Source organism: Salvia miltiorrhiza, chromosome 1 (assembly GCF_028751815.1).
Source record: "Salvia miltiorrhiza cultivar Shanhuang (shh) chromosome 1, IMPLAD_Smil_shh, whole genome shotgun sequence".
NCBI lineage: Eukaryota > Viridiplantae > Streptophyta > Magnoliopsida > Lamiales > Lamiaceae > Salvia > Salvia miltiorrhiza.
In genome coordinates, this window is record NC_080387.1 from 50,849,609 (window position 1) to 50,993,787 (window position 144,179).

General features: G+C 35.4%; 14 protein-coding genes and 2 long non-coding RNA genes across 31 annotated transcripts; 7 read left to right on the plus strand and 9 right to left on the minus strand.

Annotated features, from left to right (window-relative positions):
* Positions 1–7,224: 7,224 nt before the first annotated feature.
* LOC130990867 (threonine synthase, chloroplastic-like) lies at positions 7,225–9,218 on the plus strand. The gene has a single exon (XM_057915097.1). The coding sequence runs from the start codon at positions 7,268–7,270 to the stop codon at positions 8,924–8,926; it is 1,659 nt and encodes a 552-aa protein (XP_057771080.1). The 5' UTR covers positions 7,225–7,267; the 3' UTR covers positions 8,927–9,218.
* Positions 9,219–12,754: 3,536 nt separating this feature from the next.
* LOC130990872 (putative lipid-transfer protein DIR1) lies at positions 12,755–13,248 on the plus strand. The gene has a single exon (XM_057915100.1). The coding sequence runs from the start codon at positions 12,793–12,795 to the stop codon at positions 13,093–13,095; it is 303 nt and encodes a 100-aa protein (XP_057771083.1). The 5' UTR covers positions 12,755–12,792; the 3' UTR covers positions 13,096–13,248.
* Positions 13,249–15,345: 2,097 nt separating this feature from the next.
* On the plus strand, positions 15,346–17,065 carry LOC130990878 (uncharacterized). 10 transcript variants are annotated; one of them, XR_009090977.1, is made up of 4 exons: positions 15,346–15,912; positions 16,028–16,163; positions 16,295–16,385; positions 16,787–17,065. XR_009090977.1 is itself a non-coding variant. In XM_057915106.1 (3 exons), the coding sequence occupies exons 1-3, from the start codon at positions 15,768–15,770 to the stop codon at positions 16,933–16,935; spliced, it is 396 nt and encodes a 131-aa protein (XP_057771089.1). In that variant the 5' UTR covers positions 15,349–15,767; the 3' UTR covers positions 16,936–17,065. The 10 variants fall into 10 exon arrangements, 1 of the variants encoding a protein (XP_057771089.1); XR_009090978.1 differs by having other exon boundaries at positions 15,374–15,912; positions 16,062–16,163; XR_009090975.1 differs by having other exon boundaries at positions 15,410–15,912; positions 16,013–16,163.
* Positions 17,066–21,722: 4,657 nt separating this feature from the next.
* On the minus strand, positions 21,723–24,715 carry LOC130990902 (protein C2-DOMAIN ABA-RELATED 4-like). Its single transcript, XM_057915131.1, has 3 exons — positions 24,304–24,715; positions 23,477–23,572; positions 21,723–22,206 (listed from the first exon to the last, which is right to left on the minus strand). The coding sequence occupies exons 1-3, from the start codon at positions 24,412–24,414 to the stop codon at positions 21,907–21,909; spliced, it is 507 nt and encodes a 168-aa protein (XP_057771114.1). The 5' UTR covers positions 24,415–24,715; the 3' UTR covers positions 21,723–21,906.
* Positions 24,716–33,181: 8,466 nt separating this feature from the next.
* On the minus strand, positions 33,182–35,714 carry LOC130990906 (non-functional NADPH-dependent codeinone reductase 2-like). The gene is made up of 4 exons (XM_057915135.1): positions 35,539–35,714; positions 34,933–35,108; positions 34,574–34,817; positions 33,182–33,800 (listed from the first exon to the last, which is right to left on the minus strand). The coding sequence occupies exons 1-4, from the start codon at positions 35,656–35,658 to the stop codon at positions 33,390–33,392; spliced, it is 951 nt and encodes a 316-aa protein (XP_057771118.1). The 5' UTR covers positions 35,659–35,714; the 3' UTR covers positions 33,182–33,389.
* A 9,142-nt stretch (positions 35,715–44,856) lies between these two features.
* On the minus strand, positions 44,857–51,634 carry LOC130990911 (non-functional NADPH-dependent codeinone reductase 2-like). Its single transcript, XM_057915142.1, has 4 exons — positions 51,484–51,634; positions 46,780–46,955; positions 46,220–46,463; positions 44,857–45,412 (listed from the first exon to the last, which is right to left on the minus strand). The coding sequence occupies exons 1-4, from the start codon at positions 51,601–51,603 to the stop codon at positions 45,002–45,004; spliced, it is 951 nt and encodes a 316-aa protein (XP_057771125.1). The 5' UTR covers positions 51,604–51,634; the 3' UTR covers positions 44,857–45,001.
* A 2,253-nt stretch (positions 51,635–53,887) lies between these two features.
* LOC130990919 (putative late blight resistance protein homolog R1B-17) lies at positions 53,888–61,290 on the minus strand. 4 transcript variants are annotated; one of them, XR_009090979.1, is made up of 3 exons: positions 54,927–58,607; positions 54,778–54,838; positions 53,888–54,059 (listed from the first exon to the last, which is right to left on the minus strand). XR_009090979.1 is itself a non-coding variant. In XM_057915153.1 (3 exons), the coding sequence occupies exon 3, from the start codon at positions 57,460–57,462 to the stop codon at positions 54,907–54,909; it is 2,556 nt and encodes an 851-aa protein (XP_057771136.1). In that variant the 5' UTR covers positions 57,463–57,476; positions 58,762–58,815; positions 59,169–59,229; the 3' UTR covers positions 54,892–54,906. The 4 variants fall into 4 exon arrangements, 3 of the variants coding, with proteins under 3 accessions (XP_057771133.1, XP_057771136.1, XP_057771141.1); XM_057915153.1 differs by lacking the exons at positions 53,888–54,059; positions 54,778–54,838 and adding exons at positions 58,762–58,815; positions 59,169–59,229 and having other exon boundaries at positions 54,892–57,476; XM_057915158.1 differs by lacking the exons at positions 53,888–54,059; positions 54,778–54,838 and adding exons at positions 58,762–58,815; positions 59,169–61,290 and having other exon boundaries at positions 58,058–58,653.
* A 15,339-nt stretch (positions 61,291–76,629) lies between these two features.
* Positions 76,630–88,212, minus strand: LOC130990941 (protein NRT1/ PTR FAMILY 5.5-like). Its single transcript, XM_057915165.1, has 4 exons — positions 87,832–88,212; positions 87,516–87,736; positions 78,722–79,176; positions 76,630–77,530 (listed from the first exon to the last, which is right to left on the minus strand). Exons 1-4 carry the CDS (start codon positions 87,914–87,916, stop codon positions 76,771–76,773), a joined length of 1,521 nt encoding a protein of 506 aa, XP_057771148.1. The 5' UTR covers positions 87,917–88,212; the 3' UTR covers positions 76,630–76,770.
* Positions 80,949–83,096, plus strand: LOC130990950 (uncharacterized). Its single transcript, XR_009090991.1, has 6 exons — positions 80,949–81,246; positions 81,596–81,634; positions 81,806–81,975; positions 82,062–82,443; positions 82,513–82,657; positions 82,733–83,096. It is a non-coding gene; the product is annotated as an uncharacterized LOC130990950 (long non-coding RNA).
* Positions 88,213–93,383: 5,171 nt separating the features above from the next.
* Positions 93,384–96,996, minus strand: LOC130990956 (uncharacterized). Of its 4 annotated transcripts, XM_057915183.1 has the most exons (4): positions 95,913–96,026; positions 94,905–95,686; positions 94,112–94,749; positions 93,384–94,030 (listed from the first exon to the last, which is right to left on the minus strand). In XM_057915183.1, the coding sequence occupies exons 2-4, from the start codon at positions 95,669–95,671 to the stop codon at positions 93,507–93,509; spliced, it is 1,929 nt and encodes a 642-aa protein (XP_057771166.1). In that variant the 5' UTR covers positions 95,672–95,686; positions 95,913–96,026; the 3' UTR covers positions 93,384–93,506. The 4 variants fall into 4 exon arrangements, with proteins under 4 accessions (XP_057771166.1, XP_057771158.1, XP_057771162.1 ...); XM_057915175.1 differs by lacking the exon at positions 95,913–96,026 and adding an exon at positions 96,830–96,996 and having other exon boundaries at positions 93,384–94,749; XM_057915179.1 differs by having other exon boundaries at positions 93,384–94,749; positions 94,911–95,686; positions 95,913–96,055.
* A 1,758-nt stretch (positions 96,997–98,754) lies between these two features.
* LOC130990981 (uncharacterized) lies at positions 98,755–101,181 on the minus strand. The gene is made up of 2 exons (XM_057915191.1): positions 100,166–101,181; positions 98,755–99,984 (listed from the first exon to the last, which is right to left on the minus strand). The coding sequence occupies exons 1-2, from the start codon at positions 100,927–100,929 to the stop codon at positions 98,790–98,792; spliced, it is 1,959 nt and encodes a 652-aa protein (XP_057771174.1). The 5' UTR covers positions 100,930–101,181; the 3' UTR covers positions 98,755–98,789.
* Positions 101,182–105,199: 4,018 nt separating this feature from the next.
* Positions 105,200–107,782, plus strand: LOC130990987 (uncharacterized). Its single transcript, XR_009091004.1, has 5 exons — positions 105,200–105,724; positions 105,870–105,954; positions 106,223–106,321; positions 106,542–106,586; positions 107,590–107,782. It is a non-coding gene; the product is annotated as an uncharacterized LOC130990987 (long non-coding RNA).
* Positions 107,783–116,456: 8,674 nt separating this feature from the next.
* Positions 116,457–121,289, plus strand: LOC131009566 (protein NRT1/ PTR FAMILY 5.1-like). Its single transcript, XM_057936981.1, has 3 exons — positions 116,457–116,640; positions 120,404–120,624; positions 120,966–121,289. The coding sequence occupies exons 1-3, from the start codon at positions 116,556–116,558 to the stop codon at positions 121,287–121,289; spliced, it is 630 nt and encodes a 209-aa protein (XP_057792964.1). The 5' UTR covers positions 116,457–116,555.
* Positions 121,290–121,856: 567 nt separating this feature from the next.
* LOC131009573 (protein NRT1/ PTR FAMILY 7.2-like) lies at positions 121,857–122,822 on the plus strand. The gene has a single exon (XM_057936990.1). The coding sequence runs from the start codon at positions 121,857–121,859 to the stop codon at positions 122,820–122,822; it is 966 nt and encodes a 321-aa protein (XP_057792973.1).
* A 3,669-nt stretch (positions 122,823–126,491) lies between these two features.
* LOC130991000 (protein NRT1/ PTR FAMILY 5.8-like) lies at positions 126,492–127,454 on the minus strand. Its single transcript, XM_057915206.1, has one exon. The coding sequence runs from the start codon at positions 127,372–127,374 to the stop codon at positions 126,580–126,582; it is 795 nt and encodes a 264-aa protein (XP_057771189.1). The 5' UTR covers positions 127,375–127,454; the 3' UTR covers positions 126,492–126,579.
* Positions 127,455–132,167: 4,713 nt separating this feature from the next.
* LOC130990993 (protein NRT1/ PTR FAMILY 5.11-like) lies at positions 132,168–142,719 on the minus strand. The gene is made up of 4 exons (XM_057915202.1): positions 142,361–142,719; positions 142,044–142,270; positions 134,363–134,817; positions 132,168–133,382 (listed from the first exon to the last, which is right to left on the minus strand). Exons 1-4 carry the CDS (start codon positions 142,443–142,445, stop codon positions 132,266–132,268), a joined length of 1,884 nt encoding a protein of 627 aa, XP_057771185.1. The 5' UTR covers positions 142,446–142,719; the 3' UTR covers positions 132,168–132,265.
* Positions 142,720–144,179: the final 1,460 nt, after the last annotated feature.

The following is a 144,179-nucleotide window of genomic DNA, read 5'->3' on the forward strand; positions in this document are numbered from 1 at the left end:
ATTGCAAATTGAAACTTAAGTTGGCGTCAAAATTTCATTGGTTGTATAATGAAAAAATTCAAGCTAATTATGGGCCAAAATTTCAGAGGCAGCATAATGAAAAAATTCAAGCTAATTAAGGAGCACATATTTTAAAAATACGACAGACTTAAATTTGAAGTAAAAAAAATTGGATTGATTCAAATTTCCCACTGAAAATGGGGAACACTTGTCTATAAATACAGCCATAATTCCCATCAAAATTCACACACTTCTTTACAAAAGAGAAACACAATGATTAAAATAACAGACCTCACAACATATGAAAGACATTCTATAGTTCTATTTCTACTTCAAAACAGCAGCAATGGCAAACTAGCTCAAGGCACTCAAAAGGCAGTCATGGCAAAGTTCGGTTGTTGTAGGAGCTCTATTGCTCGTTTGTGGGTGTCTGCAAAAAAAAGCAAGAAACAAGTTAGTGCATCAACGTGGAGAGCAAAAAAATTCAAAGACCACGAAGAGAGAGAGTTCAAATCGATGTAGAGTTGATATCAAGTTTGGAATTGCGCAAAAAATGAACAATTAGAAGACTAGAAACAAGTATAGGCTGCAGCAAGAGCATAGTGGGTAGATAGATCACTCAAGGCCTGATCAACGCTCATACAATTGCTTGATCTCAAAATATGGGGGGGAATAGATCATACAATTGCTATTAAACCCGATTTAACCATCCCAAACAAGTTGTTAATGCTACGATTCTCACTTGAGGAAATCGAGTTTGACAGAATTTGCATGACATTAAAGTTCAAGAGTATGCACAACACGGTGCATATAGATAAAAAATGGTTTTACATTACAAAGACTAACCACAGACTCTATTTGACTCCACAAGAAGCAGAGCCACATAGGACGTGCAAGAGTAAGAAGTTCACAACTAAAGTTATGTTTATATGTGTAGTGTGTAGGTCTTTCTTTTTCACATATGAGAGTGTGTTTTTTGATGGAAAATAGGGATATTCCATTTCACTGAAATTGTATCAGCCAAGAGGTCTATGTATGCATTGTAAAGATTGTGTCATCACCAAAGTTATGTATGGACAATGAGTTATGTATGCATTGTAAAGCTAAGATGTTGGGATTTCATATGTTGAATGTTGTTGAAGACTTTTAGACATTCTAAATAATGTTTTTGTAATTTGCGCTTGTGTGGTTTCAATTTGTGTCATATCAATGCATATTAATTAAGGCTAGATGACCTCCTTTTGCAAGTAAAACTATATTGATTCAACAAGATAATGTCAAGCCTCATGTAAAGGACAATAACCTAGACTATAGGGCTGCAACAACAACACATGGGTTTGACATAAAGCTTGTGCATCAACCACCAAACAACCCAGACACCAACATCAATGATTTAAGTTGGTTTAAGGATTTTCAAAGCTTACAAGCACAATCAGTTTGTACAGATGTGAATAATCTAGTTCATGCAATTGAGAATTCATTTACTGGACTCTCTCCTAGTACTCTAAACAATGTATTCGTAAGTTTGCATTAATGCATAATGGATGAAAGTGTGAGGCCATAACTATTACATGCTCCCTCACATGAGGAAAGGAACTCATATAAAGTAGGAAATATTTTCAATCAGCTTGGAAGTGCCCAATAAATTAGTTGAAGAATGCAATTTGTATCTCATTGAAAAATGGATAGTGGATAACATTGAAGGCCTCAAGCAACAATTAGGTCTTCAAATACCAATATTGGAAGACATGTAGGCTATATTCAATCAACTTATGTTGATTGAAGATGCATCCACAACCTAGTAATAAGATTTACAAATTTTTTGTATATATTTTGTAATAGGAGATCAAAGTGTAAACATTTTGTAATTTTGTGGGTATAAAATCTGAGATACAACCCTTATAAACAAGTAGGGACAACCCTTATAAACAAGTAGGGACACAACCCAAAATTGATTCAATTGCAAGAAGTATGATCTCAACAAAGTATGCACAAATAGGGATACAACCTTTACAAACAAGTAGGGGCACAACCCAAAACAGTAACAATTGCAGCAAGTATGCATCCACAAATAGGGACACAACCCCAAACACAATCAACCACCAAACTTAAGCTCGAACCAATCGCACATCAAATACGAAAAATAATATGAGCATAATCTTACCATTTCAGAAGCCAAAACTCATCTACCAACTAATACTATCGCATAATCTTATCACTTCAAAAGCCAAAGCTCATCTACCACATAGATCTTTCAAGCAAAAATAGATCAAGAAGCAAATCTAACCCAAAATAGTGGAAGAAGCAAGATCTTGAGCATCTTGCGCAAACCATCTGACCTCTCCCATCATGCGTCGCCTCTGACCACATCCATTTCACTCAGGAATAACTCGTCCCACTTTTCATTGTATAGGAGGAGGAATTCATCAATACATAGTTCACGGCGACACAGGGGCGGCGAAAAATCGACGGATAGACCTGAGAGGGGACGAATTCCAGGCTCACGTCTCATGCCATGACTTCTATCTCCGACACACCGATGAAGCCCTCATCGATGTCCTCTGTCTCTCCTTCAGTTATCACGAATGAAAAATAGGGCACCCATACCAATGAATTGAAGGGTTCAAAGTCCTCCGAGTCGGGTGCAAATTTGTCACTTAAATAGGCGATCCAATCTAATTCATCACTCATCACGACAACACAATGGATAGGCGAGGAAAGGGAGCGTCAGATTTAGAAAAGATGGCAGAAGATTAGTGTTTGAGTGAGACGGTAGAGGATTAGGGTTCACAGAGGAGGGTGACACATGAGGAGAAAGTTGGTAGATGAAAAGAAAGTAAGGAATGAGAGTGAAATATTTTAGGATTTTCATATTTATGTGGTAATTAATTAGTTGATTAATTAAGTTTTAATTAACATTTAATTTTAGAGTGGATTTTTAAAATGGCCACTTTCATATTGTAAAGATAAAAAATGTCCACTAAAATAAAAAACTTAAAAAATGTCCACTGTTACCAAAATACCCTTCACATTAAAAATTAAAAAAATGTCCACTTTACATCACCCCTTTAAAAAATCCCGCAATTCACAACCAGTGTGAATTCACAACCAAAATTTTTTGGTTGTGAATTCATACTGGTTGTGAATTGAGAATTCACAACCAGTCGAATTCACAACCAGAATTTTTTGTTTGTGAATTCACAACTAATCGAATTCACAGCCAAAATTTAATTCACAACCAGTCGAATTCACAACCAAAATTTAATTCACAACTAGAATTTTTTGGTTGTGAATTCACAACAAATGAATTCACAACCAAAATTTAATTAACAACCAGATTTATGTTGGTTGTGAATTCACAATCAGTCGAATTCACAACCTGAATTTAATTCACAACTATAATTTATTTTGGTTGTGAATTCAAATAGTTGTGAATTTGAGTTTTTAAAGTTTGGATTCACAACTAAAACTAGAATTTATTTTGATTGTGAATTCATAGATCTCGTTGTGAATTCAAGAATATTAAATTGTGAATTAAAGAACATTAAGTTGTGAATTCATCGAGCTGATTGTGAATTCATAGATCTAGTTCTGAATTTAAAAACATAAAATTGTGAATTCATAAATCTAGCTGTGAAATTTAGAAAATTAAACCTACTAACCTAAAATCTACCACAAATGAATTCTTGATTAAGTGAAACATTAATTAATCTGTAGGCTTTTGCATACTACCCAAAAACATCAAACCAACAAAATCTCCAGGCATCAAACCAAGAATATTAATCTGACTAATCTCCCTCCTCACACCAAATCTTCTACAAACAGCCAACAAAATTCACAAACAAAAGTTCAAGAAGATTTGCAATATTCACAAATAAAATTACAGATATGCTTTTACAAGGAGAGAGAGAGAGAGCGAGATAAGGAAAGAGATTATAGATCTACAACACAGTACACAGACAACCAGCGAGCTAAGGATTAAGCTGCACGCTTTTAGCATCAGAATCGTCTTCAATCAGATCGCCATTGGCATCAAGTTCCTCCTCCGCAGCTTGATTGGCTTCAGAGAGAGACTCGTGTTCAGAAGCACAGACAACACATGCTTCAATGGCTGCCGACCTGCAGTTATCCGCCATAACCACCAAAATCACCAATTCGCCCAAATCTTAGCAGATCAACTTCTATTTCACCCAAATTGGAGGTTTAGAACTCCGACGGTCGCTCTTAGTCGTCGAATTTCCGCAACAAGAGAGAAAGCCGACGGCAGCAGCAACGAGGGGATCGACGACACGACGTTGGAGGCGGCACGACGGCGAACGATTTAGAGAGAGAGAGAGAGACCTGGAACCCCGGCGGTGCCACGACCACAAGCCACCACCGTCGGGATTAGATGCGCCACCAGAATTTGGATGGGCGGCGTCGTTTTCGGCGCTGCTATGGGCGGAGACGACGAGGCCAGGGCAGAGACGACGAGGCCAGGGGCGGCGGCGCTTCGCGGCGGGGGGGGTGAACCAGGACATGGCGGAGGCGACGAGGCCAAGGCGGCGGCGCTTCGCCGACGATCTGAGCTCGAAGGGAGGGAGGGAGGGAGAGAGAGAGAAGGAGGAAGACCGTGAGGGAGAAGAGAGAGAAAGAGAGTGGAGAGAGAGAGTACATATATTTAAAGGAGGGTATTTTTGTCTTTTCAATAAAAAAGTGGACAGTTTTTATTATTTTTATCTTAGTGGACAATTTTTATCTTTACAATATGAAAGTGGATAGTTTTATATATTAACTCTTAATTTTAACTAAAAATGGAAATATGTCTTATTACGTGGGACAACGAAAAAGTAAAATATCTTTTCAATAATGGGACAAGGGGGGTAAATACTTATTTTTCTATGCTAAATATTTTTTTGTCATGTCAAATTTAAGCATGCCGGATAGATTTTCAGATGCCTACATTTTAAACACAAAATATAATTATAATGTCATAATCTTGAATTAATATGTAATGCACAAAAGAAAAATAAATTATAATTTAATATTTAAATTATTGATTTGTCATAATTACATCACAATTTTGAACTCCTATAAAGAAATTAAAAATGAATTTAAGAAAATAAAATATTTTGGGGTTGATGTGGAAATCAAATTCATGGGCGTAACTGTTAAGACTTTGATAGTTCAACTATTCAATTGTTAACTTATTTTCTTTAATTTGAAATGTAATTGTGGAAAGTTCAATAATTTAGGTACTAAAATGTAAAATTTTCTTTATTCCTCTCTCCCTCTCTCTCTCTCAATTAAGAGTTGTTTATCAAATTAAACTCCTAAAAAGCTTATAAATTATAAAAATAAATTTTAACAACTTATAAGCTCCCCAAAAAATAAATTTCATCTATCCAATTTATTTTCTCATAACCTTATAAGCAACTCTCATTTTACAAATATATTAACTCTAATTTTTTATTTTCATCATATATCATTATAATTTTATTTTCTTTGATTTTATCTCGCTAACAAAAAATTTCTCTCACTAACAAAATTTTTTCTCTTTAACTTATAAACTCAATTACCCAAATATTTTGATAAGTACGGTTAATTTCTCTGTTTTATGCACATTAATTAATATTTTTAATGTTATTAGACCATACTAATTTATACTCCCTCCGTCCCACTCCAATAGACTCACTTCTTTTGGGCACGGAGATTAGAAAACTTACATTTTAGTAGAAAAGTGATAGTAAAATGGTGTGATCCACATTAATTAAATACAATTTTTTTACCCAAAAAGGAAAATGAGTCTATTGGAGTGGGACGGAGGGAGTATAAAACTGTTATATTTCGTCCTATCCATATATATTTTTTAAATAGAAGTAAATGAATAAGATTATTTTAATTAAAAAATAATTTAAATTAAAAAAGAACTAATATAAACATTTAAAAATAAAATAAAGGGTTAAGTATCAATTTGGCCCCTAACGTAGAGGCCCCTGTAGCTATTAACACCCTATGGGCAGGGGTGTGTCAACTAAGCCCCTGAAGTACCTAATTTCCGCCAATTAACCCCTCCGACTTAACGGACGGTTAACACCGTTAACTATTTTAATTTTTTATTTTTTTTATTTTATTGATGGTGGGACCCACACCATCTTCTTCACCAAGCTCGCCGGAAACACGCTGGAAACCTAATCCACCCCTTCCCTGAAACTCCGGCGTCACAGCGGCGACAAGCCATGGAGAGGCCATTGTGGAGTCGGATCTCGGCGGCTTCAGCGGCGGCTACGGATGCGAGATTGGCGTGGGTTGTGAGCAGCAGATTGCGATGATCAGGAAGCCCGTGTCGCCGCCGTTGATTCTCGCCATGGCCGGAGCCTTGCCGGAGAAAATGGCGCCCTTCATTCTCTCCGACTTGCCCCCACCATTGCAGAAACACCACGACTTCCCCAAAACCCTCATATCTTCCCCTTCCCCCACCTGTAGACGTCGCGTCGTCGAGGCTTTCGCCGCCCCACCTCTGCCTTTCACCTCCTTGACAGCCCGCAGCTCCTCCCCCTTTCGGCCCGGTCTTCCTCCAGATCCAGTCGGCCGGTCTTCCAGATCCAGTCGGTCTTTCTCGCCGCTTCTGGTCGGAGTTTGAAGCGAAGTCAGGCTGGTGGCGGTGAGGGACGCAGGGTCCGGCGGCAGCGCACGGCACGACGGAGGGCATGGGGTCTATCGCCGCTTTGTGCTGGTTTGACCGGAGGCGGCGGCCATCCCTCATAATATTTTTTTTCAGAAAATCTTGATTTGGAATGGTGTCAACCACTTTGGTGAGATAGGCGGCCGCGGCTTGTCGCCGCTGCGACGCCAGAGTTTCGGAGAAGGGGTGGATTAGGTTTCCGGCGTGTTTCCGGCGAGCTTGGTGAAGAAGATGGTGTGGGTCCCACCACCAATAAAATAAAATAAAATTAAAAAATTAAAATAGTTAACGGTGTTAATCGTCCGTTAAGTCAACGGAGTTAATTGGCGAAAATTAGGTATTTCAGGAGCTTAGTTGACACACCCCTGCCCATAAAGTGTTAATAGCTAGGGGCCTCTACGTTAAGGGCCAAATTGATACTTAACCCTAAAATAAACACTAATTTTGTGGACGTGACCGACTGAGTGACGTTAATGAATTACTCCTACTAATTATTATCGAGAAAGGCGGCCAAGGTTGAGATAAAATCTAATACTTGCTCTAAAAATGTTTCACTTAACAAATGAAGACCTAAAACCCTTTGAATAAAAAATTAGAAACTTGATGCTTACAAATTACAATCCCATCCCAAATCACTTCACCTCAATTCGACTCTCCGACTCTCACTGCTCTCTCTCTCTCTCTCTCTCTACAATGGCGGCTCCTCCCATCTCTAGATCCTCCTTCCTCTCCTCCCAGCCCCTCTCCCCGACCGCCTCCTCCACCCTCCGCCCCACCCCCTACGGCCCCATCTCCATCCGCGCCACCGCCACCTCCCCCGACCCCGCCGCCGCCGCCGCCCCCATCAAGACCCGCCGCCCCGCCGACGAGAACATCCGCGACGAGGCTCGCCGCCACACCTCGTCCCACAACTTCTCCGCCAAGTACGTCCCCTTCAACGCCGAACCCTCCTCCACCGAGTGCTACTCCCTCGATGAGATCGTCTACCGCAGCCGCTCCGGCGGCCTGCTCGACGTCCAGCACGACATGGACGCGCTGAAGAAGTTCGACGGCGAGTACTGGCGCCACCTCTTCGACTCCCGCGTCGGGAAGACCACGTGGCCCTACGGCTCTGGCGTCTGGTCGAAGAAGGAGTGGGTTTTGCCGGAGATAGACGGTGACGACATCGTCAGCGCGTTTGAAGGGAACTCGAACCTATTCTGGGCTGAGCGTTTCGGCAAACAGTTTCTAGGCATGAAGGATTTGTGGGTGAAGCACTGCGGGATTAGCCACACGGGCAGTTTCAAGGATTTGGGGATGACCGTTTTGGTCAGTCAGGTCAATCGCCTCCGGAAAATGAACCGCCCGCTCGTTGGAGTCGGCTGCGCCTCGACGGGGGATACCTCCGCCGCCCTCTCCGCCTACTGCGCCTCGGCCGGAATTCCATCAATTGTGTTTTTACCTGCAAATCGCATATCTCTGGCTCAATTAGTCCAGCCAATCGCGAATGGGGCTTTTGTATTGAGCATTGACACCGATTTCGATGGTTGTATGCAGCTAATTCGTGAGGTCACAGCGGAGCTGCCTATATACCTAGCTAATTCCCTCAACAGCTTGAGATTAGAAGGGCAGAAAACCGCAGCAATTGAGATATTACAGCAATTCGATTGGCAGGTTCCTGATTGGGTGATTGTTCCCGGTGGAAATCTCGGAAACATTTATGCATTTTACAAGGGTTTCCACATGTGCAAGGAATTAGGGCTTGTTGATAAAATCCCTAGGCTTGTTTGTGCTCAGGCTGCAAATGCTAATCCCCTTTACCTGCATTACAAATCGGGGTGGAAGGATTTCAAGCCGGTGAAAGCGGGGACGACCTTCGCGTCCGCAATTCAGATTGGGGATCCTGTTTCAATCGATAGGGCGGTGTATGCATTGAAGAACTCCAACGGCATTGTGGAGGAGGCGACAGAGGAGGAGTTGATGGATGCGATGGCGCAGGCGGATTCGACTGGGATGTTTATCTGCCCTCACACCGGAGTGGCATTGACTGCGCTGTTCAAGCTGAGGAACAGTGGGATCATTGGGCCGAACGACAGGACTGTGGTGGTGAGCACTGCTCATGGCTTGAAGTTCACGCAGTCGAAGGTGGATTATCACTCCAAGGAGATCAAGGATATGGCTTGCCGCTTTGCTAATCCGCCTACGCAGGTTAAGGCGGATTTTGGCTCGGTAATGGATGTTTTGAAGAAGTATTTGCTGAGCAAGGATTCAAAGCTGCATTGAGAGGTAGTGATTGAGTTTTTGCTCTAAGCAGGTTAGCTGTAGGAGTTGCTGCTATTTACTCTTTCTTGTTATCGTTCTGTTTTCGACAGTTCTTGATTATGTATGATTAGCATGTTATGCTGAGTTTTGCTGGATTTTGAAAAGGTTAACTGTGTCCAGAGATGGATTTTTGTTTACCATCGCATGATATTCGATGAAATTTGTATGTGTATCTCAATAAACTACATTTTGGAATCCATCAGTTGGTTTAAGGTATGGCAGAAGGAAATGCTGGCATATTTGGTTCAAGAAATGCTTTGATTTTGTATGGTTTATTTCTTCATTGTTCATTTATTGAAGGTTTCCTTATTACCTGTTTGGCAAAAAGTTGTGTACATCCGGATGTATGGTGCATCCACCGTTATTAGGGTTCACTAATCCCGAATTAGAGTTTATCAAATGCCTTAGTTAGGAAATGCTCGCATATTTGGTCCAGAAAATGCTTTGATTTTGTTTGGTTTATTTCTTCACTGTTCATTTCTTGAATATTTCCTTATTACCTGTTTGTTTTAGGCAAAAACTTGTGTACATCTGGATGTGCGTTGCGTCCACCTCAATTAGGGCTCAGCAATCCCCAATTAGGGTTTACTGAACACAATTGGGATTTTAATTAGGGCAGATGCACGGTTCTTACATTTTCCTTGTCTGTTTTTTTGGGTAGCTGAATCTTTTGCATATTTCTCTACAACTTAACTTGATAATCATGTTTCTCTAGCTAACACGAGAAAAGTCTAGTTTGAGTTTGTGATTCAGAAAAAAGTTCGATTTTGATTATTGTTAGAAAGGAATCCATAGCACTGAAAGATGATGATATACCGTACTAAAGATGCAATAAGGGTGACTTCCGTTTGTTTCTACGATGTTGTGATTCTAAAATCGAATGCGAAGGGGAAGGGGCCTTGCAGGAACTTGTATGGCTTCTGTGCTATACATATGTTGTTGTTTCTGTATCATAAGCAGTCCATGAAACTGTGACATTTTCGAGCATATAATCTGTTTCAGGAGAGTTGTTCTGCTTTTCTCCTTACTTAATCAGTGGTTTTGGGTCGTCGCAAATCCTCGTGATTGTGTTAAATTGCTGCTGATATTATAGTGAAAGGATATGTGTCTGCTGGTGATAGTCTATTTGTTGTTCTTTTCCATTATTAGTTGTTTGTTGGATTAATCTTTAACAAGTATAGTTCTTATCAGATTTCGTAGATTTAATTAAATTACAGGTATGGAGTTAAATTCTTGTATCATCGCATGATATTGAGTCTCAGTTTGAGCGTGTTTGGCTAAGCTTATATATTTTAAAGAGCTTATAAGATGTAGTTTCTTAAGAGCTTTATAAGTTGTTAAAGTATTTGGGAGAAAATCTTTGTTAGAGAGAAAAGCTCGAAGAGAGATGAAGTTGAGAGGATATATGATGAAAATAATAAATTATAGTTCAGTAATGTTTATAAAATAATTGTTACATATAAAATTATGAAAAAGTAAGTTGAGATAGAGGATTTCATTTCTTGAATAACTTATAAGCTGTTTAGGAGCTTATTTTGAAGAAATTTATAAGTTCCTAAACAACTTATAGGTAATTTTAAAAAAGCTTATAACCTCAGTCGAACACCCTCTTGGTGGTGTGAAACTTTAGAACTCATGCATCAATTTTCTGATTACTCCAAATGTGCATTTTCTTGAGACTACTGTCCCCTGATGTTTGGATACATGGTTGGAATTTCCATAAACAAAAATATGTGATTAGTAATTTACATTTCTTCTACTGGGAGTAACACGAAATCCTTTGTGTTCATCTACACACTCATTGGGATTGATATCAGCCATGAATATGCTTTTAGCATTTTATTATTATTTTTATAACGGTCAATTATGGTTTGTAAGCTCAATTCTAAGTGAATTTCAGTTTATAGCTCAAACTTTGATTTATTTTTTGTATAGCCTGAAGTTTGAGAAACTGTTTAATAATAGTTCAATCACATCAAAATTATAATAGTAGTTGTTCTTTATGGAAATTATAATTACAATGATGACAATGGTTTGTTTGAGGTGTAATTTCATGATGCCATAAGTTTGGTTCGGTTGCCAAGAAACTGCTCTGTTTTTCTCCTGCCTTTGGTGTCATGCGAAGAGATACAGAATCTAATTTTGTGATGAAAAAACTTGGGTTAATTATTGGAAACAACACGACCCTGACCTTGAATTTTGTGATGAAAAAACTTGGGTTAATCCTTTCTCTTTCGTTGATCAGTAATTAGCACAAAAGATAGACGAGTGGATTGGCTTGAATTAGGTGTTGAGAAGTAGAATTATTTTTTTGGAGGAAGATAGCGAGAATTCAACTTCAGATTTTTCTCTTTACACTGAGGTAGGAAGTCTTATCGTTTGAATATCCTCAAAGGGACATATCTGAAAATCATCAAAATTAAGTAGTTTTGGTAGTATATGAGGAGAGGTTGTACATGAAAGAAAATATGGCATCCGCCTAGTTACATAAAGTTGAGAAGGTTGGCTAAAATAAATTGATGTCCAATACGCATCTTTCATATCATACTCATACATGAGGTAATTGATTTTTTCAGTTTTTATTTTCCCAAAATGTTACGAAATCTTTGTATTAAGAAGCACGCACAATATTTCTAAAATGAGCAAAAATAATAGTGATCGGTTCATCCGGTTTGATACGATTCTTCTCTCATTTCTGGAAAATATTAACTCATCGAGTATATACGTACACCTCAAACTCAACTAACGTTTTATGCTTGTCTCCTTTTAAAACAGGAATCAAGAATTGATTAACACAATTTTCAACTTACACAAACATCCAACTTTTCTTAATTTCGACTCGTGAACCAATCTCAATCATAAAAAACGATTTCACTATCTAAAACACACAGTAGATGTGAGCATTCCGACAATCCGAATTCAGATTGAACCAAACTCAAATTCATGTTTGAAATCTTAATTGAACCGAACCGTTTTGCTCCATCACTCAACAAAATCAATTCGAATCAAACCGTTTTATTTTTAAAATATATATAGATATAGACATATTATATATATATATATACACTTATATATCATCATAAAATATTACACAATCACACTAATATAAAGTTTAATCACTATATTTAAAGTTCCAAATAAGCAAATCCACAAAAAAAACATTTGATCATTAATAATTTCAAATATATAAAGTTGGAATCCAATCAAAATAAATATCTTTCGTGAAAAATGAGAATGAGGAATAAATCATAAAAGTCATGAATAAATCAAATAACACATGAATAGTTGTACTCGTGGATTTTTACCACATTGATCCATTAGAGCAGCACATAAATGAATACGATTATTCATGTTACATTGATTTATTCATGGATTTATTGATTTATTTCTTATTTTCATTTTTAAAGAAAGATAACAATTCATTTCTTTCTTTTATATGTATGTAATATTTATAAGTGTATACGTATTTGAGTTGGGTTCGGGTTCAAATAAAAAATATTGGATTGAAAAACGAACCCAAATCAAAAAAGATATCTTTAAATATTAACTGTAAATCAAACCGAACCGAATCATTTTGTCCAAAACACTGAAACAAACCGTCGATTTCGATTTGGTTCGATTTTTTCAGTTGGAATTTGCTGACCCCTAAAACACACAGTCCTAAAACTCACAAGTCCACAATCCGTGACACCACAGTTCTCACATGCATCCATGCTCACGGACCCCCCCCCCCCCCCCCCCCGCCCACCCCACCCCCAGATTGTATCTATATAAATACGTATCCACACAATGCATTAATCCAACACAAGGAGCAATATATATTAAATATGGAGTCATCATACAAAAAGGTAGCAATAGTGAGTGTGGTGATGCTGGTGATTCTTGGGGTGGCCGAGGCCCAGACGGTATGCAACATGACGGTGGCGGGGCTGATGGCGTGCAAGCCGTCGGCCACGGCGCCGCATCCACCGCCGCCGTCAGCAGCGTGCTGCTCTGCGCTGTCGGGTGCCGACATGAAGTGCCTATGCTCCTACAAGAACTCCAAGGTGCTGCCCTCCCTCGGCATCGACCCCGGCCTCGCCATGCAGCTCCCTCAAAAATGCCAAATCCCTCATCCACCAAAATGCTAGAACTTAAAAAAAAAACAGAGAGAGAGAGAGAGACAAAAAAATTTATTATGTGTGTTTTTTTGAATTATGAATGTAGACCATGTGTGTGTTTGATGTAACGTGAATTTGATTATCAGTTGGTAACTTGGTAATGGTATGAATAATTTGTTGTGAGATTTTGTGTTATGTTGTTTGGCCCATGTTCGTTTGGATTTGAAGGAGATGAGGATGGATCTCTAATGCCAATCATTTTGTTTAATTTGAGGATATACAATATATATTTATATGAGTAAAATTTTGAAGTAGCCCAAATGGAACATAAAACTCAATTTCTGGTCGAATTTTGAAAAAATTTAAATTTTGGCCATATTTTATGATTTCGGATGAAATTACCCTTAATGAGGCGGACCGGGTAGGATCAGGCACGCGGGTCGCGTGCCGGGTCGGGTTAGGCACTTATGACACTATTAGTGCCATAAGTGCCAAGATTTTACTTTGTTTTATTTTGAATTTTCGTTGGCACTTTTGGCACTATTAGTGCCAAATAAGTGCCAACGAAAATCCAAAATAAAACTAAGTAAAATGGTCTTGTTGGCACTTATGGAACTATTAGTGACATAAGTGCCAAGGGAAATAAAAAAAATTAACCAAGTAAATGGTCCTTCTGGCACTTATGGCACTAATAGTGCCATAAGTGCTCATACGAGCAATACAAATACAAAAACAACAACATCATCTAAAGGCTAAATGGATAATCTAAACCCTAAATAAAACATCTAAACCCTAAATGGATAATCTAAACCCTAAATGGAATATCTAAATCCTAGGGGGAAGTGTTTAAAATGGTCCTTTTGGCACTTATGGCACTAATAGTGCCATAAGTGCCATACGTGCAGCACATACAGAAACAACAACAACAGCAACAACAATAATAATCACTGACACACCAAAAATTAGAAAAAACCAGAAACTCGAAATTCCCCCGATCGAATCGATGTCGTCGAACAACAACAGCCCGTCGTCGCCCACGGCGGCAGCCGCCATCGACACTATGGCTTTGCTTGGCGACCAGAGCCCCAGCAATCGCTCCCACTTCCTCGACCTCTGCGCCGCCGCTCTCTTTCTTCGCCGCGCCAGCAGCCGCGGGCCCGCGGCCGCTCGATGCGAGAGCCCTCCGTCCGCGTCCGCGATGCTACGGCAGAGCAAATCGAGGAGTGCCAGAGCGATTGCTTGGGCGAGCGGCCGTCGATGCCGCTGCGATTGGGTCCGGGTCCGATGGGTAAAAAGAAAGCTAGGCTGGATCGGTGGGTTAAAAGGGTAGATTAGGTATAGTGCATAAAAGATGGCTAAATATTGTAGTTTTTCATGTTGTGGACAAAATTTGAGTTTGTATCTCCAATAGGGCCATTGTTTCTATTTATATTGGGTATTCACACAAAAAAAATACTAACTTTAAGGGTTATTATCGTGTAAATACACAAACTTTCAACATTTTCTAATTTTTCCCACGAATTAACTTTATTTTTTGAAAAAATACACGAATTTAGTGTTTTCTGATTTTTTCCATGACGAACAATCCGGTCAAATTAAAACTGATTTGGCGTCTATGTGGACTATTTATTATTTAAGTGTCATATACATGTCAATATTTTAATTTCTATAATTTTTTTTGACAAAAGATGAAATAAAACTATAACAAGTACGCCACCCACTGCGTAAAACAACAAAACCCTTTAAAAAGAATAAAGCCATAGAATTCATCCCATTCTTTGCATAAACAACACAAATTCTTAAAAAAAAGAAAGAAGGTAAACTCATTATTATTCTATCAATTTTCGTTGACATTATCTGCTAATCTCTGTCAATTCTCTCCACTCTCTAATTTATTTCTCTAATTGGGGGCGGGGGGAGGGGGGGTGGGTGGGTAGAATTAGTCTTCAATAAACTCAGCCCGGCAATGTTGTTCGTGGTCGAGGGCGTCAAAGTCGGTTGCAGTAATGGCGAACAGGTAGGTCCTTAATCACCACTTATAACTATGACGGTCATTCCACGTCAGCAGCTCGGGCGACCATGTTAGCATCAATTTGGGGGAAAATAAAAATCATGGGAAAAATCAGAAAAACACCAGGTTCGTGTATTTAGATTCAAAAAATAAAGTTCGTGGGAAAAACTAGAAAATGTTGAAAGTTCGTGTATTTACACGTAAATAACCCTAATTTTAATCCCATTGTAAATTTTTTAGCGTGAATTCACCATTATCTATCTATTATATAATGGAATACATTTTTTAGAGCTCACAGCCACTCTCTCTCCTACGTGGCGCTCTCAAAAACCTCTATTTCTTCCTCTTTGAATTCTTCTAAGCCAAAGGCGTTTCATAAATAGGCGTTTCTCAATTTCTCTATTTCTTCCCCCCTCTCCCTAATCATAAAAAAAAGGCGTTTCATTTATTTATGTAAGGCAATCACCACATCACAAGGGGATCATTAATCTCCTAATCTCTTTAATCATTAATTAAGAGATTTCAAAGAGCCCATCGTCTTCTCCAAAATATTTCTCCCAAATTTGCTACTATTTGAATTCACTCAGCGTTACTCACTCAAAATTATACTCCATCTTCTCAAAAAATCTTCTCCACAATTCATCCAATCAGCAGAAAGGGCAGATAACTTTTCAAAGCAGGTGCTTCATCCATGGCTGCAAACGCATTTTGCCCACAAATTGGAAGGTGCTTCTGTCTATCTCTCTCTCTATTTCATTCGATAGCCCAAATTTGGGAGGTGCTTCATCCATGGCTGCAATCGTCTTTTCCCCACAACTACAGATCCATGAATCAAGGTAAGTAATTGGGAGTGATAGATTTGGAAAGGCTAATCTGGCGATTTCATCCTTCCTATATAATAGTATGTTAATTTCTGTAATTTTTTCGATGACGAAGATAAAGTTGTAACAGTTGACGCCATTGTAAACCCTATCGATCTCATCAGTTTCAGTGATTGATCCGTCGTTAGAGCTCCTATCCTGCTGCTTCATCTATGGTTGTATCGTTCATCAACATCTCTTACAGATTCATGAATCAATGCTTGGGGGTAAGTAATTTTGGGAGTCAATAGATTCGGAAAGCTGCAAATCTGTCTTCCGTAATTTCATCTTTCCCATATTTTTTATATAAATTTTCAACTTTGCAAAATATTCATCTACACCATCTACTTCATATCAGTCACAGACTCCCCTAAGCTACTCGAGCTATAGACGCCGACGAGAGAAAAATAATTGTTCATCAATGCCTACGCAAACAATTCCAGTTTTCTGTTAGTTTTTATTTACTAATATCTATAGATATTGTGGTTCAAGTGTGATCTTTTAAATTGTGATGTGGTTGTCAGTCAATGAAATAACTAGAAACTAGCAAATAGTTTCTGCAGTTTGATTAAGTATTCTATTTCTTCGTATCCAAAGAGGATATCGTTTCTGAAAAAGAAAGAGCACACCCAGAGGAATTTTGTATCCACCTTTGTACAGAAAGCATTGTGTTTGGTCTCATTATGCATTGTAGTCTGGGTGAATTTTAACAAGGAAAGGCTAAAATTCCTCATATCACCATGTTCTTCTATTTTTGTTGAAATCTTAGGAATATTTATTTATGTTAAAAGGCACATGAATGTGCTTTCTGATTGTGCTATGCTTCATTGAGTTTTTCCTGGCAATACAGGGAAAGTTTCCACTGCAGCCACTTTATCAACTGCAACTGGTGTTCTCGTGATACCCTTATATTGTGCTCTTACACAATGGTTGACTAATGCTCTCACTGCAGACTCACTCCAGTCATTTTGTACAAATCAAGTGTATGTTGTCCATTAATTAGAAGTACTTCTCAATCTTGTTTATCTGTATTATTTAACATTGATCATATATAGTAGAGATTGATATATGTTTGTAATCTATCTCTTCTTTGCTTAATACCAACAAGCCAGTGGCTGCTGTTCTGGAAGATGCTTTTGAAATCAATTACAATAGTATATTGACATGTAGTTTAATCTCTAATTATTTGTGTAGTCAAGGATTTATAACAATATAATATCTGATGCTATTGCTTTCCACCAAAAGAGCTTTACAGATGAACTTCCCCTACCTTACCCTTTGAGCTCTGACTGCCCTTAATCCTGGGAAATACTTAACTATGTCAAGTTACACAAAATCTTGAATACATTTGGGTGTACCGTACAACCAGGTTGACTCATACACAGGATAACATTATTAATATGGGTTCAAATCAGGGTGCGAGTCAAAGTTTATGTGAAGATGTAACCCGATTGTACGGTACACGCGTGTATACCCAAGACCACCTCGTCAAGTAACTCAAATAGTAGAAGTATTTTTTATAGTTTTGACAGTACCTATGTATGTGTACTAGGTATCCAAAGATTTTCAGCCATTTTAATTATGTAACTTATTATTATATCCTTTTTACACAGATTTAGATAGCTTATTTTATTTGTATAAACAATGAAATCCTGCATAGCGAATAACATTATAATGTAAATTCTCAACATATTATCCTTAATATATCAATTTATTTACCTATTCTATCATATAGTGGCTTCTTTCTTCACTCACAATTCAATTTTGTTTTTTTATCATCATTAATATTACCTTTTAGGTGAGACTATTTCTCCACTCATAATACACTCAACCATTTTATTAAAATAATAAGCCATCTATGTATCTTATATATAATAGGAAAATGACTTATTCTACATGGCATTCTCAAATTTCATCATTTCAAAATATCTCAAATCTCATTCATTTGCAATGATTTACCATATATATTCTCCATTATTTATAAATTAATTAACTATTGCATTCCATATAAAGATTCATTAATCTTATATATAAGATTAATAGTATATATATATATATATGTAATATTAATTTTACACATAATCTAAATTAATAAATTTGTATTATTTATTTTATCTCGATAAAAATTAGATTTATATGTATGATAAAAAAAAATGGGCTCAAGGCGAAACGATAAAAATGGGCCCCTATCCACCATCATAAAAACAGAAGATAACATTTTTTTAAGTCACATTATAACATATCGGTAGAAAAAAAAGTATTAGTAATTATAAATAATGACTAATTGTCGCCTTTTTAAAGATTTCGATAAAATCATAGCCGCATGTGCATTGCTATACAAAGAAGGTGTGAAATCATGTCAAGAAATAGCAATAGACCATTACTAATTTCACTAATATAAAACATATATAAGAGGAAGCTCTTATGTACGGTTTTTTTCAAAATATAATTAGAATTCAACATTGATTTTTTTTACATGAAAGTTGACCAATTGAAATACTAAATAAATTAATATAATTTGAATCTCAAATCATTTTTCTCAAGTTTCACACGAGATGATACTCAAAAATTATTTATGGCCTTTCAAACTTCAATTAAGATGATGTTCATAAGTTAATTTTATTCTTTCAAACTCTATTGGGATTATGCTCGGAACCCAGTTATGATATTTCAAGATCCAAATGAAATAATGCACAAAAGTCTGTCATGATTTTTCAAGCTTCATACAAGATGATGTTTAAAAGTTAGTTATGATCTTACAAGTTACAGATGATATAATCTCACAAGTCAACTTTGATCTTTCAAGCTCCAAATGAAGCGATATTCAAAAGTCAATTATGAACTTATGATTCTTTAAAGCTTCGGGTAGTGATGTTCATAAAATTAACACATAAAAGTTAGATATAGTATTTTAAGGTCTAAACAAGATGATGTTCAAAAGTCGAATGTCGTCTTTCGAGCTTTAGATGACGATTCTTACAGGGTTTATATGAGATAATGCCCATTTGATAGATGAAGTCTTAACTTAATTCTTATTCGTCAATGTAAGCAATTTGTACAAAATTAATAAAAATAATGTCTATATACAATTGACACAAATGTGAGACATTCCATTAAATTTACATATTTTTTTTCTTTTAATTTTTCTAAAATTTGCATTGTCACATCGACCTTTTAAAAAAATTGAACGAAAATTTATATAAAGGTATTTCTATTACTTTAGCGACAAGTGAACATTTAATTGAGGAATGCGGTTGAAAGTAATACTAATTTTAACTCTATTACCTCAAATTAAACAAATTCAAAATTAATTTATATATAAATAATTATATTATAAAATAATATTAATATAGTTTAAATTACAATTGAAAATAATTCATCCGTCGAATTTCGAGATTATTAACCAATTATTGTTTGATATTTTATTTGTTTATATACATGTTTTATAATTTTAAACAAATTCGAGAAATTAGTTGGTATTATTATATGGGCTCAGGGCAAGAATAAGTATTTAAATCATCACATATCTAATAGGAAAATGAAATACTCCTATGTGGCATCACCATATTTGTGCATTTTTATTTATCTTAATTCTTTAAATAATTTTATATTTATTCATTCTTATTTATCTAAATCTTCTCATCCCACATTGTTTCTTTTTTATCAGATTTCACCAAAATAAAATCTATATAAAAAGATGCTCTTACTCTCCAAACCAAAAACCCACATTTAATTGGTGGAGTGATTCAGATTAAAACATTTGAATTGATTTGTTAATAAAACTTGATCAAATTTAGTTAGTTAAATAAAAAAATCATTTAATTTTATTTTTAAAAACAAATACTTGTGATTAAATAAATTATTTCTTCATTTTAATTTGGTCATAAAATAAGATATTTTATATAATCTTTTTTTGAATTACACATTGATTTTTTATGAAAATTTACCAATTGAAATACTAAATAAATTAATATGATATAATTTGAATATCACATCAATTTTCTCAAGCCTTAGACGAGATGATTTTCACAACTTAGTTATGGTCTTTCAAACATTAAACAAAATGATGTTCACGAGCCAGTTTTATTATTTCAAATTTTTAAACGAAATGATGCTTTAAACTCAGTTATGGTATTTTAAGCTCTAAATAAGATGATGCACAAAAGTCTGTTATGATTTTTCAAGCTCTATACAAGATGATTGTTAGAAGTTAGTTATGATCTCACAAGCTTCAGATAGCATAATCTCACAAGTCAGCCCTGGTGTTTCTAACTCCTAATGAAAATGATGTTTAGAAGTGAGTTATGATATTTAAAGCATCAGGTAGTGATGTTGAAACGATTGACGCATTAAGTCACATATAATATTTTTGGCGTTCAAAAGTCAGATATCGTCTTCGAGTTCTTGATGATCATCTGGTCTTATAGACTTCAGATGAGATGATATTTAGATGACAAATAAGATCTTAAATTAATTCTTATCCGTCAATATAGAAAAATTGTACAAAATTTATATAAAAGGGTATTTTTATTATTCTAGCGAAAAGTTAATATTCAATATATTGACGACTATAGTTGAAATTAGCACTACCTCCGTCCACCAAAAGTATGACACCTTTGGTGGGCATACGTTTTAAAAAAATTGGTGGTGATTTTTCAAAAGCAGAGACTGAAGAACCGCCAGGTGGACAAATGGTCCCACCAAAATTGAAATGAGTGGTTGAGATTGAATCAAGGGTGATTTTTTTTATAAATAAAGGGTGTTTGTAAGGATAAAAAATAAGAAAAAGTAATAGGGTCATGCCTTAAAATGGAAAGTGCCATAATTTTTATGGACACGCAAAATAGCAAAAGTATAATACTTTTTGTGGACGAAGAGAATATAATGTAAACTTTATTACATCGAATCAAATCAATTAAAAGATAATTATATTATATAAAAATAATATAAATAATTTAAATTATAATTTAAGATCCCGTCGAAAATTCGACGATCCCGTCGAAAATTCGACGATCCCGTCGAAAATTCGACGGGTTATACACTAGTTATAAATATAGCTAGTACTTATCTTTATTGTTTAATTTATAGTTTAGAGTTAAAATTTCTGGCCAAATAACGGATCAACAGTACAAATGTACATATCTGAATTCAATTGAATGATCAAAACTTACGGCCAATTGTCAACATTCCCATTAGTTATAAAAAAATAAAAAAAATAAAATGATGTTCAACGTTAGACATAAATGAGAGAGACCAAAAATTAACTTTGACACCTTTTTTTAAACGAATTTTGACACTTTAAATGAGCCTAACTTATTCGTTTCAAATTTATTTGTGATTGTTATAAAAAGTGTTACATACCCATTAGTTAGCTAGATTTTTTTGGATATTATAACAAAAAATGTTATATTCGCTGTAATTTATATTATTTCAAAAATTAAATATTTATTTTTTATGCTTTATGAATGGACACCAATATTGTAATTAATATTTAGTTATATTCATTTATTTGAAGCATTGAGTGTGTATTTATTATTGTGTATTTTAAATTTTGTATTTCGATTGTTGCAAAATAAAAATTCTTTTTTTGAAAGGGACAATTTTTTTTCTTAGTTTGTCATTTTTTGAGTTTCTACAATTTTTTTATTATTTAATTTATTTAACACAATTAAAATCATTAAATAAAAATAATAATAAAATTATTTTGTATAGGGTTTTTATATAACACCATTAAATAATTTAATAAATTGCACAAGATATCACTGTATTATTTGTAAGTAAAAGAATGAGCACACAAGCAGCATACATTACTCACCATTTAGAGATCCAAGAATTCCAATACATTAAAGATCATAGGCTTTTAGGGTACAAACTTTGCAGCAATGCTAAATATCATATGCCTCTCAATAATTTCCCCACTGAATAGAATATACAAACCTCACAAACTTAGCAATGTTTTGCACAGAATGTTCAATAAGCCATCAAACCTCTGGAGCCAGGGACATTGATCCACTGCAGCTCAATCTCCACCTCGCCGCACTCGACGTTTCTCAGCCGGAGGCACAGATCCTGCACCACCTTCCCGTCTTTCCACACCACGCAGCTCTCCTCCGACAGGCAGTTTGTCCTCGAGGCAGGCACCTTCGTGATTATGGTGCCATCTGGGAGGCCCTCGAGCTTCATCTTCACGGCTTCTATGAACGGTCTGATGTCAAACTCCGCGTCCCCCATCTTGTCGTCCAGGCTGAACGTGTCGTGGTCGTACACAGTCTGGAGAAAATAGCGAATAGAAATTGATTAGGTCGTTGTTGATGCAAGGTGCTCATCAATAAACATGAAAGGATTTCACTTTGCTACGAAAAGAAAGATTAAGAACTAATTTTAAACTAATTTTGATGACAAGAAAAGAATGGGGAAGAAACCATCTTGTTGTGTGATACTAGTGATTCTCAACTCGTTTCTTTTCTTCTGCTTGCTAAGCTACGTCTCGTACCTAGTTTAAACTGCAGAGTTTGGAGGCAAAATAGTGATTTCAATGCTCACATAATCAGCTCGTCTACCACAAGGACAAAAATGGACACTACCGTGACAAGTGGGGAGTGCTCAACATGGAACTCTAGTTTGAAAGAACATGGTGATGCAGGGAATGGACAGAAAAAGACCTTTTATTAAAGTCGAGGCTAAGCTGACGAGGTACTAAAGTGGAGAAGCTCGACAGGAAAAATTTGTTCTGAGGTGACAATAGAATGATCAAACTACAGTTACCATCAATTGAGCAGTGAATATAGAAATGAGGCGCATCAGTTTGAAAATTTGACATAGCATGACAATTCAATCATTTTTGTGGAATTGAGATTACTTCCTTCAGCTGAGGCATGTTATTAATATTAAGAACCAAAGGATAATTCCGAGGATATAAAAAGACGTGAAGTGATTAAGCCGAGTTTGACAAGGAAAGAGAGATAATCTGTAACCTCGTCCATCAACTCTTGACAGGGGAAGAAATCCCATCTCCAAGGTGAGAAGAATACGAGTATGGAAACTACACATATGCTAGTTTGAAAAGAACTCGCACCAAAACAAGTTCTCTCTCTCTCGTGGTAAACAAATAATGATTTCAAGAAACCACCCTAGAATCAAAATAATAGAGAAACAATATACCAACCCTACAAAGTAGGGCAAACACGCCTCATGTAAAATAAAATTGTTTTATGTAAAACATATACAGATTTCTTTTGAGGGCTTAAGAGGCTAAGACCATAGGCATTATTATCCTTTGGCATATGTAACATCATAGGTTCAAGCCTGTTCACTGCAATTGAAAGGTAAGTTCAATACACTGCAGTTTGCAGAGATTTAGATCTTCCGCATATTTCACCAAAAATCAGAAAAATGTAGTTCAACTTCCATCCACCAACTTCCGAAAAAGGGCAATATACAACTGCTAGTCCTATTTGCTATCTATCAAGTATCAAACAATCAAGGCAACCGCGTTCATAGATAAAATAGAAAATGATCAAGGCAATCAAAGTGAGCTCACCAAATGAATTGGAAGATTAGGATCCGAAATGGAAAGTGTCAGCTCCTCATTCCATTCAGGGTTGACATCCTTCTTCACGACACGAGTCTTCAACTTCTGCAGCAAAACATCTATTAGAACAAGATTCGACACAACAACCAAAGCTGAAAGCAACAACATCTATATACGTAAAACTTCAATCAAAATTAGTATTTTAAAATATCCCTATTGCTATAAACGAAGATGGTACGAGATTTTAGTTCCATCTAAGTGTTACATCTCGTGTTCCACTATCACCAATGCATATAGTGAGGTGGAACACGAGATGCATGCAAACTAACTTAGGAAATTCCGAAAATGGCAATCTCTGCAAACCTCTAGCCTTCAAAGAGTAATTGGTAACTGATCACATAAGCGTTTCAAGATATTCTTCGGAACAATATCCAACGCTTTCAACCAGATGGAATCAACAATCTAAACATCAAATCTAGGCATCTCAATCTTCAATTTACACACAAACCAATATGATAATAACTATTAGGATGAACATCTAATTAATCTATTGTCAATTTCGAAAAGAAAAAAAAAAATGATTCAACAGAAGGAAATGCTGAAAACAAAAAAAGAAATTATAAAAGCAGCTAAGAACTGAGATGGAAAAGGAATCTCCGGCAACAAGAAAAGTCAACCCACCCATAAACCCTTGAAGAACACCCAAAAGGGCAAAAGCCCTTCTTAATTAGGAACAAAAAAACTGAAAAAGGAGAAATTTTGCGGCGAGCCCATGATCAGAAACGCAACGAATTTCATTAAAACAGAGAGATATTTTAGTTTTTTCAGCAAAGAACCTGCTTGGCCATCTTGACAACAACGTAGGGATCACTGCTGCTGACATCACGAACAGCAAGATTTATGCCTCTCTTCACTTTAATCCTCAGCAACCCCAAAAGATTATCCATTTAATTCTCGGACAAAGAAGCAGGAGTGATTCGTTATGACTTCAGACTCCAGACAACCCAGTAATGGCGTCTGACGTTAGGTAACTGTTTTAGGATTTTATAGTGACAATAGACGACTTTGTAAAACCCCAAATTGCCATAGTCGTTGTCAAAATTCAATTCACCATCCTTTTCTTTTCTTTTCTTTTTTGTATTTTTCCAATTGAATTATCAATCACCTACCTAATTTATTGGGATTCCTCTTTTTTTTTTTCGGATTTCTAGATAAAGATTCATTTTTTGATCAATTATAACAAGGTTTTGAATATAAAATATTTATGTTTTTGTTCTTATATTTCACGAGGTTCGAATAAAAAAAACCACTATTTGATCAACTTGTGTAAATTTATTAGATAATTATGTATATCTTGTCAGCATATTTATATTAATCTAGTTGGCACATGCTGACTGCAGCAATTGGCAATTATTTTTTGATAAATAGTTTATTAAAGCAATATTTAAATATATTGATTATAACTAAAAACATTTAATTATGACGAACATATGGTAATTTAAAGTCTCAAGACCCATAAGAACATTCACGGTGAAAGGCGCTAAGGAGAGACGCTAATTGGTGATCCACATCTTAACGTCTTCCCTCCACAATACATTGACTCTATAAGTGTCCGGTAACAGGCCAAAACCCGAGCACACACCTGTGCAGTGCGGCATCCGTCGACTCAGTCCAATCCTTATATTTGAGCTATGCGGATGCCCTAAGAATGTAGTTTCTCTATAAATTGATAAATTAATTAATTTTAGATAATAGAAACATGTACTGTAATCTATATAATACTTCATATAAAAGAGGAGTTTCTTTCCACCATTTTTCCTATCTTTTACTCTCTCTTCTCCAACCAATTTTTTTATTATTATTTTTTTATTTTAATTATTTTAATTATTTTCTAAGCATCGTCAAATTTGATTCATGAAAAAAATAGTCATTATGCATCTTAAATTTAATATAGTATAAAAATCATAAAAAATGAATAAGTTATGAAAATTTTAAACTTTTTATTTATGTTTGTGTACTATGGAAATATTTATTTATTTATTTATTATGATGTGCAATACTATATAATAATATACATAATGCTAATTTTCAATATTAAATAATTTTAAATTGATTTAATAACTATTTATCATTACACGTTTTACAAATTTGAAAAATTATATTTTAAACTTAAAAATTTTATTGAGTAATTGATGTAGATTATTATATATATATTTTTAAATATATTTTGATATAATTTAATATTAATTTTTTTTTTGAATATATCGTTTAATTTTAATGCATGTCGTGTATTGCACGAATGAGCGTACTAGTATTAGATTATATATAAATTTCTATATACGGGGAAACACTCGCATAATTTAATAGCACATTTATAAATTTCAAACTATAGAAATTATAAGACTAATTTGCAAAAGGAGTATATAATATAAACGTTAAAAACATTCAATAACTAGAAGAATCTAGAATGAAAGTAAAATAGAAAACAAGTATTGCCGAAAAAGTAAAATAGAAATGAGAAATGCTGGAAAAAGGTAAAAGAGATAGAGAAAATGAATATTCTTTAGGTGGTTACTTTTACATAAGGCAAGCATAAACGACCACAAATTCTTAGAAATAGAAGACAATTTGTCTGCTAAAATCCATAGAAAAAGAAGACAAATTGTTTGTTATGTGGGGTATAGACTATAGCTAAAATACTATTACACGTTCGATGTTTATTCAATATTATTCTCAAATAGCAAACTATATTATAGACGAACGAGGTTTACTCAAATGCTATTTGCTACTCCCTCCGTCTCACAAAAATATAAACATTTTATTATTTTTTATTGTTCCACAAAAATATGAATATTTTTATTTTTGTACACTATTCTACCGCAATTCCTTTATTTATTAAAATCTGTGTCACTTCCAAATGTTCATATTTTTGTTAAACAAATTCTCTCCATCTATTGAAACTCTTCCTCAAGTAAATACATACGTATTTTTTAGAAACGTTAGTTTTATATTTGGTAGATAAAAGGGTTAATTACGCCAAAACTCACGAACTACACCCCAATTTCAAACTTTCCATTAACTTTTTTTTTATTTATCAAAAATTCCCTGAATTTAAGGGGTTGAACAATTTTTCCATACTTTCTAAAAATCCCCAAATTTATAGCTGACATGGCATTTTAAAGTGATCTAAAATATGACATGGCATCGCCGGACGGAAATCAAAACGACGTCGTTTTGAGCCCAAACCTCTCTCTCTCTCAAAGAGGGGGTGGTGGAATTCGCCGAAAATCGAGCAGCAGCAGTCAAGCCCAAACCCCACTGCTGCATCTAGGAGGCGGCGGATCTGCAAAGATGGTTGGTGGCGGCGGATCTGGTTTTGCGAAGATGGGAGAAGACGGTGGGTGGTGGAGAGAGAAGGGGTGGTGGAGTCCGCCGAAAATCGAGCAGTAGCAGTCGATGGTGGTTCGCACAGATGGTTGGTGGCGGCAGATTTGGTTTTGCGAGGGTAGGGGAAGGCGGTGCGTGGTGGAGAGAGAAGGGGCAGTGGAGTCCGCCGGAAATCAAGTAAAAGTAGTCGATGGTGGTTCGCAGAGGTGGTTGGTGGCGCCAGATCTGGTTTTGCGAGGGTTGGAAAGGCAGTGCGCGGTGGAGAGAGAGAGAGAGAGAGAGCGATAGAGTCCGCAAGAAATCGAGCAACAACAGTTGATGGTGGTTCGCAGATGTGGTTGATGGCGGCAGATCTGGTTTTGCGAGGGTGGGGGAAAGCGGTGGGTGGTGGAGAGAGAGGGGGCAGTGGAGTTCGCCAGATCTGCGGGGGTGGTGGGGGAAGGCGGTGGGCGGTGGAGAGAGAGGGGGCAATGGATTTGGTGATGGTGGTGGGGGAAGGCAGTGGGCGTGCGGTGGAGAGAGGGGGGGCGGCAGTGGAGTTCACCGGACATGGAGGAGGGGAAAAAGAAACAGAATATATATATTTTTTTCCAAGTGTCAATTTCTCAGTCCAAATAGGCGTCATATCAGCTCAGTATTACCATGTAGGCGACAAGTCAGCCCGGAGCTTCATCGGAGAAAAAATTATGGAAAAATTGTTCAACCCCTTAAATTCAGGGAATTCCTGATAAAAAAAAAGTTAATGGAAAGTTTGGAAATTGGGGTATAGTTCGTGGCTTTTAACGTAATTAACCCTAGATAAAATAAGAATAGGTCCTATAAATTTGAAAAAGTGGCTATAGTTAGTGAGTTTATAGGAATCAATTAGTGATAATATGTGAAATTTTAAGAGTGATAGTTAGTGAGATTACTTTCAAAAGATGATTATGAAGAGGTTTTATAAACTGATGAAAAAAACTAAAAAGATTTTTTTTATAAAATTAAAATGTTTTTTTGTGGACGAAGGGAATAATGGTCAATAATGGTGATTGAGTGAATATGTAGTTGAATATTATGAAGTTGAATGACTAACTTTTCATTGGTTGAGTCATATTTGAAGCTTATTGCAAATTAATCTTTTTGTTGAAAAGGTGGAATCCTTGTCGTTCGGTTTGAAGGATTAGATAGGACTAGATTAGATTAATCTAATCATATCTTATTCGGTTGGATGGATATGGCCCGTGATTCAATCTTGGGAGAGTGCCACATAAGATTAATCTTGGTGTATGAGTCTTGACTTACCCCCTATGATAAAATTAGTCTTGGGTCAATTTAATCTTAAGTAATATCGGGCTAATTTAATTTCGGCAACCGAATGCCCCTTAGGATTCTTTATGTACAAAAACCTCATGATATTATTGAAAACAATTGAGCAATAATTGAATAAGAACTAAAAGTGTATAACATTATTGAAAAAAAACAAATCTAAATATCATGACACTTTCTGTTATTTTTTCCATGACAAATGTTTCTTTTATGGGATAAGGAATGTGGATACGCGATTATTTGAAAGCACACATGAAATTCAAATTATAATAGTGTAAGTAGAATATTTTGGGCCCCACCAGGATTCATCTGTATCAAATATTCAATGAATGTTTACCTAATAATCTAACCATGTTTGAACATTTCAATCGATTACAGTTGTTATTCATATGAATAAATAGTCAAACACATGAATGAATGGTCGAGCATAGGAATATAATTAATGCGATCATAAAAGAATAAAGTCCTCTATTCAAATTATATTAGTATCGATTAATATTATGTTATCCAATATACATATCCTTCATACAAACTTCATACTTATATAGTTAAGTTAAATATTTATCTTCCTTTTTTTATATATATCTTGGAATTTTGGCAAATAAAATCACGAACTAGTTTGAGATTGTAATTTTAACGTGACTTTTAAATTGTGGCGAATTAAATCTCCCACCTTTTCAATTTTTGTAATTATGTCCCTTAATTTTTCTCGGTCTCCGAAATGCTGAATTTGAGCTTACGTGAATTAGTAAATATGACATCGGTTTTGTAAGGCCTAAATGACAATGTTTCATACAATTTCAATTAATTCTTTTTTTTTTTTTCAAATTATAAAAGGGAGTATATCTTGTATTCACACCTTAATTTTTAATATTAAGCTATTTTATTGCAACTAACGCTGTAATATGAATAGTATGTTGTGAACAAATCCACGTAAACTCCAACTCAATCATTCGGCGACCGAAAAAAATTGGGGGGACGAATTACAAAAATTGAAAAGGTGGTGATTTAATTCGTCACACTTCAAAAGTCATGTTAAAATTACAATCTCGAACTAATTCTTGATTTTATTTGCCAAAATCCCTTATATCTTCGTTAAAATTATATAACAACAGATGTAACACAGTTTGGTAACATAAAATTATTGGATGTGAATTTTTATACAGAAACTCCTATTATCATCAAATCAAATATAAAAATAATTATCTCCTAATCTCGAATTTGAAATTTTAAAAATAATCCCTATTAAAATCTTTTTCTGCCATCACACATACATATTCCAATCAAAATCTATTGAGGTCCATAGAACTATAGAAGTGCCTGATATATATTTGCGGTCACAATTTTTTTTTTCTCTAGCTTATTAATTGACAAATTGGCGTAAATAACAATATGTAAAATAGTAATGAAATAGTTACATGAATACGTGCATGCATGAACGTGCTTAATCATTACATTTATCAAGCATATGGGAATTATGCTCGGTTGGAGAAAAGACGTTCCAACCTGTAAAAGCTATATATCCAAATTTCTTTGGAAATATAAATAATGGTATAATTTATTGTCTTTATCGTTATAATTGTGTTTTATCATATTTAGATGCGATTCTTAATTAATTGATCGAGACACTTGTCAATTAATGTTTACGCCGTTCTGTTAACTAGTTAAATCAATGAACTTGCATAAAGAAAATTAGTTAAATTAATAAATTGATTACTAATGACCTTTTCAAAAAAGTAAGTGTGGAGTCTGTGGAGTTTAACATTAGGATGATATATTTAATATAATTCCCGACTGATTTAATATATTTTGTCAAAATATTGTTCAAAATAGCCTCCTCAACCATACAAATAAACGATTCTATTAATATACATAATTTTTTCGATTAATCACACTCATAAAGTTTACCACAATTTACATTTATATGTAATATTTTGAATTTATTGAACACTAAAATATAAAACAATCAAACACACAATTTAGTGCTTGAATCTTGTTTGATTGATAAGCAGAACTACAATAGAACTACATTTATAAAATCCACCTATCTCTACATTTGGATTTAGGCCCTTTGAAGGGAGATGGTCGAAGAGCCTCTTAGCTTCATCAAGTCTTCGACCGTTGATCAGAACATCGTACGTGTTACTATATTAGGATTCGTGCCTTTCGCTTCCATCACCCTCCAAAACACCAACGCCTCGATAAACCATCAATCACAGCGTTGTAAGCTCGAACATTAGCCTTGTAGCCAGCTCAATCATGTGCAGTAACGAAAGAGCTTCATCGACCTCCCCGCTCCTAAACAACCCATCCAATAACATATTATAAATATGCAAGTTGGGATGTACTTGTTGAGCTTCCATATCCTCGAAAAGCTTTCAGCACTCAACAAATCTATCTTTGCTGAATAATTCATGTAGCATGATATTATACTATGTCATCCTGCTCCAAACCTTTACCGGGAATTTCAAAAAAAAGGAGCTAAGCTTCATCGATGTTCCTTTTCTTGCAATATCCATTGATTAAGCTACTATAGCTAACAATATCATGCTTCAGCCCCTCTCCACCATGGAATCAAGTAACTGTTTTGCTATCCTAATTTCACCCTTCAAACAAATCCCATCAATAAGTGACAACATCAGGACAAATATTTTGTTGCTTCATAGTTTCCAACACATCCTCAACCTCCTTCATCTTTCCTTCTTTACAATATGCATCAATCAATATATTGAAAGTAGCACATTCAAAGATATATTGGAATTAGCCATTTCATTAAGCAACTATTCAACATCCTTAAGTATACCATCGTGCCGATCATCTTGGACAGAACCTTGATCATAACACCATCCGGCTCGCAAAGATTTAAATCCAGAACCTTTTTCGAACAATTTCACAGCTTCAGCCTCCTTATAATCTAAAAACGGCCCTTTAATAAGAGTGCTGAATATCACAGCCCATTATAGCAAAACCAGAGTATATATCTTTCAAGAAACAACAACAGTTATCATCTACATTCAATTGTGTAATTATTCACCGGCACACCCATCCCAAGCATTTCATCGAACACATAGAGGTAAAGCAATACTGCTCAATCTTTACAGTAAAACTCAGAAAACTGTTGTAGACACGAACAAAAGGCTCGTCTAATTCTTTAACAGCACTGAAATCGAGTCTGGACTGCTTAGGTTGAAAAGCCTTGGAAGAGAAGAGAGAATACCCGATTTATCCGACCATCAATTGAGAAATTCTCTTCCATGAATCAGATCAATTGCAGAAACAGCTGCCTTGCTCATCATCCTTAATCGGTGAGAATGGATTTTTTTTTTTCTTTTTCTTTTTAGGTTTGGATCTGAAGAAAGGGATAAAATGCAATGAATGGGAGTTCGCGATTTTGCTGCAAACTTTATGCTGAATTGCGATTTTACTCAGAAATTTGGGCTTTAATAATAATGTTTGGGCTCAAAATATTTGGGCTAAGAGACAAAAGTGAACAGTTGGGAAAGAAAGGTTTTAGTAATTATGATAGTATTTTGAAAGTTTAGAATATACAAAAGATAAATAAAAGGAAAATAATTATTAATTGTAAAGTCCGAGGACATGTCACACGTGCTTAAACCTTAAATTTTCATTGTAGAAAGCACAACAGAAAAAGGAAAATAATTTTAAATTCGATATCCATTCATTTAGATTGTATTCACCTATTTTTATACCCCAAGCATTATAGCTAAAACAACCTCATACAATATAGATTGCCCAGTTACTTTGCACACAATTCAAGATACACTTTTGAAGCATACAAAAACTTTATAGTAGTTTATAATTAATATGTGTTTTAAATCCACAAATCATTCGATTGAAGGGAATTGAGACATATTGTGGGGTATTCATGATGATTGTAAGAAATGCTTAACGATCAAATTGAGGGGCAAGTTTGAAAAATATCGTCGAGCTCGTCGGGAAACGATTCATATTGCAATGATATACTTTGGTAGAGATTGCGTTTTCTAAGACCTTCATTGACCTTTTAAATTTGAAACTCATGTTTAGATATAAACGATGATGTTTTGGTGTGTTCTAATATTGTGTCATTTTTTCTCAACACCGATTTGGTCACATTGTAATTTAGGGGAAATTTAAAACTGTGTGCAAAGTCTGAAAAATTAAAAGATCATATACTTCTGATAATTTAAAAAAAAAATTATATGCAATTTCAAAAAAATTCTAAACTTTATGTATTTAAAGGCTAATATCCTTTATTATACCTTGAGAAACAGTCGAGGTTCAAAAGTCTCGTGGAGAATCAAATTAGTTGAACTATCAAATTAATCGGAATGACAACATCAATGAGTATTCCAAATTTCATTATGTATTCAGAGTCAAGAAAATCAGTTGTACGCTTCATCCTCCAACAAATTAAAAAAAGATTTTTTAAATAACAAAACTTCACGCTTCATCCTCCAACAAATTAAAAAAAGATTTTTTTTTCTAATTATATAAAAAAAGTTCCCCTGTTCCAACCTCTAAAATATATCTCAAATATATATCCGAATATAATATTTTTCATATGGGTGCATGATTCTATTGATAACCTCCATTTTATTCTTTATAGGTTCCAAATTGACCAGAGCAAACCGGCTCGACTTGAGCCCACGGACCTACGAAAGAAAAGGTCCGATCCAACCGAAAATCAGGTTATTCTGTTGGATCAATTGGGCTAGCCATATTATTATCTATGAAATCTCTATTGTATAATCAATTAGTTAACGTGACACAAAGTGAGGCATTGAAGTATAAGGAGGGGATACGTTATATTTACCACCTTATACCTCATTTGCTTTGATGTATGAAAAAATTTGGGCAGGTTGTATAATTTTTCGAACAGCTCCTTATCATATCCCTTGAGATATGGATAATTTTATACTTAAGAGAGAGTGATATAATTTTATACCACCTTATAAAGAGTGGATAAATATATTATCATTCAAACCAAATAAAATATAAAAAATATAGTCCCTACTTTAAGTGATAAATTTATACTTCTTTATATTATTCCTCCATTTAGAGGGTTAAAAAGTAAACATGCCCAACTAAGAATATATTATCAACACGCATTTGCTTTTTATACATGTCTTGATAGTAGGAAATGTACTAGTTTTCCTCCATAAAGTACAACAAACAAAAGGCACTACACATACATTTGCAAATTTAGAAAGATGCACACAAACAACAATCAAATCTCATCATCCCACAATTCTTGAATGGTTTTGTAAGGGCTCGACACTTGATTCACATATACTTCTCCTCTCATAATCTTCATTTCCTTCAATTTTGAATCGATTTCGAGTATTTCATTATATTCCAGCTTGAGATCAAGAGCCCCCTTGTTCTCCTTCAATCTCTCTTGATTAAAACTCTTCACGATCACGCTCGCCCCCTTCGATAAACCCCAACTCAGAGCGATCTGAGCTGGCGTTGCTCCGTGTTTGAGAGCCATTGATTTTATCAATGGGCTTTCAATCACAGCCGTTGATCCCCAGAAATTTCCTGGGCCCCCAAGTGGAGAATACGCACTCACGTGGATGTTGTGATCGCTGCATAAATCTCTAAGCTTCTTTTGCCTCCACATAGGGTGCATTTCCACCTGTATATATGTTTGAATTTAATAATTAAACGAGTTTGAGCTGGAAAATATTACGCAAATCTAGATTTGGCTACTTAATTATTCTTCTACTTGACAATCATGATATATATATATATATATATATATGTGCAGAATATAATTTGTGTTTTTGATTAATTGCATGCTGTACTGTTTCGTACATACATCAAGTAATTATATATAGTATCTTTTAGGATAAGAAGAAGTGTTTAATTTATTTTATTGGGATTGATTTAGCTAATACTGATTCACCGATACGAGTAGATTGGAGAGAGAAAGATTACGATTCTCGTTCAATATGGTGTCGGAATTGGACCAAGTGAAAGTAGGGGTGTGTATTCGATTTTTTAAAATCAAATTTCTATTCAATTTAAGAAAAGAAAAAAAAAACAATCCAAACCAAATAATCTGAATAAACCAAACTGAACTAATCAAAATTATAATCGAACCTAATCGGAAAATCAAAATAACCTAACAAAACTCAAAATATATATACATATACACATTTTGGTCATTATCCATCTTTCATCTCAATAACATACAACATTTATATAACAACCTAACAATCACGGTTAAGTTCGATTTTAAAAAAATCAAACTGTTGAAAAATCAATTTTTTTGAAAAATAAAATCGAAACAAATCAAAAAATTTAAAAAGCCAAATGTATTTTAGTTTGGAAAAATTCAATTATTCGATTTGAGATGTTTTGCTCACTTCTAAATAAAAAAGATGGTGTGTAGAAACCCACACGTACCTGATTGATAGCGGGAGGTACACATGCGAAATCCAACAGATTTTGGAGCTTTTTGGAAGAGAAATTGCTAACGCCAATACCCTTACACAAGCCCATTTCCAAGCATTTCTCCATGCCAGCCCATGTCACATCCAGACACAATTGTTCGAATTCGTCGTCGTTAGGGATAGGGTCAGAGACCCACGGCTTCAATCGCACGGGCCAGTGTACTAGATACATGTCTATGTATTTCATTCCCATGACCCTAAAATGTATGTTACTCCATAAATTTAGAAATAGTTTCAAAATGTACTTATAAGTAACAGCTACGAATTATACAAATATATATATTTATATAAAAAAAAATGAGAAATTCTTACGAGAGGGTTTTTTGGAGTGCTGAAACGGGGTCGTGGTGATGACTTCCCCACAGTTTGGATGTAATAAAAAGATCTTCTCTTTGAACAGCGCCGTTTGAGATGGCATCGTTCAACGCATTACCTAAGGCTGCCTCCGAGCCGTACACGTGTGCAGTGTCGAAGTGTCTATATCCCATCTACATCATATATATACATGATCAGGAATGCAATGGAGCTACATGATCATGAAAAATCGGAATAAAAATACAAAATACAACCTAAATATATATAAGTAATTTAAAAGAAAATTGATTGGACGATAACCGAGTCGAGCCCGGCGTCTGGCTCTGTATATCGTGTCATTTTAGATACATCTATATATAGGGGGTGACAAAACTAGGATTTTAGAAAGAAAAAAAAGCGAACGAAATTATATTTTTGTATTTAGAAACAAGTTTAGGCTGACGAAATTATTATATAAAAAAAAAATACAACATACAACTTAAATATAACAATTAAGAAAATTAAAAATTGTCTGACCCCGGGCCTTGGCTCCGTCTCAGCTGCATGAATATATATATATATATATATATATATATAGAGAGAGAGAGAGAGAGAGAAGGGTACCTTAAGGGCCATCTCGACAGCATGCGCAGTGATTTTCCTATCATTTTCAAAGGAGTAGGTTCCCATACCAAGTAATGGTATGGTGGTGCCATTGTTCAATCTTACTTGATCGTTTCTCATTCTCTCTCTCTCTCTCTCTCTATAGATATATCTCTCTCTCTAGAATGGTGAGGTTTGATGTTTGTGAGGTGGTGTATATATATATATATAGGTTGGAAGGGGAAGAAGCATACGCGAAAGTCAACCTTAAAAACCACCTGTTATTTTTCAACACATAAATATAAATTGAAGCAATAAACGCCGGCCCATATGATTAACTAGATTGTGATCTTCCCAAAAGTCAGCGTTCAAGATATGAAGTGTGATGTCAATATGATCATGTCTTAGTTCATCCTAATTATTGATATTGCCGTCTCAATTCCTTATAAGGTTAACGATATAAATTATTGAGTATTCAGTACATTTGTGTTAACATTATTCAATTAGTTTTTTTTTTCTCATTTCGCATGTATATTTGCCCATTTTTCGGCCAAACTTTGTGCCTGAAACGATGTCGGTTCTATTTTGCCAAACGGTAATATTTATACCATGTCACTATGCCGAAAAATGAGCTATTATTTAAAATGAGAAAAAAAATAATTGAGTAATTTTAATACATATTTTAAAGTTGGTGTGGAAAATGTTGAAAATTCAGCAATTTATATACAATTATCAATCTTAAAATAATAATAAATTAATTGTACATGGAAATAAAATTGATATACGAATTTCATGTTAGAGCCTATCCAGTGTTTCACTTTTTGGTGTATCATTTTTTTTTTCAATTTCAGTTTCTTATATTTTTGTTTAATTTTTACTAATTAACTAGGGTTCATATACTTACTTTTAGCATATGATTTCAGTATTATTACTTAATGATTGATTGTTTGGGTTGATAAATTCAAAAATAGGATATATAATATTTCTATAATTTCAATTTATGATTATAAATTTTAATAATGATCTATTAAATTATAATACGTTTTATTTTTAAAATAAGTATTATTTAAATAAAGAATTTGAGAGAGACATGAGTGGAACATGTATAGAAAAGATTGGAACACCGAATCTGAAAATATTACTCGTCAAAATGAAAATTTATGTATTAATTAATTTCAAGGAACATTAAGCTATTGTACTAACGAAAAAGTTTCATACACAAAATAAGGAACTCCTTTTGTTAATATTTGAGACTAAACAAAATATTTTTCCACCATTGTGTGGTGTAGAGGTCCCGCCTGCATTCATGCTACTTATTTAATTATATTTAAATATATATATTTCTTATAATTCTGATTCAAAATAAAGAAATAAAAAAATTTGGGATAAGCATAATAAGACCTTAATTAATATTTGGTATCATTAAATACTAACTATTAATTGGAGCCCTATGTTGACTCGACGTGAGAGTTTCAGAGTGGCATCAATGTGTCTAAGATTTTTAGTTTATAGTTTTGACTTAGATATTAAAGAAATAAAATCGTGTTCAATTCTTTGTGTCTTTTATTTCAAACAGCAGAAAAGTATATTTTGGTAAAGTCAAAACAGTTGAGAAAGAAAAAATAAATGATTTTGACATTTACAATAAAATAGTATTTGAATTTATTCTTGCTTCATTAATTATTTTGTTATGAGATGGTGTAAGAAAGATTTGTCGTCTCCCACGTGGCGTCATCTCATAACTTTCAACTTAATTAACAAAATTGTGATTGGATGAGACAACGTGATTATATATAGAGATGTACTAATTTTCTTGAAAAACAAAGGAGAGAATATCATTTACAAAGTTCTTCACTTAAAAAAAAAGAATATCATTCACAAAGTCAAATGTACTTAGCTAAATGTCTTCCCTAAGGAAAAAAAAGAAGAAGAAGAAGCTAAATGTCAAAACATTTACTCTCTCTCTCTCTCTCCGTCTTAATGAGTTGGGATCTTCTTAGGAAGTTGAAATTATCCTTTGTTGAGGAAGTTATATGTTTTACTATATTTTTTAATATATAAATATACTCGTGTATAGTTTACTCACCACGAGTACATTGATGTATACATCATATTACATTAATTTATACCATTTATATTTACTTCTTTTCCACAATTATTTTTCTATTTATTATTAACTGTACAAGCGTTAGCCTATATAACACTGTTATAATTTATCTAATTAAAAATAAAATAAAATTATGATACGCATATGTGCATATCAATAATATTATTCTAGGTCCCTAAAAAAAATTTAGGGCTTATGGCTAAAAAATACATGAACTTATGAAAAAAATGTAATTTTCACTTGAACATTTAATTAAACAAACAAAAAATACATGAATTTTATATTTTTGTTGCAATTCTCACATGAGTTTGACTTTCGACGAAATTAGAGCTTAATTGACAATTAAAATTAAGCTAAATATATTATTTTTTTTATTCTTAGATCTCTGAACTTCTAAATATTCATCATCATCATCATCAAAAGTTAGATCAACATCAGATGAACTTTCGACTGCCAACTAAACTCTAATTTCTTCGAAAGTCAAACCAGGTGAAAATTGCAACGAAAATATAAATTCATGTATTTTTAGCTTAATTAAAAGTTCAGGTGAAATTATAATTTTTTCCAAAATTTATGTATTTTTTTGGTTATAACCCCATTATTTTATTGTCTAAGAAGATAATGTTTTATTTCAAGATGAAATCCTAAACAATACTCTATTAAATGAGTGTCACCCACACCCTGCAGGCGATAAATAATGTTTTATCTCGACATATATATATATATATATATATATATATATATATATATATATATATATGTCGAGATAAAACATTTATATATATACATTGCAATACTCATAATTTGTATAAAATAAATTAAGGGTTTTGACAAATAAAATTAAGAATTATTTTAAAATTATTATTTTAATATAATTTTTAAAGTGTGACGAATTAAATCATTAATTTTTTAAATTTTTACAATTTCGTCTTGTCATTGAAGTGCAGAATTGGAGCTTACGTATATTAATAAAATAAAGTCGACATCGTTTTTATGAGGCCTAAACGACTCAGTTTCAACAATTTTGATTAATTTTTCCCCAAATTATAAAGGTACTGGATTATATATATGCACCCTAAGTTTCAATATTCAACCATTTTATTGCAAACGACGTCGTAACATGAATATTACGTGGTGAACTAATTCGCGTAAACTCCAACTCAATAATTCGACGATCGGAAAAAATTGAGGGGACGAAATTGCAAAAACTTCAAAAAGTAATGATTTAATCACCACATTTAAAAAAATCACATTAAAATTACTATTTCAAAATAATTTTTAATTTTATTTACCAAAACTCGAAATTTTTTAATAATAATATATAGTATATTATAATTAGTGTGCATTGAATAGTTTGAAATAGAAAACAATTATTTATTTAACCACGTATGAGTCAGCTTGCGTCGAGAGCCAATCTGACTAAATTGAAAATAAAATTTGGGTCAACGAAAAAAAAATATAGTGATTTTGTTTTGTACACGACATGGTTAGCATGTAATCATCTATCTCTAAGCATCATTAACCTTTGGCTTCATAGAGGGCTAATTAGGAAGGCCAATTATTAGATGTTAAAAAATGTGATCATATATATAAGATTTAGGGTAAATACCATATTACACCCCAAACTATATTGAATTTATAAAAAATGTCTTAAACTATAAGAAATATTTTTAAAACCCCCAAATTAATTATTAGGTTTGTATAAAAAATGTCCCACAATCATTTTTCGGTCATTGGAATCACGATGTGGCTCGCCGGACATCACCATGTAATTTATATTTTATTTTTGTAGATGACATGGCACAAAACCACATCGTTTTATGCTATATCATTTTAAAAAAATTAAGTCGACATTGGATAAACTAACCTTCAACGCTATTTGAATCAACTGACCTGACACAAAACGACATCGATTTTTTAAATGATATAACACAAAACGACATTGTTTTGTACCATGTTATTTAAGAGCATCCGCATTGGGCTACTCGATGGCCCTTACTCGAGTAGCCAAATGCAAAGCATGCCTACTCGAGGGCTACTCATTCGTTCGAGTATACCCGCGCCCTTATAAAAAAAAATTAATTCAAATTTTGAAAACGACAACTTTTTGGCAGATTCCAATTTTTTTTTTCCAGTCCATTTGACCGTTTGTGAATTTTACTTTTTTTTTTCTCTCTTCTTTAAATAATCCTTCTCCCAACCTCTCCACCATCTTCAATCTTTTTCCTCTATCTATCAACCTCCATGGATCCACACAACCCAAACATATATGATCCAAATTGGTATGTTGTTGGATTTTAAATTAATGCAATTTAAATTTGAATTAAATTGTGTTATTTAAATTTAAGCAATTAAATTTAAATGAAAACCATAAAAATCAAAATTTAAAAAAATCAAATAGGCTATCAAGTAACATCATTGTGGTCTCATCTACTCAATGTGGTCCCCTACTATCAAGTAAGCTATCAAGTAAGCCCACTGTGAATGCTCTAAAATATAAATTGCATGATGGCATCCAGCAAGTCACGTCATGATTTTGAAGATCGAAATAAAATATAAATTGCATGATGACATTTTTTAATACAAACTAATAGTTTGAGATTAAAAAAAATTCTTAAAATTCAGGATATCTTTAATAAAATGGACATAATTTGTGGTTTAATATAATAATTACATGAGATTTAAGTCAACACATAATATTACTAAATTATTCATGATACTGAAACTACTCATACCTAATTCTCGGGAGATAGAAATGTGATTAATCCTATATAATGAGTTAGTCGTGTGACTAGCTGGTGCAAGTAATAAAGAAATGTTATATTTGAAGTTCGGTGTTGACTTGTAAGTCCTTCTATTATAATATCTTTATGATCAATTAATTAAAAGCCAGATCTGTTTTAAATGTGTAGTTAGTAAAATAGTTAAAATTAATCTAAATAAATTAAAGAGTTAGTTACTAAAAAGTTCAAAAACCTTTATCAGGCTTTAATTTTTGACAAATTTTATAAGTCATTTCAACAAAATTCAATTTTTTGATTTATAGATAAACAGACATGTCATCAATAGCTGATCTAATATGAGGCAAAGGGGTTACAATTGTACAAAAAATTCAAAAATTACTTCTATATTATTTATCACAAATTCTCCTGTGCACTCGGGTGCAGCGTGTATTCGGGTGTACAATGTCATTTCGATAACATGGTAATGCTATTTAATATTAGTGTCATTTCAATATAGTGTTAGTATAATTTCGCGACGACATTGTTATTTATATAACATGATAGTGTCATTTGTAAAACAAAATAGTGTTAATGTCATTTCAAGATAGTGTTAGTGTTAGTGTCATTTAGTGTAAGTGTTAATGTCATTTTGCACCCGGGTGCACAGACCACCTCATTATTTAGAGGTGGTCTTGGGTTGCACCCGGTTGCAGGTGCAACTCTCACTTAAATCATGATACGTACCTTAACTTGAATCCATATCATGATCCTAATCGTATAAATAACACTATTTTAGATGTGGGTCAACCCGATTGTACGATGCAACTAATTGCACCCAAATTTTGGTGTATTATTTATTTGTACCCCCTTCACTTTGATCAGTATTAAACAGAGGAGATAGAACAAAGCCTTCAGTAATCTTTATTTATTATTATCGTTAAATCCTGACTCCATGCAAAATTTTCCGGCAATAAGAAAAATCTTAGTATTTATTTGGCAAAGTTGAGGTAATATATTTACACTTCACATCAATTCATGAAATCGCAAAAAATCTCAACCATTTATTTCACAATCAGAATCTAATATCTTAGAAATTCTAAAAACAACTTGTAATCTTTTAAGTAAGTTCACATACCCTAAAAAATATGTTAATTAAAGTAGTATACATAATAAGAAGAAGAGGGGCAAAATCCAATCACGTGAGCTCAAGATATTACCCCATGTTCGCTCAACCACAACATATACTATTCAATATTCATCGCCTCTCACACAAATACATGCACAAAATTTTGGAACCAGATCGTATTAAAATCTAAAACGAATACGAAATACACAAAAAAAGAAAAATCTTGATACTGAATAAAATTTGATTTTTGATAATAAATAAACACTACAAGATCTTGATATTAAATCCTTTCAGAATCTTTTCGTACAGATATTTTAAATTCTTGAATGAATTAATATACACAAAATCTCCTGTACATCCGGGTGCACGGTACACCTGGGTCGTACCGGGGTGGTGGAAGAAGGTGTTGAGTTTGAGTTGGGTTGAATCCGGCAAGTGGCTGAGAGATAACATGGTTGCTAAGGTCGGGGAGGGCGATCTTTTTTCCTTTTGGCACCATTGTTGGAGTGGGGATAAGAGTTTGGAGGAACGCTTTCCTAGGCTCTTCCGTCTTAATAACAATAAGGAAGGGTCAATTTCGAGCATGGGTGAATGGGTTGAGGGAACATGGAAATGGAAACTTGATTGGGTTAGGGAGTTGAGGGGGAGAGAAACTGACTCTTTCCAGGATCTCTTGTCTCTCCTCAACAATGTTGTTCTTATTGCAGGAAAGCGGGATGGATGGAGCTGGATTGCAGACAGGACCGGAGCTCACTCAGTCAGGTCGGCGTACAAAATGTTAAGTGCAGCAGTTATTTCGCCCCGCTCCCAAGAGGTTGGTATTGAGCTCCCACTGATTTGGAAAGCCCGAGCGCCATTCAAAGCTAAAACTTTCTCGTGGAGACTTCTGAAAAGAAGGCTCCCAACCTGTGACAACCTCCTTCGCAGACAGGTATATCTTTCGGCATCGGAGGTTCTTTGCACGTCATGCAAAGAGGAAAATGAATCGGCTGAGCACTACTTCTTCGAGTGTAAAAGATCTTGTAATCTGTGGAATGCCATTCTCCTTTGGATTGGTAAATTTTCTGCTCTTCATCATAAGGCCAGGGATCATTTTGTGGCTTTTTGCAATATTGGAGATAAAAAGGACATCCCCTTATTAACTGGGATCTGGATTTGCACCACTTGGTCCCTTTGGAAAGGTAGGAACGACTGTAGATTCAATCAAGGCACTTGGAATTTTGAAAAAATGTTGGCGGAGATTAAGTCCAGGGTGTGGGGCTGGAATGAAGTTTATGGTCTGTTGCCGCGTTCGGTGGAGTTTAGAGATTGGTTCTCTTGCACGAACCTCCTTGACTAGCTGCTGTTTCATTTTTTGTCTTTGGGTTTTGCGGTTTCGTTGCTCCTTCTTTTCTTTTTGCTCTCTTCTCTGGAGATTTTGGCCCCTGTTTTTGGGTGCCTTTTTCTCTTCTCTTTGTACTTTGCTGGTACTACTGGTACCACTGCTTCTTGGTTAATGAATTCTCCTTTTTTCTGATAAAAAAAAAAACACCTGGGTCGTACCCGACCCGAACCTTGATCCGAATTTGACCCAACTGGACTATCCCACCCGAATGTGATCAAGTATTAGTGTCATTTCGATATAGTGTTAGTGTTATTTTCGAAATAATGTCATTTGTAAAACAAAATAGTGTTAGTATCGTTCCAAGATCGTGTTAGTGTTAGTGATCATTTCGTGTTAGTGTTAGTGTTATTTAAAAAAAAATGGGTCAGGATTCGGATCGGATATAACTTGGATGTACAGTACACCCGGGTGTACAGGAGACCACCTCATTAATATAAAATACTATAAAATTACAATATATAGCTAGGGACCTATCTATTAAATTAATAATTATATTTACGAATTTAGAAACATAAATAACATATATAGTCTTCATTTTAAGATTTGTACTATTTTAAAAAAAAGTTTTTCAAATTTTTTTGTTATTGACATCGACATGTGGAGTTCATCCAATGGTGGATATAGAAGGAACATCATCTTGAAACAGAGAATATGATCCACAAAACTTTATTTATGTTAGAAATTGATATTGAGCTCATTCCTTCCTTAAAAGGCCTTATAAGGGAGAGGGTTGTCTCACCATATAAAGTGGCTCATGCCACTATCTCCAATCCGATGTGGGATACTTCAATAATTTAAGTTGAAATTAGATTAATTTTGTGTTTCATCCTTCATTGGTAATTATATCGAATAATACTCTCTCTCTCCGAAAATTTACCACATCATGAACTGTACGGATTTTAATAAAATCTTTATAGAGTTGTCTGTGGAATAAGGGTCTCATTTTAAATGTGAAGAGAGTTATTAATCATACTATTATAAATAAAAGTGACAAATTTTTTATAGGTGGATCAAAAAATAAATTATGATAATTTTTTCGTGGACGAAATATTACTTTGCATGTGTGTGCAAGGCTGATCCGAAAATTCGATAATAGAGCGAGCTGAAAAATAAACACTTTGATGGAGGATGAAACGAGTGCCACAATGAGGATCAAAGGAGCGGGATTGGGAAGATGGAGGCGATGAAGTATTCAATCAGATTTTTTTGCCTGCTTCGCACACTATACAATACAAACACAATAAAAATTTTAAAATTTTGTGGACCAGACTAATTTGAGTTAATCTTAATATAACACATAAGTATAAAAAAAATTTAGAGCTTACACCAGACTGAGTCCGATGAATATAACAGTGTGTGTGTGAGAGAGAAGGAGAAATGGATGCTAGTGGAGAATCAAAGTAGTTGAACCATCAAAATTATTTGAAGTTACGACAGAAATGATTACTTTAATTTCTAGTATTACTTACACGGTCTCATTTAGATAGTTTATTTCTAACTTTTACATATATTATTAAGAAAATATATTTAATATTTTTTGAAAATTATAATTATATGTAATTGTTCTATTTTGCTCTTATTTATTGCTTTACATATTATCTTCACAAATATTAAATAAAATTATTTTAGTAAAAAAGAAAAAAACTCAATTAAGAAAGTCGACATCTCAAACAGAAATAGATGACTAATTTTGTGCGGTAGGGAGTCAATAGATTCAAACTCCAAATTCTTAGCACATAATATGTTCAATACAAACGAATAAATAAATAAAATATTATTAAGCCCCTGTTTTTCTTATTTCTTATTTCTTTTAGAATCAATTAATCCCCTGTTTTTTTTTTGTTCTTCTAATTCAAGTAATCCCCTGTTTTAACCTCTAAAATTGCTCCCCAAACAGATTATTTCTCAGAGTGATGGTCACTCTCTTTGAATAGGCCATTCGATTCTAGAAACGTTTCTAGAAATTTAAGGTATTTTTATATCAAAAAAGATTCAACGCAGAAAAATAATAGTATGAGAGAGATAAAATAAAAAATATTGAATAAAATATTAGTACATATAAGGTGAAATGCATTGATCGGGGGTGCTGAAGCCCCCCACTACATATGCATTGCAGATTTAGCAAAATGCATACAAGCAAAAAATCAAATCTCATAATCCCACAATTCTTGAATGGTTTTGTAAGGGCTCGTTGCTTGATTCACAAATACTTCCCCTCTCATGATCTTCATCTCTTTCATTTTCGAGTCGATTTCGAGTATTTCATCGTATTCTAGCTTGAGATCAAGAGCTCCCTTGTTCTCCTTCAACCTCTCTTGATTAAAGCTCTTCACGATCACGCTCGCTCCCTTCAACAAACCCCAGCTCAGAGCGATCTGAGCTGGCGTTGCCCTGTGTTTGAGAGCCATTGATTTTATTAATGGGCTTTCAATCACGGCCGTTGATCCCCAGAGATTCCCTGGCCCTCCAAGAGGAGAATATGCGCTGACGTGGATGTTGTGGTCGCTGCAGAAATCTCTCAGCTTATTCTGCCTCCACATAGGGTGCATTTCCACCTGTATATATATATGTTCCAATAGTTTTTTAATTTAATAGTAAAAAACATTATATCTAGATTTGGCTACAAATTAAATTATTCTGCCACTTGATAATCATGAATATATGTATCATGCGATTGACGTACTATTAATAGTGTCTTTCTTTCTGGGTGACATTTTCTGTCACACAATTTTTTTATGTCATTATTAATTTTATTATTTTATCAATAGTTATTATAGAAATAAAAAGTAATACTATATAATGAAATCGAATTAATATTTATGACTAAAACTGAAATTATAAAAAAATTACACACCCTTCTTTAGATTAATTATTCATAATAGTATTAATTTAAAATTAACTTAAGTATAAAAAATAATCTTAGTCGGATTAGTGAACTTTAACTAATTATTTAAATTATATAAAAACATAGTAAATTAAAATTGCAAAAAGAAATAATTAAAAATTACAATAAAATGAAAGAGGGTGGCCGACACCAAAAATAAGACCACAAAAACTCCTGTGAAACTGGTTATACAGTGGTTCCACTATGAAGCCGATTTTACAGAAGACCGCCTGAAATAAGACAGAGGATCCCGCATAATTTCCAACACAATAACGACTAATAACTAACTAGTTGTGTTTAATTTATTAGTACTTAATTGGGATTTGCTTAGTAAGTGATCACGACACTAGTAGATTAAAGAGAGAAAAATGATCGATTATATGTATATATTGTCGTATATGTTTTCAATTAAATATTGAAACAATTTTTTTCGGTCTCATATGGTATCAGAGTAGGACCAAATGAGACGTATATGCACCTGATTGACCGCAGGAGGCACGGATGCAAAATCCAAAAGATTTTGTAGTTTTTTGGAAGAGAAATTGCTGACGCCGATGCCCCTACACAAGCCCATGTCCAAGCATTTCTCCATGCCCGCCCACGTCACATCCAGACATAATTGTTCGAATTCGTCTTCCTTGGGTATAGGGTCACACACCCACGACTTCAATCGCACGGGCCAGTGTACTAGATACATGTCGATGTATTCCATTCCCATGATCCTGAATCATCACTTAAAGAATATTAATTGAGTATTTTCAAAATGTACACAAGTAGCACTTACGAACAAAAAAATATTAGCTAGTACAATCCTTTTTTAAAAATAGGGGGAGCTTCAGCACCCCCAACCATTCTTCTGAAATTTCTCATGATCCTGTATCGTTAATTGATAAATCTACCATTTTTCTAAAATGTACTCACAAGTAGCATATACGAATAGGAAAAAAAATAAAAAAAATTAGAGATAACGGATTTAGGGGGAGCTTCAGCACCCCCAACCATTTCCCCCACCCAATTTTCTAACATTAGATAACTTACGTGAGAGTTTTTTGAAGTGCTGAAACTGGATCGTGGTGGTGGCTTCCCCACAGTTTAGATGTAACGAACACATCTTCTCTCTGAACGACGCCGGTTGAGATTGCGTCGCTCAACGCGTTGCCTAAGGCTGCCTCCGAGCCGTATATGCGTGCAGTGTCGAAGTGCCTGTATCCCGTCTGCATCATATATTTATGGAAAGGTTAGGCTATAAACTCTAAACTCCTTTAATTAAAATACAAGTTGCGAATCCATAAATTCTGCGTGGAATATGTATGAATTTTAAAATTTCAATTTTACCTCCTTATGAGATTCGAATTCAAGCTTGATCTACTGTAAATCTTTATGATCTATGTCGGATGAAATAGTTCATAGTTTATATTTTAAAATGAATTTTTATTGTGTTAATATATATGAGTAGCCTAAAATATAAAAATACATTTCAAAAAAGCCACAAGTATAAAAACATATCAAAACTAGCCATTTTGCAATGAAAATACTATTTTGCCCATTGATAGTGACATAAAGTAATGTGTTATTAAAAAAAATAAAAAAACAATGACTACAACTCTTAAAGACATGTCCACCTACTTGAATTTTGGCTGACATGCATGCATTTAATTATTATTTTTTTTTGTAAATTTTATAAGTTTATTCTATTTTATTAATTTTTTTTCGTTAATCATTTATAGCAATAAATTATTTATTCCTTAAAATGTACTGCTAAATTAACTATAATAATTTATCATAAGCCATTAGTAAGTACAAACTTACTAACTATAATCAAAAGCCATACATCCTCATTAGTAATTTGAAAATTCAAAAAATTATATTTTAGAGAGAGAAATTTTGAAATAATATATGGAGAGCTAGAGTGTGAATATATAATTGATTCTGGAAGATTCAACTTCATTTCATTTCAGTTAAGGTACCTAAACAAAATTGAAAAAAAAAGGCATGTTCTTGAGTACACGGAATGATACACGAATATGTACACGAATGCACGTTTATGCCTCAAACGTAGTTTTCTAGTTGTTTATTTATTAATATATTGCATGCTTTAATATTTGGAGGTGGATGATGTATGGATCATAGTTTTTGAGTACACAAAGTAATACACGAAATCGTACACGATATTATTTTAATACGATAAACATAGTTTTTTGATTGATTTATTGTTACTATAGTGTATATTTTAACATTTTCAGTTGGAACTACATTTAGATTGTAGTTACAGTAGGACAAGAAATTCTTAGGTCGAATGTTCTCGAGTACACGAAGGTAGGGGTATGCATTCGATTATTTGGTTTTCGATTTTTGCCAAAACCAAATTTATATTCAGTTTTGAAAAAAAATCGAACCAAACCGAATTAACCGAATAAATCGAACTGAATTAACCAAATTTTTAAAATTAAAACGAACCGAACCAAAAAATCGAATTAATCCGGAAAAAAAATGAAAAAAATCGAAAAATTGAATTCTTTTTATAAAATTAAAAAAAAAATGCTCAAAATTGTATTATATTTTTTTTCATTATCCATCATTTATTTCAGAAACATATATTTAAAATATTATGATTAGGGTTAGACAATAAGTTATATATTAGAAAATTATAATTAAAACATAAATATAATTCGATTTTCGGTTTTGTTCGGTCTTAAAAAATTCAAACCGAACCGAAAAATAGAACCATATTTTAAACTTTGGTTTAGATCAGTTCGGTTATTCGGTTTTGGATTTTTTGCTCACCCTTACATGAAGATATACACGAAACACTGCACAAAAGCGTTTTTATGCCACAAACCTAAATTTTTTGTTAATTTGTTGTTACTATAATGCATATTTTAATATTTCAAGCTACATATTATGTGCACGAGTCTTTACACAACTAGGATTTTTCAGTGTACGAGTCTGTACACGAAACTACACACGATATGTACACAATTTTGATTTTCGGTATATTTAAAAGTCGTGTAATTTCTTTTAACAGATGCCGTATCAACCTATCATTATGCATCATAGCGGCCATAAACCGCGGGCGCAGGTCCTACTTTGATCTTCCGTGCACGAATCGGTGTACGAAAGCGTACACGATATTGTGCACGAAATCGGTTATACACGAGATTAGGGTACACGAATCATTCGTGTAGTGCAGTGGTTCGTGCAGTGTATCGTGTACCCTAAGGATTCGTGTACCCTAATTTCGTGCACCGTATAGGATGATTGATTTTAGATCGATTATTGATTTAATCAATCATTATAAGTTGATGAAATGAACCAATTTATAGTAGTGTTTATAATCTCTAAGGATAATGACTTTAAAACAACAATAAGACTTATTATTCGTATCAAACTTAAGTTACTTCATTAATATTTATGTACATTGTCTAACAACATTGTAAGTCTTTGATGGATCACTAATTTAATAGAAGTCAATAAAATCGTGTTAAGTATGTTTATTTTGAAATTTGAATCATAATTCTCAAGGAAAATGTAAATGTTAACATCCATATATCGATGCCGAATCATTTAAAAGTATGTTATTTGATTTTGTGTCTAGTACCGTGTACAAAAGATCATAGTCGTGTACAATATCGTGCACACTTGAACATGTTCTTCAATACACGATACAGTACACGAAACATGTAAATGAGAACACGAAGTAGTACACAAAACATGTTATTATCCATTGTTATATATAAGTGCACGAAGTTGTACACAAAACCTGATTTTTCAGTACACGTATAGTACACGAAACCTGTAAATGAGAACACGAAGTAGTACACAAAACCTGTTATTATCCATTGTTATTAAGTGCACGAAGTTGTACACAAAACCTGATTCTTCAGTACACGAATAGTACATGATTACATAATTTATTCACAATTTCATCCCACACCCAACAAAAGCTCCAACAATTTATCCACAATTATAGTAATTTATTTATTTTTCTAATTTAATAAATAGCCAAAACATGTAGCCAATATATGATATTAGTCATTTGTTTATATTTATATATAGTTTTTATTTCAACTTTAATGTCTTCTAATACTTGTTATTTTATGTTATAAGAGTAATTGTGTTCAAATTATATTACAAATGCTACTATTGGACAAAGTGGTGAATGATTAGAGCGAAATTTAAGATGTCGCATGTTCGATCCCTCTAATTTATTTTAATCCTTAATTAGTCCTTCTATTTTCTTTGTCTTTTGATGTTATGCTTTTTCTTTGTCTTTTTTGTTATGTTTTTTATTTTATTTTATGATTTTCTATTTTTATTTTCACTAACTATAATATTGTTGATTTCTTTGTCTTGCAATATTCCTGATCAATAATCGATCGATGTGCATATGAGAGTTGCTTTTACAATTATAGTCATTTTTTTTTTTCAATTTCGAGTCACTAATTTATTATTATATACTAGCATTTCTACTCCGTGTAATGCATGGAAAAATAATTAGTGGAAACAAATCAAGAATTATTTTTAGGAGAATTAAAATCTCTAAATTAGTGGAAACAAATCTAGGATTATTTTAGGAGAATCTCTAAATTAGTGGAGACAAATCTAGGATTATTTTAAGAGAATCTCTAAATTAGTGGAAACAACATAATTTTCGAACAAAAAATAAAAAAAATTATTCGAAAAAAAAACATAATTTTCAAATATAAATAAACAAAATTTCAGAAAAAAAATATTATTTCGGAAACAATAAAAAAATAATATCTTGAAGCAAAGCTATGATTATTTTTAGAAGAATCCCTAAATATGTGGAAACAAATAAATAAAACATAAATTTTGAAAAAAAAAAATACACAATTTAATCTTCAAAAAAAATATTAATTTCTAAAAAAATAATAGCAGGAAATAAATCTAGAATTATTTTAACAAGAAACACAAAATTATTGGTAACAAATCAATAATAATATTTTGAAACAAATAAATAAAAAAATCAGGAATAAAAAATCATACAGACTTCGAAATATATGATTTATATAATTATAGGAAATAAAAAACCGAAAAATAAGGCAACAAAAAAACGATAAATAAGGAAACAGATAAAACTTAAATATTAAAACATAATTTTTCGAAAAAAAAAATAATCTTTAAAAAAAATATTAATTTCGAAAAAACAATTTAATTCCAAAAAATAAATGATAATATTTTGAAACAAATAAATAAAAAAATCAGCAATATAAAATTCGAATTATTATAAGATTTATAAGTATAATTTTCGAAAACAAAAAATAGAAAACTAAAGCAACCGGCTCCCCCTAAAATTATAAGCCTAATCTAATTGATTAATTAATGGAGGATAATTATGTAAAACACTATATTCATAAAAAACCGGCTCCCCCTAAAATTAAGTGAAAGGCCAAAAATCACTACTCTTCCAAAAAAATTCGAGAGAGAGAGTGATTTTTGCTGAATTTAGAGATACTAAAAAATCGAGAGAGACAGGAGAGAGAGAGATTTTTGTTGATTTTTTTAATATATTATAGTTATATTATTTGTGGTCCCCATTGAGGATATGCTTGTCTTTTTACTACAAAATGGCTACTTTTACTATAGTTTTATACTTGTGGCTCTATTGAATATATTATTTATTTTATAGGCTAAATATAAATTTCCCCCATTTTTATTTTACTAGTCCATATATATATATATATATATAGTGGTGGCATTTCATGAGAGAGAGAGAGGTACCTTAAGGGCGAGTTGGACGGCATGCTCAGTAGATTTGCTATGATTTTCGAAAGAGTAAGTTCCCATACCAAGTAATGGTATAGTGATGCCATTGTTCAATCTTACTTGATCGCTTCTCATTCTCTCTCTATATCTCTCTACTTTCAATTTGTGTGTGGTGCATGCAGTATGACTATATATGTACAGTTGGATTGCGCAAAAGTCAACCTTAAAAACCACCTGTTATTTTTCAAGGCATGAATGAATATATAATTTTAAATTATTAGCACCGGCCCATATGATTAGCCAACGCATTCAGGATTTTTTGCCCACGATTTGCTTAACAACTAATCATCATCAGATAACCTTTGGCTTTCATAGAGGGCTAATTAGCCCATTTAGATCTTAAGATATGTGATTATACAAGATTTATGTCTATATAGTAGTAATATTTATTCTTAAGCTTCCGATTCATAATTCATGTGTGAGAGTATTTTTTTGAGTTGAGAGAGAGAGAGAGTATTGTTTAATAACACAGTAAGTAGTCGCGTGACTAGCTGGAGATTAATGTTGATGTAAGTTGGTTTTGACTTTTGTTATCAAGCTCAAATTATGTATTCTCTCCAATTTTTTTTATTAAGGTTCCAACCCTCAAATTACACGTACCAAAAAAAAAAAAAATTATATTTTTGTAACATTATTAATTAAATGGGAAGAATGTCATAGTTATGGCCGGTCTCAAAAGCTAGAAGATCTAAATTATTTAATTATTGTTATTTAGTTTATTGTACTTAATAATAAAGTTATTTAGTCACACAATCATGCGAGACAATCACATGCTATCTCTATTGATGACAAAAATCTCAAATTTTAGCGTGCATGTGTTGGCCAAGCGGTAAAAGGGTTAATGCCTAAGGCCAAAGGCCTTTAATTAAATCTTTGTTTATAAAATAAGAAAAAAATAACATATAAAAAAATCTCAAATTTTCATTTTTATAAGGGCCCCTTTTTTCGTTTTCGCCTAGGGCCCCCGGAATGTCAGGGCCGGCCCTGATCTTTGGGCAGAAAAATCTTGAGTTAATTCATTCGAAATTGCTTTCACTTTCATGGGTGTCTTTTAAAAGTTTTACACAATTTCTCCAGCTATTCTTTGCAGTTTCCTATTTTTAGAAGGCCATAATGTATGGTAAATGCAAAATTAAACACGTAAATGTGACATGCATGTCAGAGCATCCACAACAAGGTTCGTGGAGCGGGCACTTGCACAAGCCTTGCACCGATGCTGGGGCACTCACATATAACTTTCACAATCCAATCATCATTATTTTTTAGTTTCACTCCTTGCAATATAAATGGACAACCAATTTTTTTAGTACCAATCCCAGTACGGGCATTGAGTCAATCTTAGGAAACTTAATTATATATCCCACTATGCTCACAACCAATTCTTAATTTAGCTTTTCTTCCACCATTTTGAGATTGAGAAGATAAGATTATGACAATGTATCTTAATCTCTTTTCAATTTCTCTTGTCAACTAACTCTTCTTTACTGTTAATATAAAAATTATTTATTTGTTATGCATGTAGTGGTAGGTCAAATATATTTATCTTCTAACTAAATTTTATACTAAATTCATCGGGAATGAAAAATTTATACATTCATAACTCATTTAGATTTTGCATCTTAGAAAGCAAAATATCTTCAAACCACAGGATAAGCGAATCGAAGAAGACGTTGAACTTTGTTCTTCTTTAATTATGTTGATGTTCTTCTTCGTAAGACTTCTACAAAATCACGTTCTTAAAATTTTGTTGGAGGCTATACTGATGAAGTTATTAGGGCTATTTGTTAATATTTTAAACATTTGATCAGGATGGGAGTTATATGATTTATTTATGAATTTAGGTGCTTAAAATTTTGTTGGGAGTGGAAATCAGCATCCGTAACTATAGAGGAGGCTTTATTTCTGCAAAACCATTAATGAGGTTCCATGGACCGCTAAGGGCGACAGAAGGTGAGACGACTCTGGGAATTAAGGAAGCTCTCTCATGGATTAAAGAGTTAGGCCTTGGCAATGGATTGTTGGATACATATTGCAAGTTGGCATGCGATGCGGTTTGCTCACGGGAAGAAGATATGTCCGAGCTCGGAGTTCTTGCTTCTGGCTGCCACATGAAACTAAGATTGATGCGGGATTTGAAGATTATAAAGCATGTTAGATTCGAATCAAAATGTTATAGCTCATTAATTGTTTAGCTAGAGCTACGAGAGATGTGGATTAACTGCATGTTTGAAATGAACCCCACAATTTGTGGAGGGTTATCTCCATATTCCATGCATGTTTCTTGTCCTTAATAAAATTTCATCAGTTTTTCGTCAAAAAAACTAATCCAATAACAAAAGAAAATACAAGAACAAGAGCCTAATTTAAAATGAAGTCTCTAAATAAAATTCATAAACCTATAAAATTACTTGTTCGACAACAATACCATTATACCAATAGAAATATGAACAAACAAGAAGCCAAATGTAAATAAAATAGATCATCACTAAATCAAGCTCTGGTTTACTGTGCTCCCCGGTAAAATTCTGCACCTGCATCAATCAACCAAATAATATAAATAAATAAAACCAAAAATAAAAACAATTTCTGCTTCTACCTTATTTTCCAGCTTGTCACAATGTAACACAATGTATGAGATGGTTATTAAAGACGTCTATTTTCTTTTTTCTTGTTATCATTTATATTACAAAATGCATATATGAGGTACTATATACAAACTCATTTGGACTCATTTTCATTTAATTATTCACAGCCTAAAACATGCAACTAAACTATCACATCGTCATTTCAAATGTAATACAATGGTCTAATATCCCAAATATCTGCAACATTAATTAATACCCATCCAATTACGAAACATAACATACCAGCTATAAAAAGGACAATGTGTTGAAGGAAATATATAAAATTTGATTTATAAAGCTAAAAGAGAAGATTTTATTGTATAAAAAATAACTAAATAGCAAACAAAATATCTAGAATACAAAGAAATGACTAGAAGAATGGTTCAAGAAGAAGTTAGAAATGTGCAAGTGTAGAGAAATCTAGAGTAGCATTCCTTCGCACAAAATGGTTGATTAAATGGAGGTGTGAATAAAAACAAATCAGTCGTGCAGACGTCCACAATCACATATCAAATAAATAAAAATAGTATGTCCATCAAATATTTACTTTATATTCCAACAAAAAAAGTGTAAATATTAATAAATTTGAAAGGAATTGAAAATGAGAAAAGAGAAGACACATTACCGACATCATTTGTTCCAATATACTCTATCGTGGCGTGCCTCCTCCATGCTCTACCTACGCCCTTCATAGATTAGCCAAGAATTAATTTTATGAAAAAAAAGCTTGATAGATTAGCCAAGAATATTAATATCAAAATTGGACGTGTGTACCGTATTCCAATCGAATGTAGGGACTTTTTCTACACTCCAGTTCGGCATCGGTTTCAAAGGCGTAACCTTTAAGTCTGAGTAGGACTTGAAGGTCTACTTTCCCATATAATTCATCTTGTAATTCTACTATCCTTTTGAGAGAATAGAGAGCATGAGTGTGGCCAAATACAAAGTAAATCAATCCAAGTGTGGGTATTTCTGCAATATCTAAAGGGATCTCGTACAAATTCTGTAATCTTCTAAGAACAAGCTGCTCAAGGCGTGGAAAGTGGGAGCTTTCCATGGTCCATTCTACAAGATTAGAGCGGGAAATTTCCAAGAATTTTAGACTGCGGAACTGCCCTTCAACTGTTTCCCACTTACGTCCTTCAAATCTGCCTGAATCCAGCTTCAGTTTCTCAAGATGGGGCAAACTACCTATCTTTTCCAAGATGTCTTGCCAAAACGGGGAGTACCACAATCGTAGTTTCAACTTCTTGAGCGAATGAGGGAAGTTGATGCTCTCCAGAGAATCACGCTTCAAGGTAGGAAATCTGCACTTCAAGGACTCGAGTTTCTCCAAACAAACTAGATTGTCGGTATGCAACCTCTCATCGACTTCAGTATAATTTATTCCCAGTTTCTTGATATTGGGAATTCTCTTAACCACATCATCGCTGCACCTGAAATTCGTTATATTCTTTAAGCTGAGCAAGTTTCGTAAGATGATATCAGCATCATCAACACGGCTAGTATCAGGATCCAGGAGATGGACATTTTTGAAGTGGATATGTCTAATTTGAGGCATGCACCAAACCTCAGCTGGCAAAGCATACTTTGAGCCGTCTCCTTCAATGATCAGAGTTTCTAGATTCCAAAATCGATGGATTGAAGAAACTAAGCTCTCCTCTCTGATAGAGATGCCAGCAACACGCCGCAAATTAACCAACTGAAGCATAGTTTCTTGATAAGGGCAAGAGTTGGTAGATTCAAAAATCCTTAGCAATCTCAAACTCAGCGAAGGTGGTTTTTCTTTGAGACCCCATATCAGAGAACGAGCTTGTGGCATTGAATGCAGGGCATGTGAGGCTTCCTCCATTGATGTGCTGGGAATAACAATGCTGCGTCGGGTGTTTGGAATAGGTGATCTTCCGACCACAGTGTAAAACCTTTCTTTCTGAGCTTCTCTCAAGCAGAAGTCTCTCAACAAGTCATGCATTTTGCATTTTTTAATGCTTCCAATACTCCCTATCTCATGAACTAATATGAGATTTCTTTGCACAAGGTCTTTTAAATACCCTTTTCCTATCTCTTCCGAGCTTTTCCCACTTACTGGTTTTAAAAATCCTTCATCGACCCATAACCTAACCACCCTTGCAGCAGCAATCACCACATCTTCGGGAAAGATTCCCATATAAAGAAAACATGGCTTCAAATAAACGGGCAATTGCTTATAGCTTAAGTGTAAGATTTTCAAGCAACGCTCGTTATCCTCTAAATTCACAATTGCATTTAAGTTTTCCTCTATATATTCCCAAAATTCCCTCGTATGTTCGGACTTGGCCAAAAGTCCTCCAACTACAGTGATTGATAGTGGAAGTCCTTTGCAACTTTTCCCAATCTTTTTCCCGATTTCCTCCAATTCAAGAGGACAACCTTCTTCCCCAAACACAGTTTTGGAGAGAAGGTCCCAACTATTAGCCTCACTCAAAAGTCCCATCTCAAGGTTATCGGAGCCGGGTAAATTATAAGCCAAATTTGATAGCCTAGTTGTTACGACTATTCTACTACCATTTTTGATATCCGGGAAATGATTCCTCACTCTATCCCATGCATCAATGCTCCACATATCATCCATTACAATAAGATATCTTCTACCATACAAATGTTTATGCAATTTTTCTCCTAATTCAAGCTCACTCAAATTGTGATCAACGCCAAGAACTTCTGCATAAATTTCTCGAACGCTATATTCTTGAGAGATTGTAGCCCAAGCACAAATATCAAAATGCTCGGTAGTAAGACGCTCTTGATAAATATTTCTAGCAAGAGTAGTCTTACCTGTCCCGCCCATTCCTACAATGGGGATGATTAGGAGATCCTGACTATTGGAAGTGAGCATATCCATCATTTGAAGCTTGACATCCTCGACTCCCACCATGCTGCTGTTCAGCGCATTGGAAGAAGATCTCTGGGAATCGGAAGGCGTTGAGTTTCTGTGCAGCTGATGTTCAACTCCCATGGCCTCTTTTTCGATCAAAGCCATGTCTTGTATCACCTTCTCTAGAGCTTCATACAAGCCATCGGAGCTTATCTTCTCCGCACCATTTGTGATCTGATCCACAATATGAGATTCAATGACGTCTTCGGCTGCATAAGCTGCATCTGCAATGCGACTCTCCAAAGAGTCCGCTTCTGTGCTGTAGCCAAGATGAGGGTTGTAGCCTTCGAGAAATTCTTGAAGGAAAGTAACCTTTTGAGTGAGAGACTCAACTTGTTTAGTGTGGAGAGAAATAGGAGGGCGAGGATGAAGTTGAAGGTTATCTATGATATGCATAACAGAAACCAGAGCTGCATAAGCCGCCATGGTTGTATTAATTCTTTGGAGTTGCAGAGAGAAGAGCAAAATATGAGAGCAGTATTAATGAAGAAGATGAGACCGTGGTTCTGAATTCTCAACTTTTAGCCATATATTGATGATTGTAGAAAGGGACATTGTAGAATTAATTATTTTCCCTTTTCCACAAACTTCTGGAGTAGACGATGTGGGGTTCATCATTTAGTGATATATTCCTAATAATCCAACTCAATTATTGGAAACCTTTTTTGGTACAGAACTCAATTATTGGAAACTTTATCGTTCCTTTTTACAGCTAGCATACATTACTTTAAAGAAAAGCCTGAACATGTGTCGGTCTAAGAAAGAGAAAGGGATAGGAGAATATTATCCATTCATATATTATCATCTTCAAATAATTTCGTTATCCCCCAAAAAATAATTGATGCCCAGAAAATGTTTAATGAAATGCTTGAGAAAGGTGATTGTGAGTGATTTAACAGAAACTATCAAAAATACAAAAGAAAATAACAAAATCTACATGGAAATTAACATAAAATCTATGTGGAATCCACATCATAATTCCAGTCACTGTAAAAATTCAACGTCATTCCAATTGCAAAAAATCAATAGATTGTGTATATGTTTTACTACTACACTTTGTAACTGATGTCGTAATTTCACTTAACATTCGCTTGAGTGAAGCCCTTTTAGGGTTTTCAAACTCTTGTTTTAAGCTCTTAAAAACACCTCAATCCGGAGTACTTGTAGTCCTCCGGACCAAGAACTCAATCTTGATTTGGCACTCGTGACAACGAGGGCTTCCCTCGCTCCAATTCTCCTCCTGGGTAGCTTGACTAGTTAAGCAAAGCAACTAGTCAAGGTACTTCCCAGTATGGAGCCATCAAGGTCTAATTTTAAGAATTTGCAGAGTCAATATTTTCTTAGCCTCGCCCTCATAGTTTTCACAGCTTGATTTTTCTGTTGTACATCAAGAAATTATTTCAAACTAGATTAAGAGCTTGCACGAACACGAGAGCAGTGTTAAAGAGATCCTGTTGAACAAGTCTGAAAGCATTGATGGGGTCCTGAAGAATGAAGAAGAAAGAATCCTCTCACACTTGAATTTAGGCCCGGAAAGTGTTGGATGAAATGATTGAACTGATTAAGGTTTTTGCTCTCTCTTTTGAACTGATAAAAACAAATCAAGTTTATCAAACCTTTTTCATTATGACAATAAATGGTACTTATTAATTAAATTGAAAGGAAATGAAAATTGAGAAGAAAGAAACAAATTACCAATGAATCAACCCCATTTACTATACTCTGTGCGCTGCTGCATCCATACTCTGCCTGCGCGTTTCATATATTAGCCAAAGATGCACACATATGTTTAATTTAGATGATTGATATATCACTGTCCATATCCCCATTTTTTAAATATTTATTTTTTGAATTCTAATTCCTTAGAAATTGTTGTCGACATCGATAACTTTACTAAATTACTTGAAAAATCAAAATAAAAGTATGATTTATTCTTATATTTATCTCATTCAAGCATTACTATCTCTCTGTTAATGTGATGATCCTAGTAATTAGGAGTTTGATATGAGTGATAAGACATAATTAATGAAGCGTTTAGTTTGCATGATTAGATTGTAATTGATATACTATCATGAAAGTAGAATATGTGAAATCGATTTTACCTTGCTGCGTATCGATGTGGGGGCTCGACCAACGCTCCCGATGAGCACCCACGCGTCCTCGTTTAACATTAGCTACCATTTTAACGCCTACTTCCCCAAATAACTCCTCTTGCTCATCCACAATCTTTTTAAGACAAACTAGGGCAGCAGCCTCGTAACACTCCAAGAAAATCAATCGAAGCGTCGAAATTTCCGCAACCTCTAAAGGAATGTCGTATAAACGTTTTAATTTTCTAAGAATGAGGTGCTCAAGGCATGGAAAGTGGGAGCTCTCGATCCTCATTACTTCTAGATCAGAGCCCACAATTTCCAGGAATTTTAGGCTGCGGAATTGGCCTTCCACTGTGTCCCACTCGCCATCTTCGAAGCTCCCATTATAAAGTTTGAGCTTCTCAAGAAGCGGCAGAGTACCTATCTTTTCCATTATTTCTTGCCAACTTGAAACGGAGCTCAATTCTATCCACAGATTCTTGATCGAATGAGGGAAGCTGAGGCTCTGCAGCGATTGCGGCCTGTCAAAATCAAACTCGCAGTGCAAGGTCTGGAGTTTCTGCAGTGAGGCTAAGTTGTCGAGCCGCGACCTCTCGTCGAGTTTGGAACAAAATATTACCAGTTTCTTGATGTTGGGAATTCTCTTAACCACCTCTTCGCTGCACCTGAAATCTCGTATCTCTAGCGTGTGTAGGTCTCCCAACACAACCTCGTCCACATCATCGACAATAGGAGGATCTGAGAGACGGAGGCCTCGGCACCGGACATGCCTAATCTGAGGCATGAACCATATTTCAATCGGCACAACGCCACCTCCGGCGATGCTCAGCGTTTGCAGGTTCCAAAACCGATAGATCGGGGACTCGAGCTCGTGGTTCGCGAGGGAGATCGGGCCGACCAGGCGCAGGTTGACGAACTCGAGGCTGTTTTCTAGGGAAGGGGAGGAGTTGGTGTCTCGATACACCCTTAGCAATCTTGAAGTGTGTGGTGGTGGCGGCGCTCCGGTGAAGCCCCGTATCGCGGAACGAGCTCGCGACACCGGCTGCGCAGCTTCCTCCTTTGTTGCGGGAATGGCGAAGAAGCGCGGAGGAGTGTAGAATCTTTCCTTCTGAGCTTCCCTCAAGCACAGATCTCTCAACAAGTCATGAATTTTGCAGTGTTTAATGTTTCCCATTATCCCTATTTTATGAATCAAAACGAGATTTCTATCACAAAGGTCTTTGAAATACTCTTGTGCTACCTCTTCCAAGCTTTTCCCCGTTACCGGTTTTAGAAATCCTTCGGCAACCCATAGCTTCATGAGCCATGCCGTGCTAATTGAGGCATCTTCGGGAAAAGTTCCCATATAGAGAAAACATGGCTTTAGATAAATCGGCAGCTGCTTATAGCTCAAGTGTAGTAATTTCAAGCAACGTTCATCATCCTCTAAATTCACTATTGAATTTAGGTTTTCCTCTATGTATTCCCAATATTCTGTAGTGTGTTCAGACTTGGCCAAGAGCCCTCCGACCACAACAATTGACAATGGAAGTCCTCTGCAACTTTTTCCTATTTTCTTCCCAACTTGCTCCAATTCAAGTGGGCATTTTTTTTCGCCAAACACGGTTTTGGAGAGGAGCTCCCAACTATTAGCCTCGTCCAAAAGTTCGGTCCGAATGCTATCAGAGTTGGGTAACGTAGAAGCTAGATTTGATAGCCTAGTTGTTACGACTATTCTGCTACCATTGTTGTTATTTGGAAAATAATTCCTAACTCTATCCCATGCCTCGATGCTCCACATATCATCCATTATAATTAGGTATCTTCTACCATATAAATGTTTATACAACCTTCCTCCTAATTCATGCTCATTTAAATCCTGATTAACTTTTTCAGCAATTAATTGAGCAAGAACTTCTGCCAAAAGATCTCTAATGTTATATTCTTGAGAGATTGTAGTCCAAGCACAAATGTCGAAATGCTCCATAATAAGACGTTCTTGATAAATGTTTCTAGCAAGAGTGGTCTTACCCGTGCCACCCATTCCTACAATAGGAATGATTTGGAGATCAAGGCAATTGTTGGTGAGCTTATCCATCATTTGAAGCTTGACATCATCAACTCCCACCATCTGCGCCATGGGAGAAGATGATGATCTGTGAGGTTGGCCCATTTTCTCATTCCCTTCTCCCTTTCTTTTTCTTTTTGGGTCTGGGCCAACTTCAGGGCCCAGAACCGAGCCCAATCTCCCATCCCAGCCCATCCCCTTAACCCTAGCCCACTCACACCCCGGATATATTACTCCCGCTTCTCTCTCTCTCTCACTTTCACTCAGCGCCGCTCTCTCTCCCAAACCCTAATCCCTCTCTCCCCCTGACTCTCCATCTTCTCCGCCGCTCCACCGCCCATCCCCTCGGTTCCTCCATCTCCATTACTGCTGTCCAGCTCCTCCCTCTTCCCTTTAAATCTCTGATGCTTTCTCATGCCGGGAATACGGATTATCAAGGACTGAAAGGCTCTGCTATTCCTTTGTGGTTAAACTCCTTGATAATACGGGATTCCCAGACGTGGGTGGAGGTATCACCGGGTTTTTCCTGACCATCGGAGCCCTGTTTGGTGATTACCTGAGAAGATCTGAGCTGCCGGAGTTCTGACCTTGGCTCCTGTTGTTGGTTGCTCTGTTGAGATCTGTAAAGCTGCTCCATTGTCCTTACCTCGCCGTTGATCATTCAGCTGCCGGAAGGGTTGCTGAGTTTAAGGGGGAAAATCTGAGCCCCCTGTGTCCCGAGGACACCTTTTCCCCTTCTCTGAACTTTTACTTCTTTATTTCTTTTCTTTACTTTCTTGTATCTTGTTACTCCTTGCTTGCCCTTTTTTGTGCAGATCTGACAGAGGGAAGGAGGAACTGAGAAGAGAAGAACAGGAGGAGAAGAAGAAGTGCTTGAGCACGAAGTGAGACGGACCGGAGGTTCGGGAAACAAGAGGAGTAATCCCGGCAAGGCGAAGATACCCAACAGTGGTATCAGAGCCACGGGGACCTTGCCGGGGCTCCCCCCGAACACATCTCTCTCACCCCGCCGCCCTTTGGCTGCGCCGATTCGCTCCCGACGAGCAAGGTTTTGGTAAGACCGACTCTTCCCCTACCTGGGAAGTCGGCTCTGGTAAATCGGCTGCAACCCTAGCTCCTAGTTTTAGGCTTGGTCAAGGTGCTGCTTTTATTTTCTTATTTTTTGGTATCTTGCGATCCTGCTCTCTTGTTTGCTTCCGCTTGCTGTTCTTCTCTGTCTGTGTTCTTGTGTTATCTCCTGTAACCTCAAGAGCATTCAAAAGCTCACCGTTGGTCTAAGCTTACGGTCCAGTCCGTCTGAATTCACTTTAAAGTGTCTTCTCGTGCGTGGTAGCCTGGATAGCTTGACTGATACGAGGCTTACAGTAGTACACCTGTAACCTTTGTTGTGTTTTGTGCTCTGTGTTTTTGTTTTGTTCTCTGAAAGGTTGAATACCTTGAAAACTCCCTCAGATTGAGAGTTTCTGGACTCTGCTAAGTCCTGTTGGAACTTTTGGAGGGACCAGTGTGTATCCTTGCTCCACAGATAAATCTGTGCTGAGATCTGGGCTATTCCCTGCTCCTGAACTCCATTTGTTTCCTCTTTAAGGTCCTGGTGACCTTTGCTGTGGTGTCTCTTGCTCTGTGCTTGTGTGATCTCCTTTACTTTCATCTGCATCAACATGAACAACATGCATGTAGTGCCATTTAATGGCAGGGACGATTTTCAGGATTGGAAAATTAAAATTGAGTGCATTTTGGTTAAAGAAAAGGTAAAGAAGGCAATAACCACAAAAATTGATGAGGCTGTTACTGATGTTAAATTACAAGAAATGAATGATAGTGCTAGGGCCACTATTTTGTTAAACTTGTGCAGTTCTGTGGTCAGAAAAGTGGCTCATCATGCTTGTGCAAAAGACCTGTGGGATGATTTAAATGCTTTATATGCTGCTCCCTCTGAAGTGTCAACATGGTCTTTGCAAAACCAATTCATGTCTTTTCAAATGGATCCTTCTAAGGATGTAGACACTAACATGGAAAATTTCAATAAACTCCTGCATGATTTAAAGCTTGCTGGAGATGATTCTATTGAGAAGTATGCCCCCCAAATTCTTTTAAACTCTATACCTGAGCCTTTTGCTGAGGTAAAATCTGCATTGAAGTATGGAGGGTCAAAAGTTACTTGTGAAATGATCACTAATGGTCTTAAGTCTAAAGAAAGTGAACTAAATCTGGTTAAGTCAAAACCTATGCATGGTGAAATCCTTTATGTGAATAAAAACCAACCCCAGAACTTCAATAGAGGTCAGAACCAGGATAGGCCTAAGGATATGAGACCTTATAATCAGAATTCTGAGTATAGAGGTCAAAACCAGAACCAAAACTCTGATCAAAAGCCTAGGAAGGTCTGCTGGAACTGTGGAAAACCAGGTCATTTCATAAACAGATGTAAACTTCCTAAGCAGAAAAAGCAACCCACCCCTGAAGAGCCTAGTCAGAATGCCAATAATGTGTTTGAGGATGATTGTGTTTACATGATGCATGACCTTGATTTTCAGTTTATCAGTTACTCAAATGCTATTTCAAAAACTATGAGTTCCAGTGAATGGCTCATTGATTCTGGCTGTACTTTTCATGTTACTCCTCATGAGCACATGTTTCTTAACCTACAACCTGTCAAGTCTGGTCATGTAGCTCTAGCTGATGGTCAAAATTGTGAAATTATTGGAAAGGGTGATGTTTGTTTAAGATTTGAAAATGGAAAATATCTCACTTTGACTGATGTCAGATATGTTCCCAACTTGAAGTTCAGTTTGTTATCTGTGTCTCAAATTGCTGATAATAGGGTAACTGGATCTGTTGATCATCTGAGTTTTCAATTCAAGCAAGATTCTGAGCATGTCTTTTCTGCACTTAGGAAGGGAAATTTGTATGCTGTGCATGCTGAATCTGTGCCTTTACAAGTTGCTAATGTGGTTCATGATGATAAGTCTGCACTTTGGCATGCTAGACTAGGTCATATTAGCAATAAGGGCATGAATATCCTGAAAAAGACTGGAGTTTTTGGAAATGACAAGATTTCAGACATCCCATTTTGTGAACCCTGCATTCTAGGAAAACACCACAAGTCTGCATTTCCCACATCTGTTCCCTATCCAAGAAAGCATGTTAGCACTGAAATCCTTGAATATTTGCATGCTGATGTCTGGGGCCCTGCAAAGGTGCCCACTCATGGTGGCAATGTGTATTTCTTGTCTGTGATAGATGACTTTTCTAGGAAAACTTGGGTGTTTCTCATGAAGCATAAATCTGAGGTGTTTGATAAGCTGTCTAAATGGGCTGTGCAGATTCAAAACCAAACTAGGAAGAAGATTAAATGCATAAGAACTGACAATGGTCTTGAGTTTTGTAATCATTCCATGGATAGATGGTGTTCTGAGTTAGGCATCATTAGGCACAAGTCAGTCCCTTATACTCCACAGCAAAATGGAGTTGTTGAGAGAATGAATAGAACTCTTCTTGAGAGAGTTAGGAGTCTCCTTGTTGCTTCTGGTCTTTCAAAACATTTCTGGGGTGAAGCCCTTATGACTGCAGTCTATCTGATAAATAGATCTCCTTCTGTGCCTTTGCTTGGTAAGCTTCCAGAGTCTGTGTTTTGGGATAAACCTGTATGCATGAATAACTTGAGAGTCTTTGGTTGTGCTGCTTATATGCATCAAAGTGTTGATAAACTGGAACCTAGGGCAAAGAAGTGTATCTTCTTAGGTTATCCTGAAGGTGTTAAGGGGTACAGGTTGTGGGATAGGTCTGTACCAGGTTTCAAAACTTGTATTAGCAGAGATGTCTCCTTTAATGAGCTGAGTTTTCCTTGTTTATTGAATTCCTCACAATCTGCTGCTCCAAGTGAGGTGGAGAACATAAATGCTTATGATGCTGCTAGGTATGAGTTCATGTTTACTCCTGTAATTCCTTTTGAGGTGGAACCTGAGCCCAATCCTGAACCTACTCCTCCCCTTGACCCAGTAATTCCTGAAACTATTGTGAATAACCATGATGTGCAAGAGCCTGCTCTAAATGATGTGTCAGTGAATGATAACTTGAATGATTATCAACTTACTAGAGATAGAGAGAGAAGGCATGTTAGACAGCCTGCTAGGTATGATGAATACAATATGTCCATGTATGCTTTCAATGTGTTTAACAATGTGGATCAAGCTGAACCTTGTTCTTATTCTGAGGCTGTTAACTCTGATGAATCTGCTAAGTGGATTACTGCTATGGAATCTGAAATAAACTCTCTGCATAACAACAACACTTGGATTTTGGTTCCTAAACCGGCTGACTGCTCTATTGTTGAATGCAAATGGTTGTTTAAGATTAAAAATGAGGTGGAAAGTATCAGGTATAAGGCTAGGCTTGTTGCCAAAGGTTTTACACAGAAAGAGGGCATTGATTACAATGAAATATTTGCTCCTGTTGTGAAATTTACTACTGTGCGCATCATGCTTGCTCTCTGTGCTCATTTTAATTGGGAACTGAAACAAATGGATGTTACAACTGCTTTCTTGCATGGTGAGCTGGAAAATGACATTTATATGAAGCAGCCTGAAGGTTTTGTTGATAAAAACTTTCCTGATCATGTTTGCCTACTCAAAAAGTCTTTATATGGTCTAAAACAGTCACCTAGACAATGGAACTTGAAATTTGATCAATGCATGAAAAGCATGAATTTTGTTAGGAGCAGTTTTGATCATTGTTTGTATCACTTGAGTGGTAAGTCTCCTGTGTTCTTGCTTTTGTATGTTGATGACATGCTTATTCTGGGTCCTTGCTTGAAAACTATTCAGCATGTTCAAAAGTGCCTTTGTGAAATGTTTGACATGAAAGATCTAGGTGATGCCAAGAAGATTCTAGGCATGAGCATAGAAAGAGATAGGGAAAACTGTACCCTTTTGCTGCATCAATCTGAATATGTGAATCAAGTCTTGCATAAGTTCAACATGTTTGATTGTAATCCTGTCAATGTGCCTCTTGGATCTCATTTTGAACTAAGTAAGAAGCAATGTCCTACCTCTGATTCTGATCTTGAAGAAATGAGAAACATACCTTATGCAAATGCTATAGGCTCTGTTATGTACTTGATGATAAGCACTAGACCTGATATTGCTTATGCTGTCTCATGCTTGAGTAGATACATGTCAAATCCTGGTCTCCCTCACTGGGAAGCTGTGAAATGGCTTTTCAGATACCTTAAGTCTACTATGAAACATGGTCTGCTTTTCTCTAAGTCTAAAAATGATGTGAAATGTGTGGGTTATGTGGATTCTAATTTTGCTAATGATAGAGATAGTAGGAAGTCTTCCACCTCATATGTGTTCACTTTGTGTGATGCTTGTATTAGTTGGAAATCCCAGTTACAAGGCATTGTGGCCATCTCTACTACTGAATCTGAATATATAGCTGCTACTGAAGCTGTGAAAGAAGCAATATGGTTGAATGGTGTGCTTTCTGATATTAACTTTATTGATGACAAACCTGTGCTCTTCTCTGATAGTCAGTCTGCTATACAACTGTGCAAAAACCCTGTTTTTCATGATAGAACTAAACATATTGATGTCAAGTATCATTTCATCAGAGATGTTGTTGAAAGAGGTGATGTCATTCTAAACAAGATCCCTTCTCAGTTCAATCCTGCAGATATGGGCACTAAGTGCCTACCAGTTGCAAAGCTGGAATCTTGCAAAAGGACTTTGAACATTGGGCCTGGATGAAATCTCTGTGCTTTTGTGACAAGTTCAGCCTTTGTGGCTGCTTGTTTTCTGCTCTTGTCTGTTGTTATTTGCTGCATGTGTTGAGTCTGTTCCTCTGCTTTGTCCTGTGTTTGCCTGCTCTGCTTGTTCTCTCTTACTTTGTGTGTCTGGTTTGTTGAGAGTCCTGTTTTGTTCTCTTGTCTCTATGTCTTGTTCTTTTCTTTTGTGTTCCTTGAGTGGATCTTTTGTGTGTGCATGCTGTGTCTTCAATGATAACCCTTTGGGTTTGAGAAATTGGTGATTACCCTGGGTTGGTCTCTGTGGTTTGAGATTGAGTTAAATATGCTTAATATTTCTCTCACCCTCTCTTGTCTTGACTTTGTGGCAGATAAGAGTAAAAATTAGGGCTGTGATGATAACTCCAACTCTATTGATGACCCTTCCCTGGTGACAGAATGATCAATGTGCCAAAGGTGGATATGTGAGGTTGGCCCATTTTCTCATTCCCTTCTCCCTTTCTTTTTCTTTTTGGGTCTGGGCCAACTTCAGGGCCCAGAACCGAGCCCAATCTCCCATCCCAGCCCATCCCCTTAACCCTAGCCCACTCACACCCCGGATATATTACTCCCGCTTCTCTCTCTCTCTCACTTTCACTCAGCGCCGCTCTCTCTCCCAAACCCTAATCCCTCTCTCTCCCTGACTCTCCATCTTCTCCGCCGCTCCACCGCCCATCCCCTCGGTTCCTCCATCTCCATTACTGCTGTCCAGCTCCTCCCTCTTCCCTTTAAATCTCTGATGCTTTCTCATGCCGGGAATACGGATTATCAAGGACTGAAAGGCTCTGCTATTCCTTTGTGGTTAAACTCCTTGATAATACGGGATTCCCAGACGTGGGTGGAGGTATCACCGGGTTTTTCCTGACCATCGGAGCCCTGTTTGGTGATTACCTGAGAAGATCTGAGCTGCCGGAGTTCTGACCTTGGCTCCTGTTGTTGGTTGCTCTGTTGAGATCTGTGAAGCTGCTCCATTGTCCTTACCTCGCCGTTGATCATTCAGCTGCCGGAAGGGTTGCTGAGTTTAAGGGGGAAAATCTGAGCCCCCTGTGTCCCGAGGACACCTTTTCCCCTTCTCTGAACTTTTACTTCTTTATTTCTTTTCTTTACTTTCTTGTATCTTGTTACTCCTTGCTTGCCCTTTTTTGTGCAGATCTGACAGAGGGAAGGAGGAACTGAGAAGAGAAGAACAGGAGGAGAAGAAGAAGTGCTTGAGCACGAAGTGAGACGGACCGGAGGTTCGGGAAACAAGAGGAGTAATCCCGGCAAGGCGAAGATACCCAACATGATCTCGAGGAATCGGGAGGGATTGTGTTTCTGTGCAGATGATGATGTTGGACTCCCATGCTCCCTTTGATCTCGATGGCCTCTTTCTCGACCAACGCCATTTTTTCAATCACCTTTTCCATAGATTCATACAAAACATCGGAGCTGATGTCATCATCATTTGTGATCCGATCCACAATATGAGATTCAACGACGTCTTCAGCCGCATAAGCTGCATCTGCAATGCGAATCTCCAAAGGATCTGCTTCTGTGTTGTAGGAAGAATAGGAATTATAGCCTTCGAGGAATTCCTGCAGGAAAGTAACCTTTGCAGTGAGAGAGTGAACTTGTTCTTTGTGGAGAGAAATTGGAGGGTGAGGATGAAGCTGAAGGTTATCTATGATATGCATAACAGAGGCCAGAGCTGCATAAGCCGCCATGGTTGTATTATTTCTTTGAAGTTGCAAAAACTGCAGGAGAAAAGGTGGATATGGAAATGAGAAATTGTGTGTGAATCCTCATAAGTTGGCTTTAGTAGAACTATTGAAAGTCAAGTTTAGTGCCCTTTCCAAGGTCAATTAAACAAAGGGAAAAAAGAAAGGCAACTTGGAGCTCTGACACCATGTTACCTATATGATTTAACTATTAATTTCTTCTTCGAAATGAGTTTTTGTGTTTATGAAACCTATATATAGTTATATCACAAAAATTTGTGTCATTGGTCCGAAATGCAATTTAGATGTACATCGACAAAAATTGGCAATTTAAGACGACAACCAAAATAATGGGTTTCAAAAGCTCTCAATTAATTTAAGTTTCAATATTAAATTTCAATATAGATGTTTAGATTTCAACTCCAAACTCATGCAAAAAAATTAAAAGGGTATAGTTTTTTTTACAAAACATAAGATTAAATCTTAATTAAAATAGTTCAAACTATCGAATTCGCAATATTGCCCAAAGATTGAGATTTAATAAGTCATTCCTCCGTTCATCAAAAATAATTTTAAAAGAGGACGACACAAATTTTAATAAAGATAATTGACTGTATTGTGAGTGAAGAAATGATATCACTTAAAAAGTAAAGTTAATAACGATAATTAGTTGTATTGTGAGAGTAGAAATGAACCCATCATATGGTAAAAATAGTAAATAAATAGATGTATTGAGGATAATTAATTAATTGTGAAATATTATCCAAAAATAAAAAAACACTACGTAGATAGACGTCCTAAAATAATAAAAAAGAACTATTTTTTGGTCGACGCACATTATATATTTAATCTAGCCGCCTCTTAAATATATACAAATCTACAAGAACTTGATGCACATTATTGGTCAACGCTTTATATTAGCTTTACAGCGACGCAAAGAGGCCAGCTGCTCTAAACAAATTCATAAACAATTAGCATCACGTGGTGGCTTGATTGAGACAAAGTAATGCCCAGATAACCCCTAGATAGCAAACATATATGAAATTATTTAGGTGTTTTGTAACCAAGATAACTCATAGTGATCATATAGATAAGGTTAGGAAATGATAAAATTATTGTTGTTATGTCTTGAATTTCCCGCTTCGCACTTCGGGGCGAAGTCCCCCTTGCCTCTGGGGGAGGAGACGCTGGCGGCCCAACGGTATGCAGTTTTGGGCTTTAGGTCCAATTTGAGTGTTTTATCTCAGTACTATATATAAGTTGAGATCTGTAATCTGTAACCTTAGCTGCATAATAAAATCTGTTGTCCTCTCTGCCCGTGGATGTAGCCAAATTGGTGAACCACGTAAATCTATGTCTTCTTTACATTTCTGTTTGATTGTGCTCTTTAATCCTATTTCGTCACAACAAATTGGTATCTAGAGCCTGGCCGTTTCGATCAGGGTTTTTTGTCCACACTGTTAGGATTTTCTGGAATCGATCAAGAATGTCTGCTTTCAATGTAAAGGTTGACAAATTCACCGGGAGAAATAGTTTTGGCCTATGGCAGATCAAGATGCGATCTCTGCTGAAACAACATCGTTGAAACAGCAGGGTTTGTGGGCGCCGCTGTCTGGAAAGAAGAAATTTGATAAAGATGATGATGAAGAGTAGAATACTCGGGAACAAAAAGCCCACTCGACTATCATGCTTTGTCTGTCTGACGATGTTATCATCAAGGTTGCCGATCAGGAAACTGCCTAAGGTCTCTGGAAGAAGTTAGAGAGTCTCTACATGACGAGGTCTCTGACCAACAAGTTGCTTCTGAAGCAACGTCAGTTCCGATTAGGCATGCAGGAAGGTACTCCCCTTCGGGATCATCTAGATAAATTAAATAAAATTTTGCTGGATTTGCGTAATATTGATGTTAAAGTAGAAGATGTGGATGTTGCTTTAATTCTGTTAGTATCTTTGCCTGAGTCGTATGAGAAATTTGTTGAATCGTTTATTACTGGGAAAGATACTCTGTCTCTGGAAGATGTTTGATCTGCCCTCCACAGTAGAAAAGATCGTCAACATGCCACTAGCTCGGCCACAGAAAATCAGGCATCAGGGCTGTCTGTCACAGGTAAAGGACAAAAGAAATCTGGGAAGCAGGAAAAGAAGAAGTCGAATCATAAAGGTTCAAAAGGTCCTAAACCCGAAGACATCTGCAATTACTGTAAAGAACCAGGGCACTGGAAGAATGATTGTCTTAAGAAGAAGATAAAGTAGGAGCAGAAAGGGGGTGCCAGTGGTTCTGCAGCTGTGGCAGAAACTGATACGAATTCTGAAGATGATCTGGCCTTGGTTGCTGCTGCACAGTCACATCGTAATGATGTGTGGATTCTGGATTCTGGGGCATCATACCATATTTGTCCAAACAGGGAGTTCTTCTCAACCTATGAGCAGATAGATGGAGGCAATGTTTCCATGGCCAACAGTGCTGTCTGCAAGGTGGTTGCAATTGGCTCAGTCACGATACAGACACATGATGGGGTATTGTTCGCTAATTATTTTCACCACGCCGCAAGTATACGGTGTAGTTGCAACATAGGGAAGCAAGGTCGTATTCTACAAGGATTAGTAGTCAAATTCTAGTGATTACCTTAAGTCATTATGCTAGAGCTATTTAGACTAAACAATGAGGTGAGTGGTTTGATTATCTAAACAATTCAAAGACAAAATAAGAACAATCAAACAAAGTGGATTAATTAAGTGATGAAGGTGGTTTAGAGATTAGGCATCGATGGATTAGCAATGGACTTCAAATTAGCTCAATATTAGTCTTGATATTCCTATTTTATCTAGAGTGATCTCCCCACTAGTTCTAACCCCCTCTCGGACGACTAAAACGGTAGATTACGGGTCATAGTTGCCGTCCCCGGTCAACTTCTAACCTATAACTCCCAAAAACACAAAGGATCAATAAACTCTCACCCAACTTTCAACCTCCCAGTTTATTGAGTCAATATGTTTGAAGCTCCTAATCTATTATGATTATCCTCTCCCGATTCAAATCACAAATTAGAAATGCATAGAAAGTGGCCAACAATCCATACAAGAATTAAAGATAGGGCTTGAAAAGATAATAACAAGGAAATAATCAAGACATATATTAAGCATAATAATCAATCCATTACATAATCTACTAGCCTAATCCCCAAACCAATGGGGGATTTTAGCCTAACATGTTCACAAACAATAATCCAAAAATAAAGAGATACATAAATGAAATAGAGAGTAAAGTGACAAATCCTATTTCAAGGTTGCTTTCTTCCTTCTCTCCTCTTCAATGCTTCAATCTTAGTAGGTGGGTGTGTTAATGGAGGCTAGGGTTTTGGTGTGGAGTATTGGGGAAGATGAAATTGGGTCTTGAATGTTGGGGGAGATGATGGATATCAAGAATGGGAGGGGGGGAATGAGTTTTAGGGCTCAAATTCATGACTAGGGCCCACTTGGGGGGAGCCCCACCTTTTTCCCGCGGTCACAGCCCGTGATCGCGGCTAAGGAACGTGGGAAAATGGCAAGGGACCCGCGGTCCCACCCCGCGGGCGCGGGTGGTGACCGCGGGGGTCCTCTGGAGTCGAGGGCGAGTTTGCCGCGGTCCCACCCTGCGGCCGCGGGTGGTGACCGCGGGCTACTGGGCTCTTTGCGCAGTCTGCTCGTTTTGCTCCGTTCTTCCTCGTCCGGACTCGAATTTGGTCGCCGTTTGCGCTCACGGATTCCTCTCGAGACGTACTTCAATCTCATGTATTCAAAATTCTCCAAATAGTTCTTGATTTTTCCTGAAAGCAGTCCAAAAACTATACCAAACATCAAATCTCAACAAAGCACAACATTAAGGTACAAACAAGCACAGTCATTTCTAGTTGTTAATAGTTGAATACAGGGCTTCAGTAGAATAGTTTCCATCGGATGATAAGATCCTAAGGGGGTTTATTAGCACAGGCATGATCTCATCCCACATCTGCCATTTCCCCAAATTACAATGGCAGGAATTCCCAAGTAATATCATAACTTAGAAAAGCAAGAATTTCCAAAAAGTACAAAGAATTCCCGTATTATGGCAATTTGTAGCATTATTTACTTCACCTAGAGTAACTAAGCAGAGCAGTTTCATAGTAGGGTGACAAGTATGCGAGATTAATTGCAGGAAGTAAATGGGTGAGCATCTTTCTAACATATCTGTATGTGTCCATGTGCAGACTACTAAAACATCAAAGCTGAACCTACTTGCCACTAACAGTACTAGATGGATGGAAGCGCGGGAATATACCTCACATCTGCAAGAAAATAACTTAGAGAGAGCAGGAATTCCCAAAAAGTACCAAGGATTCCTGAATTATGGCAATTTATACCATTATTTACTTCACAAGCAAAACATGAAGGAAAATGACAACAATTCATACAAAAATGAGGTACGAAAACCATGTTTGTCAGGTATTCTGCACCTTGAATGAAGTCAGGCATGTTCCATAGATGACGAAGAATTTGATATCATTGATTCACGCTTCAAAACTTGAATTGACGACTAACAATATTTTATAGTTGTCAATTCACGCTTTAAAACTTGAATTAACGACTAATACTATTTTTAGTTGTGAATTCAAACTTTAAAACTCAAACTCATGACTATTGAATTCATAACGAAAATGAATGTTGGTTGTGAATTTGACTGTGTATGAATGAGCGGATAATTTTAAAAAAAATTATATGCAAAGGTAAAATGGTAAGTGTGACAATATTTAAAAATTTTAAAATGGGAGAGAGAGAGATTGAGTTCAAAATTTTTGCAAGCCACTAAGTTAGGGCGCTTTGTAAAATTAGGCCATATTTTTTCAGGCTTGCAAATTTGGGTCATTTATTATTAATTTCGGTATAAGTGAACCACATTTGAGCCAGATTGGGCTATAATGTGGCTCATTTACACCGAAATTAATAATAAATGGCCCGCTCAAATTTGCAAGCCCGAAAAAATGTGGCCTAATTTTGCAAAGCGCCCTAACTTAGTGGCCTACAAATTTTTTTGAATTGAATTGAATTAAATTGGTGGCTACCATTTAATTTTCACTATCTATTAGCACAGGCATGATCTCGTCCCACATCTGCCATTTCCCCAAATTACAATGGCAGGAATTCTCAAGTAATATCATAACTTAGAAGAGCAAGAATTTCCAAAAAGTACAAAGAATTCCTGTATTATGGCAATTTGTAGCATTATTTACTTCACCTAGAGTAACTAAGCAGAGCAGTTTCACAGTAGGGTGACAAGTGTGCGAGATTAATTGCAGGAAGTAAATGGGTGAGCATATTTCTAACATATCTGTATGTGTCCATGTGCAGACTACTAAAACATTAAAGTTGAACCTACTTGCCACTAACAGTACTAGATGGATGGAAGCGCGGGAATATACCTCACATCTGCAAGAAAATAACTTAGAGAGAGCAGGAATTCCCAAAAAGTACCAAGGATTCCTGAATTATGGCAATTTATACCATTATTTACTTCACAAGCAAAACATGAAGGAAAATGACAACAATTCATACGAAAATGAGGTACGAAAACCATGTTTGTCAGGTATTATGCACCTTGAATGAAGTCAGGCATGTTCCATAGATGACGAAGAATCTGATATCATTGATTCACGCTTCAAAACTTGAATTGACGACTAACAATATTTTATAGTTGTCAATTCACGCTTTAAAACTTGAATTTACGACTAATACTATTTTTAGTTGTGAATTCAAACTTTAAAACTCAAACTCACGACTATTGAATTCATAACGAAAATGAATGTTGGTTGTGAATTTGACTGTGTATGAATGAACGGATAATTTAAAAAAAAATTATATGCAAAGGTAAAATGGTAAGTGTGGCAATTTTTAAAAATTTTAAAATGGGAGAGAGAGAGAGAGATTGAGTTCAAAATTTTTGTAGGCCACTAAGTTAGGGCGCTTTGTAAAATTAGGCCATATTTTTTCATGCTTGCAAATTTGGGTCATTTATTATTAATTTCGGTATAAGTGAGCCACATTTGAGCCAGATTGGGCTATAATGTGGCTCATTTACACCGAAATTAATAATAAATGGCCCGCTCAAATTTGCAAGCCCGAAAAAATGTGGCCTAATTTTGCAAAGCGCCCTAACTTAGTGGCCTACAAATTTTTTTGAATTGAATTGAATTAAATTGGTGGCTACCATTTAATTTTCACTATCTATTTCACATATTTCGCGCCATTAATACATTTGAGAATGTATATAATGAAAATGAGCATAGATAAAATAAATTTGAGAAAAATTCAAATTGTGAAATTAGATTGTCATGTAGAAGAAAAAATTAATAAATAATTATTGTTATCTTGAGGAACATATATATTCTCTATTATAGTTTTTACACGGTGCATTAAGATATCTTGAGTAACATATATATTCCTACAATTTAATTTCGACCCTCTGATGTGTCGACGAGCAAAGACAATTATTCGTGTATTTTTAAAATATTTTTTAATTTATTTTTTATTTGTGTTATTTAATTATGTATTATTTTATGATTTGTTTTTACATGTGTATAAATATGCCAAATAAAAGAATGAAATAAAATTTCACATCAACGTTCGGGCTCCAGCTGTGAAGTCACGCACATCTCACGTGCCAAATAGCTCGATCGGGCCCAAATGTGGCTCACTTACGCCGAAATTAATAATAAATGGTTCAAATTTGCAAACCCGAAAACTAGTGGCCTAATTTTGCAAAGCACGCCCTAAGTTAGGGGCTTACAAAAATTTTGAACTCGAGAGTGATTAGTGTAAAATTCTTGTATATATAATAGCAATGGAACTCAATTTTCGGCCACCCATCTGAAAAATACAAATTATGGCCATTTTTACAATTTCGGTCCAAAATACCCTTGATCATGCGGATCCTACTCTATCCAACCCAACTCGTACTCGTGATTCTCCCTATATCTACCCCCTCTTCTCTAGGCACAAATGAGTATAATTGCGTCAAGTGTACTTAATGAATGACACAATTGACACTAATTTATCTATTTGTACCATCTGTACCATCATTCAATCTTCAGTCATGTTTGGCACAATAACATGTGTAATTGAAAGTGGCAATCGTTTAATTTTGCTCAAGAAATTGTTAAAAGTGGCAATCATTTAATTTTTTCAATTGGTTTATCGGATGATTGAGTTGATATTGGTTTTACTTGTAACCACTGCTTCTGTTGAGAGAGCATTTTTTGCAATGAAGATAGTCAAAAGTGATTTGCGAAATTGTATGCAGGATGAGTGGATGAATGACAATTTGATAGTGCACATAGAAAAGGATTTTTTTTTCAACAATTGATAACGAGAAGATATTGCAACATTTTCAATCGACGAGTATACGTCGCAATCAATTGGCATCACTTTCTTAAAGAGAAACAACTAGTTCACCAAGTATTTATTCTTAGGTTATTTGTAATGTATTGAAACTTTTTAATTAGTGATGCTATTTGTAATGATTTTTTTTATATAAATTTACAATATTAAATAAAGAAATTAATGTATTGAAACTTTTTAATTAGTGATGCTATTTGTAATGATTTTTTTTTATATAAATTTACAATATTAAATAAAGAAATTAAAAGGCCGCGCCACAGGGAACTTGAACCCAAGACCTTTGGCCTTAGGCATTAACTCCTTACCGCTTGGCCAACACACGCACACATTATTTGTAATGTATTGGAACTATGTAATCTATGAAAATGTTATTCGTTATTATTACTATTTTGTTTGTATTTTAGTAAAAAAAATGTCTACAATGTACAAAATGCTCCAAAAATTTTTTTTCGATGAAAACAAAATTCCCCGCTCCGAACAAAATTCCTGGCTCCCCCACTCGTCACAAGAATCACAACATCTCTGTTTTACAGAAACAATAATTTTTATTCATGAATTTTTTTTGTTATATGAAATGAGCTAGTGTAGTATATTAACTTACAAAAAATCTATAAAAATTTAAGTTTATGTTTGACTATAACTAATAAATAACATGTATTTTTGAGTGGAAATCTAGGAGTGATCGGCATCCTCTTCTTGCATGACTTGGACTTCCTCGGCATCCTCTCCGTACCACCACGCAACCAAACAGTATATCATAAGGTTCCCAGAACTCATAACCGCCAGGAGAATATAATAATTGTCGAGGCGACTGTCTTCTAGCATAACCCGGAACCACTCCAACGGCCTCTTGCTCAAGATCACAACGTAAGGTATGGCCATAAATTTACCCAAACCCATCACCAATTCTATAAATGGCGCCCCGAATGAGCACAAATTCTCAGAAACATGAGATTCGTAGAACGAGCATAGGCCATCTTGAGAGAGTCCGCTCATTAGTCCAAGTAAAAAGTACTGTGGAGTTAGCCAATAGACGTTGATGGTGTCGTGCTGCCTGCGTGTTGCTGTCACCCAAGCAGCGAGGCAGCACGGCACACAGCATGACATTCCGATGCCGATTCGCACCAGCTCCATCTTCTGTTGGCTGTATTGCCTTTTCTCTTTAAGTTTTCTGACGACGTAGCTGGACGTTTCTGAGACCAGGAAGTCTGTGAATCTCGTCAGATTGGCGAGAAAGAGAATGGGAGTTAGAGTATTATTGTCTTGAATAAGGTTGAAGGCTTCTGCGAAGAAGAAGGTGGATCCGGAAGCGGCCACAAGGCTCAGAGTGAGGAAACAAGACCACAATGGGAGCATCTTAAACAAAATCTTCACTCTCATCACTTCTTCAACACTACTCCAATTGCCTGCCTCTGCGCCTTTGTCTAACCACCTGTGCCGTCAAATTTTCGTTTAACTAAAAAAAACCTACTACTACTACTATTATTATTATTATTATTATATGTTAATGGCTATTATAAGGTGCCGTCTCTAATTTTAATTATTTATACTTCACCAAATTTATACATGCAAAAAGAGTATTATATTTTACAAAAAGGTAATTGTGTAATTTAATATATTGTACATATAATAAATCTGAACATTTTTGTTATGTTTTATGTTTATATTTTAAATAATACTCTCTTTATTCATAAAAATTATGGTATGGCTTAGGACACGAGTTTTAATAAATAATTAAGAAAAATGTGTATAAAGTCGAGCAAGACACCCACCAAAATTGATGTATAAAATGGTTGAATTTTTCGTAATATTATGCGTGAATAAGGTTTAAACAATAAGGGATAGTTTTCAAAAAAGAAAATACTACTACCTCCATCCATCAAGATTATACTAGTTTGATTTTGGCACGAGTTTTAATAAAATAGTTGATAATTTTAAGTGGATAAAGGGTCACCTCATGTAAAAATGAGTGATTGTGGTTGAATTGAGTATAAGTGGTTATGGTTAAAAAGAGAAAGTGAGTCATGTACAAAAAAAAAGTAGTATACTATTTATAGACGTCAAATCGAATAATTATTGTATACTCTTGGTAGACGGGGGTAATAGTATAAGTTATGTGGATGGACACAAATTGTATAAAACTATAGTTTTCGTGGAAGGAGAGATTAGGTATCTATTAGAATTTTTCATCAACATAAATAACCATTTTTTGTTCCGTAAATTTAAAATTTTAGAATTTCTATTCAAAGGATTTATTTAAAAGTTATGGTAGGAGTTTTTTGTTTTAAAATTTTTAGAATTAAAATTTAATATGAATTTCATATCAATCTCTTTTCTTTTTTGCCTAATGACAAGGTGATGCTTAACTAATTAATTTAATTAATTTTTGGTTATATTTGTTATCTATAGCTAGTATTAAATTTGGATGACTTTTTTTCTTTCAAATTTACGAGTTTTTAAAAATTATACTTTTCAGAAATTATTGAACAACTGTTTCAGAAAATACTTCAAATGATAAATGTTGCTGTAAAAATAAAATAATATGTAAATTTGTTAATTAAACTTCTCTACTAGAGTAGTTAATTATAAATACTGGAAAGTAAATAATTGAGATGGATCGTACCTCAAGCATAGAACGCGAGGCTCCGGAGTTTGTGTATAGTCGAGATTTCTGTTAGCGATGGCTCTGACGATGACGATACCAACTTCTTTAAAGGGGTTTGGAATTGTGGAGACCATATAGTAGTATTTGGTACCCAACATGAACACTAAGACGCAACCACTCATCACACCTATAAGAACTATTGCGAGTTTCTTGAAGTGAAATCGCGGTAAAGGCCCAAATTGAGCGAAAATGGCAGCCACAAAGGAGACCAGATTCCACCAGAATTTGGTGCATCCTTGTCTCCTATCGCCATCGACAACCATCGGCCTAAGCTGATCCTCAAGAAACGGTTGCAGCGAGGCTATCTGCGACGCTAGGGCCAACGCCATTAGCCCTAATGCAGGGTAGAATAAGCGCAATTCAAGCTGCCTATTATCGTCATTTCCATCCGCCAGAGAGTTGAGTAACAGTCCCTGCACCCAAAATTACACATATTTCATTCACTTCCATTTTCTTCATCATATGTATATATATATATATAGGGTGTGGTTCTAGAGAGAACTACATTATTTGTGAGAACGGGAGATCCCATCAAATCTAATGCATCCACTGTAAAAATTAATGCATTCGCTGTTAAAATTAATGCACTAAATTTTTTTTAAAAAAATGCTCCCTTCAGGATTCGAACCCAGGATCTGCATTCATCCAACAAGATGATGTATACACCGTAGATCTTGATGATCGAATGACTGAAAATGGTTCTCCGGTCTTCTTTTATTTATGGTTCTTTCTTGAACCTCTCCGTATATATATATATATATATATGGGTGCGGGTTCTAGTGAGAATTACTCCCTCCGTCCGCCAAGATTATGTAAAAATTACTATATTTGGCGTCCGCCAAGATTATGTCACTTTCCTTTTATGGCAATGGTCCCACCATCATCTTTAATATTTTATCATTACTAACACTCTTTATTTACAAAAAACCGACTCAAAATTCAATCTTAACCACACATCTCATAAAGTGGTGGGACCCTTTTTCCACTACATCAAAATCATCACCAATTTTATTAAATCCCGTGCCCAAGCAATTTTACATAATTTTGGCGGACGGAGGGAGTATAATTTTTGTAAGAACTTGAGAACTATTAAAATTATTGCATTCTCTATAGAAATTAATGCATTCGCTGCTAAATTTACTGCACTCGAACAAAAATAAAAATTTCGCTCTCTTTAATATTCGAACTCAGGTCCTGCATTCATCCACCAAGATCATGCATCTACCATAGATCTTGATGATCAAAAGGCTGAAAATAGTTCTCCCTTCTTATTTTATTTAATGGTTCTTAATTATTAGAACCTCTCATATATATATATATATATATATATATATATATATATATATATATATATATATCTATATAGGGGGCCGCTCCAATGAGACCCCCTAATTTTAGTGAGATCTAGGGCACGATCTGGTGCGTTTATTTTATCAATCCTATGGCTGATATTGTATCTGGAGGGTGATTTTTTTTCGCAGGGTTCGAATCGTGGAGGTAGCAGAATATTTTAAATTTTGTTATTCATCAGTATATACTGCATTGTTCATAAGTATATACGGCCCTGTTCATCAGTATATATGTCTTATTCATTACGAATTTTTTAAATTTTATTTTTCATCAGTATATACATCTTGTTCATTAGATATACGTTTTGTTCATTAGTATTATATGTCTTATTCATTGTACTCATGTTACACGAAAAATAGGGGGTCTCACTGGAGCGCGCCCCTATATATATATATATATATAGGATTTGGTTCATGTGTAAACTCTATCTTACGGTGAAAACTAGATCCTATGAACAAACACATAAAATACGTGAACAAGAGATAGTTAAACTACAGATGCACAATTTTGATTGCATAGATGCACAATTTCAATTGCATAGATGTACAATTTTGATTTGCTTGAGTATTTTGCATTGTTGGTTTCAATTGCATAAATTGTATATTTTTTAAGTGCACAGTAAAATATAATAGATGCACAGTTTCTTTTGTTGACTAAATCCTAACCATTAGATCTAATATTTAAAAGGTCAAGATTAGGTTCATAGTTCTCATTTTAACAGAGGTTTTTATTAATTAGAACCTCTTCATATATATATATATATATATATATATATATATATATATAGGGTTGCATTCTATGACAACCGTTGCCTTAGATGGAGAATAAAGACCAATCCTTGTGCGTTGATCTCACTCAAATCAACGATCTAGATTTTTTTCGGATTTATTGTTTTAATGAAATTACTTATTATTTATCTGGTTTTAATGAACCGCTGAGGGTAAAAACGTGAACTTCTATTTCAACGAAATGATGCTGTTTAATATATCCCGTGAATCACGCATTTTCCATTCGAAGGGAAGCTGTTCCAAAACAATGGCGATTATATTTTCCCTTCCAAGAAATATTTTCACAGAAGATATAATTGAAGAATTTGGTATCGCGCTGGTGATTCGGCGTCTTCTCAATCGCCGGTGAGAAGGGTTTTATTTTTTAAGGATTCAAAATCTATACTTTCTGAATTCAAAATAGACACATTATATCGTAATACATATCAATTGATTTACTGGTTAAACCCTCAATTTTTATGATAATTTGGTCATACGAATCCTTGAACTATTTGGAATTTGTCTTTTTTAATTGTATTCGATGAACTGGTTGTATTTTTAAATCCTTTTTACTATGTTTTGATGAACTTATTGTTAATTATAATGAATTAATGTTCGGAAAATAATGTGTTGATCAAAATTTATTCATTCATGTAAAGTTATTTTATACACGTTCTTGTTCATTAACATTCTAAATGGTATACTTTTATGTTAGTTATGGAGTTGGAGCATGGAAATGAATTTGTCGTTCCAGGTACAAGTGATTTCTTATGAATAGTAATTTTAGGTTCATTTGTTCTGATTTTTAAATTTTTCCCAGATACACTCATCATTTTTTATTTGTACTTGCACATATCAATAGTATTTTCTTTTTCTTTTCGTTATTGTAAGTAGAGATGACAATGTTCTTATATTTAACAATAAGGGTACTGGAGGAGAATCACCAATACTTGGGTGTGTGTTGAAGAATCGTCCTGTCAAGAAATTGAATTATTGAGCATATGATATTTATAATATTGTGTGCATTAAGACTCCGCTCAGCTGTAGATAAAAGGCGATTGCTATGCATTGTATGCACAATGATTCTCTGGACGAGTACGAACATTTCTAAACTTTAAAAACTATAGCATCTATATTAAAATTAAGTATATTATTTAATTTTAATGTATTTATGTTTACAGTGGCAAGGTTCTTTTCATGGTAAAAGATGTTGAGTTACGTAGATATGATTTCGTTTCTATGAGAAGAGGATGTCTAGTGCAGCCATCGATAGTTAATGCATGGTCGATTATGTTGAACCACGTGTCTATATCTGATGCTGTGAAACAACCAATACGATTCTTTGCCTCTACAGACATATATGCAAGTATTCGAAGTTAAATCTGTATGTAACAGTGCTTTGTGAATATATTGTATGAAATTTTTATTTGAAGTGCTGGAACACAGATTGATTGCATATACAACAATGAAATGTCACATGTGAACCGAAAACGAACATTCTCTGATGGATTGGAGTGTGAGTTGCGTTTGTATTAAACCAACTCTCTGGGTGTAATTGACATGGTAATTTTTTGAATGCTTACACGAATTTTTTGTCTTATAATAATACTGACTTTTTGGATTGTTTTTCAGTTTTTTTTTCCCTGTATTTCCAGATGGCATCCCATATCTTCTTTGTTTTGATTTACGCAAGGAGTTGATGTTCGTTATTGACAGTTCAGTACAGTTTAATCATCTTCCTGTTGGAACCAACTACGACCTCTTGTGTGATGTTTTTGTAAGTTTCTAAACTGGAACAACGCAAAAGGTTGTCTTGATTTAATATATTTTACATACTTTTATTATATTTTAGCCTGCTCTATTGTCCGAATTTCTAAACGACAATGGAGAACATTTGAGTGCGGCGTCAGTTGCAAAATCAACAATTGAAGTCGTTCAACTCAACTGGGCAAATAAAAAGAACACAATTGACTCTTCTTTGTATTTGATGAGGCATATGGAGACTTTTGCTGGCGATACATCAACTAGTTGGATGACTGGTTTATTGAACGCAGAAAACCTTCATCTACACATATTGAGGATGAGATATTGGGTATCTATAATTTCATGGGACAAGAACAAGTTTAAGGATAGAGTTTTAATGGATTCTTCTGCAACTTATGGTTCTGAGCTCGCAGTGAATCCAACCAAATTTGATGGTATATCCTGTTAGGTTGATAATACAATTCTCTAGATTAATTTTGGTGGTGTTCTTAACATTTCCACGTTTTTGTTGGACGTATCAAATATTGTCTTTATATTATTTTTGTTATTTTTTGATGATTTATTGAATTTTTATATTATATGACGATTCTTTTTTTTTTTTTTTTTTTATATTCATGTTGCATGTGTTTGCTAGTTTTTTTACAAATGTAGTCCTCCTGTGCATTAATAATTTATTATTCATATATTTTTAAATTGTGTGAACAGACATTTATGGGTCAGTTCGTTGGACGTTTATTTATAATGTTATTTGAACATGAAGATGATATGATCGCAAAATCTCGTAATCTTGTTCTTTACAAGTTAAGTAAATTAATAATAGTAGATATATTTGACCGCAGAAAATGAGAAACGACTTTACGAAAATCTACAAATTTTGAACTATTGTTTTTAAACTTTATTCATTTGAACCACATAAAATACATATTCATTCTCATTATTTTTATTTAAACTTTATCAGCATGTTTAACTGTATTTTTTTATTAAAATAAGTATTATATTAAGTTTTTTCTGATGGCAATTTTTATTTTATTACTTATATGCATAGTTTAAGTTTTTCCCTTTATCAATGCATCCACAAAAGACAAATGTACATTAAAAATGTTCGTTGATTTGTTAGTAAAAGAAAAAATAAACGAAATAGTATTCGTTGCCATGTTCGTAAAAAATAAATGCACGCACTAATGTTCCTTAGTATTGTCGTTAAAAAACAAATAACATACTAACGAACATACTAATGTTCACTTATGCCTTCGTATGAAAGCAAACTAACATAATAAAGTTAACAAATTATGAACTGTAATATTTTTACAATAACATAAATATAAATATAAATTTGAAAAATTCACTTTTTCGCTAATAATTGCAAACATAAATTTGTTTCAAAAAAAGTAAACTATGAATTTTTTAATATGATTGAGTTATTTGGAAACCATCAACAATTTAAACAACAAGCATGAAATCATGTGCGTCAATCCTGGTATATCAAAGAGTGAGGATTCATCTTATGAATACTTGATATTTACGTTAAATGTCATAGATATAGTCAAGCAAATATTTTTACATTGGAGAAGTAATTTGATGAAGATTCAATTCCATGAACTATGCATCCACAAAACACAGTGTTCGTACATAATAATAATGAACATTCAACATGTTCGTTGTCGTGCTCGTAAACGAACAAATGAACATAATAGTATTCGTTGTTATGTTCGTAAAAAATAAATGAACATACTAATGTTATTCGATATTTTCGTAAAAAAAATAACATACTAATGAACATACCGATGTTCATCGACATTTTCGTATGAATCCAACTTGTGAAAGATCGTTCAATACAGAATTATTGATGTGTTTTTAAAATGCTCTTGAGGTCATATTCTACAATTATTAATTAAGCATCCCTATTTCATTAATATTCAACATAGTACACGAAAAATATGATTAGATTTTTAATTTAATCGAGATTAACGATTAAAATACATTCACGATAAAAATACATTCTCCTTAATGATTAAAATACATTCACCTAGTTACTAACCATTAATTGTTGGAATAATTGTAAATCAAACATTCGAACAACGAGCACCAAATCATGTGCGTCGATCTTGGTATATCAAAGAGTGATGAATCATCTTGTGAATATTTGATATTTTCATTAATTGTCATAGATATAGTGAAACAAATTTTTTATTGATGGAAAGTTAATTTGATGAGGAGCCAATTCCGTCAACAATGAATCCACAGAACACAGTGTTCGTATAAAACACAAGTGTACATACATGTGTTCGTGAATGCGTTCATAAAAGAAAAAATGAACATAATAGTAGTCGTTGATATGTTCGTAAAAAATGAATGCACATAATAATGTATTTGGATATTTTCGTAAAACACTAATTAACATACTAGTGAACATACTAGTGTTCATCGATATTTTCATATGAAAATAAATTAACATAATAATGTTAGAATATTATGAACTGCAATATTTTTACAAAAAATAAATATGAACATAAATTTGGCATCAAAGGACACAGCCTCTCCAAACAAGCTGAAATTCTTAATCGAAGTTCCATCAGCCCAGATGATTCGACGCAATTTATTCTCTTCATCTACGTCGTGGAAGAATTTAAAACCATTACCAAGATCCTGCTTATTCGTAAATAATTCCAACAACATATGTGCATCGAATCCTTTGGAATGCACTTTCAAATCCCTAGCAAAATTCTTGAAATCATTACCTGTGCATCCAATTCGATCGTAACTGCCCATGATCTCTCTGAACATACGGAATGAACCATCGGACCAATGCTAGCCTTTATACCAGAAATTATGAACCTTTGTTGAAATTCATCAAGATTCCTGTTACTTTGCATAAGGTCTCTAGCTGGTAGTGGTACCATGGAATGTGTATGACCCTCCCAAAATTGAGTAAGCTTGTAGCAGCTTTCCATAGCAATCTTAATAATAACTTTAGCTTTACAAGCAACCTTGCAAGATGTTGTCTTTCGTTTCTTTGTGCCGGAATCATTGGTACGCATCTGAGGTTCGTTTGTCTTTTTCCATACTCCTTCCCTGTTACAAACCACATATTGCCAGGTGATTGTATCATCTTTCTTTTTTCGGTTTGTGCTCATTCGGGTGTCGAATCCACAAACTTTGGCATAATCTTTATAAAACTTAACAGCTTCTGCTAAGGTGCTAAATATCATGCCATTGTGAGGTTTCTTAGAATCATCGCAGAGCGGATAACACAATTGGCCATCTGGTGTTCTTGAATATGTGAGTTCTGCAAGTGGTAACTGTAAATTAAATATGATAATGTATACGAACATACTCTGTCAATGGATAAACAAAGTTATCATCGTTGTACAAATTATAAATGCACATAATCAAACTGCATACTCTAAGTGTTTTGGTACATAATGGTTAAAAAAGATATGAATTTGTCATTCAATTTTTGCAATATAATACTTGTAAATATTCGTTAAACTAAAAAGGACGAATTTAGGACGTAATGTTACGAACATACTATGTGAACTGCTGAACGAATTGACGTTCATAAAAAATTCTAAATGCACATAATCAATTTGTCTTTAACTGTAATCCTTCGTCAAAATTAAAGGGATGAATTGTCGCCCAGCATCATATTAAATAACATAATGATACGAAGATACTCTGTCAATAGATGAACGGAGTTAAGTTCGAATAAAATTATAAATGCACATAATTCTTTTGGTTATTGTGGCACATAATCCATCTGGTTATTAGATTCGTATTAAACTATAAATGCACATAAAATAACACATCTTCATGAATATATAAGAATTAATGAATGTCACTCTGGAATATATAACATTGACTAATTATGGATTCAACAAAATAAAACATATAGATTATTTAATTTTGAACTGTTCGAACAAATAAAATGATAAACAAATAATAAGAATTTGCTGAAATATTAACAATAAAAATCACCTTGATTTTCCATAAAATCTTCTGCAACAAATGAAATCGTTCTTCAATGGTGGACTGGTATTGACGATGCAAATAGGAAAAGATGAAAACGATACAAAAAATGCATCAAAAACGTTTATAGTTTGTAACAAACATATCTTAATAATGATTTACCATAAATAAAAGATTTGATATGATTCATATATAGCTAATAACGGCTGTGCAAAAGATTAATTTACATTCTTAGCCTTAATGAATTTAAATGGCCGAAAATTAAATAATCAGATCAAATAAATCATGACCGCAAGATTACATGGATTTAACGCTTTAGATTTGGTCTTCGTTCTCTATATAGGGGAGTGGTCTTCATTGAACTCTCCCCTATATATATATATATATATATATATATATATATATATATATATATATATATATAGGCCAAGGTTCAATGAAGAAGGCCTAAATGTAAGAAAGAAGAGAGAAGTAATCTCATCCGTTGATCTTATCTAATCTAACGGATATGATTTGTTCACGCCATGTTCAACGGATTTTTTCATTGAACATATGGGGGGTCGAAACTCAGAACCCCCAAAAATATTGTATATGTTCACGAATGTTCAACGAAAAAATCCGTTGAACATGGCGTGAACAAATCATGTCCGTTAGATTAGATAAGATCAACAGATGAGATTACTTCTCTCTTCTTTCTTACATTTAGGCATTTTTCATTGAACCTAACCCTATATATAGATATATATATATTAGAGGAACTATTTTCAATTCTTAGATTATCAAGATCTACAATTGATTCATCAGATTCATCACCTTGTTGGATGAATTCATGCTCCTGAGTTCGAATCTCATAGGTAGCAAATCAAATGCCTCGTAGAGAGTATGTTTTGATTATAACTACTCACAGTGATGCAAAATGCAGTAGAGATAACCACCATCTGGAAGCGGCCGGTATAAATGTTAGCTACATAAGCGAACAACGCAACGAGAATTGCGATTGTTCCTTCCATCAAATTCACGACCACTACAGCTCTTCGGAGGTCGTACTCCTCCCACGCGTCGGTGAGACGCGTTATCAAAATGTTCAGAAATGTCTTCTCCACCAACTTGTAGCTGAATATGAGGCCTGCATTTAATATAATTGTGTTGCAAAATCAATGCATATATACTTTTGTTAAAAAGAGTAGATTGAATTTTGCAAGATTGTATGAATATTGTTACCTAAGATGAACAAGATGGAGTTCGTGAAAACGACGTAGTAATGAAACGTCTCCCGACACCAGTGTAGAACTTGGATGGGCTTCATGGCTGTATATTGAGATTTTAACCTGTTTAATTCTTATACATACGCATATTTGATCACTCATCTTCCTCTCAAGTCAGCCATATATATTACTCCCTCTCTCCATAAAATATTCCTACTCATTTTTTGGACATAACCCCATTAACTAATCATCCTTGAAATTTCTACATATTTACACATACTACCGCTAATGAGTCTATATAAATCTATTAACTATCACCCCTTTTTATAAATTGTGGGGCACCTTCTCCATTCACCAGAAACACACGATTAAGTTTTTCTAAAACTCGTGTTCAAAAATTGAGGAAGATGTTTCATATATAGATGGAGGGAGTTAGTCATTTATATCATCTGCTTTACAGCGATGAGTTTTAGGCTTCTTTTGCAAATTACAGTATTCGATTGGGTGGTCCTCAGATGGTTAGTATTCTTTGATTTAATATTTTCTAATGTGGTACCATCAATCAACTTTTTCTTTTGGCAAATTCTATGACTGCCTAAAAGTAGCAATTAATGGTAATCCCTATTAATTAAGTATTGATTCAAAAGTTCCTCAAGAAAATGAAACAACCTTTCTCTACATTTGCGATTAATCTAATGAATTCTTTTAACAAATATTAGTGTCATTTTTTTTATTAAATAATGATGGTTAGACAGAAGTATAAGGGGATTAAAGTTATGATGATATTCATAAACATATCGCTTGAGTTCTCTCGCGTTAATTAACCTGTATCGACGGAAGCAGTACAAAATCTGTATATATAAGAAAGCAACTACTTGGGTGTGTAGAAAGTAAAGATTAAACCACTGAAATATACCTTAGATATACAAGAAAGCAAAGAACAATTAAAGAGCTTTATTAATTAATATTGCAAGTAAAGTCAAGTAAAAAACAATATTCTCGAAAAAGCAATATGTGGGTTTTCTGTTAACTTTACACATGAATCATGATCGTGCATATAATTGCGTAACTTTGAATAGTTATTCTTTTTTTCAAACTTACAAGGCATCAAACCACATCATTTGTTTCTTACATTTAAAAAAAATGGTAGTAAAATCTAAATTGGACTTTTTCTTTAATTAGATGTAAGTTTCTTGTAAAGAATAATCCTAAGTACTTCGTGGCATCTAGAGAACCACGTCAATTTTTCCAAGTCAGAAAAATGGACGGAGTATACAATCAATACAAAATCACAATAATTTTTAAGAAAGAAAATTGATAATCACAATATAATTATATTGCAAAAAAAAAGATGTGGGGCTTAAAGTGATATTTACTCTTCTTATTTTTACGAGAAAAGAAGGCACAATCAGAACTGATTTTCTAGTCGAACAGAGTAAAAGTAGAACAACATAGTATAACTCAAATATTTAACCAATATCTCCTATCACCGAATCTGACATGGTTTCCACGTGACCTTTCAAGCATTTCATCGAACACTTTCTGCACCTCTATATAAGTTCAGAAACAGATCAACCCGTGAATAGATATATTATTTCCGCGATATAAATTGATTATATGGAGAATATGCAAAATGAAATCCTCAATATCAGTTCAGAAACAGATCAACACTTTCTGGGCCTCATACAATTGAGGCCCGGAAACTGTTCGACGAAATGATCGAATTGATTTATTTATTTTTCCCCGTTTCCACTTTTTGAACTGATGAAAACAAATCAGGTTTATTAAATCTTTTTCATTAGGATGGATTCCGAATTTCAAACACGCCTAATGCAAAGATAAATTTAGATGATGGTACAAAAGAATCAAACAATGGTACAAAAGTACCCTCCAATATCACAAATAGGAAAAATATCATTAATGTGCAATTTGTGGTAGTAAATTATAGAAAGAACACATAAAAAAAAAAAAAAAAAAAACAAGGCTTAGTCACACAAAATTGCCAATTTCTTCACCATTAATTTCAACTGATGGATTTTAATGCGATGCTTGTTTGTATTTCACATTAAACAATAGTCTGGACGGCAACAACTGGACTAAGTTATCCGCTGCGCAATATTGTCCTTACATTACCTCAAATTTAATAAGGTAAATGCCACTTTATATTTCATCGTTTTAGTGAATTCTAAAAAATGTCTCAACCTAACGATAATATTAAAACGATACCCAACCTACCAAAAAAATAATATTTGTGTCCTATTAAAATTTCGATAATATCAAAACGATACCCAACCTACCAAAAAAATATTATTTGTGTCCTATTAAAATTTTTGGGAGACCGAAATTGACGTGGACTACCGAAGAGTCTACATGGCTTATGTACCTGGAATTATTTATCCACCTGGAACAATTGTTTTAATATCCAAAAAAAATTATTGTGCCGTGACTGCGACGCCGGCGAGGCCGCCGACCGTCTGCTTGCGCGACTCTTTCTCTTCTCGCCTTTACCCTCTTGCTAAAAGCTAAGGTGGTTTCCCCCTACAAACCCGAGCCATAGCTCTTCTTCGTCAGGACTTATTGCCGCTGTCAATGGAGTTCTGAAATTTGGGTGACATCGGGACTCACATTCGCCTTCTCCTTTGTTCTCTCTGAAAATCGTCGTCGCCTCTGGAACCGGTGAGAAGTTCCTCGCTTGCCTCTTTGCTCATTTTCCACTATTTGAACCAATAGATCCCCTCTTAATTCCACTACACTTCTCCACAAATTTCAGCAAATCCAAGGAATTAGTGATTAAAGTTAAAGAAGATTTCATTTTTTTTGTTGCATTTTCCAATTCTTTATCCACAAATTCGAGTCAAATCAGAAAGAACAAAGAAGAGAGAATTTTTTGAAAAGGGGATGAGAAAAAGAAAAAGGAAAAGGAGAGAGAGAGCTAGGGTTACCTGGACAAGCAGCCCAGCACGGGTTTTAATAAAATGTGAGTGAAGTTAGTTTAGGAGTAAGGGTCTCACTTTAAATGTGAGTGGAATGGTGTGAATCCTACTACTAAAAATGGATGTGGCATATTTTTTGTGGACGGACGAAAAAGGAAATTGTGGCATATCTTTGGTGGACGGATGGAGTATCTTAATATTTTTTATTTAAAGGAAAGGAATTATAGATGTATGATTGAGATTCATATCATGCTTGCATTACATATATATACACTACAACAAATAGTAGTATATGTGACAAACTTACCTTATGTGACGAAATTTAGTTTCTTTGGATTTTGCCGGCCCTACTTCCATAGGGCCAAGGGCTTAGGGGCTATAAGGAAGTGAAAAATATTATCATTCTTTGAAGTGAAAATAAGGAATGAAATATGGTGAATTTTTCTTTTGAGTAAAATGTGAGAAAAGAAATAAGATATTTAAAGACATAATTTTTTGTTATCCTTCCTGTTTCCTATTCATCAAAGTGAACGCACCCATATACTAGTAGATTTTTGCACGCACGCACATATATTGAATAGAGGGTGATTCTATTCATGACCCTCATTTTCCTCATTGTAGGTCCCTATATAATAAAATAATAAATTTATTATTCTATCCTCACAACCCCAAATTAAAATTTTATTAAAATACCATAGCCCCCATTTGTCATGTCTGTGAATCCTTGACATTCACCGCCCTGCTACCACTTTCGACTCTTGTCACCCTTGTTAGAAATGAATATTGGGCTCATTCCTCTCTTAAAAGGCCTTGTAAGGGAGAGGATTGCCTCACCATATAAAGTGGCTCATGCCACTATCTCTAATCCAATGTGGGACACTTCAATACACCCCGCACGCGCAGCGTGGACTATCCCAAACGCCATCTGTTGACAACGATATTGGGGAGGGGCATAATTGGATTGGGTTGGCTCTGATACCATGTTAGAAATGGATATTGAGCCCATTCCTCCCTTAAAAGGCCTTGTAAGGGAGAGGGTTGCCTCACCATATAAAGTGGCTCATGCCACTATCTCCAATCCAATGTGGGACACTTCAATGTTGAAATTCTACTGAAGCAGTTGCAACCTCAACCCCGACGAGTTCTACTTCAAATGATCCAACAACCTCAACACTTCATCAACCACCACCCCACCATACCATCAAAATCTCCTCGCGCAACAACATGCAGTAATGTAAGGTAAGAATTAATTACTTAAATCATGTTATAGATTTCATTAGAAGAGAAAAAGGAATTAGAATTGAAGCATGAAAGATCGGAATTTTCTTTCTCCTATATTTATTTCCTTTTGGGTCACTGCTAGTATTCTGGAAACTAGAGGAAGAAGGGATTGTAAATTGGTGAATCAGTGGACAACGGTGGCCGACGATGATGGACGGTGACAAGCGGCACCGTCCTACCATCAATGCCAGAGCATGGCGTTGGCGGCGGTGCGTTTCAACAATAAAGGCAGGCGGCAGGCTCAAGCACCCCATTCTCGCTCGCAAAATCAAAGCTTATATTGAAGTGTCCCACATTGGATTGGAGATAGTGGCATGAGCCACTTTATATGGTGAGGCAATCCTCTCCCTTAAAACGCCTTTTAAGAGAGGAATGAGCCCAATATCCATTTCTAACAGCTTACCTCAAATCGCTTTTCGCCAAATCCGACAAGCCCAATTAAGCTGCTGCAATACCAAAACCCCACAAAATTTAGACAATAATGCAAAGAGAAAGCCGGCAATAGATACTGTAATCAGCAAATTCAACAAAGATTGCGACTGCGATGCTGATATTGTGCAGAGGAGATTGTTTTCGAGCACCATCAAACGACATTCTCCATCATGTCGTCGTCTTCCTCCAATTCTTTTTCTTAGGATTGTGGGTCACCATCAGGAATTTGCGTATTGAAAATTGGGAGATCTCTCACAAGCATAAAAATAGGGTACGATGATAGGGATTGATTTATAATTAAATAGAATTTTAATTTGGGACTATAAAGATAAAGTAATAAATTTATTCTAATATATTTAATTTAATATATCTTTAATTAGAGCTATCAGCTATGCTGAGTAAAGCGCATGATACAACAATTAAAAATAATGACCTCCAACTGCATCCACTCAGAAGGCATGCATTAATTTAGTTCTCAGCAAGGCCCAATAAATGGCCCACAGGTTATGCCCAATGTTTTTCAGTGTATGGGTTAAATAAAGGCCCAAAGGACATGTAACAAAACATTGCTAATGGTCATCAACATACAGAGCAACTGTATAAACTATGAATTTCTTTGTAACTACTCCATGTCTCCATCTGTCCACAAAACAACTTTATATCTTTCCTTTTTAAAATATCCACAAAAAAACTTCATACTTATTTTTGGATTATACTCCACTATTTACTTTTCACTTTTTCCCAACTCCCAATATTAATTACTATATAACGTTTTTATCACTTCCAATACACATAACAATTTTTTCTCCTCTCTTAATAAAATAAACTTTTTCTTAAAACACGTGTCCCTGCTAGAAGTTCTTTCGTGAACGGAGGAAGTATGAATTTATCAAAACTTCCACCATGAACACATAAACTCAGATTCATCGAAACTGAACAAATTTTTATAAATAAACAACAGAATCTGAGACTCATCATTCAACTGTAGTCCTTTGCCGCCTTATCCAATAAATGGCCCACAGGTTAGATTCTCTCCAACTACACATCACCTGAAATTTACATGTTTTTTAACTAACTCTCTCCTAGCACAAGTTAAGCACACAAGATAGTTACATGATGCACATTCCAATCCACCATAGTTATACTCATCCATATCACAAATATTACATCTTCTCTTGATTGTGACACAATTGAATGTGAGAGGGTGGTTAGGGTGAATACCCTCCAACACAAATCGGCGCCCAAATTTGATGTTTCTGTACCAACCAGATGCACTTCTGAGGCAAAAGAGGTGGAAAGAAAGATCGCATTGGCGACAGTGATACATCCACTTCTTGGGATGCAATTCTTCTTCACAAAAATCACAGAAGAAATCGGAGGGATGGTCGAGAGAGGCATCAAATGTGAGCCGCAATGAATGGGTAGTGTCCCACTCATGCTTTCTTATGCTCTTGGGCAGCATAGCACATTTCAGTTCCAGCGCAAAATCACAGTCATCGCTGCTGCTGCAGCAATAGGCAGTACAATTGGAAAGTATTCTTCCACAGCCGCACTTCTTGGTTTTGCCACCTGATGATATTCTAGTTAAGATTAGTGGTTTGTGATGATGAGGGTGAGATTCATGTCTGATAGTTTTCGGTAGAGACGCACACTTGACATCGATCTTCATCTTGCACCCTTCACACTCATACACCCGTCCATTTGTGCTGATGTTACAAAGCTCACACGTGAAGAGACTAAAGTCCATATCCGTGAATGCTGAGCTTGTATAGAGTGTGAATCTATGGTTTTTATCATTTGTTTCTGGGCAGTCACCATATAAATTCCGAGAAAAAGAAGAAGATGATGATAAAGTGTTGGGTAAGAAGTAGCAAATGGAGTGGACAAAGTATTTGCAAGCAGTAGCAGCAGCAACAGAGCACTCATAATATGGAGGAGAAGATATGGGTGTTACGCACACGTCGCATATCTTCACTTCACCATCATTTTCTGCTTCATCTTCATCTTCCTCTTCCTCTTTTTCACCCTCGATTTTGTTGGAATCATCTTCTTCTTCTTCCTGGGGCTCTAAAACCAAACTCAAAGGATGCTTGTGATAATTGAATAAAAATGAAAAACTTGCATAGGTTTCCTCCATATTCACTGTTTTTGGCATGTCTTTTACATCTGGGATTTTGTTAATACCTTTCTCTCTCATCACAAAAGGTGTGAGCAGCTCTTTGGATATGTCATGCGCATATAGAGGGAACTCAATAACACTGGAATTACCATCATTATCATCGCCATCTCTGAAATTATACGAATATGTATTATTAACTTATGATATATAATTTCTCAAGACTTGTAAATCAATGAATCAATTAAATAAGCACGCGAAAAACAAAAATGGCAGAGCACGACAAGCAAGATTATGAGGCAAGAAGTTTAATTTATACTATCTTACAAGTACTTTGAGTCTCTCTCTGGCTTCACGTTCGTGGATGCAACACACCTGATATGCGCAAAGAATCTGCAAACACCGCAAAAATACACCCAACATGTTTTGCCTAATCTTTTGAGACAGACATCACAATTGTATATGTATCTGTGATGTTCCACCGGAAAAGTGAAGGCAAGAGAAAGAGGATGGTGATGGTATTGGAGATTTATGGGGAGAACGAGAGGCAACGATGCACAACTCTTGTGAATCCAAAACTCACATATGCTGCATATATACGCCATGTCCACATCTTCAACGCCACAACCATCACAACAAAATGGCAACGGGGGCTTTCTCATCAGTGTCAAAGGGTGATTAGGGTGACTTGGGTGTTGTAACTCTCTTCTCTCTTCTAATATGGCATCTATGATTATTATTGGGCATGTTATGTCGATGTCAAAATCACAACTAGAACATCTGTACGAAAGAACCCTACCAAGATCGCGCAAGCAAAGATCACACCAAGGACTAACCAAGTAATTGTGGTAATCAAATAAGGAAATAGGATGTTGAGGGTGTTTAGGGTGCCATATTTCACTAGGTAATTCTCCACATTTCTTGTGGAGGATAATCCTATCCAAACAATGTTGCACCGCGCAAACATATGCCAACTCCAAATTCGTTACCAGATTACCACACCCATAACAATTTGGAGGCTCTTCCTTACTCACATTTTCTGTGAGAATCAAAGGATGTTCATGGTAGAAACGGTTGATAACCTTCTTCTCCATGGCTGAATCTCTATGCTGCAGTGCAAGAATATAGATCACAAAATTACTCAAACTATATATGCATGCAAAATATATAAATATAAATTTGTGAGAGTAATGTGTGCATTAATTAATTGAACGAATGAGATGTCAATCTACACTACCTAACATACTAGCCAGATTTCTAGAGTTTATGTGCAAAAACAAATCATGAAATAACAAAAGTAAAGTATACATAAAGTTTGAGTTCTCTCGTGCAAACCTGTGTTGACGGAAATAGAGCAAAATTTGTATATATGTAATCAGAAATACAAAAAGACAAAACAGAGTATGAGATGTGGAATGTGTGCAAACACTTGGATTTATAATTCAGATCATGATCAAACCGCTGTATATATATAATGCATACTTGAACCGAATATACTTAGATTGACATGACAGCAAAGAACAAAGAGCACAAAGAGCACAAATATTCTCAACAAAGTAATATGTGGGCCTTCTATTAACTTCAACATTGAGCAAATCTTTATGCTCATATAAATATTTGTTTATGCCAAAGATCAATATATATAGTCCCACTGCTCTGTGAAATAGAAATTGAAATACTTGAGGAAATACTTTGAAGGTAATAAACAACATTAAGACCCACGCTAAAGTGAAATACAAATTGAAAGTATGAAACCATATAATCTCAGTAGTATAGTTTTGTTCTGATTTTTTTAAGGAGGCTATACAATGAGAGCTCTGTATTAATTTTTGTTAGTGAGGGATATAATTAAGATTTAAGGGGAGACCAGACCATACCTATTCACCCGAACACTTGAGAACTACTCTAGCTAGTTTTATTCGTGTTGAAAAGAAAATTCGACCAGCGATAGAAACAATTATTTCAGTTCACAATCCTCTCCAAAAACATATAGCACCTTCTTCAAATCTGTGAACACCAATTTTTTCTACATAATGAAAATTTAAGGAAAGAATTTAAATTTAACACACAAGCATGGAATATATGTAGATTTAAAATGCGTGCCCCCTTTCAAAATAAGATAAAATATTACATTAATTGAGTTTTGTGTTGTAAAAATAAGTGTATGAGGGAGGAAGGAAAAATAAATACTGTGAGTTTTTAAGATGTATTGCATCAATGTATATCCATGTTATAAGTTTGAAAGCTCTTACCTCACAAATTCTTTATGTAATTACTTATGAACGTGAAGTTGAGGGCCTTCATTCCTGAGTTCCAATTGTTCCTCTACTATTCTTCGAGCTAAATCCACCACAGTAGCCCTACAATCTTCCAACTCAATTGATCAAAGTGTTGGTATGTCTCCGATGCTCAAAGGAATCTCCCTAATTCACCAAATACTCCCATATATAGAGATAACATGGTTTTATATAAACTGGCAAATTATTACACTACAAAAAAACGCCGAAATACCGGCGGAAAATCCGCCGGCAATTACCGGCGGCCCAACGACGGCAAACAAGGCGGGTCGTTTGTATACATTTACCGGCGGCGTTTTGCTGCCGGTAATGAAATCAGTCTCCGGCAGGAAAACACCGCCGCCCTCCGGTGAAGGTTGCCGGCGGCAAAATATCCATAAATATATAATTATGATATATTTTTTTAATATTAAAATATAGCTATACTTTAATGATCAAATATTGATCGAATATAATAATTATTTGTTATATAAAATTACATTAGATTTATATTAAATAAATTTAGTGTAATAGCTAATAAATTAATATATATTTATAATATATATATATATATATATAATACTAATTTATGAAATTAATTTTAAAATAAAATATGTAATAAGGATAAAATAGACAATCCATATGTTGTTCCCAATACACTTTTTATATTAGTATAGATTAATTAGGTGGAAATCTAACACCTCATTTAGTATGAAATATCCTGAACAGAAAATCTGCTTGTTTCTGAATTTTGAATTAGCTATATTTCTTCCATGTCGTTGACTTTGTTAGATGCAAGATGCAATTTACCCACGACATAGTTACATGATGCACATTCTAATCCAACAAAGTCATACACATACTTATCACAAATATCACATCTTCTCTTGATTGTGACGTAATTGAATGTGAGTGGGTGATTAGGGTGTATCACATATTATGACTAAATAGCACTATTTTATTCTGTTAAGTCACCACTCACCAAACAAAACTACTCTATAACATTCAACCTAAGAATTTCACGAGGTTACTCATCATTCCAAATTTTGTATAATGAGATAATTTTTTAAAAACGTAAAAAAGGGGGTTGTTACGTTAGGGACGAGATCCAATGTCCCACAATCTTATGTGTGTCACTGTGTCCCATTCTTATATCTATTATTTTAAAAATATTTTTTATAAAAATAAAATTTATTATAATATCATGAATTATATTTAATATTTATTTCAAAAAAATTAATTTTTTAAAAAAGTATATACCATCACTTTGAATTTATCAACCTATTATTAGCTAATAAAAGTTAAATTAAATGATAAAAATAATTATATACCCTAAATTGATGGAATAAACCCTAATTAATAATCACAAAATTAACCTAAAGCATATAAAATTGAAATTGACGAAAATATATATAAGAAATTAAACAGAATTGAAAGTGGGACACAAAGTGAGACATAAAGTGTGGTACACTGAATCTCATTCCTGTTATGTAACCACGTTAGGCATTTCTTTAGAATATCGAAGTGGCTTGGGAAAATGGGGCGTATGAATTCATATGGTAAAAAGGTGCTCGACTAAGTTTATAAGTTGTTCAAAATAGTTTATAAGTTTTTTAAAAAAATATTTGGAAAAATATATTCATAAACAGTTTGTAAGTAGTTTTTTAAAAATAAGTTATCTATTTTAATTTATTTTTTTAATAATTTTATATACAATAATTATTTTACAAGTATTATTCAACTATTTTTATCATATACCTTTTCAATTTCATCATTCTTCACTCTAAAGTTATCGTGAAAAAAGTAAACTGATTTACTAAAGAAAAGTGGTCTCTCTTCAACAAACTGAAAAAAGAGGAGAAATGAAAAAATATTATAGAAAACCATGAACAGTCAAACGCACAAGGAGATAATGTAGATACTCTCCAATTACACATCAAATGCAAATTTCATGTTTCTTAACTAACTCTCTCCTAGCACAAGTAAAGCACACGAGATAGTAACACGATGCACATTCCAACCCACCATAGTCATACTCATCCATATCACAAATATTACATCTTTTCTTGATAGTGACGCAATTGAATGTGAGAGGGTGGTTAGGGTGAATACCCTCCAACACAAATCGGCGCCCAAATTTGATGTTTCTATACCAACCAGCTGATGTAGTCTTGAGGCAAAAGAGGTGGAAAGAAAGATCGCATTGGCGACAGTGATACATCCACTTCTTGGGATGCAATTCTTCTTCACAAAAATCACAGAAGAAATCGGAGGGATGGTCGAGAGAGGCATCAAATGTGAGGCGCAATGAATGGGTAGTGTCCCACTCATGCTTTCTTATGCTCTTGGGCAGCATAGCACATTTCAGTTCCAGCGCAAAATCACAGTCATCGCTGCTGCTGCAGCAATAGGCAGTACAATTGGAAAGTATACTTCCACAGACGCAGATCTTGGTTTTGCCACCTGATGATATTCTAGTTAAGATTAGTGGTTTGTGATGATGAGGGTGAGATACATGTCTGATAGTTTTCGGTAGAGACGCACACTTGACATCGATCTTCATCTTGCACCCTTCACACTCATACACCCGTCCATTTGTGAGGATGTTACAAAGCTCACACGTGAAGAGACTAGAATCCATATCCGTGAATCCTGAGCTTGAATAGAGAGTGAATCTATGGTTTTTATCATGTGTTTTTGGGCAGTCACCATATAAGTCAAGAGAAGAAGAAGAAGAAGATGATGATGATAAAGTGTTGGGTAAGAAGTAGCAAATGGAGTGGACAAAGTATTTGCAAGCAGCAGCAACAGAGCACTCATAATATGGAGGAGAAGTTATGGGTGTTACGCACACGTCGCATATCTTCACTTCACCATCATTTTCTGCTTCATCTTCATCTTCCTCTTCTTCTGCAACCAAACTCAAAGGATGCTTGTGATAATTGAACAAAAATGAAAACTTTGCAGTGGTCTCCGCCATATTCACAACTGTCGGCATGTCTTTTACGTCTAGGATCATGCTAACACCTTTTTCTCTCATCACAAAAGGTGTGATTAACTCTTTGGATATGTCATGCGCATATACAGGGAACTCAATCACATCGGAACCATCACTTTTATTTTCTTCGTCTCTGAATTATCAAATAGGAAATTATATGTTAGTAACTTGTAATAATTTTCCAACTTAAAAAAAAGATATAAAGAGCATTTCTACATGAGAACTTAGAATTCATGAACAAACACCTAAAATACATGAACACGGGATGAATAAATCATTGTAACACGTGAATAAGCAATTAGTGAATAACTTACAAGTCTGAGTCTAGTTTTGTGGTAGCACACTTGAGATGGGCAAAGAATCTACAATCACCACAGAAATACAACCAACATGTCATATCAAAATCCTTATCACAGACATCACACTTGTATCGAAATTCATTATATCGATGCTCCGCCGGAAAAGAGAATGCCAAGGCAAGCTGGTGGTGATGGCGGTGGTGGCGATCTACGGGGAGAGTGAGGGGCAACGACGCGCAACTCTTGTGAACCCAAAACTCACAAGTGCTGCAAATGTAGGCCATATCCACATCTTGAGCGCCACAACCATCGCAATAAAATGTAAATGCAGGCTTCCTCATCAGTGTCAAAGGGTGATGAGGGTGACTTGGGTGTTTTAGCTCTTTTTTTTCCTCTATCAATGCATCAATGCCCAGTTTTTCACACATTAAGTCGATGTCAAACCCACAAATTGAACAATGGTATCCAAGAACCATACCAAAATCACGACGACAAATATCACAATTATAATACCCTTTACCGAAATTATGGTAATCAAATAGGTCAAGAGAATGATGAGGGTGTTTATGGTGTGAAATTTGATTTGGTAATTCTCCACATTTAGTGTGGAGAATAATCCTATTGCTACAATTTTGTTGATGCATGCAAATATATGCCGACTCTAAATTAGTCACGGGATCACCACACCCATAACAATTTGGAGTATCCTTAACACTCACATTATCTGTGAAAATCAAAGGATGCTCATGGTAGAATTTGGTGATAACCTTCTTCTCCATAACTAAATCTCAAGAGAATATATATCACAAAACTAAAGAAAACATAATGCCAAAATAAATATCATGATATAAATGCAAATTACATGCATGATCAATCTATGCACGTTCCAAAACATATTTACATATAAGTAAGTATATGTGAATAAAAGAGCAAAAATAAGATGGAGTTGTGATGATGCTCCAAAAAAAGAGAAAATAAAATAAAAAGCTCCTCAAAAAAGATAGAGTTGTGATGATGTGAGAATTGTGCAAACAATTATACGTAGGATGTGATGATGATCACCATGATCACCACCACTATATATACTTAAAGTAAATATACCTTTGATTCACATGAAAGCAAAGAACAATTAAAGCAATTGTTCTCGGAAAAATATTATGTGCAAGTATATTTCTGTTAACTTTACTAAAATGCACAAACATTTACTCAACTGAATAGCAGTATGAACCACATGAGATCTTTTATTCCACTATTGGAGTTTCATTCTATGTCCCACTTTTAATTTTTTGTATATTTGTATTTAGGATTAATTGTCAGCCAATACACAAAATATATCTGAATTTTGGTTTTTAACTAATACTCTCGTTCCGAAAGAGTGCAATTTTTTTTTTTATCATTTTGGGACGTCTCACAAGAGTGTGCATTTTTCTTTTTAGACATTACCACCATATAACACTATAATAAAGTGGGTTTCATCCATGTACAACATACGCACCTAACATTTATTAAAACATGTATCACCAAAAGTGATGCAGACTCTTATAAGGGACATATCGAGGGAGTACTATTTTTCTGGTTAATTAATACTCCCTCCGTTCATGAAAGAACTTCTTTGGAGGGAGTGACACTAATTTTAAGAAAATGTTGTTAAGCATATTGAGAGTGGTAAAAATGTGTTGTAATTAATATTGAGAGTGATGAAAAGTAAGAGTAAATGGAGTATTATAAATGGTAGGGTATAGTCCAAAACTTGGTAAGAAGTTTTTTTGTGGACATCTCAAAAAGAAAAGTAAACAATTCTTTCATAGACGAAGGGAGTACATAAAATTTAATCATTTTTCTTCAACAGTTTTAATATATCATGTTTTAATGTAATTTTAAGAAATTAACTAGGGTTCACCAATTTAGTTAGGGTTTATAATTATTTTTTTTATATTTACATTTCAGTAATGAATTAATAATTAAAAGTTAGTCATGTTATTTTTTTTCTTTGTTTCAATTCTACTGATGAATATTAGCTCAGATTTATTATATAATGATAAAATTACTTTGTAATAAATAATTTTGAATAATTAAAATTAATAGTAGAACATGATGGAACATAATAAATTATCACACAAAAAGATCCCATCTGATACTAAACATGTATTTTGATAAACATAGTTTTCATACTTCAATTCCACATGATTTATTGTCATTTTCTCTCGTATTTTACTTGTGAATGCGTGTTTGTACCCTAGTGTTGAGATTTATGAAGATTTGATGCTTGGTCGTAGATTTAGTGTGATTTCAGGAAAATCAAAGAATAATTGGGGAAATGTGAAAGCATGGAATTAAAGTACGGTTCGATACGAATCTGTAAGCGCAAACGGTGGTCAAATCGGAGCTCGCACGAGGAAGAACGAAGTCAAGCAAGTCGGCAGCGCAAAGAGCAACAAGGCCCACGGTCCCGGTAGCAGACGCAGGCCACTGCTCCAAAATCGCCTAGACTGCACCCGTGGTCATGGCCGCAGCCGCAGTCATGACCGCGCGTGGGCCTCTGCAACAGCTCCCCCATGGTTCTTTGCCACGGTCACGGCAATGACCGCGGGAATAAGGTGGAAATTGGCATTTTGTGGGCCCTAGACGGGATTTTTGAGCTCCAGTACACCATTTACACTTTCATTTTGGAAGGAAAATGGGGGAGGATCCACCATTCTTCAACCCACAAAACCTCTCCAAACCCTAACCTCCATTTTTCTCCTTCAACCCCATCATTTTCTTCTACCATTTTCTCTCTTTCACATATTATAAAAACACAAAAATCAAAGAAAGAATACTCATAACGTACTTAATTAATCACTTTTATTAAAATACGTATCACCCTCTTCTAGAATTGTTTTTACAGCACGGGGGAATTATAATGTATATTCAATAAACAAATGTTCCGTGAATTGAAACAAAGCAAAGTATTTTTTAAAGCGAAAGCAATAACTTCTTTAGTCTTGGGAACGTATTTAATTAATTTGTTAATTTTTTACAAGAACCATAACAAATGTTCGAATTGTGGAAGTTCAGTACTCTTAAACCGCACAGACTATTTCTCCATTCATCACAGCACATTTAGAAATAGGCCAGATTGTATTTCATAATTGAAATAGACTGCGCAATTTCAAATAAAAAATGATGGCGTTTATTACGTCGAGGAATCCACGTGTCATTTATGTTGTCAATTGTGTTTTTCGATAACTGGAAAATCACTCCCAAACTAAAATTATACTCCCTCCGTCCATGAAAGAACTTACTAGGAGGGAGTTGCACGAGTTTTAAGAAAAAATATTGTTAAGTGTTGTTGGGTATCTTCGCCTAGCCGAAGGTTCACCTCTTGGTTCCCGACCGTCCTGCCGCCTTCACACGGCACTCTAGTGCCAAGGTCCACAGTCTGATTCTTCCTCTTTGACTTCTTGTTCTGCTCCTTCTTCCTCTTCACCTCCAGCTTCTTCTTCTACCTGCGTGTACCTGCAAAACACCAGAAACACAGCAAGTTAACAGTTCAAAGAGGGAAACAAAAGAAAACAGAAAAAGAAGAAAGTCCAGAGAAGATTCAAGGTGGGAAAAAGTGTCCCAGGGACACAGGTGGCTCAGATTTTTCCCACTTAAGGCAACAACCCCTCCAGCAGCTCAATGATCAAGGCTCAGGGGAACAGGGAGAACTAATCGGCACTCAAGTCTCGCTTTGCACAGCCACCAAAATCCACAGTGTATCACCAAACAGGAATCCAAAGGTCAGGAATCCGGCGATACACGCAATCAATTGGAGCGAGGTTCACACACACAGTCACCAATCAGGAAACCACGAACAGGAATCCGACGACTCTTCAGGAAGGAATAGCAGAGCCTTCCGGTCAAACAGTGTGTCAAACTTACCACAATAGAAAGCAATGCAGCGGGGATTAATAGAGGTCGAGCAAAAGACAGGTGGGAAGACAAAAAAGGGGGCAGCCATTAATTGGGGGGAGAGATCGAGGGATCAGCAGATCAGAGGTCGGGGGAGAGGAAGGGTCTCGGGGGGGAGAGAGGTGAGAGTGGCGGAGGATGAGAGAGAGTGAAAAAGGGTGAGACTGATTTGGACTTAGGGTAAATGAGGGTGAGGGATTTTGGGCTTGGGTTTGGGCTGGGGAATTAATGATATTGGGCCAACACTCCACATTCCACCTTTGGCACAATGATCATTAAGTCACCAGGGAAGGGCCAGCCATTGAATTCTGCTTATCATCACTGCCATTTTTACTATCATCCTATCACAAAGACAAGACAATAGAGGGTGAGAAAAATATTATGCATATTTAACTCAATCTCAACAACAGAGACCAACCCAAGGGAAATCACCATTTCTCAAACCCAAAGGGTTATCATTGAAGACTCAACAGACCACACACACATGCAGAGGAGAGAGACAGACACAGAACAGAGCAGAGCACACACATGCGACGACAGAGAAGAACAGAGCTCAACGACAGACCAGAGAACAGACACAAAGCAAAGCAAAACAGAGCAGAGCACAGAAACAACAGGAAGCACATAAACGCAGGACAGAGCAGAGCAACAGACTCAACACAAAACATGGCACACACAAACAGAGCAGAGCTCAACACACAGAATTCACAAAGACGTAAAACAAACTCAGAGCAGAGCTTCAACAGACAGAGCTCTGTCACAACAGAGACACAAAAGGTCATCCAAACTCTTTCTTAGCCTTAAACAACCATTTGCATTCAACAATAGAGCAGTTATCCGGTCTTTCAACAAGAGCCCACACTACAAAAAATTGAAGTTTTAGCCACACATAATTTGTGACATATAATAATGTGTGACAGTTTACCTACACATAACTAAATATGTGTAGGTAAATTCATTAAATATTTTTAAAGAATTGGTGACATTTATTTATGTGTGGATAAAAATATTTAGTCATGTTTATCTTTTATTTTATATTTTAAAAATACTCTAAATCTCAAATTTGCTTACGTGGATGAATAACTTATATAATCTCTAGTTATTAGTAATACTCAAAATATTTCATTTTCCCACGTCCTTTTTTTTCGAGAACCATTTTCCCACATCCTTAACGTGAAATATTTCATTTACCCGCCCTATTTTGCGCCAAAAAATCCTTTAAAAAAATGAAGGAGGAGCGGTTTCGCGTAGAAGATGAGACCAGCCACCATGAAGTACTATCTAGCATCATACACACAAGCCCTAGAATCATCACTTCGAGCATATTGTCTCATCAAATTCACCCAGAACACACCAATCAAACCCGAAGCTAATCCCGCAAACCATCCCAAATTAGCAAATTCCCATTACATGAATCCCCTGTTCCACTAAAACCAAAAAAAACAATCCCCTGGGGAGAAAGTTCTAGCAGATTGGACATGAGAATGGAGCGACGAAGATGAAGATTTAGAATAAAATATTATGGAGAAATATTTTTAGGCAACTTAGGCGTTGGGAAAATGTTTGGAGGCGTATTCCGGTTATTGCGCAGCGCTAGAGGCAGTGGCGGCAACGGTGAAGCAGTCGTTGGCAGAGAAGGTAAATTGTTTTAAGATAACTTTTTTCCTTTTATGTCATTTAGAATTTTGAGGGTGAGATGTGGGGGTCAGTGTGGCTAAAGGGAATCGGGTATTGGAATGAATTTCACTGTAATTTATATTTGGATTGATTTTTTTGGAAGCAGATGGAATGGATAGTGAGAAAGCTAACACTATAAGGTCAAAACATTGAGTCACGGAGCAGCGTACAAGGAGTAAGATCAATGAGAGGTGATATTTTGTAGAAAAGAGATGTAAATATAAATTAGTAAGCCTTACTGCACGCTCCTGTTGGTATTGCAATCTCAGACTGTAAATCTTTCATTGAATAGAGAACTTGTCACTCAATTTCTTGTTAACGACAAGTTACTGACTTGATAAGCATCTAGGGATCAAATGTTGAAAATGGGGAGTGCAACTCGAGTTATTTTCTTAATACAATATTAGTATTTTCTATTTTGCAAAAAGATTAAATTTGTATATAAATTCTGAATTTCAGGAAAAGACAATCTTGAAGAAATTGAGGTTTCGTCTTAACTAGCCAACTCCTTATATTTTGATGCTCGGATTTCTCAAGGCTTCTCAATTTGAAACAAAGGTAAGGTATCCAATAAAATTTGTGAAATAATGTAGACTATGATGGAGATTATGACTTGATACTGTGAATTTTTCTTTCTATGTTTGTGTATGCTTAAATGTATGTGTATTTAAAATACCAGCTGCTAAGTATGCTTTGATTTTTCTAAATTTAGCTACACTGAATAAGAGGTTGCTTCTAATTTCTTCTGACATTTCAAAACATGTCATTTTCACTTCAGAACATACACATATACAATATGGAAAAGTATACGTTTCAAGCTTTGGTAAGTAACTTTTCAATTTCTTATATAAGCTTTTCAACATTAATGTGTTGATGATGATTCTTGGAAGTTAGACATAGGATACTTGCACTCTGATATGATTTATATGCATGTATGAGTGTTTATGCAATCTCTTTCATTGTTTGCTTCATGGATATGCATATTTATTAATTTGGTTTCTTTTACTTTCTTTTAGGCTGTTAGATGTCTATAAATCATAAATGGGTTGATACTTACTAATTCCTGATGCTCTTAATGTATTACATTAACTTCTTACTTATTTGTGGTCTATTTCTACTTAAGGTTGGATGATAGATAGATCAGTAAATAGTTTGACCAATTTTATACAATCTAACAATGAGTTTGCTAAATAAAGAACCGAAATATTAGTTAGATTTTACATTTCTTACTCTAGTAGATTCCATGTAGCGTGCTTTTATTGCATAGAGATGAAGCTTATGATCATTTAATTGCCAATAGGATTGATTCAGAGTTTTAGGAATGAATATATATGGTGTTGGGGGGAGGGGATAATATCATATTTAGTACCAATATATTCATAGAGAGGGTGAAAGAAATTAAAAGAGAAGAGATAGAAGAAGAAAGACAGAAAGAGAAATACAAGCAATGAAATTTAACAGAAATAAATGACTGAGTTTCTAGATCAATATTTCTCTCGTGACTAAGCTTTCCATTAAGAATAATGCATAGTGAAATCCGCTGCTAACATTCCCTTAATTTCCCCACTTTGCCTCTTTTATTTGCTTTTCAACTATAAATATTGAGTTGCATAATTAATGTTTTACTTTCTGGAGTGGTTATTCTTTGATGACATATTATTATTTTCTTAATTACATATTGAACAGATGTTGGGTTGCTATAATTTTAAAAAGTGAGAATGATTTATAGACAACTGGAGAAATTATGTTGTCTATTTTCTTGTACTTATTTGTTTGTATCTTATTATGTGTATTTTAATAATATTGTGTTTCTATGATCTTAACAGGAATAAATGATGGAGTTGTCGATATGAAGTTAACCAAAAGTGCTTGAAAGAGGAGTTCTGGGAGTTTGAAAGAAAATCAAAAGTGTTTGATCAATTGTATAATTATTTAGACATGTAGAGCTTTTTGTAGTTGTCATATAAATATTGTGTACTTTCACATTATTAAATATTATTAATGAAATAATTATTTTAAGTCTTGTTCTTTTTTAATGTGTTGTATTACATTTAATTTAGGATTTTTAAAATAAGCTAGAATCATATTATAATTTACTAATGTAAAATGTAATATGATATTAATATTATATATCAAATCAAAATTAAAATAATTATAATTTTTTTTAAAAAAATTACCTACACATAAATTATAGCATTTACCCACACATATAAATAGCCACGTATACATACATGTCAGCATCCACGTCATTTCCACCTCATCACTACATTTTACTAAAAACATTTTTAACCACACATAAAATATATATTTGGTGACATATACATGTGTAGGTAAATGTTTAGTGTTTTACCTACACATATATGTATGTGTGGGTAAAAACCTTTCTTCACAAAGTTTTACCCACATTTATTGATATTTGAATTATGTGTCAGTAAAAAGCAATATTCACACATAAACATATTTTTAGCCACACATTGATGTGTGGCTAAAACCCTTAATTTCTTGTAGTGCCAAGTTTTGTTATTATGTAGAGAGTTTATTTCAGAGTTTATAGCAGCAAGTAACTTATTAGGTTCAACATGCATATTGGATTGAGAATCCACCTCAAAAGCAAAAGTGGGGGGAGGAAACATAAACTCATACATGCTTTGATTAACAACATTCACATTCTCCACCTCACTTGGAGCAACATAAAGTGAGGATTCAGTCAAACATGGAAAGAAAAGTTCATTAAACACCACATCCCTGCTGATGCTAGTTTTAAACCCAGGGATAGACCAATCCCACAACCTATAGCAGTTGTTCATGATGACAAAAAGCTCAAACAGCTGCAAGCAGCAAAACTCAAGACAGCAGTCTCACAGACACCAACAAACAATAGTCAACAAGCAACAACCCAGGGCAGAGCTCAACTAGGCACACAAGAAGTCAGAGAAAAAACTTTCCAGAGCAGAAAAGCAAACAACAGCTCAGGGCTGCCGGTGAACCCTTGACTACTCTTGCTATCCAGGCTACTCGCACGAGGAGACCCACAGGGGAATCCAGACGAACTGGACCGTAAGCAAGAAAGTCCGAGCACAAAGGCTCTCCAGCTTGGAATGCTAGGGTTCACAAGGAGATGAGCAGAGAACACTCAGGAAAACACCAGAGCAAGAAAACCTCAGAGAAGAACAATAAGCGGAAGCACAAGGGGAGGATCGCAAGATACCATAACAGAGTGCACATACAACAGAGCAAAAAACCAACCCTAACACTAGGGAGTCTTCAAGTTCAAGCCAATTTACCAGAGCTGGATTCCCAGGTAGGGGAAAGTCCAGGCTTACCACAATCCTTGCTCGTCGGGAGCGAATCGGCGCAGCCCAGAGGGCGGCGGGGTGAAGGAGGTGCGGTCGGAGAGTGCCCCGGCTAGGTCACCGTGGCTCTGATACCACTGTTGGGTATCTTCGCCTAGCCGGAGGTTCACCTCTTGGTTCCCGACCGTCCTGCCGCCTTCACACGGCACTCTAGTGCCAAGGTCCACAGTCTGATTCTTCCTCTTCGACTTCTTGTTCTGCTCCTTCTTCCTCTTCACCTCCAGCTTCTTCTTCTACCTGCGTGTACCTGCAAAACACCAGAAACACAGCAAGTTAACAGTTCAAAGAGGGAAACAAAAAAAAATAGAAAAAGAAGAAAGTCCAGAGAAGATTCAAGGTGGGAAAAAGTGTCCCAGGGACACAGGTGGCTCAGATTTTTTCCACTTAAGGCAACAACCCCTCCAGCAGCTCAATGATCAAGGCTCAGGGGAACAGGGAGAACTAATCGGCACTCAAGTCTCGCTTTGCACAGCCACCAAAATCCACAGTGTATCACCAAACAGGAATCCAAAGGTCAGGAATCCGGCGATACACGCAATCAATTAGAGCGAGGTTCACACACACAGTCACCAATCAGAAAACCACGAACATGAATCCAACGACTCTTCAGGAAGGAATAGCAGAGCCTTCCGGTCAAACAGTGTGTCAAACTTACCACAATAGAAAGCAATGCAGCGGGGATTAATAGAGGTCGAGCAAAAGACAGGTGGGAAGACAAAAAAGGGGGCAGCCATTAATTGGGGGGAGAGCTCGAGGGATCAGCAGATCAGAGGTCGGGGGAGAGGAAGGGTCTCGGGGGGGAGAGAGGTGAGAGTGGCGGAGGATGAGAGAGAGTGAAAAAGGGTGAGACTGATTTGGAATTAGGGTAAATGAGGGTGAGGGATTTTGGGCTTGGGTTTGGGCTGGGGAATTAATGATATTGGGCCAACACTCCACAAGTGTATTAAGAGTGGATAAAAGGTGATTGGGTGTATTGGGAGTGATGAAAATGTGTTATACTCCCTCCGTCCCACTATTCAAGTCTCATTTTCCTTTTTGGGTTGTCCTACCGATAATGTCCCGTTTCCTAAAAAGAAAATAATAAGGGGATGCTTAACATTAAATGAGCGAGATCACTAATTGTTCAACTAATAAACCCTTAATTAATTCATTTCCCCTATATTCTCTATCTCTCTCTCTATCTCTCTTTCTCTCGTCTCTCTCTCTGCGCCTGAGTCTCCACCGCCGTCGTCTGCTCGTCGACGGAGGAAGCCTTCTCCTCCACCTTCACCGCCCTAGCCGTCTTTTCCTCCACTTGCCTTTCCCTTGCTCGTCGTCGGAGGAAGCCTTTCTCCGCCCTCACCTTCTCCTCCGTCGCCTTCTCTCTGTTGGACGCCGGATCTGTCACTTCTCTCATCGGTGACCGCAGCGCCTCGCCGCTCGTTTTCCGGCGACCAGGGCTATGCCCTTCTCGTGCCTTCCATCTGCAAAGAGACTCTCGGCTCTCTCTCTCTCTTTCTCTCTCTCTCTGCGCCTCCACCATCACCTTCTCCTCCGTCGCCTTCTCTCTGCTGGATGCTGGATCTGTCACTTCGGCGCTCAGTGAAGCCACGACCGCCTCTCCCTTCACTCACAAATCCAGCACATAACCACCGCCTCTGATCTCTCCTAACCCTCTGCAAAACCATAACCCCTAATTTGGGTTGCAGATTTGGTTGGGGGAAATCGTTTGATTTCTGAGTTCGATTTGGGTGGGTTGCAGATTTATGAGCTCGATTTGGGTGGGAGCTCTTAGCTCCGTCAATAGACAGATTATAAATTATTGGAAGTAGTTTTCATAAATTTAATTAAGCTATTTATGATGATCTTATAAGTTCATTCATGGTAGGCTTGCCTATTCCTCGTGGTTTGCTTGTAAAGATGGTTGCAAATTTGGGTGGTGATTTACCGATTGGGTGGTGCAGGCGGTGGTGCGGTGGTGATTTACCGGCGGTGGTGCGGTGGTGATTTACCGGAGGTGATGCGGTGGTAATTTACAAGTGGGCAGAGAGAACCTTAATTAAACTAACATTAAGTTTTTTGAAGACACAATTTAACTCTTAATTGTAGTCTCCTTAATCTCCGTGCCGAAAAGAAATGGGACTTGAATAGCGGGACGGAGGGAGTAATTAATATTGAGAGTTGTGAAAAGTGAAAAGTAAGAGGATTATATGTGGTGGGGTATAGTCCAAAAATAGGTAGGAAGTTCTTTTGTGGACGTCCCAAAAAAAAAAGATAGGAAGTTCTTTCGTGGACGGAGGGAATATATCACGGAATTTGATTTATTGGATAATGTATTATTGATTATTAGGCATTTCGTTATTAGACTAAACACTAAAGTACTGAATATGAAATCATAGTAATTTGCTAAAGCAAAGAAACAAATACTAGTGTACGTTAGTTAAAGTAAAGGCAAATAATATTCCTTACTAAAAGCCAATGACATCTAGCTCAAATGACAAAATTGATGCACTCAGAGATTTTTTATTGTGAAAGGTCCACCTTTATATTGGTAGTGTTCCCATATTTGTAGTAAAAAGTTAGGCATAAATAAAGTAAATGAGGAGAGAGATAGATATAATAGATTATTTTCTTTTTTATTAGTTGGGACATTATAAATAGGACTTCCAAAATAAAAATTTGGAACGTTATTTGTACGGAGGGAGTATTATAATAAATTTTTGATTAGGAATTAGATTATTTTTTTTTGGAAAAATTATGATAATTAATGATATTGTAAGTAAAAAATGGGTCCACCATATAATAGAATAGATAAATATATTAATATATTGAATGTAATATAGTATAAGATAATGTCCATAAATAGAATAGAACTATTTTTATAGGGGTTATTAGCGCCTAAATACACCAATTTTGGGGCTAGTTTGGTTTTACACATGAACTTTAAAATGTGTAAAAAAATACATAAACTTTAATGTTGTAGCAATTTTATCACAAATTCAAATATTAGATATTTGAACTCCATAAAAATCTTACGATTTACGAGTTTAGAGATGTCTTATACGATGTCACAAATTCAATTTTTTTTCTCAAATTAAAGATGACGTGACAAGTCGAAATATACGTGTTTTCATCGGACGTTTTAAAAAATGACATTGTATAAGACATCTCTAAAAGATATCGTATAAGACATCTGTAAACCCGTAAATTGTAAGATTTTTAGAGTTTGAATATCTAATATTTGAATTTGTGATAAAAATTGCAACAACATTAAAGTTTATGTATTTTTTTACACATTTCAAAGTTTATGTGCAAAACCAAACTACCTCTAAAGTTGGTGTATTTAAGAGCTAATAACCCTTTTTATAAATATCACTGAAAAAATTATGATTATTTTTTGTGGGCGAGGACAATGTATATGGCTTCGCTAAGATTTTCAAAGACAACGAAATAAAGATGGTGGGCTTACCCACCCTGCAGTCGCATAAAAGCCCAGCCCATTGAGGCTCGTTTCCTAGTATGGGCCACCAAAATTATCACTTATTTGTAGAATATAAAAAGTGAAAAAAAGAAGGAAATGATAAGCATAATTCAAATAAATTTTTCGTTTGTAGTATGTGTAATTCAATTTGGTGCCTATTGTTTCCCCGATCCTTTAATCACATTTACGTGTGTGGTGAAAACCCAAATTCTTGTAGTGACCTCAAGAAACTCTTGGCCTTCAATTCGTTGTTATGGACTACATGCCCATTTGGTGCGACAAGCTTCCCGTATTCCCTCAAGAAGTTGAAACTATATCATACCAAGCTCCCTTCAGGTTCTACAATTGAAAGAGGATTCCTTCAGTGGGAAACATTTGAAGGCCAATTCTCAAATCTCAACTTCTTGCTGATTCGAAAGTGTTGATCTAGAATTCTGGATGACAAACAACACAGCACCTTGTTCTTCGCTTTCTACCAAGGTTGAGGGAGATTCCATTGAGCATAGGAGACATACCAACACTTGAATCAATTTCTTTGGACTATTGTAGTGTCTCAGTGGTGGAATCAGCTCAAAGAATAAAGGAGGAGCAAGAAGAACTCGGCAATGAAGGCCTTCAACTTCAAGTTGAATAACAAGTCTATAGTAGATCAAGCATTTTTTAGGTAATTAACAATTCAACTTTTCTTTCTTTCTTCCTTTGTTAAGAGGGTATGCATTTAAAAAATTTATTCTTAGTCACCTCTGAAAACATCACACAATTTCATCAACAAAGATTGGATTCACTTATTAAATCAACCTACGCAGGAGCAAGAATATCGAACATGGTTTTTTGCTGTTAGAGGAATTGACTGCTAAGGTTGGGTTTCAGCTGCTGATCCAGTTTGTGACATTCTTTCGGTATTTTGCTTTTGATTCAGATGTGGGATGGTGATTGGTTTGGAGATTGGATTGTCCGTTTTTTGGTGATCCTTGGTGATGTTGTATTGGTTGGGGTGCGGTGGTATTGGTTGGGGTTTTTTCTTTTGCCCTATCCAATGTTTTTCCACCTCTGTTCTGTACAGTTGGTACCTCTGGTACCTGGTGTTCTGTTCTGTTTTTTATTAATTGAAATTTGCTTTTTCCGATCAAAAAAAAAAAAAAAATGCACCAAAAATATTAAAGGGTAAATATCATGAAAATCCCTAAAGTATACCCGCTTTATCAAAAATACCTTAAAACTTTCAAAATGTTCTCAAAAACCCCAAACTATCAAGTTTTTTATCAAATATATTCCACATCTATTTTTCGGTCACCAAAAACGTGATGTGTCTCGCCGGATGTTACAATGTAATTTATATTCTATTTTTTTTAAATACAATGACAAAAAAGACATCGTTTCGTACCATATCATTTTAAAAAAATTCACTATGAAATTTAAAATTCACTCCTATCGTGTTTGAAATTCACGCTAATAACTTTGGACTCGTTTGCTTCATTTGGACTCTAGCGAGTTTGCTTCATTTAGACTCCGGCGAACTCGGCCACCACCTGAGAGAGAGAGAGAGAGGGGTTTGGATTCAAAACGACGTCGTTTTACTCCTAACTAAACGACGTCGTTTTGATTCACCGCCGATGACGCCATGTCACTTTTCAGGTCACTTAAAAATACCATGTCAACATTCAATTTGGGGATTTTTGAAAATCATGGAAAAATTATTCGAGTGTTTAAGTTCATGGAAAATTTGATAAAAAAAAAATAGTTCATGGAAAGTTTGGAAATCGCACCAAAGTTCATGACTTTTGAATGTTTCCTGTAAAATTACCAACTTTTGATTTTGTTCAATTTTTCCAAAAAAAAAAATGCATATAAATACACGAACATTTGGTTTCTCCTTCATTTTTCACTTGACTTTTATATTTTCTATATAGTTTTTTAATTGATGATGTAGGATTGAGATTCATGATCATATCACTATGCTGCAATATTTTTGGTAAATTGTTCATATTATCACTCTTAATTTATTCATTTTTTTTCAGTTGACTCTTAATTTATTGGATCCTTTAAAATATGAGGGAATTAAAGCCTAGCACGTTACCACTAGCGGGAGAAGTTAATATTCTAATCATAAAGAATTAATAATTCTGCACCATTTCAACTGCTGAATTTTATTTTATGCAATGCTTGTTTGTATTTTATTGGTAATACAATTAAACCCTCCGTCTCACGAATCTTGACACGTATTCATTTTTAGACCGTCCCACGAATCTTGACACGTTTCTAAATATAGTAACAATTAGCTAAACAATAAGAGTTTTTAATTACCTTTCTTTCTTCTACTTTATCATTTTATCACATTCTCTCTCATACTTTATCACTTTTATAATTTATTACCTACACACTTAAAACACTAATCTACAACTCCTTAATTCTCATACCGAAATCAAACGTGTCAAGATTCGTGAGACGGATGAAGTATTAATTCTTTCTCAGTATCTTGCTCATTTTTCGGCCGAACTTAATGTTGTAGTGGGCGTCTTAAATGATGTTAATCTCACTCATTTTGTTATTTTTGCACAGATGTTAAGAGGGCAATGATGATAATATGAATTCATGATGTTAAGAGGTTGTGTATGTTTCTGGGCCTCTTAACATCACTAATTCATATTGTTAAGAGGGCGATTTAATTGATGTTAACATCACCCATTAAAGGAAAAAAGAAAAGAAAAAAAATATAAGGAATCCCTTGAAAGCACAGAAACATACACTAAGGATGGAGTCTCATAAAAATCTCTCTGCAGAAATCTAGTAGAAAAATCTTAAGAGAGGAGAGATAATACTCATCTATTACCATAAGGCTACGTTTATTTTGATGGATAAATTTCTCTATGGAAAATGATTTATAACAAAAATTTATGCCTTTAAATGTCTCCTTTCTATTCCCACATTTACACAAAAGAAAAGAGAAGTTTGCTATTTTTTCTTTCTTATTTTCACTTCAAAGATGAATATTGTTAATTATCATTAAAAAGATTGCAAAATTAAAACTAGTATATGGCACTAATATGGCGAATCACCCACACCCAAGCTCATCTAACCTTGTTGAGCTTCTTATTCTACCCTGTAAGCAAGGAAACAAGAAGATCAAGTCATCCAATATCCCTCATATTAAAAATAAAAAATAAAAAATAAAATAACCAACATCTAAACATGGAATATTGTTAATATAAAAGTAATACTCCCTCAGTCCCAAACGAAATGTCCTGTTTTCCTTTTTGGGCTGTCCCAAACGAAATGTCCTGTTTCCTTTTTTGGCAATACACTCTCTCTCTACACTTTATATTTAAATAATTTCCACCAACCCACTTTATCTACTTTATACACATTTCTTAATCTACGTGTCGAAAAGAAATAGGCCATTTCGTTTGGGACGGAGGGAGTATTTTACAAGAGATCGACAGAAAACTATGTTTGTTGCTCTTGTTCCCCTTCGACAAACTACAAAAAAGATATTTGATCATCTATCAATGAATAAGTCTTTTCTTTCAATAAAATCATCAATCCACTTGAGCCGGATTAAAACAAACCCTTCAATTTTAATAATAGAACATCAACTTGTGAAGCTGGCCTTTAATGTTTGACTTAATTTGTTATTAATGTTGTCATTGTCTTCCAAGGTCACTAGATTCGAAAAACGCAGCTGTAGATGGCCTTTTGAATTAATCTATATTAGTTGAGAATTAACAAGTCGTACATTTTTAACAATTTTAAACTATATGGGGTATAAGTTGTGTGAGATCTCCAACACCGGATGGAATACTATGTCCCACAATTTATTATGTCTAACTACTTTGCAAAATTAAGCCAAAAACTCATAGTTGTAATGCAGATAATATGACTAAACAATATCATATGGCAGACTTGAGAAGAAGATGAGTACTCAAATATTAATCCACTTATATATGGAAACCGCTTAACATTAATCTCGTATTACACAACCATGAAGCCCATCCAAGTCCTACACTGGTGTCGGGAGACGTTTCATTACTACGTCGTCTTCACCAACTCCATCTTTTTCATCTTAGGTAACGATTTTCATACAATCTTGCAAAATTAATATCTACTCATTTTTATCACATATTATACATGTATATATATATATATATATATATATATATATATATATATATATATATATATATATATATAGGGCTATACAGAAAACTCTCCTTAGACAATAAAATAAGAACCAATCAGGACCATAGATCTTTCATATTTTACGGTCCTGATTTTATGTTTTAATAATGACCGAATTCGTGGACTGTGTATATATAATTCATATGCTATTAACGTTTATGGGCAAAATTGGCATTTTAGTTTTGACCTTCCATCTTCAATCATGCGGGTTCCGATATTGTAACATTCCTTATGGAAAAAAAAGATTTACTATAATTACACAAGATTATCGGAACAGACCCAAGATCATTGAGAACCAAATTTAATATGCCATCAAATCATTCTAATTAATTTGAAACCTAACAGACCCAAGTGCATACTTCATTTACCTATACCACATAATTCATATTAATTATAGAGTGGATTTTTAAAATGGCCACTTTCATATTGTAAAATTAAAAATTGTCCACTAAGATAAAAATATTAAAAAATGGCCACTGTTACCAAAATACCCTTCCACATTAAAAATTAAAAAAATGTCCACTTTACATCACCCCTTTAAAAAATCCCGCAATTCACAACCAGTGTGAATTCACAACCAAAATTTTTTGGTTGTGAATTCACACTGGTTGTGAATTGAGAATTCACAACTAGTCAAATTCACAACCAGAATTTTTTGTTTGTGAATTCACAACTAGTCGAATTCACAGCCAAAATTTAATTCACAACCAGTCGAATTCACAATCAAAATTTAATTCACAACTAGAATTTTTTGGTTGTGAATTCACAACAAACAAATTCACAACCAAAATTTAATTCACAACCAAATTTATGTTGGTTGTGAATTCACAATCAGTCGAATTTACAACCTGAATTTAATTCACAACTAGAATTTATTTTGATTGTGAATTCAAGTAGTTGTGAATTTGAGTTTTTAAAGTTTGAATTCACAACTAAAAATAGAATTTATTTTGATTGTGAATTCGAGTTTTAGTTGTTAATTAATAGATCTGGTTGTGAATTCAAGAATATTAAGTTGTGACTTAATAGATGTGGTCGTGAATTCAAAAACATTAAGCTGTTGTGAATTCATAAATTTGGTTGTGAATTTAAGAACATTAAAAAAATAATTATACAGCTCAATCAAAAAATTGTTGTACAACAACTCAATCTACCATCAAAATACATCAATTCCTCTAAACCTCCAAACTGTTGCAAAATACCATCAAATTGTTGTGATTTTAAATGATTCAAAATTTAAAACCTCCAAACCAGATGTTGATGGTTTCTAATTCAAAATTCTAAACTCAAAATCAAACATTATACATCAAATCTCTGAACCAGACGTTACTGATTTTTAATTCAAACTTTTAATCCTCAAAATCAAACATTGTGAAGCACACCTCCAAACCACACGGTGCTGGTTTCTAATTCAAAAGGTTAAACCACAGGGTGATGGTCTTGGTACTACCCAACAGCGCCAATTCTTCACTCACCAATCCATCTGCCTCCAAGATCACCGTATCCCTCAGATTACCTGAATCCCCATTCTCCAATTCAGAGTCAACAAGCACAGAGCGCGTAAACCTCCGTCTCCCATCGGTCCTCACTGCCGCCAAACGAATAGGCTCCTCTTTCACTTCAATCTCCATCATCTCCACCTCACTCTCCCCTCCCAAAAACCCCAAATTAACCACAGCTTTATCCACATTCAACGCATGACCACCATTAACAACAAATTCATCTTTCAAACTCACACCATCCTCAAATTTAACTGATACTGTAGAATCGCCCTCAATTTTAGCCGCACAAGCAGTTCTATCCACACTTGTACTCTTCAACCTCTTATTCCTCGTATACACCGCGAAACCATTCGCCTCACTCGGCCTCACCCTGCGCACATAGCAGTGATCCATCCAACCCGAACCGTTCGATTCGGGTCGGTTCGGATCTCCTGACCCGATTCCTGGTTCAATCTTAATCAATTAACAAATCTGCAACCAGAAGAGGTGGCTGCAATTCGGAATCGTGCGCAGCTTCTCTCCCCGCTGGAATTCGTTCAAGCAAACCGCGCAATCGCGAGATTGAGATTGAGATTTCGCGGCGTTGTCGGAGGAGGAGGAGGCTTCGCTCCCGAACTTGAAGATCGGGATGGATCTGATGGCGGCCTCGTTGAGGCCGCGGTTCTCGAACGGCGGGAAATAGGCAGCAGCAGGAGAAGCGGGTGTTCCTCCGCTGCGCGCCGCCGCGAGAAGGAGAAGCGACGCAGCTGGTCGATGCGGTGTTTCTCGTCGGCCACCGCAGGAGAGAGAGAGAGAGAGAGAGAGATGATGGAGAGAATGACGTGTGAAAGAGGGAGGGTGGGTGACCATTTTTTAATTTTTTATGTTAAGGGTAAAATTGTACTTTTACATCAAATCTGGCCAAATTTTAAAGTTTTTATCTTAGTGGACAAATTTTAATTTTACAATATGAAAGTGGCCATATTTATATATTAACTCTTAATTATATTCGCACTTCATTTACATATTTTGCATAATTTATACTGTATGTCCATAGTTCGTTGATAAATTATACGTGAAATCAATATCATGATAAATTATACGTGAAATCAGGATAAATGTACATAAATAAAACATTAAAGCTTAGGATGAATTATACGTGAAATGAGGATGAATCATGGAAGTTCATTCCAAAAAAGCGAAAACAATAAAAGCATGAATTATAAGTAAAATTAGGATGAATTATACGTTTCAGTTGCATATGTCGATAATTCATACCAATACAATAGTATATGAAATACACACGGTAATTTGATTATATCAGGCATTACGAAGCATAAAATCATTAACTAATAACTATATAAAAAAATCATAAATTATAATATACATGAAAATCCATGAAAATTAAATAATTCATAAATAATTCATACACATATAATTCGTACAGTTCATAATTCATACAGTATATTTAAATATACTTCCCTAATAATTCATACACATATAATTCACTGGCACATATAATTCATAATTAATGAATATTTAATTCGTGCTTGTTCATACTATTTCACAAATGAAATAAATAATTCGTAATAGTTCATCTAAAAAAAATATATGATTTAATGCGTAAATCCACGTAAATTCATAATACCTATGAATTCATGAAGGGTTATAATTCTATGAAAAAAAAAATAGATTAACCACCAATTACTTTAATGAATAATAAGAACACCATCAACGAAATAATACGTTCATAAATTTAAATAATAAAAAAAAAACACTACTACTAAACATGAATTCTCCATGAAAATATTAAACAAACAAATTTATTGAATCCGTGTACAACATAAAGTAAAAAATAGGAAAAAGAAAAAAAAAAAAAAAAAAACACATGATCAACATGAATCCCTAAAATCAAGGAATAATTAATTACATTTAAACTCAAATTACCATCCTATCCTATTACAAAATGGCGTGTATTATATGCCTTATATTTAGGATTAATCCAGGCCATCAAAGTATACAAATCTAAGGGATAATATTGGTTCCTATTTTAAAGTCTAAAAAGTATTTTTATTTTAGCCTCCCCATATATATATATATATATATATATATATATATATATATATATATATATATATAATATTGATCATGTGCTACACAATTAACACAGGACTCATATTGAGCTACAAGTTGGTGGAGAAGACATTTATGAGCATCTTGATCACACGTCTCAACGACGTATGGGAGGAATTTGACCTCCGAAGAGCTGTGATAGTCGTGAATTTGCAAGAAGGAACAGGCGCAATCCTCGTACCATTTTTCGCTTATGTAGCTGACGTTCATACCGGCCGCTTCCTCATGGTGTTTTTCTCCACCACAGTCTGCATCATCGTGAGTAGTTATAATCAAAAGATACTGCCTATATAGTAATTACATTTAAATACACGAAACTTTCACCTAATTTTGGTTTTAAACATGAACTAATTTTTTATTCCAAATACACGAATTTTCAACTGTTCTGATTTTTCAAACTATCGTCATTTTCCGGCGAATTAAAGCCATTGCAACTACCTGAAGTGGCATAGACATTCAACTATGTCATTTATTACCTTGCTTGTTTAAGTCATGTTGGCATTTCAAGCGTCCTCGTTAGCATATATTAACAGTCATGTGAAAAATCAGAAAAGCTGAAAGTTCATGTACAAAAATGAAATGTATAATTTTGGGTGCAGGGACTGTTACTCAACTCCCTAGCAGCTGCAAATGACGATAGTGGGCAGCTTGAGTTGCGGTTATTCTACCCTGCGTTGGGGCTAATGGCTTTGGCGCAAGCGGCACAGACAGCAACGCTGCAAGCGTTTCTTGACGACCAGCTTAGGCCGATGGATCTCGACGAGGATCTAAGACAACGACGTTCCGAATTCTGGTGGATTCTGGTCTCCTTTTTGGCTGCCATTTTCGCTCAGTTTGGGCCTTTAACGGGATTTCACTTGAGGATACTCGCAATAGTACTTATCGCTGTGATGGGAGTGATGGGATTTCAGAGCCATCGCTAACAGAAAAGTCGAGTATCCACAAACTACAGAGCCTCACATTCCATGGTTGAGGTACTTAATCAAAGACGCAATTGTGCTTAAAATATACCAACTTCCACCCAATTTTAGTTTTGCATATGAAATAAAACATTTACCCTTAGATACAGAAACTTTGAGTTGTTTTGATTTTTCACAAAGCTGTCAATTGGCAGCAAATTACTTTTGTCATGGCTAATGAATGAAGAGGCCGGCGTAGCATACGTACACATCCAGCTAAGGCATTTAGTACATCGGTTGTTTGAGCCATGTAGCTATTCACCTTAGCATTAATTTGGGAGCAACTGACAATCGTGTGAAAAAACAGACAAAATTAAAAGTAAGCCCCTTTCAACTATTATGATTTCTCAAACGGTTGTCGATTTTCAACAAATTAATTTCATCGTGACTAATTAATGAATTCCATTACCAACAATGCCATTTAGACATCTGCCCAACTTCAATTTTGGGGGGCTGTGAAAAGTCATAATAATTGGGTGAAAGTTGGTGTATTTAAGCTTTGGTTCGAGTATTTACAATTAAATTGGTGAAATGCCAAAAACAAAATTCAGGTGGTTAGACAGAGCGGCGGAGGCAGGCAATGGGAGTAGCGTTGAACAAGTTATGAGAGTTAAGCTTGTGTTGAAGATGCTTCCGTTGTGGTCTTGTTTCCTCACTCTAAGCCTGGTTTATGCTTCCGGAACCACCTTCTTCTTCGAAGAAGCCAGCAGCCTTCTTAACGACAATAATTATCTAATTCCCATTCTCTTTCTCCACAATCTGATGAGATTTACAGAGTTTGCGGTCTCGGAAACGTCCAGCTACGTCATCAGAAAACTTGAAGAGAAAAAGCAATACAACCAACAGAAGATGGAGCTGGTGCGAATCGGCATTGGAATGTCGTGCTGCGTGCCGTGCTGCGTCACAGCTTGGGCAACAGCAACACGCAGGCAGCACGGCACGATCAGCGTGTATTGGCTAACTCCACAGTATTTTTTACTGGGACTAATGGGCGGACTCTCTCAAGATGGGCTCGCATCGTTCTACGAATCTCAGGTTTCTGAGAGTTTGTCCTCATTCGGGCCGCCGTTTGCAGAATTCGTGATGGGATTTGGTAAATTTATGAGCATACTCTGCATTCTCATCTTCAGCAGGAGTCCTTTCAAATGGTTTCAGAGTGATATAGACAGCAGTAGCCTCAACAAGTATTATACTTTGCTGGCAGTTTTGAGTTTCGTGAACGCTGTAATCTACTGTTTGGTTGCTTGCTGGTACAAAGACCACACCTTCCTATTAAAAGATGAAGAAAACGGCAGTCTTGCTCAACAAGTTGGTGATCAGATTCAGCTACTGGATAGTCTTGCACCTCGATCCATTGAGGAAAAGAGCACTTCTGAAGATACGATATCAAAATCCAGCAAGAATGAGGTAGAGGTGGCAAATGGCGAAGCAATGGGCATTGCTCCATCCGTCGAGAGGCAACGCAGAACTGTTTCCAAGCCCAGAGAGCAGTTTTAGAGATATTAGAACAGAAACATCCAGCTCCAGACAAGAAGAAGAAGAAGAAGCTGAAGATGTGTTGCGACGCGCACTATCCTTGAGGGCAGCCCGCAGACGCTCCGCATCTTATAGGAATATGCACGACAGTGACTGGGAGGAAAACTTTTATGGATAATTTAGATAAGGTAATTATAAGTTATATGCATGTATTTTGTTTACCCAAATAATAATATATAGACTACTATTGCTTCATCTTTTTGTGACCTCATGAAATATCATCCAGATGTTTGTCTACTTTCATATAGAATGCACTTAAATTCCAAGTACGCACGGTAAAAGAAATTCATCATTTTAAACTTTCAATACACATTAATCATATCGAGATTGAGTTGATAGGTTTAAGTATATAAGTTGGCTCGTTTCAAAAAAAAAGTATCTAAGTTGGCTTTACTAGAAGTACTCAAAGGGTGTGTTCTTTTTTGTTGTAAGTTTATCATGGAAAAATTTTATCACATTTTAGTGGTCCCATTCTTTTCTTAAGCAAATTGGTTTCTTTATGTGTTTATCTCATATTCTCTTTAGTGGAAAAATATAGTATGAAAATATTATGAAGGAGAGACAAGATAGAGAGAGAAAGTGGAGATAGAGAGAGAAAGTGAAAAGAGAATGATAAATATATAAAGGTGAGTTAAATTGTATATAAATTTTGATGATAAAATTGAAAGATCATAAAATAATACTCCCTCCATCCCTCAAAAGTTCAGATGGAATCCTCTGTCCCACAATTTAGTGTGTACCACCGTGTACCACTCTTAATTTATCTATTTATATTTATTTTTTATAAAAATAAAAAATATTATTATGAACTCTAATTAATATTTATCTCTAAAAATTAAAATTTTAAAAAATTATATACCCTAACTTTGAATTAATGAACCCAAATAATCAATTATTAATTCAAATAAATATAAAAAAAATAATTATAAACCCTAATTGAATTAGTGAACCCTTGTTAAATTATCTTTTTATTATATTAAAGAATAATAAATTAAAATTGAAGAAAATATAATTAAAAATTATACTCCATTCGTCCCACCGAGCTTGGGTTGTATTCATTTTCGGGCTGTCCCACCGAGCTTGAGTCATTTCTTTTTTTGGCAAAAATTAGGCAATTTAAAGCACTAATTTACAAAACTAATTGTACCCCTTATTACCTTCTCTCTCCTACTTTATCACTTTTATACTACACACTTAAAATACTAATCTACAACTTATTGATTCCCATGCCCAAAAGAAACGCCTCAAGCTCGGTGGAACGGAGGAAGTAGTAAATTAAGAGTGGTACATGGTAGTACACACTAAATTGTGGAATAGAGGATCTCATCTGTCAAAAGTTTGCCCCAAGGAGAACGGCACAAATTTTAATAGAAGATGATAAAAAGTTATTTGATGGTGGGACCATGTACATAAATAGAAAGTAAGATTAGGGCAAACTTTTCTTTTCTTTTATGGCCTGTCTTTTTCTAGTGAAGAAAAATTTAGGTGATTATTAATTTCATAAAATATCTATTAAAATGATAAATGTTACTACATAATAAAATGAAATATAAAAATCAGATGGAGAATTTCCGAAAGTAGCATGAGACGGTTGCTTCTTTTTCTGCCGGAGATAATCATCGGAAAAGATGATTCGCCCAAAACAGAATCGAAGAACCAAAAATCAGATCTAACATAAGTTCGTCGGAACTCACGACATAACTCAGATTTGTTCCCACGACGGCGCCAGTTGATGGGTTCAGAAATAATTCTAACTATACAAATTGGATAAAAGCATAAAACGACACAAGATATACGTGGTTCGATCATAAATTATCTACATCCACGGAGTTATTCCATTTTTTCACTAAGTATCGTGAGAGGTTTACAAATTACAAAGTGGAGAGCTAGAATGAATGGAGTCCTCTATTCTAAGAGTGAAGGCTCTATTTATAGGTGTCTAAGTAAACCTTGGCCCATTTGACTCCTAAGGCCCATTAGCTCATATAACTAAGCCTAGGTCATTTAATACAGAGCTGAGCCATTGATGCTAACTCAGAGTTAGCGTGGAGCCGAGTTTCGCTAAGTCGAGAGCCTTGAGCGGTCAGAGCTGGCGTGTAACATAACTGGAAAGTGGAGCCGAACAATGCCAAGTCAGCCCTGCCAAGTCAGAGCTGCACCAAAATACTTAAGATAATCATAATATCAGTAATAATAATAATAATAATAATAGGAATAAATAGAGATATCTCGATCCTGTCGTGTACAACGATGGTGCATATTTTACTCATTATCAACACTAATAAAATTTTATTTATTAAAGGGTTAATTGCCCATAAAATACTGAACTTTCATCCAATTCTGGTTGTGCACACAAACTTTGGCACACAAGAATAAATACGCCACGTCAAAATAAAATACTGAACTTTCATCCAATTCTGGTTTTGCTACTAATCCAAATACCAAGCTAATATATAATATGGTGTGTCAATTTTGACGTGGCGTATTTATTCTTGCGTGACAAATAGTTGGCAAAATAATACTTTTTTTATTTAATTTCTTATCAATAAAAAAAAACACAATGTAAATAACTCAAATTGTCAATAGTTTAATATATCAAATCAAACAATAATATTTTTTTAGTTGAATTAATTAATTGAATAAATTTAATAATAGTAAAGGGATTCTTCGAATTTAGGTGTGTCAGCCAAAAAATATTTTAATTATCAATAACTTAATATATAAAAAAATTTATTTAGCTAAGTAATAAAGTTTATTAAATTTTCATTATCTAAAGATTAATTTTTTTTATAAACTATATATATATTTATACTATTTGAATGACTTCTATTTTATATATTGGAGTAATCAGTTGTGTAATAGTGAATTAGAAAAAAATTGATTTAAACTTGAGAATTAAAAAAAATACTATTATTTGATTTGATATATTAAGTTATTGACAATTTTGGTTATTTGCTTTGTGTTCTTTTTTTATAAATAAGAAATTAACAATAAATACGTCAAGTCAAATATTGGCACGTCATACTAGCCTGATATTTGATCGAAATTTGAATTAGTAGCAAAAACAGATAAAATCTAAAGTTTAGTAATTTTCACACTACAGTTCAAAGTTTGTGTGCAAAACCAGAATTGAACGAAAGTTCAGTATTTTATGGGCAATTAACCCTTTATTAAAATAATTCCTTTTTGTTCGCACATCATCACTGCCCGTATTTAATATATAAGTTCATCTATATATCCCTACCGATTAAAAATTAATTTTACTACGCTTTCTGGTCTGAAACTGTTAGATGGTATCCTTCAATTTTGTGGGTAGAACTTGGTGCCACCAAACTAATAGTTGGTATATGTCAATTTTGTTGCAACTGGATTGTTTTGTAGTGAGATGACATAATTTTCTGTGCTCAAAACTACTCAGACTAACTGCAGAATAATTCGATTGAGCCCAAATATGGCCCACGTTAAATTTTAAAATAAATGACTGAATTCTGTAAAGCCAAACAAATTAACTTATTTTTGGAAACTGCCCTAAGATTTCGATCCAAACAAATTTTAAACTCAACTGATGTGTCTTCCACTATATTCTGTGACAGAGGATCACATCTGCAATATTCATTGATTCTTGGACAGCGTTGAGTCGGAGCGTCTGCGGGCTGCCCTCGAGATTACGCTTAAACTTCTTCACTGCCCGTCGTAACACATCTTCATCTTCTTCTTCTTATCTGGAGATGGAGTTTTCTGTTATAACATCTCCAGAACTACTCTCTCTGGGTTTGGAAACAGTTCGACGAGAGATGCGTTGCCCCTCGACGGATGAAGCAATGCCCATTGCCTCCTCCTTTTCCACCTCTACCTCATTAATCTTGCTGGATTCTGATATCTTATCTGCACAACTGCTCTGTTCGTTTTGACCCTCAATGGATCGAGGTGCAACACTATCCAGTAACTGATCAATATGATCACCAACTTGTTGAGGAGGACTGCCGTTTTCTTCATCTTCCACTAGGAAGGCGTCGTCTTTGTAACAACAAGCAACCAAACAGTAGATTTGAGCGTTCAAGAAACTCAAAACTGCCAGCAAAATATAATACTTGTTGAGGCTACTGTTGTCTATATAACTCTGAAACCATTTGAAAGGCCTCCTGCTGAAGATGAGAACGCACAGTATGCTCATAAATTTACCCAAACCCATCACGAATTCTTCAAAGGGCGGCCCGAATGTCGACAAACTCTCAGAAACCTGAGATTGGTAGAACGATTCAAGCCCATCTTCTGAGAGTCCGCTCATTAGTCCAAGTAAAAAGTACTGAGGAGTTAGCCAATACACGGTGATCGTGTCGTACTGCCTGCGTGTTGCTGTCACCAAAGCAGCAAGGCAGCACAGCACGCAGCACGACATTCCGATGCCGATTCGCACCAGCTCCATCTTCTGTTGGTTGTATTGCTTTTTCTCTTTAAGTTTTCCGACGACGTAGCTGGACGTTTCTGAGACCGCGACCGTTGTGAATCTCATCAGATTAATTGTGGAGAAAGAGAATGGGATTATTGTATTCAGTAAGGCTGCTGGCTTCTTCGTAGAAGAAGGTGGTTCCAGAAGCAGAAACCAAGCTTAGAGTGAGGAAAGAAGACCACAACGGAAGCATCATCAACAAAAATTTCACTTTCCTCACTTCTTCAACACTACCTGCCTCCGCCGCTCTGTCTAACCACCTGAATATTGTTTTTGGTATTTCACCAAAATAATTATAAATACACGAAGAAAATTAACATTTAATTAATGTGCCTAAATACACAAACTTTCGCTCCATTGTTATGACTTTTAACACAACTAGCTGAGAGTATATGTGTTGCACGTATAATATCTTATTTAGCACGATCTACTTATTCTAAACAGTAATATATTTGAAAACAAAAAAAAGTGATAATACTATTAATTGTTAATAATTAATTTTAATAAATATTTGCAAGTATGTATAAGAAAGTAGACAAAAAAATGAAACAAAAGCTAATATATGTACAGTTTGAACCCTAAAAAAAATATATGATAGTCATTATATATAACTAATCTGCTTAAAAAATATATGCAAGCGTATTTACATTGATATGCTGATGTTAATGTGTTGGTTTTCTGAATAACTCCGATTTATTGGCAATTTCTTGAATTCATGACTAAATGTATGAATTCACATCTTGATGTTTTTGAATTCACAACTTGATGTTCTTAAATTCATAATCAGATCTATAAATTCATAACTTAATGTTCTTGAATTCACGATCATATCTATGAATTCACAACTTAATATTCTTGAATTCACAATCAAATTTATGAATTCACAACTAAAACTCGAATTCACAACCAAAATAAATTTTAGTTTTAGTCGTGAATTCAAACATTAAAAATTCAAATTCACAACTACTTGAATTCACAACCAAAATAAATTCTTGTTGTGAATTAATTAAATTCTGGTTGTGAATTCGATTGATTGTGAATTCACAACCAAAAAATTTTGATTGTGAATTAAATTTTGGTTGTGAATTCATAATTAAAAATTTCTGGTTGTGAATTAAATTTGGGTTGTGGATTCGACTGGTTGTGAATTCACAACCGAAAAATTCTGGCTATGAATTAAATTTTGGTTGTAAATTCACAACCAAAAAAGTCAGCGCCCGCTGCGCGTATGACACTTATGGCACTATTAGTGCCATAAGTGTCATACGCATCATTTTATTACGTGGTTTTATTTTGAATTTCCGTTGGCACTTATGGCACTATTAGTACCATAAGTGCCAAAAGGACCATTTTAAGCACTTCCCCGTAGAATTTAGATGTTCCATTTAGGGTTTAGATTATCCATTTAGGGTTTAGATGTTCGATTTAGGGTTTAGATTATCCATTTATGATTTCTTGATTCTCTTATTGTTGTTTCTGCTGCACGTATGGCACTTATGACACTATTAGTGCCATAAGTGCCAAAATGACTATTTTACTTGGTTTTATTTTGGATTTCCGTTAGTGCCAAAAGTGCCAACGGAAATCCAAAATAAAACCAAAGTAAAATCTTGGCACTTATTGCACTAATAGTGCCATAAGTGCCTAACTCGACCTGGCACGCGACCCGCGTGCCTGATCCTACCCGGTCCGCCTCATTAAGGGTAAAAACGTCCAAATCAATAAAAAATGGCCAAATTTTATGTTTTTTCAATGTGTGGCCATAAATTGTGTTTTATGCTTTATTTTGGCTACTTCAAAATTTTACTCAATTAATTAATTTAAAACTACAATAAAAATCGAATAATATCAATGTGATAGTATTCAGACAATTCATTAGAAATAGTTTTAGAAGACAAATAAAATTATACAGGTAAAATAGCATGTTTAATTTCTTTGATTTTTTTTAAAAAAACTTACTCCCTCCGTCCCGTTAATCATGTCCCCTTTCTTTTGGGCACGGGTATTTAGGAGACTAAAATTAAGAGTTAAATGGTATATTTAAAAAAGTTAATGTTACTTTAATTAAGGGTCTCAGGCTCTAATACACTACCGCACCACCGCCTGTGCACTGCCGCACCATCGGACCACCGTAGCCGCCAGAACAGTGAACGAAAATCAAAAAGCGGAGGCGAACCCTAATTTCTGCCAAAACACCAAAACACTGGGCCTTAATTTCAATTTCTGAGCCGGAACACCAAAACACCACCACAGAGAAATCAAAAAATGGAAATCTTTCAATTTCTGAAATTAAAACAACAAAAATAATTGAAAGGGTGGAGACGAGCCCTAATCGTTTTGGGCGAAACAACAAAAAATGAAAATCTTTCAATTTTCTCTCTGCAGCGGCCGACGGTAAGAGGTGGTGGGCGAGTGCCGGAGGCGGAGGGCAGAGGCGGCGGAGGCGTTGGAAGCGGAGCAGGAGGATGGTGGAGGCGGCGCAGGAAGATGGTGGCGAAGGCGCGAGGCGCCGGAGGTGCCAAGCGGTGGAAGAAGGCGGAGGGCAGCGGCTGTTGCGGCAGAGGCGGCGGAGGCGGAGCAGGAGGAAGGTGGAGGCGGCGCAGGAGGACGGTGGCGGAGGCATGAGGATAATGGCGAAGGCGCGAGGCGCCGGAGGTGCGAGGCGGTGGAAGAAGGCAGATGGAAGGTGGAAGGTGTTGGAGGCGGTGGAACTAGAGGAGAGAGAGGGGATGATTTAGAGAGGAGAGAGAGAGAGAGAGAGAGAGAGAGAGAGAGAGAGAGAGAGAGAGAGAGAGAGTTGCAGAATCGAGGTGGGTAGGGAGTAATTAAGTTACTAATCCATCCTTAATTATATCTAAAAAAGGAAAGTGGACTAGTTACATGGGACGGCTCAAAAAGGAATACGGGACTTGAATATTGGGACGGAGGGAGTATATGTTTAATAAGTTAATCTATATATTTGTACCCATTACAAATCCGATTAAAAAATTAATTTTATTATGCATTCTCCTCTCAAACTCATAAGGTGATTAGTATGATGGAATGAAGGTGGGAATGGAATGGTGATTCCTACCTTCATTTCATTCATTTGCTTGGTATATTTTTTTGGTAGAAATCATCATTCTATTTGGAATCACCATTCCTACATATATGAGAATCATCATCCCTTCCACCTACTATGGTATTAGTCATTCCAATCTATTCTTAATCTTTATAAATTTATGTTTTGACATGTATATTTGCATAAACCATGCATTATTTATTATTATTATTATTATTATTATTATTATTATTATTATTATTATTATTATTATTATTATTATTATTATTATTTACTCAATATAAAAAATATTTTTTTGAATAATTTTTTTTTTAGAAAAAATAAAATATTAGCAACTTTATATAAACAATAGTCTAATATATGAATTGAAATTGATGCAACACATTACACAATCATATACATAAATTGATATTAATAAATAATTTCATTTCATTCATAATCTTTATTTCTAGCTATCAATTACAGAAATTGAATTAAACAAAGATCACAATTTCAATCATTTGGTATTCCTTGTGCATACTGAAAAAAATAACTAATCCATAAAATATGTGGTGAGATGTGTTGTAACAATGAATGTGAGTATGCAAGATAATATATAGAGAATGATAACCAGTTCAGTTAAACAACCTACGTCTAGGGGGCCCTCGCCCAGGGAAAATTATCCATTATATGATGTTAAGATATACAAAGGACTTTACACAATAAGACAACCTCTTACTTAGCCTCTAGATCTTCCCAAAACCCCATCAACGGTGAATAACTGAAAGTTAGGCAACGACTAACTTCCTAGGTGCACCTAATCCCTTGAGAAACAAGAACCAACAATAAAGAAGAGTAAATAACTCTTTTACAATGTACGCTCAAGTGTATAACTCACAAACACTTTTCTACTGGGAGAAAATAAAAGTACTATATCAATTAATGTACTACGGACGATACCAAGTCCGGGGGGACACCTAGCAGAAACAAGAATTATCGTCTACATCGTGAGGGCTGTTGAGCACGAATTTCCCCAGTCATTATGAACGAAATTGGCCTCCTTTTATAGGTTTCAAGTCATCTTGTTGCCCAAGTTAATCCATTCCTAGTCGTAGAAGGAAACACGAGTTCTAGCCTGATGAGGACTTTGCTTGGATGATCTTGATCTATCTGTAATTATAAGGCTTCAATAAATCTGTAAAATCATAGCCATGTATATCCAAAAAAATCGCATAAGATAGCTCAAAGATATCTGCAGAATTCGCAAGTAAGAAGCTACAATATGTCTCCAGCAGAACTTATAACATCAGAAGCCACTCGTGAAGCAACTGTTCTAATCAGCGTCTTCAGCGCAAGTTATAACTTGGGAAGCCACTCATAAAGCAACTGTTCAAACATGCCAAGTAGAACATAGGAAGACACTTGTGTTGTCTACACAATGACAATAAACTTGAGTATAAAACATACAAAGCATATGAATCACTAAGATTTGTCATTCATTTTTCACCCTCATTTCATTCCTACTTCAATTCCATTCCACCCTTATTCCATTCTATTCTATCAATATTTGTTGCAACTGGATTGTTTTGTAGTGAGATGAAGCTAGATTTTACTGCTAGTTACGTTGAACTACTCGATGAATCTGCCATATTAATAGCAGAATAGATCGATTGGGCCTAAATGTGACTCACAAATCTCAAATTTTAAAATAAATGGTCCATGTATGTAAGTACAAACAAATTGGCATATTAAAAGTTGGTGTAGGTGAAATTCATATTGTACAATGTTGGTAGTTTAGAATTTGTCCCTTTTTATCAAACCGCCCTAAGATTTTGACCCAAACAAATTTTAAACTAATATGTCTTTCCACGTAGACACTCTGTCTTTGAAGCTAACAAGAAACTGTTACAATATTCATTGATTCTTGGACAGCGTTGAGTCGGAGGAGCGTCTGCGGGCTGCCCTCGAGATTAGACGCTTAAACTTCTTCACTGCGCGTCGTAACACATCTTCATCTTCTTCTTCTTCTTCTTGTCTGGAGCTGGAGCTTTCTGTTATAACATCTCCAGAACTACTCTCTCTGGGCTTGGAAACAGTTCGACGAGAGATGCGTTGCCCCTCGATGGATGAAGCAATGCCCTTCGCCTCGTCATTTTCCACCTCTACCTCATTAATCTTGCTGGATTCTGATATCTTATCTGCACAACTGCTCTGTTCCTTTTGACCCTCAATAGATCGAGGAGCAGTACCAACTTGTTGAGGAAGACTGACGTTTTCTTCATCATCCAATAGGAAGGCGTCGTCTCCATACCACCACGCAACCAAACAGTAGATTACAGCATTCACGAAACTCAAAACTGCCAGCAAAATATAATACTTGTCGAGGCGACTGCTGTCTATATCAATCTGAAACCATTTGAAAGGCTTCCTGCTGAAGATGAGGACGCAGAGTAGGCTCATAAATCTACCAACCCCCATCACAAAATCCACAAATGGCGGCCCAAATCTCGACAAACTCTCAGAAACCTGAGATTGGTAGAAAGAGTAAAGCCCATCTCTGGCGAATCCCCAAATTAGCCCTAGTAAAAAGTACTGCGGAACTAGCCAGTATACTATCAGTTTATTACCTCGTTCATTTTCAGCCGCCCATTGCTTGCGGCGCGTCTCAGTCGCCCAAGCTACGATGCAGCACAGCACGCAGCACGACAGTCCGATGCCGATCCTCGTCAGCTCCATCTTTTGCTGGCTGAATTTCTTTCTCTCTTTAAGTTTTCTGACGACATAGCTGGACGTTTGTGAAACCACGAACTCTGTGAATCGAACCAGATTGGCGAAGAAGATAATGGGACGTATATCATCTTCGTCGTAAATGTAGATGGCTTCTTCGTAGAAGAAGGTGTCCTCTAAAGCAGCGACCAGGCTTACAGAGAGGAAACAAGACCACAATGGAAGCATCTTCAACAAAAGCTTCACACTCCTCACTTGTTCAACGCTGTTCCAACTGCCTGCCTCCGCGGCTTTGTCTAACCACCTGTGTGGTGTAATCAGTGGCGGAGCTAGACTTTCAACTCATAGGGGCCCAATTTTTTATTCAATAAAAATAATAATTTAATTAAAATTAAAAAATTAAATTAAATAATAAATAAATAAATAATTATTAACACAATTATAATGTCATTTAAATTACAAAAAATAGCTTTCAAGCCGATACAACAACTTCGGAAAAATAAGACGGATAAAACTTTGGAAAGACGAAGTAGCTTTCAATATCAAATCCAAAATATGAATCTCTAGTATCTAAGTATGACATGCATAAATTAATTATATGTTCACTCCATCAAAACGTCAATTCGATCAACTCTAAAACTTGCACATCAATCCCAGTGTAAAATAGCTCAACTCAATAACTGTGGAGATAAAATTATATATTTTTCAATTTTTTATCATATATTTAGATATTGAAAAGATCTATACCTATTATAAAAGGGCATTATTTTACAAAATTTGATTTGCCTAATATGTCCCTATTTTTAATTTATTTTAAGGAGAATAGTGTAATATCATATTATTATTATTATTATTATTATTATTATTATTATTATTATTATTATTATTATTATTATTATTATTATTATTATTATTATTATTAATATTATGAACATAAAAGAATTCAACTCCCATCACAATTCTAAACAGTTTATTTAAAAGCGCTGCAAGTTTAATTATTATTTTTTAGAATATTTGGAATTAAAATTCAATATGAATTTAATATCAATCTTCTTTTCTTTTGGTGATTAAATTAAAGTTTGGTTATTTATAATATTAAACTGAATGTTTTTTTTTTCTTTCAAATTAAATTATTCAATAATTAGTTCAAAAAAATCATCTAAATACTATAAAAATAAAATAAAATATAAACTTATTTATTAAAATAAATATTTTTTATCTGTGAACGCCCGTCATCTCTACTAATTGATTATAAATACTCAAAAAGTAAATAATTGAGAGTACCTCAACCATGGAACGTGAGGCTCTGTAGTTAGTGTATACTCGAGATTTCTGTTAGCGATGGCTCTGGCGATGACGTTCTCAACTTCTTTAAAGGGGTTCGGAATTGTGGGGACCATATAGTAGTATTTGGTACCCAACATGAACACTAAGACGCAACCACCCACCACACCTATAAGAACTATTGCGAGTTTCTTGAAGTGAAATCCCGGTAAAGGCCCAAACTGAGCGAAAATGGCTGCCACAAAGGAGACCAGAATCCACCAGAATTCGGAACGTCGTTGTCTTAGATCCTCGTCGAGATCCATCGGCCTAAGCTGGTCGTCAAGAAACGCTTGCAGCGTTGCAGTCTGTGCCGCTTGCGCCAAAGCCATTAGCCCCAACGCAGGGTAGAATAACCGCAACTTAAGCTGTCCACTATCGTCATTTCCAGCCGCCAGATAGTTGAGTAACAGTCCCTGCACCCAAAATTACACATATTTCATTCACTTCCATTTTCTTCATCATCATATATAGAAGGCATTTGGTTTGATAAAGTAATCCAACCTAATCAAATATGTGGTTTGCATCATTCTGTACGTGATGAATAATTCAAAATTCCAAAATGTTTAGGTTCGATCCCTCTTGGGAACGAATTGGTGATTGGAGATATAAGGTGGAGTTTGGTGAATGGAGAGATAAGGTGGTTCTTGGAGTGGATGGGGAACTAACTACTAACATCTAACATGACTTTGACCGATCAAAAAAAAAAAAAAAAAATTATTGATTTTATTTGTCCTCAATTTTTTTTTAGCAAGATTATAAAAAAGGAAATTTAGTTTTTTTTTTGTTTTTTTTATTTGGAGAGCGGTGGGGGTTTGATCCCTAGACCTCACTATTCGCATACAGGAGTTTGCACTACTTGATGTCCCCTTAGGGACAAGGAAATTTAGTTTTTTCTATTGTACCAACCTCTCTTTACATTTTAGTTACAATCCTTCAATTTATCATACATCACAATCAGAGCTTATTTGGCTGAGCTTATAAGTTATTTATGATCTTATAAGCTCTATCAAAATATTTGACAAAATAAGTTCTTAAATATCTTAAAAACTGTAGAAGAAAGTTTCAATAGGTTATAAGTTTTTCTGCAGTAATTTAATTTTGTTGAAAGTATTTAAGGAAACATATTAATCAAGGATCAATTACATATCAAGAGATCCTTGATTATTGTGATCACTTTATTTCTTTTCTTTTGTAATGTTTTCTCACCCTATAAAGGGTCTTGTAATCAATGGAAGAAAGACAAGAAATAATAAACCAAAAACAATTTACAATCTTCTAATCTCTTTTCCTACTGTTGTTTTAACCCTAAACGATGATGATACCATGTTTTAACATGGTATCAGAGCAGGATTAATCTTGGAACTCAGTTTCTTTTTCATCATCGTTCCATACCCCCCTTCGAACCCTCTGCCTCGACCAAGGCTTCTCGACCCTTACCTTCTTGAAAACAGAACAACAAATATGTCAGGAAAAGAGACCTAAACCACAAACACTCAGAGGAGTTAACACTACAAATCGCGAATCTTGTGCGAAATTCTGACAAAGTCACGCTGGGATTCAAGTTGGATGGTAACAATTATGCCATATGGGCTCGCCTCATGAAGGTGGCAATAGGGAGCAGAGGTAAGTCAAGCTATATTACCGGACAACCACCACCACCGAAATTGACGGATCCCGATTATTACAAATGGGAGGAATCGGATCTATCCGTTTTCTCTTGGTTGATACAAAACATGGAAGGGAAGTTGGTAATCAATTTCGCCCAACATCAGACGACGAAAGCCGTCTGGGATAGCCTGGCTGTAACGTACGGGAGTGGAACTGCTGGTCCACTTCAAATTTACGACCTGGAAGTGAGAGCCAACAAGGTCAACCAGGGGCAACTAACCTTGGAAGACTACTGGAATAATCTACAGAACATTTGGCTCAATATTGATAGAAGAGAGCCCAATCCCATCGGCTGTTGCGAGGAGGGAATCACAAAGTACCGGAGATTAATCAAAAATCGCCGCCTCTATCAATTTCTCTCCGAATCAGATGCGAAATATGACGGGATCCAGCGAGATTCATATCCTTAAGGAATCTCCCTCTCCCTCAGCCGAGTCGGCCTTTTCGAAAGTAAGGAGGGAGGCTGCCCAGCTTTTGATCTTACAGCCGGCAACCTTCCCCACAGACTCTGAAGTTACATCATCGGGAGAAATTGGCGTTGGCCTCGCCGCTTCTCGACCCCCTTTCTCACGGCCAGAAGGAACCTAACAAACCACCACCGCACGATCTCAGACAAGTCGATCCGACGCCTCGTCATCGCGAAAGAAGGTGGATAAATCGAAACTCCATTTGGTGAAACGAGAAACCAACACCTAAACTAAAAAGCAGTAAACGACACCGGATTTACGTGGTTCGGTCGAGAAGACCTACGTCCACGGGGGGTTTTGGGGTTTTTTTACTATACTTCGAGAGAATTACATTTTACAAGAGATGAATGAGTCAAAAATGAGATGAATGAATAATGTGAGATGATCCCTCTCTAACCTACTACTAAGTCTCTATTTATAAGCATGCCAATAAAGCCTTAGGGCCTCAAGCCCATTCCCTAAGATAATTGGGCTTAAACCCCTTTAATACATTGAAGGGTAAGATAGTAATTTCGGTTTTACGCGGGAGACCTCCCCGCGCTTTTAGTGACTCCTCTGGTGAAAATGTCTTCTCTGGCGAGGGCGTCTTCTCTGGCGATGTTGACGTCTCTGGCGGAGGTAACTCCTCTGGTAAGCACGACTCCTCTGGCGAGGATGACTTCTCTGGCAGATACGCCTCCTCTGGCGAGGATGACTTCTCTGGTTTACATCATTTCCCTACTCTGCACATATCACTCCTCATCAACCACTCCCCCCCTAGTCTGGTTGAACCGGGTATTCTTCGTGTTCAACCAGCGAAGTATCGTTAAAGCCAGCGCTGTGCTATTTTCTTTAATCCCTGCAAATCATGAATACATAAGAGTTTTAATATTATAAGAAAGCAAAGATAAGCATTTTCCCTGCAAATCATGAATACATAAGAGTTTTAATATTATTATAAGAAAGCAAAGATAAGCATTTTTCCCTTGACTTTGGAATTGTAGTCATTGTGGGATGCAGAGACACGCGAAGGAGATGTGCTTTCAGCTCATGGGGTATCCCGATTGGTGGGAAGACAACCACAAAAATGCAAAGGGAAAGTCAGCGATTGGTATGGAGGCGGCCGAGATCGCCGGATCGGCGGTGGCGGTGAGCACCGGTCATCAGCAGACGAGAGAGAATGAGGGAACGGCTGGAAGAGGGGAGGCGGCGAACATCTCTAAGGACCAAGGGTTTTCAAGTATAGGGTTTGGTGGATTTCCACTAAACCTTCCTACTTCTCCTATATTACAAAATAAACCCCACATCTCCTATTTTCAGTCCACAAGTTTAAAGAAATTACAGAATAAACCCCACTCTAATTCCTTTAGTTTGAGAGAATTACCAAATGAACCCCAAATTTCCCATAATTCGAAAAGTGACCCAGATTTATGTGAAAAATCCATAGATACCTCTATTGCTTACCAAGTCACAAATAAAAACAAGGATAGAGATATATGATGGATTTTTGATTGTGGAGCCACTGATACGATGACCTTTGATAAAAATGATATTATCGAGTCATCAAAATCCTTTAGAACTCATGTCCAAACTGCCAGTGGTGATTTGACTCAGGTTGAAGGAGCAGGGACAATAGAGATTTCTCCCACTTTAAGGCTTTCAAATTGTCTATATGTCCCGTCTCTTTCACACAAATTATTGTCTATCAGCCACGTTACAAAAGAATTAAATTGTACCATGCTGATGCATCCCCACTTCTGTCTTCTTCAGGATATCAGGACGGGGAAGATTATTGGGCGTGGCACTGAACGGGATGGATTGTACTATGTGGATGAGATAGCTCAACAAGGCAAGGTGATGCTGGCTCACGGAACTGCAGACCGGGAAGCCTGGCTTTGGCACCGACGTTTAGGGCATCCTTCCACGGGTTATCTTAAGCTTTTATTTCCCAAACTTATGAAAGCTGGGGGTTTATATTGTGAGACTTGTGTTTTGGCTAAGAGCCACAGATAATCTTTTAAGCCTAATGATACTTAAGTAAACTCGATTTTTTCCTTTGTTCATTCTGATGTTTGGGGCTCGTCACCTATCATGGGGGGTGGGTCAAGGTTTTAGATATTTTTTGCTCTTTATGATGATTGCACTAAGGTGACATGGGTGTATTTTCTAAAACACAAATCTAAAGTTTTTGAAAAATTTACTCATTTCTATACCATGGTGCAAACTCAATTTCAGAAAAATATTCAAACCCTTAGAACGGATAATGGGGGGGTGTTTATTAATCATTCCATGAAACATTTTTGTCAAAAAAAAGGTTTAATTCATCAAACTACATGTCCCCATACTCCTGAACAAAATGGTGTTGCAGAAAGAAAAAAATGGATTTTACTTGAAATGACTTGAGCCATAATGATTGAGTCAAAAGTACCCACTTCCTTTTAGCCAGAAGCGGCTGCAACCTCTATTTACCTTGTAAACCGTCTCCCCACCAGAACCCTTCAGCTTAAAACCCCCTTGCAAAAATTATCTACCCTTGCTGATATCCCTGAAGTCCTTACTCTTCAACCTCGTGTCTTTGGGTGTTCTGTATTCGTTCATATTCCTAAACATGAACGAACAAAGCTCTCTCCATGTGCCCTTAAGTGTGTCTTTGTTGGTTATGGGGTCAATCAAAAAGGGTATCGGTGTTACAATCCTCAAACCCGTCAAATCCTAACTACCATGAACTGCAATTTTTTAGAAACAGAGTACTTTTACAACAACCACCTTACCAGTCTAGAGGAGAGTGAGGAAGAGAGTAGAATTGACTTGTTAAGTTGGTTGCCAAATCCGGATCCAAAAGCAGATCCAACAGAGAAAGTTAACCTGGCCACCGAGCATACTTCATCTACATATGAACAATCCAATCCGCTGCATGAGTCGCCTAGATATTCTCCTACTCTGATATCTGAGGTAAGGATGTCTGAACCCACCACCTTACCTTCTGATGTTACTAATCCTATCTCTCAAGCTGAAGAAATGGAATAGGAGAATATGTATACGGTGGATGAAGATAGAGAGACATATGTGCTACCACCCAGGAGTACACGGGGTGTTCCTCCGAAACGGTACACCCCCGAGAAAGTTGGGAGAAATTCTCGGTATTCCATTGGAAGGATCGCCAAGAGAAACCTATCTAAAACTGCCATCGCTTATGAAGCAGCACTGTATATGAAGAGATCCCACAGTCAGCAGAACAGGCTCTCAAAATTGAACACTGGAGAGATGCCATGAAAAAGGAGATCAATGCATTAAATCGGAATCATACATGGGAGAAAAGCAGATTGCCAAAAGGAAAGAAAACTGTAGGGTGCAAATGGGTCTTCACCATCAAAAGGAGACCAGATGGATCAATCGAGCGATACAAAGCTCGATTAGTTGCAAAAGGGTACACATAGATGTATGGGATCGATTATGAGGAGACTTTCTCACCGGTTGCAAAGATGAACATTGTCAGAGCTCTTCTTTCCATTGCTGCTAATGCTTTCCTCCATGGGGAATTAGAGAAAGAGAGAGAAGTATACATGGAGATTCCTCAAGGTTTCTCAGAAGAATTCGGAGTTGGTGAAGTATGCAAATTAAAGAAGACTTTATATGGGCTCAAACAGTCTCCCAGAACCTGGTTTGGAAGATTCACCGCAGCCATGAAGAAGTTTGGGTACCAGCAAAGCAACTCGGACCACACCTTATTCTTAAAAATGAGAGGTGATCTTATCTCCTGTTTGGTCATTTATGTTGATGATATGATCATAACAGGGGACGACTTGGAAGAAATTCAAAAGTTGAAGGATAGGTTGTTCGAAGAGCTCGAAATAAAGGACTTGGAAAAACTGAAATACTTTCTTGGAATAGAAGTCCTTAGATCAAATAAGGGGATCTTCATCAACCAGAAGAAGTATACTCTAGACCTTCTAGAGAAAATCAGAATGCTAGATTGCAAGCCTGCAGAGACGCCGATTGTTGTGAATCATGGACTTCAGATTGTGGAAGGAGCTGAATTAACTGATCGAGAAAAATATCAGCGTTTGGTAGGGAAACTCATCTATCTTTCTCATACACGACCTGATATTGCTTACGCTGTTGGAGTCGTAAGCCAGTTCATGCACCGACCACAAGTTGACCACATGGAAGCTGCGCTTAGGATTGTGAGGTATTTGAAAGGAACTTTTAACTTTGGAGTGCTTTTCAAGAAAACTGGACATCTGGAGATACAGGCCTACACTGATGCTGACTGGGCATCGAAATCCTATTGATAGAAAATCAACAGCAGAATACTTCACCTCTGTGGGAGGCAATCTTGTCTCATGGAAGAGTAAGAAACAGAAGGTGGTGGCTCTCTCAAGTGCTGAAGCCAAGTTCAGGGGAATTAAAAGTGGGTTGACCGAAGTTCTTTGGTTAAGAAGACTTTTGACAGAGTTAGGCCTTCAACCAACCAAGACATGTCAATGTTCTGCGACAATAAGGCTGCCATCAGTATATCAGAAAACCCTGTTCAACATGATAGAACAAAACATGTCGAGGTTGATAGGCATTTTATCAAAGAAGAGATCGAAGGAGGAATCGTGGCATTACCGTTTGTGAGGTCTGAAGACCAACTCGTCGATATCTTAACCAAGGCTGTGAGCTCCAAAAGTTTCTCAGAAGTTCTTGTCAAGTTGAGCATCGAAAATCCCATCGCTTGAGTTGAGGGGGAGTGTTGAAAGTTTTTAAGGAAACATATTAATCAAGGATCAGTTACATATCAAGAGATCCTTGATTATTGTGATCACTTTATTTCTTTCCTTTTGTAATGTTTTCTCACCATATAAAGGGTCTTGTAATCAATGGAAGAAAGACAAGAAATAATAAACCAAAAACAGTTTACAATCTTCAAATCTCTTTTCCTACTGTTGTTTTAACCCTAAACGATGATGATACCATGTTTTAACAATTTTTTCATACAATCATTTTAAAATATTATTTAACTATGATTTATTACTTCAGTCATATAGTCCCTCCGTTCCAATAGTAGTATCCCATAGCTTTTGGGCATGGAGATTAAGAAATGTGTAAAAAGTAGATAAAATGGGTTTGTGGAAATTATTTTAATATTAGATATAGAGAAAGAATATATTGTCAAAAAGGGAATGAGACATTTGTATTGAGATGTCCCAAAAAGAAAAATGAAACATTACTATTGGGACGAAAGGAGTGGTATTTTAAGTTCACCTGAATTCAATCTTCTCTATCAAACAAATATTTTCTCTCTCAGGCATAAAATTTTATTTCTAACTTATAATCTCAATTATTCAAAAACTAACTACTTATAAACTTTTAAAATATCTAATAAGTTGTTCGAGCTAGTAAGATATTTAAAATAAACTTAGTCAAACACAAAATTAAATAATCCAAATAACTGAATCATCGGATCATGTCAATCTTATTTATCACATCTAGGAAACCAAACATCTCTTAGACAGTATCTTTTGATTATAACTACTACTCACGATGATGGAAACTGCTGTAGAGATAACCACCATCTGGAAGTAGCCAGTATACACGTCGGCAACATAACAGAACAGCACAACGAGAACTGCGCTTGTTCCTTCCTGCAAATTGACTACCACTACACCTTTTCGGAGGTCGTACTCCTCCTCCCCCCACGCCTCGATGAGACGCGTGATCAAAATGTTAAGAAATGTCTTCTCCACTAACTTGTAGCTGAATATGAGGCCTGCGTTTCATTGTGTTGCAAAATCAGTACATATATACTTTTGTTAAAAAGAGTAGATTAAATTTTGCAAGATTGTATGAATATTGTTACCTAAGATGAAAAAGATGGAGGGGGTGAAGACGACGTAGTAACGAAACTTCTCCCGACACAACTGTAGGACTTGGATGTGCCTCATGGCTGTATTGTTGATATAGAGAGAAAAGATATGGAGGCTAAAGGGAATATGATTTATTGATAATCAATTCATTGATGCTAGCATGTGGAAGATCATGTACACTCTTCTAGATAATTGCAAACTGTTCTCAATAGTGAGAAAGACTTTTCAAAATTAGATATTAACTTCTTGAATGTATAATACGAGATTTTAATTTCTATATCTAGGCATAATTGACTCATCTTCCTCTCAAGTCGCTCATACATATAGACTGTGAAAACCACATCTTTTTGTGAGAACGAAAAACAATGAATAAATACATAAAATACATGAACAAAAACACATGAACAGCGATGTTCATGTGTTTTTGTTCATTGTTTTCCGTTCTCACAAAAAGATGTGTTCTCACATGATCCTAACCTTATATATATATATATATATAGGGGGCCGCTCCAATGAGACCCCCTAATTTTAGTGAGATCTAGGGCACGATTTGGTGCGTTTATTTTATCAATCCTATGGCTGATATTGTATCTGGAGGGTGATTTTTTTTCGCAGGGTTCGAATCCTGGAGGGAGCAGAATATTTTAAATTTTGTTATTCATCAGCATATACTGCATTGTTCATCAGTATATACGGCCCTGTTCAACAGTATATATGTCTTATTCATTACGAATTTTTTAAATTTTATTTTTCATCAGTATATACATCTTGTTCATTAGATATACGTTTTGTTCATTAGTATTATATGTCTTATTCATTGTCCTAGTGTTTCACGAAAATTATGGGGTCTCACTGGAGCGTGCCCCTATATATATATATATATATATATGGTTGCATTCTATGACAACCACTCACTTAGATAAAGAATAAAGACCAAATCAAGGTCATTCATCTAATCCCAATCAACGGACAAGATTTCATCCGTAATTGATTTTCAATGTAATTAAATATTGCTGAATATACATTATTTAATTAGTTGCAAAAGGTCAAATATGTCAAATACATACTCATCGAATTGATACTGGTTAGCAAATCCCGCAAATTGCTCAAGTTCCCATTCTGGGAACTTTACGTCCATTTAAATTAATGTTTTGAACTTATCAATAATTGTGTTGAACCTAACTTTTTTATACATCAATTTTTATACGAACATGTCGATGAACATATAGCCTGGTTCTGTTGAACCGTGATTTGAAATTAATGAACGAATGGTGTTTAACCACTACATCTTAATTTATTTGGTATGAGCAGTCCATCTACCGAAGAAATATTTTTATGTGAGAGGTGGCCGTAGTTCAATCCCAGAAGCAGAAACTAGATGAGAGATTGTGATTATGATGTCTCAAAATCTGGCCACATATTATTTCCAAACTCCAACCTACCTCATTTATTGAAAACTTTAATTTCTCACTTTACGGCTAGCATTCAAACTGAAAGATAGTGAGCGGAGCACCTCGATCTAGCTCACTGTAAGATTCAGCGTCTAACAATTTTATAGATATTATTGTATTTCTTTATTATTTTAAAGATTCTTTTAATAAAAATAAACTTTATTATAATATTATGAATTATCTTTTAACTTTTATTTTCAAAAAATTAATTAAATTAGAAAATACATATACCCTAGCTTTGGATATCAGTCCTAATAATGAATAACTAATCAATGAAAGTAAAACTAATTAAATTATAAAAAATAGTTACAAATTCTAACTGGAATAAATCATGATTAATAAATAAAAAATTAATTGAAGT

Bases quoted from the DNA above. Each gene is read 5' to 3' on its own strand.
- LOC130990867 (XM_057915097.1), top strand. From the start codon at position 7,268: ATGCTTACAAATTACAATCCCATCCCAAATCACTTCACCTCAATTCGA.
- LOC130990872 (XM_057915100.1), top strand. From the start codon at position 12,793: ATGGAGTCATCATACAAAAAGGTAGCAATAGTGAGTGTGGTGATGCTG.
- LOC130990878 (XM_057915106.1), top strand. From the start codon at position 15,768: ATGGCTGCAAACGCATTTTGCCCACAAATTGGAAGGTGCTTCTGTCTA. The intron at 15,913-16,061 runs GTAAGTAATTGG...CGATCTCATCAG, and splicing joins CTACAGATCCATGAATCAAG to TTTCAGTGATTGATCCGTCG. The intron at 16,164-16,786 runs GTAAGTAATTTT...CTGGCAATACAG, and splicing joins TCATGAATCAATGCTTGGGG to GGAAAGTTTCCACTGCAGCC.
- LOC130990902 (XM_057915131.1), bottom strand. From the start codon at position 24,414: ATGGATAATCTTTTGGGGTTGCTGAGGATTAAAGTGAAGAGAGGCATA. The intron at 23,573-24,303 runs GTTCTTTGCTGA...GTTTTGCTGCAG, and splicing joins TTGTCAAGATGGCCAAGCAG to AAGTTGAAGACTCGTGTCGT. The intron at 22,207-23,476 runs GTGAGCTCACTT...TATTTTCTCCAG, and splicing joins CTAATCTTCCAATTCATTTG to ACTGTGTACGACCACGACAC.
- LOC130990906 (XM_057915135.1), bottom strand. From the start codon at position 35,658: ATGAGAAACGATCAAGTAAGATTGAACAATGGCACCACCATACCATTA. The intron at 35,109-35,538 runs GTACCCTTCTCT...TATATGATGTAG, and splicing joins CTGTCGAGATGGCCCTTAAG to ATGGGATATAGACACTTCGA. The intron at 33,801-34,573 runs GTACGTGTGGGT...ACATATATACAG, and splicing joins TACCTCCCGCTATCAATCAG to GTGGAAATGCACCCTATGTG.
- LOC130990911 (XM_057915142.1), bottom strand. From the start codon at position 51,603: ATGAGAAGCGATCAAGTAAGATTGAACAATGGCATCACTATACCATTA. The intron at 46,956-51,483 runs GTACCTCTCTCT...TATATGATGCAG, and splicing joins CCGTCCAACTCGCCCTTAAG to ACGGGATACAGGCACTTCGA. The intron at 46,464-46,779 runs GTAAGTTATCTA...GTGATGATTCAG, and splicing joins GCACTTCAAAAAACTCTCAC to GATCATGGGAATGGAATACA.
- LOC130990919 (XM_057915150.1), bottom strand. From the start codon at position 57,492: ATGGCGGCTTATGCAGCTCTGGTTTCTGTTATGCATATCATAGATAAC.
- LOC130990941 (XM_057915165.1), bottom strand. From the start codon at position 87,916: ATGAAGCCCATCCAAGTTCTACACTGGTGTCGGGAGACGTTTCATTAC. The intron at 87,737-87,831 runs GTAACAATATTC...TATTAAATGCAG, and splicing joins CTCCATCTTGTTCATCTTAG to GCCTCATATTCAGCTACAAG. The intron at 79,177-87,515 runs GTGAGTAGTTAT...TTTTGGGTGCAG, and splicing joins CTACTGCATTTTGCATCACT to GGACTGTTACTCAACTCTCT.
- LOC130990956 (XM_057915175.1), bottom strand. From the start codon at position 95,671: ATGGAGAAGAAGGTTATCAACCGTTTCTACCATGAACATCCTTTGATT. The intron at 94,750-94,904 runs GTAAGATAGTAT...GTATAATTTCAG, and splicing joins GAGAGAGACTCAAAGTACTT to AGATGGCGATGATAATGATG.
- LOC130990981 (XM_057915191.1), bottom strand. From the start codon at position 100,929: ATGGAGAAGAAGGTTATCACCAAATTCTACCATGAGCATCCTTTGATT. The intron at 99,985-100,165 runs GTAAGTTATTCA...TTGATAATTCAG, and splicing joins ACAAAACTAGACTCAGACTT to AGACGAAGAAAATAAAAGTG.
- LOC131009566 (XM_057936981.1), top strand. From the start codon at position 116,556: ATGAAGCCCATCCAAGTCCTACACTGGTGTCGGGAGACGTTTCATTAC. The intron at 116,641-120,403 runs GTAACGATTTTC...CAATTAACACAG, and splicing joins CTCCATCTTTTTCATCTTAG to GACTCATATTGAGCTACAAG. The intron at 120,625-120,965 runs GTGAGTAGTTAT...TTTTGGGTGCAG, and splicing joins CCACCACAGTCTGCATCATC to GGACTGTTACTCAACTCCCT.
- LOC131009573 (XM_057936990.1), top strand. From the start codon at position 121,857: ATGCCAAAAACAAAATTCAGGTGGTTAGACAGAGCGGCGGAGGCAGGC.
- LOC130991000 (XM_057915206.1), bottom strand. From the start codon at position 127,374: ATGAGATTCACAACGGTCGCGGTCTCAGAAACGTCCAGCTACGTCGTC.
- LOC130990993 (XM_057915202.1), bottom strand. From the start codon at position 142,445: ATGAGGCACATCCAAGTCCTACAGTTGTGTCGGGAGAAGTTTCGTTAC. The intron at 142,271-142,360 runs GTAACAATATTC...AATGAAACGCAG, and splicing joins CTCCATCTTTTTCATCTTAG to GCCTCATATTCAGCTACAAG. The intron at 134,818-142,043 runs GTGAGTAGTAGT...TTTTGGGTGCAG, and splicing joins CTACAGCAGTTTCCATCATC to GGACTGTTACTCAACTATCT.